At 43.0% G+C, this 130,521-nt stretch overlaps 1 protein-coding gene across 13 annotated transcripts; it reads left to right on the top strand.

Moving 5' to 3' along the window:
- The first annotated feature begins 11,907 nt into the window (after window positions 1–11,907).
- Window positions 11,908–129,806, top strand: MTSS1 (MTSS I-BAR domain containing 1). Of its 13 annotated transcripts, none has more exons than XM_085221658.1 (16): window positions 11,908–12,515; window positions 27,456–27,517; window positions 29,957–30,030; window positions 96,513–96,597; window positions 97,833–97,924; window positions 99,603–99,677; window positions 105,136–105,147; window positions 110,263–110,420; window positions 111,854–111,961; window positions 112,922–113,019; window positions 115,082–115,208; window positions 121,941–122,060; window positions 123,073–123,267; window positions 124,896–125,060; window positions 125,412–125,574; window positions 126,844–129,806. In XM_085221658.1, exons 1-16 carry the CDS (start codon window positions 12,444–12,446, stop codon window positions 127,539–127,541), a joined length of 2,304 nt encoding a protein of 767 aa, XP_085077784.1. In that variant the 5' UTR covers window positions 11,908–12,443; the 3' UTR covers window positions 127,542–129,806. The 13 variants fall into 13 exon arrangements, with proteins under 13 accessions (XP_085077784.1, XP_085077782.1, XP_085077781.1 ...); XM_085221656.1 differs by having other exon boundaries at window positions 115,001–115,208; XM_085221655.1 differs by having other exon boundaries at window positions 114,998–115,208; window positions 125,415–125,574.
- Window positions 129,807–130,521: the final 715 nt, after the last annotated feature.

The following is a 130,521-nucleotide window of genomic DNA, read 5'->3' as shown; positions in this document are numbered from 1 at the left end:
AGAATGAGAACAAGACAGACATGTGCCTGCTTCATTGCTCTGTGCAGTAGGGTAAAAAAGATGACATGTTCTTCATAGAATCATAGAATGGCTTGGGTTGGAAGGGACCTCAGAGATCATTTAATTGCCACGGGCAGGGCTGCCACTGACTAAATCCTGCACTAGATCTGGTTGCCCAAGGTCCCATCCAACCTGGCCTTGAACACCTCTAGGGATCCACAGCTTCTTTGGGTAGCCTGTGCCAGTGCCTCACATCCCTCTGAATAAAGAATTTCTAAGCTAATCTAAATTTCCCCTCTTTTAGTTTAAAACCATTCCTCCTTGTCCTATCACTATCTACACACTATCTACCTCCTGTTATAATCTCCCTTTAAGTTTCAGAAAGCTACAATGAGGTCTCCACCGAGTCTTCACTTCTCCAGGATGAACAAGCCCAATTCCCTTAGCCTGTCTTCACAGGAGAGGTGCTCCAGCCTCTGGACCCACTCCAACATCTCTAGATCTTTCTTGTGCTGTAGGCCTTGGGAACTGTACCCAAGATGGGGCCTCACAAGGCAGAGCAGAAGGGAGCATTTACCTCCCTTGCCCTGCTGGCCACTCTTGTTGATTCAGCCCAGAACACAGTTGCTTCCGCATGAGTTTTGCTAATAAATGTGTTGAAGTGGGGCTTTAACTTAGGCAGCCCACCAAGTTCCATGCCTCAGTCCTTTACTGCATCACAGGCACTTAAGACCATAGAGGGAGATGGAGGAAACATAGCTGGTGTCTGTATGGCAGCCCGTTCCTCATGAATGTCTTGCCTTTAACCAGAAATAAGCAGAGTCTGGCTTAGAACTCAAAAAAGAGTTTTTTCACAGAATCCCAGAATAGCTTAGAATGGACGGGGCCTCTGTGACTATCTAGCCCATTTCCTGTTCAAGCAGGGACACCCAGAGCAGGGGCCCAGGCCCATGTCCAGGCAGCTTTCGGAGATCTCCAAGGAGGGCAACCTGCACCCACACAGTGCAAGCTCCATTTTTCCCTTTCCCAAAATATCTTTGATTACAAGCTATCATTGGACAGTTGTGTTATCAACAGATTTGGCCAAGCGCTTCTCATTGACTTCAGTGACAATCTACAGCCAGGCTGTCCACAGCCAAAAAGTATATGAAACAAAAATAATTTTCTTACATCAGGGAAAGTTATTTGCTATTTCAGCTAAGTGTCAGTTGTAGCGCACAATCCGGAGAGCTGCATTCATGAGACATGCAAGGAGAGTCTGTGCTCCCAATGCATTGCTGCAAACACATTGCAGCATGCTGAGCAGCGCTGTCCATTGTGGAGACAAGGTCCCCCCGGATAGCTGGTGGTGGCATCCTGCTCTTGGGACAGGCTGCAGCATGGGGCTGTAATCCGATTTAATTTTGGCTGGAACATAGCCTCGGAGATGCACTACTGGGCCATTTTGCTCTGACAGCTGGCAGTAACACGTGGATGGGGAGCGCCTGCGGAGCTTTGGGGCAGGGGTGGATGCAGGCATTGCAGAACTCGCCAATAAGGGAAGCGCCTGCTCTGCCTCCCTGCATCAACCTGCAGATAAAAGCTGCAGCATCTCCCAAGGCAGACATTTTATTATCACTTGAGAAAAAGAAAACAAACCTTTTTCTTCTTTTTCTTCTCTCCTTTGACCACTGCTAAAAATAATTCGATAGAGATCTGCTTTATCTTCAGTGATTAAGTTTAGCTGAGAGGGGCTTGCTCCAAATCAATGCATGCAAGACATTAAATCGATCCAGTCAATGCAGTGCCACATCCACAACATCCTCATTCCCAGGTTTCACGTACAACATGCAATTATCAACAGCAGCCAATTCCTCCTCCCTGCAACGTAAGCAGGAGATTCACCACTACCATCAGCAGAGAGCACACAGAATCCTGGAGAACTAAGAGAGCATCCTGCAGAACAAGGCTCTGCTATTGCATAGATTGCAAAGGTATAGGTAACCACCCATGTCTTCAAACAGTAATGTTTCAAAAGCTCTTCCAAATAGGGATATCAGTGAGACTAGTCGACCTAGTGTTTCAAAGACTTTATGTTGCAGCAGCCATACCTGCTGAGTATGGTCTGCATGAAGCAGAACAAGCATGGCACACATGCACTGCAAACCACCAGTCCTCTGGCACACTCTCCTTGTCTGGGAAGGAGGGATGGGTCCAAGAAGGAAAGCAAGCCCACTGGGTGGTCACAGTGGGAGAGAAACAGCAAAATCTGGAGGCTATCTCCTATTTGTTTTCTGATATCACTATCTCAGATTGCATGGGCAATCGATGTGTATGTAATGCAAGGGAACAATATTACGCTCCTCATAAAATTACTTTATCCAACTGCATTTAAGCAAATTTGAAAATAGAAATTTGTAGCGCTAGGCCTGATAAATATTTCAGAAGCTCTATTTGCCATCTTTGCATTTACTTTATTACTTGGAATGCTCAGTACCTTTAAGAGCAAAGTTGCTGAAATCAACTGAAAGTGAAACTCTTGGCAGGTGACAGACAAACCACATCACTGCCTTCTCTTATTACTTTATTTTTATTTGCATTGCTGCCACTGCAGTGCTCCGGGCAATACCAAATGAAAAAATCTACATTTACAGTCCGATATTCTAATTTAATCCATTGGAATAAATAAGCTTCTAATTATAGACATGGCCTCCAAAAATAGATATCTATGACATGATCTATTATCAATTATAAATATAATCTATTATCTAAATAGATATTGTCATAGATGCTACCTATGCTGTCAAATCATAAGCATCTTCATAATCATACAATCATAAAGGTTGGAAAAGACCTCTAAGATCCTCTGGTCCAATTGCCCACCTACCACCAATATTGCCCACTAAACCATGTCCCTAAGTACTGCATCCACCCTTCCCCTAAACATCCCCAGGGATGGTGATTCCACCACTTCCCTGGGCACACTGTTCCAATATCTCACCACTCTTTCAGAGAAGAAATTCTTCCTAAAAAAGCATCCTCCAGCATGCAGCCCCTCATCCCTCAGCTGCAGAGGTCTTTTCGGGAATGATGGAAACAAAAGGTCCTGCTTGCTTGTCATGGAGCAAATTCTGTCTCAGTTTGCTCCAGCTCACCTGAAATGCAGCCGTGTGGCAGTGGAAGAAGCTCCCAGGGTATGCAGCACCAGACTGTAGGACTTTGTACCCTCTGTCAGCTGCCATTCCTACCAAAAGGTGGGCAGTGGCTTTCAGGGCTGTCAGTCTACTTCTGATGGAACCCAGCCCCCGTCCCCCACAGAAATACTTTGAAACCTTCAGAGGGCTGAAATCCCACTAGAACATCTGGGAGCCCAGCTCTGTCTTCATGCATATCTTCCTGATGTCTCACTCCCACCAAGCTTCACTGTTCAGCATTTGCAGACCATGGATATACAGGTGATTCCTTTTATCCAGAGCTGTGTGAGGGAGGAAGAAGAAACCATGGTGGCATGAGATGGAAATGGTGCTGACATCTCCCCAGCCCAGCCCATGTCACAATCACTCTGTCCACAGGACACAGCACAGAACACTTATTTTTATTATCTCGAGAAGAGAAGCATCAGCCAAAGAGGACAGGGCAGGGCTGTCAGATCTCATTTCCCTCTGCTTCACCTTCCTTTTAGAAAAGACATCTTCTCAGTTCAAGGAGCCCCTTACTTCTCTCAAGGCACTGGTCTTTACTGGAGTTTTCTTTAATTCTAGGAAATCATTAGGCTTCAAAATTCTGTTTTTATATATCTTGAATAAAGTCACATTGCTTCTGTGTTCACGTTGCTCTGCAACCCATGTCAAGTGAATGATGCTTTTTATTGCTCTGCCTCACAGCATGTTCTTCTCACTTACCTGAACAATCTGCAAGAATATCTGCAGGTAATGATCTCTCTTTAATACCAGTGATTCACTCTGTGCAATTGCACCATGGAGGAGCAAAGGACAGAATGTGTCAGAGGGGATGAATCCCTGCCAGCTCTCCTGGAGCAGTTGGGTGAGGCTGTGCCTGCTTAGGCCCAACTCTGCTGAACCAAGAGAAGAGTAGGAAAAAGTTTGCTTTTGGAGTTGGCATTGCCCTATGTTGGGGACATAAGGAGCAGAGTGAGGTGGCATGCTTCTTCTGTGGACAGCAGTGTTGGAAAGAGGTGGGATTTCTGATACAGAGAAACACAGTTGAGACAGCAGGAAAGGAGAGCAGGAAAGATCACTGGAAGAAAGTACTATTCAGCTTAATGTTTCGTCCCTCTTTTTTTTCTTTCTTTTTATTTTCCAAGGCAGGATATAGGGCAGAGCAGAGACCAGGGGGACAGAACTCCGTCACTGAGCCAGAACCGCTGCAGTGCTGACAGTATCTAGGTCAGAATGCAGTGATTCTCCATGGATGATGGATGTCTGCAGAGCTGAAGGTCAGCACTGGCAGTGGAGCCAAGCACTCCTTTTCCATTGAAAGGGCACAAAATCCCCCCTCATCCATCCAGTATCATTGAGAGGGGGCCCCATGCCATAGCCACCAGAGCTGAACTAATGCCCATCACTGATCACTGCTCCACAGAGCCGAGAAATCAGCGTTGCCATGGGATTCGGATAAAATAAGCCAAAGGATCTGGATATCAACCAAGTGCCCAGCTACCGGGGTCCTAAGAACAAAACTGATGCTGAATCTCTTCTCTAAAAATGTCACAGCTCACTTGCTCGCACTGGAGAACAATGTCAAATGTTATCCCCTATCATTCTCACATTTTGAATATCTGCACTTTGAAGTTTGTTTGGCTCCAGGCAAGCTTTTGCACTCAAACATTTATGTGCTTTGTCCAAACACTTTCATTGGCCTAATGAAAGATAATTCCTCAGCCAACAACCATACTGTCCTCAGTGAGATACAACTTTGGAAGCCAGCCGACCAACCATTCACAGACCATATATCACAGTGATGACCATGAACCTTCTCCCTCCTGCCACTGTGCCTCAGCCCGCTGGGACCAGATTGTGAAAGGATCAGCGCTTTCCCTGTATGTCATCCCCTAGCATTGTAAGACTGAAACCTGTCTCTCAAGATTTGTGCTAAATCGTGGGTCTTCCTCAGAGATTGATTCATGCAGCCATGGCTTTCAACGTCAGAAGAGACCACAAGATCACCCTGCCCGGTAGCAGAGGTCATCACTTTCACAGGCTTCACACCAACTCATGCTTTGTTAAAGCACGTCCTTCAAACAGATGACGGTCCCCTCTTGATTTGACAGCTGCAGAAGATGGAAGATCTGTATCTTCCCAGTACTGACAGAAGTTTAGAAGGTCATTCATGAGGTTTATTCCCAGTTATTGAAAGCACTAGGTGAATTTTCCTGTTTGTCTTGATTCCCAGCAGAAGACAACATCTAATTTTGTGCTCCTAACCTAAACTGTTAAACTGTTAGCCAGCCAGCTAACCAGCCTTCCTTCCCAGCAAGAGCTTACTATATATGAAGAGCCCTATAGTCTGGGATTTTGAGTATCAATACTAAGAAAAGGAGAGTGCCAAAAGAAATGTTCACACTTCTGGGTCGCTTCTGCAATGCTGGGGAAAGAGAACTGCTATTAACAAGTATCTGGGGGCAGTATCTGTCTCTTATTTGTATTTCAGGCGATAGCTAACACATTATAAGTGTTAATCTAATAAAATTCACACTGTCTGATACAGGATGCTTTGTCTGAACTAGCCAGCCTAACACAGATCAGTGCTTTGTTTCTGCCATAGTAGAACTTACCAGAACAGCATTTTTTACTATGAACATTTCTGCCTAAATCCTGCATGTTCTGATGCTGGGTAATTTCCTCTTCCAACTGGCACTGCACAAAAAGACCTGGAGTGTAAACCACGAGGTTTAGTGAGCACATAGTGCTTGCTTGTTGTAGGTGGGCACACACAGAGGTGCAGTAGCTGACCGGCCACCAGGACCTGATGCAGATCTCAGCTCTTTCTCTCACCCACAGCAATGGCCCCAGGATGCAGTGCTGTTCTTTGGTTCAGTACATAAATGGTTGCGCAAAGTTTCACTGATGAGAACAGAGGCAGTTCTTGAAGATAATATAGTGCACATTTAATTAATAAATCCTTATTAGTGGCCCTGGTTAGAAAAAGACACGGCTTCTGCACCTTTTCAGCTTGCAGATGTGATGCACCAAAAAATTCCCTGTTCTCAGCTCTGCAATGTGGATATCCTCATTTGGAGCTGACAGAAAGCAGTGTAAAGGAAGGACCTCCTCCATCTGTATGTTTTGTGCCCACCAAAGCTGCTCTTATCTACCTCCTGAAAAGACATAGAAAAGCTATTTTGTGGCCCAGACAGATCCTGGTGGAGCGGGGAGCACTGCACCACACAGGGTAAAACTGGTACAAAATGTTGCTAATCAAACACTTGGAAAGAAAGGAAGGAGAGAGAGAACAAAACTGTTACCCACTATTTTGACTGTTGAATCTGGACTATTCATAGTAACACACCAAGTGTATCCATCCTATTGCAGTAACGAGTGACAGCCGACTACTCAAACAATTAAGTTTTCCTTCTCCACCTCCAAAATTAAGGTCATAACCTCTTCTATTTACTTTTGGGATGTAGTAAATTAGAGCTCTGGCTTCATTGCAAAAATTAATTAAAGGAGTCACACAATGGTACCATTCATAGCTGTTCTCGTCCCTCCCCGCATTATGTCCTCATGTCAGCTCTCCTTGGTTTTAGTCCCAAATTCCAGTACGTGCTAGCCTGGATGTATTATTTGGGTAAGTAGGCTAGATTTTTCTTTTTGTCTATCGCCTTTGCTCCACTGGAAGAGCTCTTCTTGTTTCTGATTCTTCTGTTTCTTTTTTTTTTTTTTTTTTTTGAAGAATGCACACGCTGGCAGCTCTCAGCCCGATCTTACCTACCCAGATGCTTTTGCCTGTGGAGTCTGCGGCAGAACTGGACTCACAGGGAAACATTCACCTCAAGATTTCTCTTCGCTGACATCCCAGGTGTCTGGTTCTGTAAAACAGGATTAGTGTTCAAGTTGTTTTCATCAGAATTTCAAAAAATAAACACAGCTAAATAGGAAGAAAAAAAATACTCAATACTTCTGTGGAGCTGGAAGTCTGCCCATTGAAATACATTGTGGGTTTGGTTTTTTTTTTTTTTTTTCAGAAGCATTTCTTTGTGAATGTAATGCTTGTTTTCAAAGCTGGATTTATGGACTGGCAAAATAATGTTCTCCTTTATAGGAGAAAGTGTTGCATAACGTTTCATATGACCACATCCCGAGGTGGTTCAGCCCGCTGTGCGTACCGATAAACACGGACAGCAGAGAGTTCAGGAATACTGACATACTAAAACATGTGGCTTCCTGAGAATTCTGATTTTATATCCTATCTAAAGACTAAAGCAAAAGGAGGAGTGGCTGACAAAGGCTTGGGCTAATGCAGATGCAGGAGGTACAATACAGAAGGCAACTTTGGCATTTCTATGCAATTCTACTGAAGTCAAAGTTGATGTTGCTAAGAAGAAGGGCACACAAACTGTTTGCAAAAATGACACCTATTATAGGCTTGATTTATTTAGAGTGCTTAATACAAACATAAACTTTAAAAAAAAAAAAACAAAAACCTCACTGCTTGTCTTCATGAGTGCACTGAAGAAATTTAATCCAAACAGCCAGAGCAGGGGCCCAGGGCCTTGTCCACATGGCTTTTAATCCCTAAGGAAGAGACCTACAGCCTCTCTGGGCAACCTGTGCCAGTGCCCAGCCACCTGCAAGTGCTTCGTGATGTTCAAGGGGAATCTCCTGCGTTCGGGCTCGTGCTAATGCCTCTTGTCCTGCAAGGGGTTTAGGAGAAGGACATGGTAGGCCTATGCACCTTTACCGAACCTATCAGCCTGAGACAGCAAATGTTAATTTTTTTAAACACATTCAGGGATGGTGACTCAACCACCTCCCTGGGGAGCCTATTCCAGTGCTTAACAACCCTTTCTATAAAGGGTTTCCTGATATCCAACCTAAATCTACTCCAGCACAACTTGAGGCCATTTCCCCTCGTCCTGTCACCTGTCACCAGTGAGAAGAACCAACCCCTCTCTCGCTGTAAGCACCTTTCAGATATTGAAAGAGAGAAGTAAGGTCTCTCCTCAGCCTTCTTTTCCCCAGACTGAACAGTCCCAGTTCCTTCAGCCTCTCCTCATAGGGCATATTCTCCAAGCCCTCCACAAACCTTGTTGCCCTTCTTTGGACCTGCTTCAGCACCTCAGTGTCCCTTCCGTATTGAGACGTTAGCAAGAACAGCTTTTCACTATCAAAGAATAAAAACCCCACTGGTCTGTAATGTCCAAGCATGCATGCCCTGGTTCTCATCTTTTGTTCCTTGTGAATAGAGACAGTTGTGGCATGGACTATTTTTTCCTATTTTTTGGGAAGGAGGGAAGAGGAAGATTGATATTAGTCCTTCAAAAATAAATGTTTCATCCCCAGTGTGCTCTGAATGAACTACATCCCCGCCTAGATTTTGAAAATGTACTGCTTTTTCTGTGTGTGTGTGTGTTTTTTTTTTTTTTTTTTTTTTTTCTCCAGTGAAAAGCTTACAGCTGAAAATGAGCCTGCATTGATATTTTGCTGCAGAGTTGTTGCCTGTAGGTAGGCTTTAGATGGAGCTGTTCTGTGCAAATCAATCCAGGCAAAGCAATAGCAGCTGCTATTTTGCCAGCAAGCAGAAATATTTGCAGAGGTACCCACACTACAGTAATGCTGCTTGAAAATTTAAAAACAGTTTGGAATGTAAAAATAATTTGAATAGAGTTAGAGAAACAAAACATTATATCACATGTTTTGAAACCAGAGATTGCGAACACTTGCTCCACAGCTCCCCAGCTACACGTATGAGTAGTAATTAACAAATCCTTTTTGGAATAATACAGATTTCTGACTAGTGATAGGGAGGGCTTATTACTGCCTATTAGTAATGCCACTGGGATGGCATGCTCACATGAACTCCACTCGGTTTCCTCCATTTTCCCTCAATTCTTTTTCCCATCCTTCTGGCTGTGTTGCCTGCCATCTTCCTTTTTCACTGCAGTAGGCACTAAGAAGTGGCCTCACCTGCTCATACAAATAGAGCAGGATGGGATCCAGTGAGCACCTTGAGGGCTGAAGGAAATCATGCCAGTGATTCAGCCGCATGGAAGTAGTTGGGCTCATTTTCCTGAATCGCTGAAGAGGAAAAATACCATTGTCCTTCAAAATATAAATCACTACCAGAAAGTCTCCAACAGGGACAGAATACCTGTTCCATGCAAAAAGTATACACTTGTTCTTCAAGCTTATGAACATATTTTAGGAAGGCTTCCGAACGAAAGATGTTGTGGAAAAATAGTGGAGTATTATACTATTAATTTGCATCAGTTTCTTAGAGAGATAATTCAATTAAATATTTCAGCCTTTAGCAATCAATTTTTTTTTAATCGTATCTCTTTTAGAACTGTCAACCACTTGAAGGAACAGCCCTTGATTCTTTCTTGATTGTATATAAGATGAGGCAATTTTTCCTTGGGGAATAACATTAGCTAAATTAGGAACACTGTAATTTAAAGGTGATTAAGTACCTTTTGTGATTGTTGTTCTATGACTTCAATCTGATAACACTTAAGTGCATGTGTAATCTAGTTTTCTACAGGGCTGCTCACACTAAAGAACAAGTGGGCTTAAACCTTTGTTAGAACAGGACTTAAATGAGCACCATGGTTACACGTTCTTGTGCTTTTAACAAATTTTAAGGTTGACATCGGCTGGGGGTTGCCAGAAAGGAGGAACTTAGCCTTCCCACTGTCAAGAAACAGTGTCGGCATTTGCCCATGCAACAGGATATTGTACAGAATGTCATCACTTGGAAATGAAACTGTCCCCTGTAACAAGGGCTCCTGAGTATAGAAACAGCCTTTGACCATAATGAAGTTTTGCAAATAATGCTTGCAGGAAGTGATTTGCTATAAATCAGTCAAGCAGATCCCAGAAATAAGAAGACAGATGGTGACCTGACCGTACTGCAACATCACCAGACTTCTTCTTACTCGCACTTTAAACAAGTACTTGGGCTCATGTCTCTAAAGAAAAATGCTCCCTCTTACAGCTGGCTGAAGCTGAATTGCCATTTTGTGGAAAATTCTATCGTTAAAAGGGGCTAAAGGAAGAATAAAGTTTGAAGTCTGAATCTTCCTTCGCTGATAAAGAAAAGTTTCAGTCATCAAGACTTTATTTTGATGGTTTTAAATCATATTCTCTTGCTGTTATGCTGCGAACAAAAATTTGAAAATATAAAATAAACACAATCAATAACTGATAAGTACAGTGAAAATAATATTTGAAATGAAAATATAATGAAAGGAAGAAATAAAATTCTTCTACTTGTGATGCTCCAGCTTGATTTCTTGTCCTATGAAGGTACAGGTTGTTGAAGTCCTGATGGTTTATTTTTTCTGGAACCAGCACATTCCAACAGACCCCTTCCCACTGGGGAGCTCTCCACACTACAGAGATGTTCTGGTCAGTAATTCAAGTTACAGTGGTTTTTGCAAATTTGCAAGGGAAAAATAATTCCCTTACATCATGTGCCAAATTCTCCTGTTACAATTTATTGAAGCTTGAAATGCTTGCTTCATTTTTCTATTGCATACCTGCTTGCTGTTTCATCACTCTATGAAGATTTGTTGCCGAGCGCAGAACAGCCAACACTGATTTATTAACTGAAGCACTAACGCACAGCTTGAGAAACAACCTTTTCTTTACAGAAGGGGATTTCTCTCCATCCTGTCCCATACACATTGTGTGTTCTGCAGCCTGTCAGCCCTTTGCACTGGAAATCCTGTCTGCTATTTTTCATCACTGCTAATTAACACACAGATTGTAACCCATCCTGTGCATGTGCTGAAGTGAAGCAAAACCCAGTGGTGTTCTGCACTGGTTACTCTCAGGAAAAGATTAAATAGGTGATATGTAATAATGATAGTAATTGATAAATAGTTTTAATATCTTTTTAATTGCAATACTCAAATTTGTAAATTGCCAGTTGCTGGTTGTGCATATACCTGCATGTGTAAGTATAGGCAGAGATAAAAATATCACCTAAAACACCTAAAGATTACAGAGTCATAGGATCACAGAATGGCTAGGGCTGGAAAGAACATCAAAGCCCACTCAGCCCCAACCCTTGTCATGGGCAGGGCTGCCTCACACCAGACCAGGCAGCCCAGGGCCCATCCAACCTGACCCTGAGTGTCTCCAGGGATGGGGCACCCACAGCTTCTTTTGGGTCCCCTCCATCTTGGGATAATCCATGATTCTGTGATTAATTTCAGAGTTCAGAAGCGGCACGGCTCTGGGTATGTAGTTGTATGCCTCCAGTTCCATTAAACAAAGTAAACTCACCCATGTTTGCAGGCCCTGAGCCGCTGTGTTTCTATAGAGAATTTTAACCTCAGTGTTTTATAGAGGTGGGGAAGCAGCATTGAGCGTTTCCTTGTGTCTTCACTAAAGATTCAGCCACCATTTGGGGTGGGCCAGCACAGAGCCAGGAGTTGGACTCTATCCTTAGGGTCCCTTCCAACCCGCGGCACGCTATTGTTCTATCATTTCCTGCCCAGGTAGGCCTAGGTGGGCAGCCCACTTGGCATTTTTCACCTGAAACAACGTAACCTAGTGCAAATGCACCGAATAACAAGCAGGAAAGCATTCCTCCCCGCCAGCCGGAGATACCCGGCGACGTGCACACGGGGCGCATCCTGCCGGCAGCGGGACGCGAACCCGCGGTACCAGAGGCGCTCGCGGCAGGCAGGTCGAGCCGAGCCGCTGACGCAGAGGGGCGGGGTCGGGCTGCGGAGCGGCAGCGGCGGGAGGAGGAGGAGGAGGAGGAGGAGGGCTCGGGCGGATCCGCCGCCGGAGAGCGGCTGGCGTTGTGGAGCGGGCGGTCAGCGGATCGGGACTGCAGCCTTCTCCCTGTTTGGCGCTGCGAGCTCTCGGGCGCAGCACGCGGTCCCGTCTCTTCCTGTAGATAACCGAATCGGTCGTTTTTATCGTTCCGCGCGCACCCTCCAGCGCCCGCCGGTCCCACAGCGATGGGCTGCGGTGCTGCCCGGGGGCGGGAGGGCAGCGCGGCGCGGAGCCGCACGGAGCTCCGCAGCGGAGCCGCGCGCTGCGCGTAGCGCCTTCCGCGCTCCGTCCTTTTTTTTTATTTTTTTCCTCCCCTTATTTTTACATTTTTAGAGGTAATCGTTTTGAGGCGGAGACGAGCCGAGGTAGTTTTTGCCCGTCTGTCCCCGTGTCTGGGTGTTCCGGTGAGGTGGGAGCGGGGGTCTCGTTTCTCGTAGCCGAGCAGCGGAGCCGCAGCAGCGTGCGCGTCCTCCTCCCGTCTGCCGGGCGAGGAAAATGGAGGCGGTGATCGAGAAGGAATGTAGCGCGCTCGGAGGGCTCTTCCAGACCATCATCAGCGACATGAAGGTAAGGGCCGGGGCGGCCAGGTGAGCCCGCGGCACTGCCCGGGGAAGCGCACGGCAGCGGGGAGCTGCGCGGGGCTCGGGCGGCCCCGGGACGCGGCTCCCCCCTGCCTGCCTCCCTCCATCCCGCCCGCTGTTATCTTGCAGCAGGGGCAGCGTTTTCCGAACCTGTCAGTTTTTTTTTTCCCCTTATATCTGTTTTTCTCTTTTCCTCCTCCACCTTCTGTTCTTTTTCGTTATTATTTATTTTATTTTTGGTGCTGCTGGCCCCCAGAATGAAGACAGCGAGGCGGGTGCCAGCCCTGGGTGGGGCTGGGAGGGCACGGAGGGATTCCCGATGAGCGCGGTGTAAGGGAACCTCAGCTTGGAGATGCTCCGAAGTTGGCTGTGGCTCCGTTGCCTCTCGGTGTGCACTGTGGTGTTATTTTCTAGAATCGGAGCACAGCTTGTGCTGGAGGAGGCCATAGAGATCACCTATTTCCAACTCCCCGTGTATGCACATGGAGGGGCTGATCGCTGCTTTCTGTGTGTGCGTGCAGTGCACTGAGTTCCTCGGTTTCTCCCAGCCGTATGCAGAGACCTTGCTCCCAAATGGTCCCTTGGAGAACAGCTCCGAATCCACCCCTGGCATTTGTGCAGGCTTCCCTTCTGCCTCCCGCCCTTTGCTGGTGGAAACGAATAGTGTGGAAGGAGACCCACGCTGTGCCAGCCGTGCCTCCCGCCAGCCCCGTACTGCAGAATATTGCAGCGTTCCCCCAGACAAGGGCAGGCTGTTTGCCTGCAGGCTCGTCTGCAAAGGACACAAGATCTGCAGAACCAGAGGGACGGCTGCACCTATGGGTGCTTGAATGGGTGCAGGGCATCCTTACCCCAAAGCTAGACGAGGGCTGCTCCTGGACGGAGCCTTGGCATGGGTGAATGGCTTCCAGTATATTTGAGGGGAGGAGAAGCTGCTTGCGTTTTTTTTGGCAAGGGTTCAGGTGCACCTTCCTCAGAACAGATCCTGTGAGACGTTTAATTAAAGCTTGGCTCGCAGAGAGCTGGCGGATTGCGGGGAGGAGGAGGAGATGTGCGTGCGTCTGACAAGACAATGCAGCAGTCCTGCCGCCGTGCTGCCCGTGGCCCCGGTGCTTCATAGCAGCTCCACTTAACGTGAATCTGCAAACCCCACCCTGGACAGGGAACAGTCACAAATCCTGGGATCCGGTGGAGTGGGCTTTGCAGGGAACGTGCCGGAGCTTCTGTTCTGACCTCCAGCCTGAGGCGCGGTGACAGTGTTTGTTCCCTGTTTTCCACGAGCAATGCACTTTGATTTTTCATGCTCTTAAGCAAATACACATTGGCTGTGTCGATTTATTTTTTGTGTGCACTGTTACTTGCATGGGAATGAAAGCTGTTTCTCAGAAACATGTTGACATGAGCATATGGGGATGTGCACAGGTGTGAATTTTTATTTTAATCCACTATAGCAGTGGAACCTGTTTGGTGAACTGGGAATTACTGGGGAGGGAGGTTTGGGAAAAATCACAGCGTGGTAGCTGGTGCGATTAAAGAATCTGTTCGTTATTTAGTGTGAGTCGAACAAACAGTTTGTACCTGTGCTTCAATTCAGTGAGGTGCTGTAGGGCTCATTGTGAATTGTGTGCAAAGAATCGTGACACTTTCCTGGAGGGGAAAAAAAAAAAAAAAAGCAGCTATTTTTGACAGCAAACCAGAATCTTGCAGCTAATCATACCTTCGGTAGTAAAGTGGAAATTAGCATTTTAAGTGCTGCTTCATGCAGTCGGGTCTGTGTGGGCAGGCTTCTGGCAGAATCTTGGAGATGTTGCGTGGGGGTCTGCCCACGCACTGCCAATGCACTATCTATGCCTATTTCTCATTATAGGCAGAGATCAAGGCCCCAAATGCCCTGCAGTGCTGAGGGATTTGCTGCAGCATCCGCCTTTCTTAACTAAATAATTTGCAGGTTCTTTTTATCGTGTGTATTGCTCTGCCTTCATCTTTGCTGTGAAGACAGCAGGGTTAATCAGCACCATAGTGAGAGTGCTCTGAAGTTGTGCCAGTGGCTGCAGATAGGTGGTGCAGCCAAGGTGATGAGCACATGGTGTGTATGGACTGACTTTTAATTTTTGTCTTTGTTCACTCTGATAGTGAGCTACCTCAGGTGTACTCGGGGTTAATTCCGAGCTCTCCTTGATGTCAACGAGGTTACAGAAACGGGAAGTGTAATCCTGAGTAATGTGATTGCTCGTGTCCATTTGTCTCAGCGCTGTGTTAACTTTCAAAGTTAATGAGGCCTCTGCAGGCCAATGTGGCTTGATGTGTCACATTTTTTGATAGCGAGTTTATCTCGTGTTGGCTGAGTTGTCTGCCTTTAATGTTTTCTCCAGAAACTCCTTTTTTTTCTCAGTCCTCTACCAAAAACAGTTTTGTGATTAACACTCAACCAAACGAGCTCCAGATTAATAATGAGCAAAGCTATGTCACTTTGAGAACATTAAGTTAAACATAACGAATAAAACAAGTATAACAAATAATGTAAACATCTAATGCAGCATTTTAATGCCCATAGGATGGGTTGGAAGGGGTCTCAGAGCCTACCCAGCCTCAACCCCTGCCATGGGCTGGTTGCCCCCACCAGCTCAGGCTGCCCAGGGGCCCATCCAGCCTGGTCCTCAGCTCTCTGGGCAGCTGTGCCGGTGCCTCACCACTGTGAGTGAAGAATTTCCTCCTAATATCTAACTTAATGTGTGGAACTTCAGTATTGTAATACAGGGAATCCATGTTTTCCATACAAAATGAGGGTCAAGTTTGTTGAGTAGTACGTAAGCATACGTGGTAATGGAACTGGTTGTAGAAGGTCTACAATGGGAATTGTACTCAGCCATTGTGTTCGAGAACTCGATTCTTGCATTTCAAGGTCAGATTAAAGAATTCTAAAATAGGAAAATCCTGCCCATCCCATCCCTAAGTTTTTTGTCCATTGTCACAGCCTTGGCGTGTGCTATGATGCATCACTGAGTATGTGGCACTTGGAATTTGTCGTGCTCTTATGTATGATCTCTTTCAAAGTGATGGAAGTTTATAAAAGAAAAAATTAAGCATGCATGTCCCCTCGGAGGAGCAGTTCTGTGCGCAGCATTCAAGTGCTGTGCCGTTTCTCTTTGAACGCAACATACTTTCTGGGGCTCCCCGTGGGAAGAGAGCATTTGATCTGGATGGTTTGTAACTCATTTCTGGCAATTGAGAAATGAGATGCTGTAATGTGCAGTTAATTTCAATATTTCTTGTAGTGCAAAGCAAATCTCTGCAGATAATTTTTGGGAGGGCCTGTTGCGTATGGGTTTCAAAAGATGTTGTCTTTTCATGCAGAGAGCATTCTCTTTAATGCTACTTTTTGCTATGAGTCCTAATTTTATGTTTCTTTTAATCACAATGTTCTCTCTTAATGGAAAAAGGAGAAAAGAAAACACTGAAATCAGCAGTGTTTATAGCTTATTGCTTGACGTTGTTTCTTTTCCTTTCACATGTTCTTCATTTGTCTTCTCTCTATTGCCAGCAGGTGTTTTGGTAGGCAGGACTTGCAGCACCCAAAACCATGGGATAGGCATGGGGGGGAAGGCAGATGGGGATGTTGGACCCATGCTGATTGTCCATGACTTCAGTTATACTGAGAGAGTGTACTGAATTCTGTGATTCTGGTGAGGCTCAGTCACCAGAGGTGGGAGTGAAGCTGTGAGGAGCACTGTAAATTGTGAACAAAATAAGAAGGTTCCAGAGGAGGAATAAAATTTTAGAGAATTTCAGATTTTTTTTTTTTTCATGTGTATGTGTCTTATTTGTGATCTTTTAGCTGAAATCTGAATGAAAACAGCGTTTTGCTTTTGGCAGCAACTTCTACTTTTGTGCTGTAAAAGAAGTGACCCTTCCCCTTCCCCCCAGTGGAACTCTGGGGTGGGAAGGCAGCATCTCTTTGCCTTCAGCCATGCAAAGCTCCTGCCCTTGTTTTCCACCAGAGGAGAAAGAAGTGAGCATATGGGCATGAGAAATATTTATGTTTTTTTTTTTTCGCAGCCTCTTATCTGCGATTAGGATGTGACTGGTGAGAAGCAGCATTTTAATCTTGCTTTTTGTGGAAGATGGAGCCGGGGGTGGTCATGTTGAGGATTAAGAACCATTTGTTAAGTAGGCATGATTTGCTTGCGAGGGATGGATGGCCTTGTGCTGCTCACATCAATAATATAAACTGAGTCAAAAAAATATTTGCTGGAACAAATAGGAAGGCTGAGGCGGTGCCTGTGACAAGTGCAGCTGTGGGCCCTCTGCATCCATGTCAGTCCAAGGGGCAGCCTGTGTGTATGGGCAGTCTGTAAAGCTGCTGCCATTGATGTGGAGTGATTTGACAGAGCTGCAGCTGTGCTGTATTTGAAGCCTGGTCTCTCTGCAGAGCTGAGGAATGTTCAGTTCAATGACTTTAAGGTCTAGTTTCAGTCCAGCTGTTGGGGATGGTAATTGTTCTAAGGAGAACAGAAAAAGTGGAATGTGTCATGTGCAGGTGAGGCTGGGAGGGAGCCCCTCTGTTGTGCCTTTGCCACATGAGCTTTGTGGCACTGGCACATCCCTGGCATGACAATCTTTAGGGCGGCCTAATTCTATTCCAAACTCAGAAAATGGTCGTTTCTCCCTTTTCCCAAAAAGCGTGACATGAGTTAATTTCCCCTCTATGCAGCTGCAGCTTTTTCTCCCCATTTTCTTGTTCCTAGAGGTTCCACCAGTATGGCACATTGTCCTGAGCCTGTCGCTCTGATTTCTTACCATTCGCACTGATTTCCTACTCCACTGTCTTGCTCGCCTTTCTGAAGCAGCTGCAACATCATTCTGTAAACATCTCTGTGGGGGAGGCAGCGGCGTGGAGGGCTGGCTGAAAGAATGCTGGTGCAGGAGGGCTCTGCTGCACACCCGCTTCAATGCTAGGGCTCAGACAGCATGGCATAACTGGGAACATACTTGCAAAACATTTATTATTACTAGGGACACATTCTTGGTCTGCATATGCCTGTGTGAGTGCTGGCAATTCATACAGCTGCCAAACGTTCGCTGCATAAATGTGTCCGATGCGGGCTTGTTCTGGGGCATACCAAGGGCAAAGATTTTTAATGCCTTTTAGAAGTAGTACTTTCGGACCTGCTGGCATGCCAAGAGCTGTGTGATAGAGGTTGCTGTGCTGGAAGCGTGGAAGGACTTGTGCAGTGCTGCATGAATCACAATTGACTGAACAAATGTTGGAGGACAAGAAGTCTGTAATTACAGACTCAGTGCTGGTTAATACCTAACCAAAGGTGATAGTTGGGAGAGTTTGCTGCTTCCTTCCTCAGTTTTGCACGTGTTGTATTGTAAAAAAAAGTACACCACTACCTTCCTTTCATTTTTTTTTTTGTGATGTGTTTTTCAAGCTGTAGAAGTTGGTGCAGTTAGCAGTGTTTCTGTGTACTTGTAATTAGCGTATTGTGCTTAATAGCTTCTGAGATACATCTTTGAGTTTTATGGTCTGCGCATGTGTAACCTTGAAGATGGGCAGAAAGTGCTCAATGACAGCAGGGTAGGATCTGTAGCTAAAGAAGTGTGCTGGTCTGCTTCAGAGCACATGAAGGTGGGTGGGTGCTAAGGCATTTGTCTCTTCAAGTGTTGGCTTTCCAACTCCAAATGATGTCTGCCTTGGTGCTGTAAGGTGTTGAGTGCTGCCCCATTCACTGCTATCTCTGCTGACCTTTAAGGAAGGTAATTGAGTTCTTCCTGCTGAGCTGTGAAATAGTCTGACTGAGATGTTTGCAAGGACAGGAGACAAAATGTCTAGTAGCCTTGTGGTTAGACCATGGTGGTTTTCATCTTCAAAGTGCTCTGGAAGCGTGTGACTTAGCTCCCAAAGAATGGCTTCCATTTTAGAGAGAGGCTGCAGGTTCTGTGACTACTACTCCTTTCCCCTAGGACAACAAGAAATTGAGTGCATGTGGAGCACTGAGTTAATGAAGAGATGTTTTTATAAGCTCCTTGTGTGCAACACGTATTGCTATGCACATCCACACCACACACACCATTTATCTTCGTTGCTGCTGTTTCCCCTGTGATAACCCAGTGTTTGCAGGCAGAACAGATGACTTCTACAAATGAATGATCAGCTCTCGATGCAAGTTGAGTTCTTCTGTAACTGAAATTAAGGGCTGACTGTTTCTTAGTGGAGAGGGATGACTGGAGCATCTTACCCACAGGGTGATAGAAATAGAGAGTGAAGAATCTGGCGGTCTAGTGAACATGAACTCTGTGGTTTTTTGCAGTTCTAGTCAGTGAACATAGGTGTACAAACAGCATTTAAGAGATCACCTTGGATGTTTTTAAGTACTCTTATAAACCTGTGAATGCTGGTTCTGTTGGTGTACACAACGCTAGCGACAAGCATGTACCTAGAGAAATCCAGTTCGTGGTATAAAAAGGTTCACTTGATTTGGATGCATGTCAGTATCTGTTGCCAGAGTACGGATGTTTGTTGGGTCCTGGAGATTGCTTTGATTGCTGGTGTGATAGCAGTTGTGCTGAGATTGAGCAACGAGTGCTCAGAAATGAGGGTTTCTCCTGCTTCATGGGGGAGTTGGGAAGAGGTGCTGAAAGCCCATCCATGATGGTGTTACCAGCACAGGGCTGTTGGCTCTCTGTAATACTGTCCTGTGTAGGCATTAGCTTCAATGAATTAATGCCTCTTGATGTTTTAATTACCTTAGTTTTGATCCAGCTGAAATATTGTGGGTTTAGAAAATAGCTGCCCAGTATGCACAGAGGCCGCTTAATGATTCAGTGGATGAAAGGCAGTATTGATGAGTCTCTGAGGAGAGATCTGCTATTCAGGCTCGCAAACTTGTTTAGACCTGCAGGGAAGAGTGTGGAACTAAATGCTTCCTCTGGAAGACTACTTAATGTCTAGCTCTTTTAATGCAGCATGGGATAAAAGGTTCTCCTCTAGAAGCTGTGTCTGGTTGGTTGTTTTTTCCCGACTCTTGTGGATACTCCTGTGTTTAGAGAGGGAGGGACCATATGTTTATATACGATGTATTTTCTCACAGTGTGAGTATAACTTTTTTATTTGCTAATTACCCAATCTAACTTGGATTTAAACTCTGATGTGTTTGCTTTGGAGATGGGTTTCTTCATCTTACAAATTGTGCAAGTATGCTGCAGATGGCCTGGATTTGTTGTGGTCCTTATAGATGTGGTGAAGAGGCACACAAGAGGCTATCCAGGATGTGATGTTGGAGTTGTTGGGGATGAGTTTGGAGGACTCCTCATGGTGCTCCAAACCAAAGTCAAGCCATGGGCAATGGTGTCCTTTTAAATATGGGCTAGTGGGGTGCAGGTTTTGTTATAATACAAATTAAAGTCTCTAGAGCTTTAGAAAAAGTCATGCCTGACTTGAGTTCCCCCTGTCTTTAAATGATGAGATCTACTCACTGTCTCTGTTCTTGCTAAGTGGTTCCGTGCTTCAGTGCTGAGAGAACTCGTAATTCTTCAGAAATTGCGGGTTGTTTGGGGAATGTAGAAATCACTGATGGCACTGAACCAGTGAATGTCCTCTTCTGGAGTTTCTAGAGTTTCTTGACTGGGTCTTTTGTCTTGACTTTATTGAGGTACAGCATCATTACCCTTACCCTAGAGCAGCTTTTACTCAGTGTTCTGATGCTGTGTTTGACCAAAAACCAAACAGTTGTGAAAACACTGAATAAATGCCTCCATGATACATAGAAGAAATTTGTAGTAGGCAGTTTTTTTAATACCATATGAGATTTCTTCAATACTGTATTGTTGTATAATCTGCAGTGTCGTGGCAATGTAGAGCTTGGCATGTCCATTTTACTGAGAACCCTGATGAAAGCTCATTTCCAGCCCCTGCCCATTCCCTGAACAAGTGGTAAAGATAATGGAAATGGAGGCATGGAGACAATATTTTATTTTAATTGCCTCTGCTTCAGTTCCTGGAGGGTAGTTACAGGTTAAATGACATTGTAATCTGATTTTCGACATACTTTTACTTTCACTTGCATATTCCAGAACCTCTCAGACATCACGTTTGTACCTGTATCCTCCCTTCCTCCAGTCAGTAAGGCACGTGTTTGGTTTGCGTTATGAAATCTGTGAAATTCATGCCATCTGCTGTTGCCGATATTCCATTCCTGACCCAGCAAGCGCTCTGCACACATCGAGTTTCCCTTGCTGCTAGAAGTTCCCCTATGCGTGGCAGTGTCTTTAGCTTAGAAAGACAAAAGGGACTTCCCAGACTTGCAGCCCCTTTTCTAGCAGTATTGGAGCACTCTGTTTTCCTCTGCATGAGTTTGTTGCTCTTTCATAAAGAGTTCCTGTGAATAAGCTCCATGCCCCTCCTTGCCTGTTTCATTGGTCTTAAGGCTGGAGGAACTGTCCAACCTAGAGCATCTCTGCTGCAAGTATACGACTGGTAGTTTTTGTCCTTCCCCACTGGAAAACAGCCAGTGGACATCATCAGGCTGTGGGCTGCTCTTGAAATCAGTACTGGGGCTTTGCTGGCTCGGTTCTGGTTTTGAATTTGAGATGTATCTGAAATGAGATAAATGAAAGAAAAGTACTCTTGGTATAAGTGCGTGCAACAATGCATCTTCATCTGATTATTCAGGTTTCACTGTGTTGGAAGATTGAGACTGTTTTGGTGAATGGTTGGAAAATAAAGGTAGTTTAAAAAGCTTCATAAGACAGGTTCTTGAATTGCTTATTTTTTGACCTAAAAAGAGGAAAAGCTTGCGAGAAGAAATTTGAAGTCATTAGGAACTTCATGTAAGGTGATGTTAAGTCTCATCTCACCTGTGTCTTCCAAGAGCTTTTGTAGCTTATTAAAGGACTATGCAGTCTTATCTGTCTGGCTTGACTGAATGTGTGAGCTGTGCAAAGAAATATGGTAGCACTGGGTAGTGCTCTGTAACCTTTGCACTTGTGCCTAGCCAAGCTGCCTCTTCCATGGATGGCTATTAATTCTTTAAGAAGAGAGGAAAAACTTCCAATGCCAGGTGTTAGCTGAATAGGGAAACTGATTGTTAGCCACTGCATCTTTCTACATGCCAAGACATCTGTGGCTGGAACCCTTTTTTCAGATTGTCATTGTTTTCCTGCACCTTTCCTCTCTGATTTTTCCTGTTTTTCATGTTGAAGGATCCCTGGAAAAATGATAGCTTCTGTGTGCAAACCATACTTAATTATGCAGGCCATTTTTTGAATGTAACATCTGTGACTGCATGCTATCTAGCACAGTAAAGTTTCTCTGCTACTTGAAGGTAGCGTAGTGAATTACACAGACGTGAAACATTTGTAGTAATCCTTGTAATTCTGCTATCTGATAAAACTATATAGTAAATCCCTCGCTCTAGGCATCGTTTACTTTGGAGGTTGGGAGGTCTGGTGCAATAGCAAAGTTACAGTTTTTTGTTCCAGAGGCAGACATGTGGCATTTGGATGTGTTACTGGGGTGTGAAGCTGGGTAATAGCACTGTGTGTTTGGGACTCAGCCTCTTGGCAGGTCGTGGCTGAATGATTATATTGAGGTGGAGAAGGCCTAACTCCTGTAGCTTGAGCAGTGCTTTTTTGTCCTCCTTATTGAAGTCTGCAGAGAGTCGTTCCGTACTCTTCTGGAAGGAACACAGCTCTTGCTTTGATAACCTGTGAGATAAAACCAGGGCATTGCCCGGCAGTTCCCTTTCTCTCCTACCTTTTTAGCTGGAACATCCAAAATTAGATTCTCAATTTGCCATACTGTAGAACAGCTCTGTCTCTCTCCCCGCACCGTGAAAGTTGAGATGAGCTGTTGCTGTGAACAAGATACTGAACTGTTTCTGTTGCCTTTGTAGTCAGCATCCCAGCAAGAGCTGATAATACGGTTGAAAAGCCTTTCTGATAAATGAAAGCTGTTAAAAGAACACAGTCAAGGGTTTTTTGAAAGATGAGGTGCATCTTGTCTTTGAGATCTGGAGTGCCTGGAAATAAATTATTAAAGGAAATGTCTTTTCACCTCATGGAGAAAAGGAGAGGCATTGTAACTTGCTGGCAAAAGGTGTGACAGAATGGATTTTTCCTGTCAAGACTGCTGATAACCAAGTTGTAATCTTAAATTAAAAAAAAGAAACATTCTGGGTTCTTGTACTTGTCATTAGATGCAATCGATAACAGTTTCAGAAAAACTGGATCCCGTGCTGCAAGCTGTATCAAAAAATCCTTGATCTCCTCTTCTGGCATTCTCCTATTGGAGAATCGCTGGCTTGAAAGGAAGAGAAAAACTTTAGTAAAGGTCTTTAGAAATGTGTTTGTCTAAGGTGGCCGTGCTGGGGGTTCCACGCTCCCCTCAAAAAACAAAAGATTCTTTGTCTGTCTGGGATTTAAGTGCTCCTGTGGCTACCTGCTAGCAGGAGGTGATTAAATCCTGGAATGGTCTGAGTTGGAAGGGGCCTTTAGAGATCCTCTATGCCCTTCCCTGGTGTGGTGTATGGACCTTGGCCAGCTATTGGATGCTCACCCACTCCTGCTCCTCCTCAACAGAAAGGGGGAAATGCTCATGAGTTGAGATAAAGATGAGGAGAGCACTTCCAAATTCTGTCAGGCAATGTATGTTCAACTGGGGAGATTAAATCTGTCACCAACTGAAATAGATTTGAATGGTGAGAAAGAATGGGGAAAAATTCAAACACCTTTTGCCCACTTACCCTCCACAACCCCTTCAGGAACACATGTGGCCACAGCTCCTTCAGGAAATGACCTGCTGCTGTAGGATGGAGATGGGCTCTGCAGCACCTGGGCTCCCTCTGCTGCTTTTCTATTGCTTGGGGCCTCCTCCTTGCCCTGTGCCTGCTGTGCCCTTGCTGAAATCTGTTTTCCCCAAGGTGCTAGAAGCCTAACTGCCGGGCTCAGTGCAGTGAGGCCGTTGGAGCCTGGTGTGTCGGGGTGTTGCAGGTGCTTCCCACCTTAGCCTGGTATGTCTCAATACTAGTTGTGCACATCCCTAAGGGAAAGCTATTCCACATCCTTAATTGGGAACTGGCAAAGTAGGTGACAGGCGTGAGGCACCATCTTGTTTGTCAGCCTGGAGGCAGAAGGGCAGTGCCCTGTCTGGTGGAGATCAGCTGGAGCGTGACTGGACCCTGGCATCAGGTGACTAATCACTTGTAAACCGACTCATTAAGCAATAAGATGCAATAATGGGATGTTATGGCTTACCAGTGACAGCCTCAAGCTGAAGTTAAGGTATATGCAGGGGCTTGGGGGGCTTTCATGCCTCGGACAAAAGCATTATGGTGCAGGAGTGTTGGATCTGAGACAGCTGAAGAAGAAAAAAGCAATTAGGCACAAGTGTATTTTGGGGGAGATAAGCCCTGAATCAAGCCATTAATGGTTTTCAAGACCATTTAAACGAACCTGGATTGTAACAGATTTCTATTTTAACCTGGGAGGAGCTAAAACGAGGATTTCTGACCCAGATGCTTACAGCTCTTCTCACGAGTTTCTCTGAGGAGGGCTATGAGGAAAGGCATCGCGCTGCTGGTACGGGTACTGCCAGCACCTGAGCCTGATGTTAAAGGGGGAAGATTGATTTCCTTTATCGACCATTTGAAATTGGAAATTGCAGAGGGAGCTGAGGGAAATGCAGCATTTAAAAATACTGTTTTAATACTCTTTCAAAATTGGGTTTACAGTAAAAAATAACTTAATAGACAGACAGTGAATTCTTCCTATTGCTTCTTGGTGTTGAGAAAGTAATGCGTGTTGAATTGAGGATTAAGTTTCATGGCTATTCGGTACGTGGTTTCTGCCACTACTGTATTTCTCCTGGTGGGCACTTTGATGAAAGCAAGAGCTGTAATTCCAAATGGGGATGGAACGGAGGAGGCACATAGAGAGATTATGGAGAAGAAGCTGCTCTTAGGGTACCGGAAGCCTGCATGTGTTTCAAAAAATCACTGAACTACTGTGTTGTCGTGGTTTGTCCCAGCAAGCATTGCTCCCCAGGTGCTGGAGGTGGTGTAAAACCCCTCATATTAGAACTGGCAAAGTGGCAGGTGTCATGCACTTCGGCCTTAGCTGAGATCAGAACGGTTTGGGTTCAGCACAAGTATGGTGGTGGAGGTGCTTTCTGGGCAGGACAATAGGATTTGTGTGCAATGTTTGAGTTACATGTTACTGAGAGATGAATGTTCTGATTCAGCTGCAGAAGGGAAAGGCAAATAACAAATTCTATTGGAGTACAAACAAAATACACTGCTGTTTTCTTCTGCCCAAAATGAGGTAAGGTGCTCTTGCACCAGTGTAGGAGTGCCTAGGTGAAGAGATTACATTGCAATAACAGGTACATAATGTATATTTTTAACCAAACCGATTTAGCAACTGATGTAAGTGGGTTGTTAAAGCTTAATTAAGTAGTTGTGATTTTGAGAGAAAATCACTTTTAGAGACAAAGAATAAATAGCTATGGAAATGCTTACTGAATGTTCTGACTTTGCTTTCTTTGTGGCCAGCCTGCAAAAAAATAAAATAAAATAAAAAAGTAAAGGTGTTTTCTTCCTGAGCTATGTTTTGATAGGACTGTCTTAAGCTTCCCCACAGCGTCAGGTTGGTGTCAATCTCCTGCCTGCCATTAGGCACAGTTAGCAGGGTAATACATCACTGAGATGGAAACATAATCAGGCTGCTTTGGTATCCTCTGTTTGTCAGCTTGCGTTTTGCTCAAGAATCCAGTAAAGCCCTGGGCCCTCTGCTAATTGTCAGGGCTTTCAAGGCTCCTGGCGTACCCATGCATAATGCATATATGGCATGCGGGCAAACTCCGAAATGCAGCTACTGCAGAGAGAGATGGAGTTCAGTGCAGAGGATTTCAGCAAAACTAATAGGTTTAAGGAAATGGATTTTTTTTTCCCCCTCAAATAAGTGGGTTTCATTTTTAAATGCCTGGCAATTTTTGCACAGCGCAAAGCTCTTTTATTCTAGGTTTTGCCACCTTGATAATGGGTGTCTTCTTTCTTGCTTTCTCCCTTTCCCACTGGCTCTGTCGTGTGTAGATATAATGAGGTTTTATGACCACCTGGTGTACATTGCTCACAGGAAAAAAAACCGCACACAAAAAAAAACCCACCAAAAAAGCAAACACAATACTTAGTGAAGAATATTGAGAGTAGCTGCTTAGTACTTGAGACATGTACGGTAGGGTCTGTCGTGGTGCTGCCAAGCCCCTCTGCTGACTGAGTTTCGCTGTGCAGTGTCTGTATGGGAGATGCATGCACCACATCTATGAAACGACATCTCATTTTTCAAAATATGATCAGTAGAGAATGTTAAACTGTCACTGATGAACAAAGGCCATTGTCCAGGGGAAGACTTTGGTTTTAACCCTTAGTTTAATTCTAGTCGTTTTGGCCATGGCATGTGAATGTCTGGGAGCTGTCTCACCAGGGTGCACCGAGGAGCTTGAATTGGGTTGGCTGCTTTTGGGGAAGGGATTGTCTTTGCCCCAAAGAAGATGAGATGTGGCCTCTTGTGGTAGAGCAAGAAAAGGTTTGGATTGAGTTTATTACAAGCAATGACGCTTGCTTGCAACCTCTTACAGTCAGAGCTGTGGTAATGTTGGCCTTGAGAAGCTGCCTTACGTGGGCCTTATTGCTTTGGTGCTCTGCTTACACCTTCAGTAAATGGAAGCACCAATCTAGGGGACATTTTGAGGTTTCTTTCTGCCACTGATTTTGCTTTTAACAGAAAATTTGCACTTCTTCTGCAGGGAGCAAGTTAACATTAGTTTGGTCTAAAAAAGATGGTAGTTTACCATAAAAATGAGCACTTCTTTTTTCAACTTGTAAGAACACTTGGTGTTGCAGCTCTTAATGTGGACTCCTACCATACTTTAAGAAAATAGGGGAGAAGTTCACAGGAAACTCCAAGAGGAATTAAACCTTAAAAACTTTGCATATGGTTGCTCAATGGTGTACTGCTTTACCAGCATCTCTGGAGAAGGCAGCTCTGAGTTCATTGGGGCTGTTTTGTAGGAAATCCTTCAGCTGTTGAGAATAATTGCCTTCGGGCTACTCTATGTTTTGTGTTACTTTGAGACAGCTTAAGGTGGTCTCTTGGGCAACTTAGACCTTAATTAAAAAATAAAATACTTTGCAATAAGAGAATGGGAAACTGGGAATTGCGCTGGGAGTCCATACATAGAAAAATGCAACTGGAATTCTGTTCTTAGTTTTGGGAGATTCGCTGTACGTTATGCAGTAACCTAGCACCTCACTTCTCATAAGTTTGTCTTCACTGTTTTCATACAAAGTGAAGAGTTTCTTCAGTTGAAATCAACTTTAGTGTTTTTGCTTGGCATGTCTATCAAGTCTCCGCCCAGGACCTCGTGTTTCATCTGAATTCAGAACCAGATGGAGTGCCATAGAATCATAGAATGGTTTGGGTTGGAAGGGACCTTTAAGATCATCTAGATCCAACCCTCCTGCTATAGACAGGGACACCTCCCTCTAGACCAGATTGCTCACAGCCCCATCCAGCCTGGCCTTGGATGCTTTTAGGGAGGGGGCATCCACAGCCTCACTGGACAACCTGTTGCAGTGTCTCACCACCCTCAGAGTAAGGAATTTATTTCTGATATCTAGTCTACATCTACTCTCCTCCAGTTTAAAACCATTTCCCATTGTCATGTAGCTACATGCTATCTATTTACTGGTATTAAAGAATGTGAGAGACCACTTACTAGGAAAACATTTTTTGATGTTAGAGAATAAAGATTCAATAAAGTCATCGTTGCAGCTTCTAGTTTCAGTTGAACTTGAAATCTGCAGTATCAAAAACATAATGTTCAAACAAAGTACTCATTTTTGTATTTTCTTTTTTCCTCTTGCAGGGAAGTTACCCAGTGTGGGAAGATTTTATAAATAAAGCTGGGAAATTGCAGTCTCAGCTTCGGTAAGTCAAGATCTCCTACAATTACTTGTGTGTATGAATGTAAAGATTAAATATAGCTTCTGCCAGGGTAATTTTCTAAGCAAGTCACAGTAAAATTGTACGTATTTCATAGTCAACATCCATGTTTGTAATTGCCTCACACTACTGCTGCTGTTGTAGTGTATTTAGGCAAATGCATACCTATCACCAACAGTCCATAACAAATGTGAAAATAAATTGCATGGCTTCTGATGGAAAATTTGATAATGTATTGTTCAGTGAATGGGCTGATATGGAATTAGACATATCTTGTCATTTTTATGTCTGTAGAATATGGAAGGTTTATATCAGAAGAAGGCTCAAAAAGTTGTTGAAGAGTCTTAACAGCACTTTCTTCTGCTTTAAAAGCCAAGGGAATTTCTGTGCTGGACCTTTTTGCAGTGGTTATTAAAACTTACTTTATTGGCATATACTTTGCAAGAAGCATTCAAGATTACTTTCTGCAGATTTGTGTTAATAAGTGCCATGTGCATCACACTCAGACCAATTCTGTTACCTCTAGAATTCATTCTCTCGTAAAGTCTGCTTCTGCTAATACAAATCCAAACTCAGTTTCTTCTAAAGCCACAATTTCTTCTACGCTCCCCAAAGCATCAGTGTGTTTTTGCAGCACCAGCAGAGGTCATAGGCTTGGTTACTGGCAGTATATTTTGTGGTTCTGCATTGCGAACCGTTCCTCAGAAGCTGTTGTTTAGACCCATTTGCCCTAAACGACTGGAATTTGCTGTTCTCCCTTGCTGTACCTAAAACATCACACTTGTATGTGGTTTTTCCTTTTCCAGCAATCGCATCACATTAAGGGACTGTGAAAGAAGTAGGGGAAGTAGTAAAAGAGGAATGGAGAACTTTTTTCTCTCTTTATACTCTTCAAATGCAAACCTTCTGAAAGGCATGAGAACTAGTTGTATTTCCCAGTCCCATAGTGGTGCATTCAGTGTAGACTTCTCTAGCTGAAGAGCATGGAAGTAGGCAGCTTGAAAGCCTATGTTTGAGGATTTGATGTACGTTTCCAGCAAATGTGAGCCTTTGGTTCATTTCTCTGTGCTCTCCTAGGGGAGAGCAGATGTCACCTGAGCTGGAGCCAGCTCTGCCTTGATTCTTCTTGGCGAAGAAATGGAACTTTGTTATTAGCAATATAATTAATAATTAACAAGATAGTACATGGGTAACAACATTATCTGTGAGTTTGGAGGACTAAGATCACAAACACTGCTGAGAAAAATCCCAGGAAAGGTTATCTTCTTCCAGGGCTAAATATTACTAGCTAAGTGGAGTGCTGTCAGGTTGTGATTTTTTTTTGTGTTCCCTTTTATCTCTCAGGCACATGAAGGGTCCTTATGCATGTGGTTGGACCTCTCAAGCCTGTTATTTGAGATCAGATCCTTTGTGCTCTCAGTAGGCCATTCGCTATGCTGCCAGTTATGTCCTCCGTATTTTGAGCATACTTGGAGTAAGGCTCGCATAAAATCTGCCCTAATTATGGAGTTCTCTGGTTTTTTTGGCTGAAGATCAGCTTTCCTGCTGTTCTCCTGTGGGTTTTTTTTTTGTTTGTTTGTTTGTTTTGTTTTTTTTTTGGGGTGGGTTATTTTATTTTTTATTTTTATTTTTTTATTTATTATTTGAAGGGTTTTTTTGTTTAAAAACCAACATATGTTCAGGTGCCATCCACCTGAACATATGTTGGTCTGTGTGTGCTTTTCAAACTGAGAGGGAGCTGGGGTGAGCTGAGAGATCCCATCCCTCTCAGGAAGGGGGCCAGCACCCTGCTCCACTCTTCCCGGAGCACTGCATCAGAAAATCCTCCTTTTTGAGAGGGGAGAATTCCTTCCCCTCCCACCACTGCTTTCCCTTTTACCCAAGAAATCCAAACCTGCATGGTTTCTAGGAGGTTATTATTTTCTGTTTGAAGAAATGCTCATACTCAAATGAAAAATTCAGGAGAGTGTTTGGCCAGGATTCTGGATAAAAACAAGGTCCTGAATACTTATTCTCAAAATACATATGTACCCTGGAAATAGCAATGGCTGTAATTTGTACACTAATGGGTTCATTATAATGCATGTTAGATTTGTTTTTCATGTTTGACTGCTTAATATTAGTTCATCAGAGGAAATCAGCCTGAAGGGGGATGGCTGTGCTCTTTTGAAACAGCACCTGTCCTGCACAATTCACAGCACAAAATTAGCCTGGCTGCCTCCAAGTCCATAGTGCTGACACAAAGCGAGGAAGAGATTAAGAAAAGGAGCAAGGGAAAAGGCTAAAATCACATATAAAAGAGAATATTTTTGTGGCCTCTGCAAGTTCACAGTGGCATTCTTTATAAGCCTGAATGTTTTTGGCAATAATTAAATAGGCAGCAATGAGACAGTGCTAATGTTTTGTTATCTGTATGCATTTCAGGACTACAGTAGTAGCAGCTGCTGCCTTTTTGGACGCCTTTCAGAAAGTGGCTGACATGGCTACTAATACACGTGGTAAGCAGATGTGTCAATATTGAGTTTAACAGAATGCTGCGTGGTTTATACCATTTGTTGTAGTAGAAGAGTCTAGCTTATTACATGGACAAGCAGATCTGTGAGACATCTGTTGTACGGACTTGCACTTTGAAAACGCGACATGTGAAAAAGGAAGTTGCCATTTCTTCACCAAAAAAAAAAAAGCTGGAAACCTGTAATTTAAATGTGTCATCCATAATGTGAACGCTTCTAATTACCATTTGAATTATATGTTGATGAATAATATTTTAGAAAGCAAGATTTACTGAAATCTGTATTCACTGATGCTTCTGTACCTTAAGTAAAAATAAAAGCTGTAAGACTTGGTATTCATCTGCTATAGCTGAATGTAGGGTTGCTGATGATAGGGATGATAACAGCTGATGCTGTGGCCTTTGGGGTCTGTGTATAACAATGATGGTAGCTTGTACTTGTATTTTTAAGGTAAGTCTTCCCTTGTCCTTCTTGACGTCTGACATTACTGACCAAAAGCAATTCTCCTTCGCTGTGGGCTTCTCTGGTGACAGTGTAAGCTTGTTGGTTACAAGGCAGGCCAAAACAGTACAGCTGGCAATCTTTCCAGGCTGCTGAGTTGGAAGAAAACAAAAGGCTGCTTCTCTGTGATGTTGGATGCCCAGTGACCAAGGCAGCATGTGCAGATGTCCATGCAGGGGCAGGGCAGTCCCCATGGTCACTGTGTCCCCGAGCTCTGTCACTGAAGAGCAGTTCTGAATTGGATTATTGCTGCCAACTGAGTGTCTTTTGGTCCTCTCTAGCCTTAGAGGCTTGGTAATGTGTTGTTTTTTGGTTTTTTTTTTTGAAGTCCTAGTATGTCCTTGGCGTTTGACTTGGATAGAAATGAAGCAATATTGCTAATGTGAGGAGTTTGCATTTTTGTCAGCAGTGTGCAAGCTCAGCCAGACTTGCATTTCCCCCCTGCCACTTCTGGCTAAGAGGAGCAGCAGCAGCTGCTGGAGCACATATTAAGCCATAGAATGACAACAGGGAACAATGATTTTTCCTTTTTAAAGCTAATATTTACATTCTGATTTGCAGTTCCTTCACTCTGTGCATGCTTTCTATAAATTATGCATCATTACTCAAGTAAAATAATCAACTTTTCAGAAAGTGAAGTACTCTAAGTGTGGAACCTAGGGCAGCCCTTAAGCTGGATTTCTAAAATGTCTTCCCTTTGAGCTTTTCTTTTCTATTCCTTTTCCCTCTGTCTCCCAAAAGGAAAACAAATTTAGCCCTACCAAAATCCTTGAGACTTGTGTTGTCTTCTGGCTGTGCTGGCAGGCTTACAGAACCTCATTCAGATACAGAACGAATGAAACTCTCCTATTCTCTGACAAAAATGGCTTGTGTGGGTATTGAAGGGTATTTTGCACTTTCTGCTATGTTACTTGGACTGTGTCCAGCAAGCATCGTGTCTTGTCTCTTATCTCTTAGAACACATCCTTCACAAAAGGAGCTCTGTGAATCCAGGCCTGCCAACTTTGTATAGTTCCTCTGTTCTGTCTTTCTCCTCTCCTGACTGAAAGGATAGAAGGGAATTTTGTTTTTATTTTTGGAAAGTGATGTTCTGGGCAAAGAATCAAAATTCCAAGCTAGAGTTGGTTCTGATTTGTCTCCCAACTCAACTTTCACTCACGCCTATTTGAGTATTTACACATAACTAGTCTATTGACTTGGAGCATCTCTGAAATTTCATGGGTTCTGTAGAAAATACACCTTCTCCCCCCCCCCCCGCCCCCTCAGCTTGCTGGGGCAGAGAAAATATCTTGCATTGAACATGATGGTAAAACTCTATGCTTACTAGGGCAAACTGTCATTAAAACATGTATGTTGCAGTCAGTATAAAAGCACCCTCAGAAACAAAAGCAAACAAACTTAGTGTTTTTCTTCTCTGATGCTCCCAGTTCCCTTTGATGAGTTTTCTATCTTGGAACAGTTCTTTGTTAAATTTTGCCTGTTGCTTCTCCAATTTGTAAAATGTTGTATTTTGTTTTCTGATTGAATGCATGGCTATGCATGAAGCCATTTGGAGAGTCAGTTAACAGGTTACCCAATGTAAGCAATGTTAATATTCAACTTTTCTGTTCCTGTGCATAGGTGCATCCTCTTCTTAAATCCATCCACAGATGTTAAAGATAAACCACGAGGGCAGGGGAGGGGTGAGATGTGTGGCACACCTCATGATGAGGGTGCTGAGGGTTGGTGTATTCTGAATCCTCAGGACAGCTTGTCAAGGCATGGACTGATGCTTCTGTGGAGAATTTTGTACAAAAATGTGAAAAAGATGCCTGTTCTGAGGGATGGGTGGTGTTAGTGCTTTGTTGAGTGACTGAAGTGTTGTAAAGCTAGGGCCTGCATTTTGCTTGCATTTGCCTACAGTTTTAAAGAAGTTCAAGTGAAGGAGCTTGTTTCCACCAACTCCCGTCCTTGTTCCGGCTGATATCTTCCTATACCCCATGTAGCATAATTACTTTTCCTAAATGCTGGCTTTTCCATTTTTAGTGCACCTTTAGCTTGGAGAAGAGAAGGCTCTGGGGAGACCTCATTGTGGCCTTCCAGTATTTGAAAGGAGTGTATAAACAGGAGGAGAATGGCTGTTTACAAGGGTGGGTAGTGATAGGACAAGGGGGAATGGTTTTAAAATGAGACAGAGGAGGTTTAGGTTAGATATTAGGAGGAAGTTTTTCACACAGAGGATGGTGACACACTGGAACAGGTTGCCCAAGGAGGTTGTGGATGCCCCATCCCTGGAGGCATTCAAGGCCAGGCTGGATGTGGCTCTGGGCAGCCTGGTCTGGTGGTTGGCAACTCTGCACGTAGCAGGGGGTTGAAACTAGATGATCATTGTGGCCCTTTTCAACCCAGGCCATTCTATGATTCTATGATTTCTGTGTATCTTACTTCCTTCTGATTCACTGATGGTAATAATGAGACCTCAGCTTTACATTCCAGTTTGGAAATCAGACAGAGGACATGACTGGAGCTCTGCCCATGGTAAAACCAATAGTTGGATGAGCCAGCTCTACTTTCTGTATTTTCCTCACACTGTAGCTTTTGAGGAAGGGAAATGATATTACTTTACATGTGTTTCAGTCTTGAGTTTTTGTAAGATCTAGATATTTATCTTGCAGTTCAGGCTGTGTCTGACATAGAGCCAGGCAGAGCTTGTTAGTGTGTAGTGGGATCTGATATTACTTCTCTCTGTAATTACTAGAGAGAATACTGTTAAGAAAGAGAACTGAACTTCGTTAGTAGTCCATGAAAATTGGAAATAGTTTTAAATCCCAGACTTTAAAACTCATGGAAGTTAAATAAATACTTTGGCTACCTTTGAACATCAGTCAAGTTTGCTTTCAGTGTTGTGTTCAGTTCTTGTAATGATCTAAACTTTGTTTTTTGTTTTTTTTTTTTTTGTCACGTGGCGTAAGTCTTTCAATATCCAAAACTCTGAGTGTCCTGTTTGCATCAGTTCTCACCTAAGCATGAAAGATTTAAATCTGATTTCATTTAGGAGCTGTTTACCTGATACTTTGCATATTAAAAATTGTTTTGTGAAGCAAGAACTGCGCATCCCCAATGCCACATATAAACAAATTGTCACTTGGTTTTGAACAGTATTTACAAGGAGGTGTGTAAACTGCTTTGCTTTATGTACGCTAGTATTTTTCTGCTTCTGCTGCATTTGAATGTTCTTTGTAGATAAGTACTAGTATTCAGGAACTTGAAGTAGGTAAGAATAACTATCCTCCTTGTTATGACAGAAGTTGTGTGAAGGCATGCACACTTCTTCTGTATCTACTTAATACACAGTCAGTGGCTTCCATGGAAATAAACAATCTTGCCTATCTGCATCTTCACAGGTGTAAATTAAAATTTATAGAAAGATGATCTAAAAGCTTTGATTTACCCAGAAGCTTAAAATTGATCTTCAAAGGGAGATCGTTAATGAGGCAGCTGATACCTAGCTGATACCCACTCTTCTGGGATTGTTGTTTTTCATTCATTATAAAGGGCTTTACATATACATAGGTGTGTTTGATGTAAGCAGATTAGTTAAAGCATTTTAAGATACATTTCAGTGTATCACATGGCTTTGTGTGGCCAGTTGGATTCCATGAATTACAATGCTATTTGAAGTTGCCTCATTTCAGCTTCACAAGTGCTACTAAAGGTATGCTTTCCTTGCCTTTGGTAACGTTGACAATAGTACCTACAAATAGGTAGGGACTATTTATGTTTTTCATCTCTTTCACTTTATCGTTGGCTGAGAGGACTTTAATATTATACAGAGCTTCTGGAAACAGGGGTAAGAAATTCTGATTGAGGGTACTTGGTGGGTAGGGTGTGTTTGGGGTTGAGGAGGGAAGAGCTGTGGATGGCCAACCAGCTGTAGAGCTGGAAGTGGAAGTGGGCTGGAGCCTTCATGGTGCATGGCAATGACAGGGTAACAAAAATATCATAGCACTTTTAGTGCTTCTCTTTTAGAGGAAAAGGATATTTTGGCCTAGATGAAGTTCTGCATTAGTCTGTCTTGCTTTTTTCAGGCCCCATTAAACTTTATCAGCGCTCAGAAATGTAAATATGCTTTAATGCTTTTACTGATAAAATTAAATATGATTAATATCTGTAAACGTATGCCTCGGGTAACTTGTAATGCAGTGAGCAGGTAGCTCTTGTACTGCAGTGAGCAGTGACTGCCTTTCATCTTTAATAAAACCGCTTAAAATGGTACCTTTGGTGCAGATTTGTATTCATGGGCAGATTCCGCACATGTGTTGTTTCAAGTACTGTGTGAACACCTTTAGGTAGTCCTTATTCTGGATGTTTCATTGTCATCTTGGCCAGGATAAGTATGTATTGAAGTGTTTTTCCATGGTGACAGGCTGCACAAGCTGTTGCAGTGCTGGAATTAGCATCCATATCTTCTAAATAGATGTTCTTAGGCTTTCTGAACTGACAGCTCACTCACTGCAAACAAGGCACAGTGTGACCCCAGGGACATATGCTTAGTGTCACATATGGTAGGGCACCCTATGGAAAGGGGGCTTGCTTAGTTCTTTATTTTCTTTAAAATTGATAAATTGAGCCTGGGCACAGGGGTAGAAAGCACTTACCATTGTCTACAGCAGTGGACCTAAAGTGCCTACAGCGTTTTGCAAATGTCTTTGTATGCCCTTGGCATACTGGGGAGCTGTGAGGGTGTTCTCTGCATAAATTGAGAGTAAAAAGAAAGCTGGGCATGAGGCAAGGGATTCTTACTGATCAATTGTTTTGTTTTTCTTGACTCCTCTTTAACTTCAGACGCTCATATCCAAATAATGAAAGCTTTGTTTGGGCTTCCTGTCAGTTAAGATAGGACTTGGTAATAAGCACTTATTCCTCCCATGGAGTCTTTGAAGCAAAATAATACAGTCCAGGCATTTTCTTGCAGATTTTCAAATATAAAATGATCAGGAAGAAAGTTTTTGAAATGAACCATACAATCTTCTGTTGTGCTTTCAAGATGATGCAGAACACGGGATCAATTCAAAATCTTCGGTAGATGATTTTGTAACTGGATGCATGTTTACACATCGGTTGCGTTTTGAGAAATGAGACTTGAAAATGCTTTTATTTTTGAGTGCAAAAGCTACAAGACATACATATATGTAACACTGCAATCAAAATGGGATGAAAACAATGACACTGGTTGCAGTGCTTTGCTTATTAATGAATTTATTTTTTTATTTAGAGGATTTAGAGGGCTGCTGTGGAAGTAAAACATTACCATTGCCTTTGCTTTGGGAGAATGCGTAAAAGAGTTTTATTTATCTTTTTTGACTTTTATTTTCTCTCTGTTGTTAGAAGCAAGACAAAATCTAGCTCGGTATTGATGGCAACGTTTGTGTTTCTGTGATGCTCATTCCTGAGAAGAAATTTCCGGGATGATAAATGGAAATAAGTGCTGTAACTGCTATACTACCAATGGTGCTGTGCACAGTACAGTGTATAAGCAGTGTTTTTATTTGTCATACAACGTAATATTTTTTGAGTTTAAAGTGCTTTGCTAAGAATCTAAAATGTTTTTAGGAAAGTGATAAAGCTACCAGGTAACTGTGGATGCTGACAGCAGACACACTTCAATGCAACAGTATAACCTCTGTGAAGGAGAAAAACAAAAGATTGAGGGGAAAAGAAGTATAAGTAAGCTTCTTTAATATTTCATCCAAGGAGAGGGCAGCTGTATGAAGGTAGGAATGGCTGGCCTTTTTCCCACCCCTCTCTCCTACTGAATGCAAATCTACTTGCTGTCATTTGAGTGAGAAATCTTTGAGAGTGTGGGGGCAGGAGGGAAAGTGCAGAGTTAATTTACCGGATTCTCAATGCCAGCTGTAGTTCTCCCTCTTCTTTCTTAAATGACTGCATTACTTTCTGTAGGAGAGAATATCACGTCCTGTTTTTCTGCAGACTTGGGATGGATGAATGGATTATTATTTCCAAGAGCTGTCTCTTATTCTGTGACAACATAATATCTTCACGTAGAGTTCCTACACTTTAGTAACTAAATACTGGCCTTGTAATTCCAAGGAGATTTGTCATTCTTAGTAATTAGAACTGAGCTTTCAATATCTTAAACATCCAGTCTGGACAACAGTGAGGATAGATCACTAATAAATTATCTGAAGGACATTCTTTCTGATAGTGTGTAAGAAGCGAGGATACAAAAACATCCATTTGATAATGGGACATGGATTTGAAAATGAAAGCCGACGTTTGAGTTGGCAGTTATTTTTCCCAGTGTAGCACATGTTCCTGTGGTGGGAGATCTTCTTTCAGCTAATTCAGTCAGCTTTTGATGTGATAAATTGCTGGTTGGCACATAGCAACAGTTTTGGAGTAACCACAACAAGAGAGTTGTTGCAGCTTTTCTTTTTTTAATCTGTCATCGGTTGGATAGCAACTGATGAAGATAAATTTTCATTGCATTTTATTTAATATTTTATTTATGTTTATCTGCCATAAGACAGGAAGAGAGGCAGGGTGTGTTGTGGGAAGAGAATTAAAGATCAGTTCAGACTAAGCTAGAATTCCTGTAAAGTAGGGCAGTGCTTTTTGTCTTATGGACCTTGCCCATAAGATACAGCAGAGGCAGCAGAGCAGCTGCTGCCCTTTGCTGCCTCATCCATGTGCCTTACAGATGCCTTGAAATGCAGTTTTCTTCTTGTCGGTCAACTTGGAGGCAGCTTCCAAGAAGGGATAATGCGCTGCTGAAAGATCAGGTTGGTGTTGTCAGCTGGCTTTGTGCAAGTTCACCGGACCTCTGGAGAAGCAAGTGTTGACCTGACCTTCAGGCATGCTACCTCAGCTTCATTGCTTGCTGGTCTGCACGTCCCTTATCCTCTTACAGCATTTCTTTATATCTACAAGGGAATTTGTGTGCAGGTTGTAACTGTAGAAACGCATGCTTTGACTCGGGATGTTTCTCCAACTCTCTAAGTCTATTCCTACCCTTGGGCAGAAATAGTTTTCAAAGGCATAAGAGTTAATGCAGAAAAACTGAAATTGCAAGCTCTAGCAGACTGATGTTGAGCAGAGTGTTCGGAACAATGGAGCTCTATCACATTGTTAACAAAAGCACCAGTGGTATTTGCATTGTCTAACAGGTTTTTTTGTTCTCCATTATGCAGTCTGCCTCCCAGAAGGATGCTCTTCCACACACTTTCAGAAGTGTCAGGACAGCAGGTTGTGCGTGTCCATTGTGTGTGACCATGCAAACTAGCATTCCTACTGCCAAGTGATTGACTTGGTGATATGATTCATCTCATATTTGCATACCTGCTGCTTCCAGGGAAGCATTGCATGTTCATGGTAATAATGAGGTCTTGTTTAAAAATAGACCAGCTTCGTTTTCTTGTCCTTCTGTTTACTCGATGATTTGTCAGGTGTTGCCAGCACAAGTGTTTGCCCCTGTTGCTCTGCAAGCTGTTCACCCCTTCTCTCCTCCCCTGTGTGTTAGTTTTATTTGGTGAAGCAATTGCCTGATCTTCTCTTCCCTGGCTGAGGTAGCAAAACTTGCACTGTTTAGCCTTACATGCTGATTTAGAAAGATGGGGAAGAGTCCCAATTGTTCTTGAATTTCAGGAGAAAATTAGCATCTGCCTGGGACAAGAAGTGCATTGTTCCGTGTCTTCCTCTTCTACTCACACGCTTGATGAAGTCCAACCTGTAGAACTACTTCTGAAAAGCTAAAATAATTACCGTGCTGTTTCAGTTCAGGTTTCAGAGCCCTCCTGTGGTCTTTGTGCTCTTGACAGTGTTTTTTTCCTACAAGTTAATGTGATCTTCCCACCATTTAGGGTGGTGAAAGAAAGTAAGATGGGCTATTTCCAGTGGATCTTTGGGTTGTGACCTGAAAGTGTTTCCTATGAAATGCCTGGACTTTGTGTGTAAAACATGCATTTATATATGCTTAAATGGTCTCCTTTGCAGTTTATGTTTTTACTGTTTTTAACAGGGTTTCTTGCATGTAGAAATGAGTGCTTTCTGACCTGATGAAGCTGAAAAATGCTGCAACCTTTGCAGCAGCCATCCCAACACAGGCTTTGTGGAAACCACTTCAAAACTAACAGCAGTGGCAATGGTGTGTGTGGGAGGGGAGCAGAGCACGTCGGGCTGCGGCGTGGTGGAGTCATGGGGCAGAATAGGTCTGGCTTTGTACAACCAACCCCTGTAACTGTTGTGAAATTCTCCTCTCTGCAGCATTTATTACTATGTAAAATTGAAATCTGCATGATTTCCTGCTGTGAGTGCTTGTGCCAAGGGATGGGTTACTATAGTAACTAATATCAAGGAGCTGGCTGAGACTTCGCTCCGTAGCTGTATTTGAGTGTATGTCACAGTTTGATGCAATCCTGTGCAAGTATCTGACTGATGACAAACAAGGAGGCAGAGGTTATGGCTGCCATTGCTACAGTAGTAATGTGTGCACCCTGAAGTATTACTATTATGTAGGTCCAAAATTTTGCATTTTTCAATGGAAGTGGTGTTTGCTTTTTTTTTCTCCCCCCCACCCCCTCACCCCCCCAGAGGAGAGCTGATGAGTGGAGACATAGAACACACTGATCGGAGTGCTGTGTTCCTGGCGTTGCTTCAGCCCACCTCAAAGTGAAATATAAGCCTAGGGGTTGGGTACGCTTTCTCCCAAGAGTAATAGCTATTGCAGTGGCTGCTGGTCTGTTTTGAGTCGGAGCTGGTGTCTGTTCTGCTGAGCATGATAAATAGCATTGTTAATGAGGCTTCGTCTGGACAACCAGCTTCTGCCCTCACTTAGGCCCTGGCAAGCTTAATAAATGTATTTGTTTTGCAAGGTTAAGCAAGGAAAGGGAAATAGAGAGGACTGAAGCTTGGCTTGTAGATTGAGGGCTTTTGGTATGTCATGCAATTTGTGAAGGTTTGCATGGCTTGCAGCTAGTCCAGAAAGGCAGAGTCGGGTCAGGTGCATGAACATGAAACTTGATCTTCCATTTAGCATCGCGTATGAAGCAAAACTTGTTTGATGTAATGGAAGTGGAGAAGAATAGCCGTCTCTATCAAGAGAACTTTTGTCAGCATAGAAGTTGGACCTAGACAGGTGGCAATATTTTTCCTCTTTTTTCTATAGTAGTTCCTAACAGGATTGTGTTGAGACCAACTTGAGCTGTCAAGTGAGTTTATAGCATTGATGAAATAGTCTGAAGGGTGAGTATGTCTCTGTGTATGACTGAAAGGTCTGTATGTCTGTAACAGAAGAGAAGGTGTGTATGGGCATCAGCTCCTCTACCTCTTCTCTTTGAATCCCACTCTGCCAAAAAGCCAAGTATTCAGAAGGAGAGGGTGAAGATGTATGTCTTGTGCACCTGCAAGCATGCACGCACCTGGTTGAGAGAGGATTGCCATTTGCTTGGAGTGGCCAAGCGGAAGAAGAGCCTTGACTTGTCCACCCCAAGAGCTACTGCTTACTTGTTTGGTATTTGGGGTGCACTGTACTTCTGTTGTTTAAAAACAACAAGAACAAATCACCACTAACAAAAAAAAAATCCTTCCCTTGCCAGCAGGTACTAAAAATAAAATCCTGCAATGAAGTCTTAGAATAAGATTGTGTTGTACTTGCACAATGTAGTGATGCAAGTCTGGAACACTGAGTTGTTATAAATAAATTAAAGCCAAAGTAGATTTACTAGGTACCTAAAGAACATTTTGTGATGGATTATCCATGTTCTTAATGCTTGCTCATTTTCTTGCAAAATCACTGGAGTCCAGTAGAGCACATTTTCTTTGATGCTGTTGTGAATGTGTATTCATTTTAAATCTGGGTTATCTTGCACGTTGAATAGCAGCTCAGTGTGAGTGTTAGTCACATTGGTTCAAAGGTAAAGAGTTCACAAGTTGTTTTTCTATAGCTAAAGCAGGAGCCTTAGCTATGAATATAGTCAAGGAAATGTTTGAGCCATGATGCTGAAATTCAGCTTGCTGCTAGGGCAATGAGCACTGTCACTGAATATGTACCAAGATGCAAAGCCCTTTCCAGTCTGTGTGCGTCAAACGCACTGAATACATTCAGGGTGGATAGTTGATTTAGACTAACAGATTTTAATCTTTCATTGTAAGCTGGAGGTTGGCCTCCAGGGAGTTACAAACTCCATGTTTCTCAAGCTGTATTTTGAGATTTTTAACCATTCTCTCTGTAGTGGTTGCCTGTTTATAGAGACAGTTCTTTACAATATATTTTTTTTTTTTTCTTTTCAATTTAATATGCTTCTAGAATTAGAAATAGGAAAGAAAGCTTGATGTGTGTTACCCAGCACGGGAAGAAATGTTGAGCCTCTAATCTTAGTAGAGAGATGCGCACTGAGGAAAGTCATTGACATATTGCTGGAAGGATGATAACAGCATAAGTGAGCATGAAGTTCAGATGTGAATATTTTAAAACAAATGTATTAAGTGGAATAAAGCTTTCTTGTTAGAGCTTTGCATGCGGATTAGGAAGCTAATACTTTCAAAATGCAGGCAACCACTCATCTGCCCATTGTGGATATTGCCAAGGAATTTCTGGACTAGAGTAGCAAGAAGCCTGTCCTTTGTTAATGAAGGTTAAAATGTGGTACAGTTAAGGAGTATATCCAGCCAGAGTCCTTTCCAAAGTTCCCTGTCTGTAAATCACTACTTTGAATGTTGTATAATCAGTAGAAAAATCACCAGCATTTTGACCTCGCTGGATCTTGACTTTGAGGTCATGATCATCATAGATAAAGTGACCTTTATTTTTGAGTTAATGTTTGACTGCTGTCCGTTTCAAATTACTGCCAATTTGTTTTTAAGTTATTTGTAAGTGCGATTTTTTTTGTCAAAAAAGGAAGGTGGATTCAAAATTAGTGCGTTCCAGATCTGCACAGAAACCTAAGGATGGTATGATTAGCTTTCTTCTCTATCTTTTTCTCTTTTCCCTTAAAAGATCTCTTGGATAAAATACATTCAGCATGTAAAAAGCTTCTCATGACCAATGGGAGTAAACATTAAACATTAATGATGCAGCTTTAAGTTGCATGGAAACAAACTGGGGCAAGTCAGTTCAATTTACCTTTGATTCATTGCTTCCAACAGTTACGAAGACAAAGGGTTCAATGGATGCTAGGCAAATATGAGTCTCTTCCTGTAACTGTTTCTTGTAATGACATATTTTGCTCCAAACAAACAGTAAGTAAATGTGCAGACTTTATAATTTCCAAGTATAACTTGGGTTTCTTTCTTTCTTTCTTTTTTATTTAAACACACAGTAGCAGCAGTTTACATAATTGCAATGATTTCTAATTAAGGGGAGAATAAAAGAAAAACTTCCAAGAATAATTGTGCATTTTAGATGTTTCAGCATCCCCTGGGGTGGAGGTGTGAAGTGGCAGTCTGACCACAAGTCTTGGATCTTGGACATTTCTGGCCACATCTGTTCTGTTGATCTGACTGCAGCACTCAGAATCTCTTCTGGTTTTGATAGCTGTGAAATCTGTGCAAGTTACTTAAGCACAGTAAAAAGGTTTGGGTTGGAAGATTAAGGTAAAGATTGTCTAATTCCTGCTATGGGCAAAACATATCCCTAAACCAGCTGCCCAGGGCCCCATCATGCCTGGCCTCGAACACTTCCAGGGATGGGGCATCCACAGCTTCTGTGGGCAGCCAGTGGCAGTGCCTCACCACTCTGATGATAAAGAATTTCTTCCTAGTAGCTAGTCTAAATCTATCCTCATGTCCTATTACTAGGTGGACTTGTAAATAGTTTCCATCCATCTTTCTTTTAACATCCTTTAAGTATTGAAAGGTTGCAGTAATGTCTCTGCTGAACCTTCTCTTCTCCAGACTGAATGTCCCCAGCTCCCTCAGCCTTTCATCACAGGAGAGGTGCTCCAGCCCTCTGATCATCCTTCTGATCTCCTCTGGACCTGTTCCAAAAGCTCCACTTCTTTCCTGAGCTGGACTCCAGGACTGGATGTGTTGCTCCCAATGGGGCTTCATGAGGGCAGGGCAGAGGGGGACAATCACCTCCTTGTCCCTGCTGGCCACCCCTCTTCTCATGCAGCACAGGATACAATTGGCCTTCTGGGCTGCAAATGTATATTGCCCATTCGTGTCCCATTTTTCATCTGCCAGTGCCTCCAAGTCTTCCTCCACATCTTCTGTTGTTTTGGAGATCATCCAACATGTGAAGCCATTTAGTTCCTACAAAGTGGCCACAATAAAAATGTTGGGTCTGGAATTCCTGCCACCAAATTTTCTTCAGTAATGCTATTTAGGATTCCAGATATCTGTGTGCCGAGATCTACTTAAACACTACTGAGAGTAAAGAGGTGAATGCCTGCCCAGAGTATCTTGGAGGCACACATTGTCATCAAATAGATTTTTGCTTCCACCATTTCTTTTATTTCTTCCTTTTTTTCCTTGTTAGTAGGGAGACTCGAGTAACTGTTTTTTGCCAGTGTTCTGTGGGTCTGCCAAGAGTTCCCTGTCTGGTTCAGTTAGTTCTGCACTGGGGGCAGTGCTTGTTTTTATTGGAAAGAGGCTTACCTGTGGTTTTTTGTTTTCAAGTTCTGTGGGTTTCCATGCTTATTCGTTTCTTTCTTTGGTACAACATGTTTCCTGCAGCATTTTCAGCATACTTGCATTAAATTGGATGAGTCATAAACAGGTAAACTTGAAGAGTAGCCTTGTTTTGCAGCCAGAAGAGAGCCAGTGATGAACAGCATTCTTGATTGTTTGAGCGGAGTTAGGCCGAGCTGCAGTATTATTACTTTCTTTCTTGATCTCTGAAAACCCCAGGTGCTCTTCTTCTAATGCATACGGGTCTTTCTCAGTGGTTATATAGGAGGAATTAAAGCAGACAAACTTGTTTCTGCCGTTTAAAGAAGATGTCAAACTGGACAATCCTGAAAACCTTGTTTTTAAAGTACCACTTCTGTGTCCCTGTTAATTCAGGTTTTAATTATGTGATATTAAGATTTCTTAAATGCAGTGTATTTAGACAAAGACCTTTCCATGCAGCAATGAATGTTTCACTTGTAGTAATTTAACTTTTGTTTTGTTTTCTGGTTAACTTCTTTTAGATTTCAATCTGTAGCTGTAACAGCTGCTCTTTTTAAGGTACTTAAAAAGGTCTACAGGGAATTTGCTGTGTGGGGTGAGTTGTCGAAGCCATTTCACTATTTTAAGATATGATGTAAACCATTTTAATATTCTTATAAGGCTTTTTTTAGACCACATTACGCTGGAGGAAGAGTAGGTGTAGAATTGCTTCAACGGGGACATGAGGAACTGCATCTCTAGGTTGGATGGATATATTATCTCTGCCTTTTTGCTGCTTTGCAAACCGAATGTAGCTTCACCACTCTTCCCTGGTCGTCTGCTTCACCTTTTCTGTCTCAAACACACATGGCTGCAGCCTTGCGCTGCCGACTTCAAGAGTACTTTACAAGAGTACTTTACAAGAGTAAAACTTCTGAGTTTCATTTTTCAGTGGCTGGTGGGAGAAACTGTATGAGGGTTTTAAGTACCCAGGTGACTCATAGCTCATTTTCTTTGTAAGGGCCAGCAGGACCATTAGATCATCTAACCTGATTATCTTTAGAGGATAGGTCAGTGCTTAATGTGCTGAAGCCTTGTGCTGGATGTAGCAGTGTCTGTAGCCCTCTGGCACGGAGAGGTCTAGGAAAGGGCAGGGCCTGTGGAGTTGCAAATGGGGCTGGAAAAAGCTCTGGCTGTAACTTATTTGTACAAAAACATACATAAAATATTTTAAATCAGACTGGCATTCACAGTAAGTTTTGCATGGATTGTCTTCCTGGACTTGAGTCTTGCAGGAAATACAGATATCGGGTTTGGTGATGTCCATCATTTGTGGATTTAGCATCAATTTTATAGTAATGAATGGAGTGGGATCCTCTTTTTGCATCCCAGGGTGGGCAGGAATAAGTATCTCTTTCTGTGGGTTTCAAGGTGTTTGTGTAAAGAGCTGTGCCAAGCCATACGTGGCCTGGGATGAAATGCTGTGGCCAGAAATAGGTAATGTTGTTCAGGGAGCTGGTGACACTTATTCTCAGTGAAGAGATCTGTTGTCCTTGCAAGGCTCATAATGCCCTGTTCAGCACAGAGCTTGTTGGTTCACACTGGTATTAGTAACTGCCAGGTCCTCTTCAGAATCTGTCGGTATCGCATGCTGTTTGTTCTTCTCACCCTCAGGTGGACTGAGAATTAAATATAAACGTGCCACTGCCACAGCACACGGCCTGGATGGAGTTCCTTGAAGATGACCTCTTGCTGTGGTGCAAGCAGAGATGCAGTTGTGGTGGTAGCAGAGCTGCCAGCTTGCACCTTGATTTGCTAGGAACGTTATTGCAGTAGCTGGTGGTTGGTTGTTTAATACTGGCATGTTTTACAGCTTTTGCCTGCGTTGTGATGAGACAAAAAGCGCAGCTGCAGCAGGAGTCGTGGAAATTGCAGGTGTGAAGTTGGCTGACAGATACCAAATTGCCATCTGTGTTGATGCTTTGTGATTTATTTTGTTTCTTGCAGTCCACTTGCCTAGAAATGAGAGCAAGAATATAAAGTGAGCCGTTGAAGAGAGCTTTCATCCAGTTTCTGCAGCCTTGCTGTTTTAGCCATAAGCTTGAGTGTGTGAGTTGAGATTACATCAGGTGTAATCTGTAGTGTAAAATGCAGTGCTGTTCTGGCCAATGTGTTCATTTTTTCCCTTAGATTTAAACATGTTCACCCTCTGCTGTCTGTGAGGTGTGTAGAAACAGAAGAAAGAAGTTGCAGGTGTTACTTGCATTAAACTGTGTGAAGAGAAGAAAAGCAGCCATTTGCTTTGCTTATCTATGTGCTTAGTGATAATTTTTTTGTGCTTGAATTCTGACATTTTAAGGCTAAATAAATAGGGCGAGTAACCTTAAGCATTTAAATAAAAAAAAGTGTCATGCTTGCCATAATTAAGTTGTAATTATGTCAGAATGTATTTTAAATTCATACTTTTAGAATGCTGTTAAATTTTTCTGTCTGGTATGCAGCAGGTCTGTCTGCTTGCTTACAGAGCGCCTTGGAGCTGCGCGGATTCCCCACTGCTGCGTGCAGAGTGGTTTGTAACTCTGTTAGGCATGTGTTGTTCCACATGGAGATGCACTTGGAGCTGTGCTTTGGATTGCACGAATAATAGATTCCAGGAACAGTCACGAGGATCAGCAGGAGGTGCTTTGAGGAGTGTGTGGACGCAGCACTGGGTAACGGGAAGCCCTTTTCTGGCGGTGTGGTAGTCCCGGCTCTGAAATGCAGGGCTTGAAGCAGCTGTTTGCCACGATGGCTTCCTGAAATAACAGAGAGGGGATCAAGCCCGCTGTCTTTGCTCTCTTTTCCTCCTTATTTGCACTACAAGGAGAAGCTGGGCACTAAGGGAACTGCTTTTCTGTCAGAGATGGAGGCATTTGCATAGGGCAAGTTACATTCACCGCTGTCTGCTTTGAAACATCTTTTGGAAGTAGAGGCTTGAAGCTGCTGTGAGACCAGAAATACAGCATAATGTGTTATGGACTGTGCTTATCGTTCTTATCTGCAGAGAAAATGCACTGATTACATCCAGCAGTTTCTTTTTTAATTGGGGAGAAATGAGATGCTGGTCTCTATTCAGATTGAAAAAGAAGAAAGGGAAAAAAGCCCTCAAACAGTACTTTGTGTCTCTGCAAATTGAAATTTCAACTGTCTGGACAAAAGCAATGAATGCTTAGCAGTAAAAACTTGGTAATATCTCGGTATCTGTTCACAGGGTTGATGGGCTAATCTTTTCAAAACAGTAAATTCTACATATTTATGGGATAGTCTTACCGTTTAGACAATTTTTATTGAATCAAATATAATTACATGAACTGCTGCTAGCTAAGAAAAAGATTTTTCTTTTTATAAAGGGTGAGAGGGTTTCTGCATAATAAGAATCAGAAGAATTAACAGATTGCTTGGCAACAGATGTCCAGCACTTTGAAACAAGCAATTGTGATTTGGAATCCAGACCTCTTCAATTAGATATGTACATTATATCTGGAAAAAACAGCCCCTAGACCTTTCAGGTTCTCTAGTCTATGCAGCTGCCAGACTGGCAGGGAGTGTTTCCTTTATGACTCTTGAAACAAAATCTTAAGCTACTTTCTTCTGCTGCATAATTAATAGCCTGAGATGGTTATTCACTTGAGAGCCTGTCTTTCCACGGTAAGCACTGTGTTTTTGGTGTTAAAGCAGCAACGACTTAAGGTGCTCTCTGCATTATCTCTAATTCCTGCAACCTGTACAGTTAGTCTGTACAACAGGCTGTGCCCTTCCTGTGTGTTACAGTGCACATACACAAAGGGCCACAAAACTTTTGGCTGATCTTCCTTCATCTGTTGTATAGGGACTAGGAATTACCTATTCCAAGGCTCCAAGGGAAGGATGTATGGCTTCTGCAGATTGGTTGATGGAAAAAACTTTGTGGTGCTTTGATGGCTGTACCAGATTGCTTACTGTGTTAAGCAGGATAAAAACGGTGAACCCAGGACCGTATGGAAAATGTAGAAGACCACAGTATACCCACTATCCAGATGGACCATCATCTTTCTCCAAGAAAGGTTCGAGGAGTCAAGTAGAAAGTATGGTCACCTTCAGAATATCCTGCAGGTTTCATTTCTTTTGGCATGCAGAACCTCTTTGCCAGTAATCAGTAGGCATCCTAATGGTTAGACGTGCTTTTCTTGCCTGCAGCTGTCTTGAAGATGGAGCTGCACAGATCCACAGAGGTTTATGTTTTAGATCAAGGTTTATTGTTTTCTTGTAAATGGGATTTGTTGAAGAAGGAGTTAGTGCTAGATCCATCCACTACTCATGCTTTGAGCTTTGACAAAGCACTGATTTTACCAGTTGTTGGCCAGTCTGGTGGATGGAGCATAGCAGGAGAGCTGGATGTGGTGTGTGCCGTGATCAGTCCCTAGTCTGTCCCTGGTGTAGCAGTTCTCAGTGCAGTGAGCTTGTGAGAGAAATGGCTGTTGGTGTACAGTTGTGAGGCCAAACACAAAGCTGAAGACAGAAGATCTGGAAAGACTTCCTAAATAGTGCTTAGAAGCAAATTCAGAGTTTCCTGCTGCACTAGACAGCCTGTGAGAGGATAATGTCATTTGGGAGTATGCTAGGTCTTACATGAATGTATATGTGAGTTTGTCTCTTGCTTCACAAATGCCCTTCTTCATCTGTAAAATATACATGTGAGACATAACCCTGTACTTCTTCACGTTTTCATTATTCTCTAATCCTTCGTCAGTATTCACATAGAGATGACTGTAGAGCGTTTCCTTGGATGAGCTCAAATACTGCGTGTTGTGAAAACAAGATTAGGCTAAACTGTTTTCATAGTTGGATGAGCAGCATGGAAGCTGGGTGATAATGCAATCACAGGTTGGTACACTGGAGGTTAATAATTAAAAGTATTTGTAATGAACTTTCTGAGGCAGTGCCTGCAGTGTAGCAATGTGTATGCAGCTGGGCTTGCCACAAGAATATCATCATGAAAGATTTTTTTTCTTGTGATATTACCGTATAAATAACAGCTTATAAACACATAGATCTTGTAATTCTTGAGTCAGTTATTTCTGTGATGTGAATGAAACTATAGGGTTGTAGTCCAGGAGAATGATTTCATTCTATCTGTGGATCTTAGTTTCTGTTTAAATAAAAAGCATCAGGCTTTTATTTCAGATAGTTCCTGCAGCTTTCTGGTAGTTCTTACTGGTACAGGCGTCTCTAATAGACACATTTCATTCAAATTCAAAAATAAAATACAGAGGCCTGTTGATAAAATCCCAGAGCAGGTTTATGGGATGGACGTCTCTTGACTGAGGCTGTTTGTTCATTGCAAGAGCTTGGATTGGGTGTTGAGCTCTTAAATCCTGTGAATGGTTTTTTTCTTAGCTAACCTCATTTGAGTGGAAGTGGGAGAGTAGAGGGGGGAAAAGAAATGGGGGGGGGAGCGTTCACATTTGTGGAGTCAAATACTTTCCAAACTAAATGTTATGTACTGTAAATAATGTACCATAGTACACACAATATTTAAGTATAAGGCACGTTTTTCTAAGTGCTGGAATTAAAACAGAGGTGACCTTCTGAGATGAATAATAAGCTGTGATCCTAAATGTAGCACTCTGTAATTAAGGAACCTCCCTTGCAAATTTGCTCTCCTGACTGGAACATGGGCAGTGCACTGAGAATATTTCCCTCAAATTTGGCAACTGTGTTTGTGACTTTGTGATGCTGCCTATTCTGTAGAAGACTCAATGAATGAGGACAGCTTCTGGGGCAGCATCCTGATATTCAGGGACATTCCAATGCAAATTCTGAAATTCCTCTTGCATTTTCATGGTCATGCTTGCATAACTTCCATATGTGTTAGCAGGGTAGATATGGGGTAGGTTAAGGGAAAAAAAAATCATAGCAAAGGGAAATATATTGGTTGCTTTTTACAGTATTTTCCCGTAAACATTATTGGCAGAAGGAGTTGCAAACTTCAAGCAACTTAAAGAGGAATTCTCCTACACCCTTTTTCTTGGCATGCCTGGAAGCTGTGTAATGGCACAGCTAGTCAATTTTATGGACCTACAAGTATTTTTTTGATTTTTTTTTTTTGTTTGTTTAAATTTTTATCTTTTCTGACTTCTGAAGGTGGGATATATTAAGAACAACAGTACTTGATTTACTAATGAGACCAAAAAAATGGGGAGAAAACCTATCTATCTTGCAGCTAACATACATGTCAAAACAAAGGCTCGCTGCTCATTTAGCCAGCACTTGTTTCTGCAGTTCAGACTAGCTTAGAATGTTTTCCAACTATAGATTTTTGCTGTAATTGTTGTCAGAATCTCCTCGCAGTTGAGGGTCAGACAAAACGTAAGTATTTATGTAAGTAAATGTTTTGCCCTGATGCTAATACAGCAAAGCTTGTCAGTTTAGTATTTGTTCTGCTGAAACTTTGGGTGCAAAGGTGATTTTTTTTTCCTTTAATTCCACTCATAGTCTTCCAACTCTATGAATTGATAGAGCACATCTGTGCTACTTGAGAACAAACAAGTATGAAGTCATACTCCCCTAAATAGCTCGTAGGATGGAATTGCTGAAGACAGCCTTCTTTTCATCTCCTGTGGGCCCTCTTGTACGGGACTCTGGAATCTTGGCTTTGATTCTTCAGTGCAGACTGCTCACAATATCCACATCTGGGCTATGAATGTAGCAGAGAACAGATCTGCTTTAGATCTTCATGTCTAATAATAACCTTAAAAAACAAATGCTTCTAGCAGAAGAATGTGTGGTCTCTAACACAGACCAAGTTAAGGCAAAAAGGAGAATCCTGTAGTATCCAAATAGCCTTAACTAACATCAGGTGCCAGAGCTTCTAAGGCAATTTTCTTTCACTTTGCAAAGAATAACATTAATTTTTTTTTAATCTCTTGTTGTAAATCTTCTCTTGCACTGTTAAAATTCTTATCTCCTCTTTTCTGACATCTGTATATTTTCCAAAATAATCTGCATTATATTCAACACAGTCTCTGTTTAAAAAGGGCATTTTGCAGAGCATATTGTTTCCATTGCTTCCTTTTTGTAATAACCTATCAGATCCTTTTCACTAGCATACGTTCTTTATCATATTTTCTAGGTAGCACAGTGTTACCTATTTAAATAGCATTGTTCAGTATTTCTCAATAATTGGTAAGAGACGAATCTGTTTAAGTAGTAATTAGAGTGTACCTGCACCTTATAAAAATAGCAGTACTCCCCTAAATATCAGTACTTCAACGCACAGGAAAACCTCTTGAGGTAAACATTTGTACAATCCTATCAAATACAAGGTGGGAGGAAGAGAAAATTGATGGTCAGACATTTTTATTTTTAAATGTCATGAGGTTATGCTTCATTGTGAAACAGTGACTGAAAATGAGAGGAGGAAAAGAGATTGAGGAAATGTTGCATTCTTCTAAGAGGAAGTGGCATTGCACACTGACTTGGGAACGCGTGCCAAGGGAAGATGGCATGAGCATCTCGGGTTCAGAATGAATGTTGCTGCGGGCATTACGTTGGCTGAAGGGTAGGGGAAGGCGGAGAGGACTTTAGGGTTTCCATCATTTGAAAAATATAGGAAACAAGTTTCAAAGAATCACAGAGCTTCCCAAATTGGAAGGGACCCATAAGGATCGTTGAGTCCAACTCCTCAAGCTTCAGATAAACCTTCTGGTGAAATGTGGAAGAATTCAGTGTGGCAGCTGATTCACTGCATGTGTTACCATCGAGCATGAACTGTTTTGGGGAAGGGAAGCAAGGAGACATGGGAATAGGCAGTGAATTACTGTCTGGGGTTTTCTGCTTTGTGCAGCCCAGTCTGCACTGAAAATGAGCAATTTTGGGCAACGATGTCCTGTCCCTGGAGGTGTTCAAGGCCAGGTTGGATGGGGCCCTGGGCAGCCTGGTCTAGTATTAAATGGGGAGGTTGGTGGCCTGCCTGTAGCAGGAGGGCTGGAGATTCATGATCCTTGAGGTCCCTTCCAACCCTGGCCATTCTGTAATTCTGTGGGCAAGCTTAACACTAGATTCATAACTTTAAATTCATCGAAGTTTATGTGGCTTCCAGTGCATGTCTGTCTCAGCTGGTTGGCACGTGTCACTTTTCTTTTCTTCTTTTTTCTTTTCCTTTTTTTAAATAAGGTAAGCTGGAGTACAGGGTTTAAAATTCAAGAATGAGCCTGTTTTTTTTCTAGATTAGCACCATCTACACTTGAATGATGACTCTAAGAAGTCACCTTTTGAGAGCCATGACTTGGCATTGCACTCCTGTTTCCTGGTGCTGTTTTTAGAGATAAATGACAGTCCATAAAGAAGCACAGATGCCAAATCTGACATCCTGTTTCTTTAGTGCTGGTGGAAATGCTGTAATTTAGTCTTTGTGGAAACAAAATGTAAATCTGTAACTGTATGGTTAAGAGAGCACCAATTGTTTTGACTTCCCATCCCCTACATTCACCCAATGGTAAATGTTCCAAACAGTCAATGTCTTGAGCAGGGAGACAAAAAGGGAAATTAAGAATTTCTGTGTAACCTCGTGTGGGTGTGGGAGAAGTAAGGGTTAAAGAGGGGGGTGACTTTAATAGTAGCACATTTTTAAAGAACGAAACGGTTTGTTTATTTTGCCTTGCTCACTTAATTACAGTAGTGGATTGCACTTCATGTTTGCAGTGAAATAACCACTAACAGACATGTTTAGGTTACATTTTTTCCAGATACAAGCCTCTGCAAAAATGAGTATTTGCTATATTTGTACACCCATGTAGATATAATAGGTGTCTGCTTTTAGCTTCAGACACTGATTGAACAACCAAAAATGGGTTTCTGAAGTCTCCAACAGATTTCAAAACCACAATATTAAGTGGAAAACAAAGGTTCCCATGATTCATGTAGGACGAAGTGCATTTGTTATCAGACCGTATGCCCAAGGAACAGTATTTGGGGGATTGTTTTTGGAAGCTTCCCAGGAGCATAAAGGGATTATTCAGTCCTTTTAGTTTGTTGTAAATTCAGGTTAATTTTCTGATTTCTGTAGAACTTGGGCTTCTTTCTTTCTTTCTCTGCCTATTTTTTCATTCTCTCAGTATTCTCAGGACAGCCTGATCTGGCGGTGGGTGGCAGCCCTGCCCATGGCCAAGGGATTGCAACTGGATGGGCTTTAGGGTCCCTTCCAACCCAAACCATTCTGTGATTCTATTTGATATTTCAGTAGAATGAAAGGAAGCTTTGGGTTTTGGGTGACTGATTTCCAACTGCTACTCTTTACATAAACTTCCTCGGAACTGAGATAATGCTGAGGTAGCGCAATGGCACGGTTAGGAGTAGAGGGGTTATGGCGTAAATCAGCTTTTGCTGTCATTATCCATTTTCACATGTTGCTAACAAAATCGTTTTGACTTCCTCTGCCACTCTGCCAAGAAGCAGATTAGTTTATGTTGCTCCAATTGTGAGATCTGATTTTTCCCTTTAAAATACCACCTCATGAAGTTTCTGAGTTGTGATCAGGAAAACTTTCCTCAAAAGTCTTCTGAACCTCTCTCCCACAGGAAAAAAATAAATCAGAATTGAGTAGATACTGAATCCAGCATCGTAATACTAATTAGTCACCCATGCCTCAAATAGAAAACCACTTGGAAGCGTACATTTCTTCTTTAAATCCCGAGCCAAACAAGTGTCTAGTAACAGCATTAATTCTGGAATTTGGAACTGTTTTTTCAGTACTATAAAAAAAGTACACTTGATAACCGTTAATATAATTTGTAATTATTCCAGCAGAAATGTACAAAGAAGGGGGAAAAAAGTACATTTTTCACTGCCCAGTTAATTAACTTGTGAAAGGAAAAAGGACTGTTTTCAGAAACTGATGGTTTGGAAAAGTGTGTGGGGGTATTCAAATAGGTCTCCTGTTTTGGGGTTTAATTATTGAAAACCCCTGTAGAAGTCGTTAGTTCTGAAGGGCATTTTATTTTCTTGTGGCTATTTTCAAGAGGAAACTGAACTTCCAGAAGGGAAGCTATAGAGAAATGGTTTAACAATGGGGCATACAGAGTGCTGAATGTTAGTGCTTAAACGACATGAAATGTGCTCTGGAAGATACCCCTTGGACAGAGGTAGCCCACACTTAGGTGCAAAAGCTGCATCCTGTTGACGTCAACCAACTGTAAGGAAATACCACCAACTTCTTAAAATAGGATTAAAATAGGCTGTGTGGCCTCCGTGGAGGCATTGTCCTTGACTTACTAAGACTGATCACTTCATGAAGAGTCCAGAGAAAATCCTTCCCTACTTGCAGGAAGCTCAGTCTCGATTCCCCCAAACGCGCGTTTGTGCATTTGCCACATGGCCGATAGCAGCTGTAACATCCTGGGAGGCTGCTGGAGGGCTGAGCACTTCCCAGCTCCTTTGAATACAGCACCACAGTAGGTGGGGAATCTCTTAAAGAATACAAACTTATATTTTGGCTTAAATAAATTTCGGTTTATCCTACTTAAAGCTCTCATACCTGACTATCGTGTTGGTTTCATACTGACTAGCACAATTTGATTTGTATGGTTGAATCTATCCGGATATTCTTCTTCATATTTCCTGGCTTTTTGAAGACAGCTGTCTGCTCTTGAAAAGGCAATAACCATGCCTGATCTAAGTGTTCTAAGTATACTTAGAGTGCTGAATTCCACTACCTTGAATTAGCTTAGAAAAAAAACACGGACCCACATAAAAAAGAGTTGTGCTTGACTAAGAGCACAGCTTTGGAAAAAATAAATAGCTGTGGTGTGCACGTAGAGATGAACGGATTTAGTACCCATGGCTTTACTTAAAATGCAGGTTTGGTAGTCATTTGCATTAGACACCTGCAGCTTTAGTGAGACAGCAAAAAGGCGTGTAAGCCTGACTGGTTCTCATATGGTGTGTCTTGTGGACCTGTTTACACACAAAATAGGGAAGGCACCCGAATAAATCACATGGATGTTTTTTCCAGAACTGTGTGTTCTGTTTGGCTTGCTAGCGCAGCACGTAGTGTAAATTACTTGTGCTGAGGAGTGAGTTTATGTAAATGATTTCTACAATGCTCTCCATCTTCTTCCCAGCTACTATGCGTGCTGCATGAGAGCCCAACCTTGTGCTATGGGGTGTGATTTTGTTCATTCATTTATTGCACTCAGACATTAATCTTAGGACTTCCAGTTTTATATAGGTGTTCTTATGAATGGTTGTCTGGATCAGATTTAGCAAGTGAAAATGTCTCCCTGTGCTGATTTGAAAATGTCTCTTACAATACCTTGGAAACGTGTGCTTGCTTACCTGCCTCCCAGGGAATCACCAGTGTGGCTTCTGCAGTCTTTTGCAGAATCATTACAGCTTGTCACTGGGGATGGAGCTCTGAATATATGCCCAGAGTGCTAAATGGCATTTCTTCACTACAGTGACATCATTGGAGTAACTGGAGGAATTGTAGCCAAATCCTATCCATTGTGTTTATCATATTCTTGTGGCTTATTTTACATGACCATCAGAATACTGCTGACCCTCAGGTTTTTAGGTACTGCTTTTGCATAGAGTAGTGATTCCATAAGGATTTCACTGCAGCTGAACTTAGTGTGCTAGGAAGTAGTAGGATGGAGCTGCTTTACTGGGGTCAGAATTCAGTGATTTCACCTGCATGTCCAAAGCTCTGCCTCACCGGGGCTCTTCATGGATCTGTGTTTCTCAAGACAGGGGGAATGTTCCTCTTGGTGAAGGGTATAGTGAAACCAGTATCTGCAGAGGCTGCAAAATGTACTCCAAATTCTCTGTATAAACATTTCGGTCTTGTTTTTGTTCAAGCCCTGATTCTGTTGCCAAGTACTATTATCATCATCAGTCAAAGGAAACGAGGAGCCCAGGCTTCTACCAGAAATAGCATCTCTTTTCAATGCACGATGGTTTGTTTTGTTGGTGCTTTGCGCTCTTTACTGCTCTGAGAGAAGCTGCTCGTGTCTCTTGCCTTGTGATGGCAAAGAGGCTGCAATTTTTAATGTTTGAATCGGATCTGGATTTGGGGAAAAGTAGAGTTAATTCCTGGTCTCTGCTGCAGAAAGCTGATACTTGGTTATTTAATAAGGGTTTGTATTAGAGGAAGGTGTTCGTGGGTTTGCTCTCAATGAGAAAAGAGATATATCGATAGTTTAAATTATTTATCAATTTCTTTCAGCCACTTTTTTTCAGGTGTGTTGTGCATCTTCGTTAAATTTTGCATGACTGCTTTGTGATGAGAGGAATGCATTCCTGGCATTAAATGCAGAATGCAAACTATTTGGGACAGAAAGTGACTATCACTGGATGCAGTGTGCTGCTGCAGCAGCTCTGCCTGCCCTGTCCTGGCCCCATGGCACAGGGCGAGATGGAGAATTGGTGTGTCCATTGATCACTTCAGTAAACAGCCACTAACAAGCCTGTCTTTCAGCAGGGTTGGACAGATTTGGGAAGGATTAAAGCTTACAATTGAAAAACCAATTCCATCCCTTTAACGTTCGGTGTACTGCGGTATTTGTGTACTCGGTGGGTCAGTCTGTCTCACCACAGTCTGAGAGGATTCCCCTGAAGTGCCTCCTTTGTTTCTCTTCATGGTTGACAGCAAGGCTGCTAAGGTTTGTGGCTCTCTTGACTCCTCTCAAGCTGTTTGTTTCCAAAAAAAGAGTCACTTCCTTTGTGTGCCTAAATCACAAGATTGCTGTCTGCACAGAAACAGCGGTGTTGTGGATGGTGGTGGCAGCCAGTTTCCTGAAAGAGGGAGGTTCCCTGTCAAATCCCCAGATCTTACCTGCAGTGGGAGCAGGCGGGAAGGTCTGGGTTGTGCTGTGCTGTGCAAGCTTGGAGCCTTTCACAACTGCACAGAGAGCAGGAGAAAGTGTCTCTTGTGTTCAGAGACAACTGTCCCTGAGCACAGGAATGTACTTTAATTTGTCAGTCTGAAGTGGTACTGACACGTGCAGTGTTGCATTAGTGCATTCACGAGACAAATGTGATGGAGTGACAGCTTTCAGCACAACATGAATGCTTCAGTATACTTTCTGATGGGCTCTCACTGCCTTTCACTGAGCTTTTCCTTGCCAAAACAAAGTCCTGGGGGGGAAAAAGATCCTCAGAATGATCCTGCCTTCTCCCAGCTCCCCAGTTCTGCTGGCAGAGGTGCATGCTGCCCTGGGGCCAGGTGGCTCCATGTGCACTAGCTTTGGGTGGTGACACTTTAACCCCATGGAGCCCATTGAGCTTATGGCCAAACAGCTGTTGGCTATTTGTGTCCTACAGCAGCCACCCTTCCTCAGCACCAGCTGCAGGGAGAGTAGGGAAATTACAGGGTTTTCACTGTTGGGTCCCCACACACAGCCCTCTTCCTCCGCACCTCCTGTCCACAGGCAGACTGGGAGACTTGCCATGGTTTATTAAAAGGGTGCTGGAGTTTTGGGTGCTTGGGAAATGCATTTCTGAATAGCTGTATAAAAAAGAAGAGACAAATACAGCTATTTTTTCCTATTGTAACCAGCTTTTCTGCAAGCTGTGAAAGGATTTAATTTGCTGGAGAGCATTCACGTTAGCAGAAAAGTTTAGTTTTCATGCTATGTTTTGTATCTGTTTGTCAGCTTCTTCACTATCCTAGATATTTTCCTCCCCCTTTAATCCCTGAAACCCCGTCTGGGCTAGAAACTTCTCCTTTATTTTCTTGTACTTCCTTTGAGTCTCCATCCATCTTAACTGTTGTGTTTTATTTTAACCAGATGGGAATTACATAGCTGAACCCATTGCACTGCTGTTTCCAGTAGCTTCTGGTACTGCCTAACTATCAAGGCTGCAGGGCTTGGTTCCCACATCTGCAGCAAGCATCTTCTCAAAGTAGGGATGGACCAAGTATTTACCTCAGCTGAGTCTTCTGCCAAAGTGGTGAGAGGAAGCCAGGTTTCAGTAAATCACAAAAAGGGTGACCATCTGGCAGAGCTCTGATCATAGAATCCTTAGAATTGGAAGGGACCTTTAAAGGTCTTCCAGTCCAACTCCCCTGCAGTGAACATGGTGCTGATGCGTGGTGTTTTGACACCAGGAGGTTACTGAACACTGGATTGTGCCATTGCTGATGGGGATCAGTGAGCCTCCTTATAATATTCCAATTTGGTCATGGGACAAAAGCCAGCAGCAGTAGAGCTCTGTAATTCTTCTCTGCTATTTTGAAATAACTCAAATGGAAGAGTTTGATTTTACTTGATACATGGATTCTTTTGAGCCGGAAGAGCAGAGCTCAGACTCACCATGAGCCTTAACTTGTGCTCTCAGCAGGGCCTCTGACGAATGCAAGTTTGGGCTATTTTTAGTGTTCTTCCTTGGGTTGCTTGCCTGGTCCTCTCTGCACTCAGCAGTGTGAAGGTCACACAACGATACGAGGTGGTGGTAAAGGGTGCTGTGAGGGCCAGCTGGCTGGGATGGCATTTGCCCAGCAATGCTCCTGCTTTGGAGATAGAGGGGTCAGGGAAGGGCTGCAAAGCGCTGGCATGCTGCTTTCAAGATATCAAACCCAGTTTTCTTCACACCTCTCAGCTAGCAATAGGTACGTGCCAGGAAACTAATCCAGGCAGCAGAAAGGCTAGAAAAGCAACAACACAGTCAGTTTGACTGAAGGGATTAAGAAGAAATGTTAAGTCTGCAACCCAATAGTTGGGATCTCTTATCTTGCATACTTCCCATTCAGCAGCACCCTGTCTGTGGATAGGGAAGAGATACACTGTCACTGAATATGTCAGCGAAGAGAAATGGCAGCAGGAACGCTCGCTGCATTTGGAGCTGGACTCCCTTGTAATCAGTTTCCCCCAAGCATTTGTTTTTCTGCTTCTTGCCTTTCATCTGGCATTGTGGGTGATGGAATAGCTGTGGGTAGAGGGTGGAATAATTCATCCCAAGGACTGCTGCCATCTTACACAACGGTGTTGTTCAGATGACTCGAAGAGCTGAAGAATATGACAGCATCTTATGGAAAGACCCTAAAACTCACTGCGGGGATTGGGATTGAAGGGAAGATATGCAAGTGAAGCCACCTGAGTGTGTCTTCCAGTGGCAGCCTTGGAAAAAAGTTGGAAAGAAAATGAATAAAATAACAACCAAAATGGCAGTTTATTTTTGTTATTTTTGTGTAACTGGGATGAAGAGAGACTCTTGGGAACAAAGAACACAAACAATAAATTTATTTTTCTCTGTATTTGATGTTGAATGAAATATGCAGGACTGCCTTCAAAGTAAATATTTGTGAGAACCACGGATGAATTGCTCTCATTTACCTTGCAAAGCAAAGTTGTCCTTGCTACGTCCTACTGCCTTGAACTGCCCGGTGCTGGGAGGCATTCCTCAGAAGCAGGCCTCCACACCAGCTATTCTCTCTATTTCCCCTCGTTTGTTCTTTTCTCTGTTTACTCACATTCTTTTGAGGGATGAGGGATGCTTTTCATTTTTGGAAACTTCTGGCCATGCCGTTGAGCCTGTGGTTTCCTGAGCAATGTCTCCAGCAGCCGCAGCCTTTGGTGGTTGTGCATTTTCTGAACAGCTGCTCAGGGCAGACCCGGGCTGACAGCACATGAGCCTTAAATCTCTTTCCATTACATTAACGGCATTTCCCCCAGAGGCAGGACAGCCGTGTGTCTAATGGAATGACACATTTTTCAGCACTGTCAGTCCTTAAATAACAAATAAGTGAATTAATAGAGAGCAGGTGAACATTTCTTAGGAAGAAGGTTTAATGTAACTTAGCTGTTTGATGCGTTGCCTCTGGCATAACTGCCTCTTCATAAAAATCTGACATCATTCGTTCAGTTGCCTCTCATAATTGGAATTATTTGTTGCTTTTCAGGTTGTTAATTATAAATGACGTTACACGAGTCTGATACAGGCTAGAATTAGGATATTCAGATTGACTGCACGGAAAGAAAGCACATTTCACTAGTAAACAGTGTAGCCTCCATCAATGTACAGTCTGTTGGCTGATGAATAGCTGAAGGAAAGACTTATTAAGATTGCTCTAGCTTCAGCTTCCAGTACAAATAGGTCTTTTTGAGCAGTGTAGATGGCTTCTGATGAAAGGCTGCTGTGGATGGAGCCCTTCATCGGAAGGTTTCAATGAGCTTTCTACTGTGCAGTCTCTGCCTTAATCCAGTAGTGCAGGTGTGAAACCACGTAGGCTGGAAAGCTGTAGGGTTGAGTGGAGGTTGATTTAGCTAAGCTGCTTTTGCTTGGCCTCTTGTGGACTGTGAGCCCATAACCTTTGTGTGAATCACCATTCCTCCCAATGAAGCTTTCCATTCTAAAACCAAAAAGTCAGCAACGAGAACCCAACAGCCATCCCCATGTAATAAGCAACAACAGTGCAAATCAGCTTTTATTACAGTATGTTGCTGAAATGCTGTCAGTTGGATAGAAAAGGCACATTAGAAAATTCACGTCCAATAAACTGATCCCTGGGCAGAAGTAAGGGCTCTTGGCAGTGCATTCCATGGGATAACTGCTGGCTGCAGTTCTGAGCGAATGCAGATGAACTTTTTCTGCTGCAGATTACTGCAGGATAGATGGCTTATAAGGGTGTAGAGGTAATAGCGTGAAATGTAGGTTTACAGGTGCTCATGCAGTTGTCTTTTTTGGGAGAGGTTTAAATGTGCAACAGGGGAATTGCAATGTTTGCATCGTTTCCCCTTTGCTTGTTAAACTACAAGCTGTGAAGAGCACTGAGAAAACCTGGAGAGACAGGATGATCATTTGAGTTGCTGCTGCAAAACTCAAGTGCTTTGAGTGGATAGCTGGCCATATTTCATGGAGAATCTTCATTCTGCTGCTGTTCTCCCTGAGGCTGCAAAGTGTACGCAAGTGTTTCAGTGTAAAATTGAGTCCTCTGCATCCTATGAAGCCTGGTGTTCTCCCAGCACAGTGCTTGCCCTTAACCTTCAGCTTTTAGCAAAGCTGCCTGACTGTTCGCGTGATGATGCACTTTTGCATGCTGTTTTTTTGGAAAGTATCAGATACTTTGCCCTATCTTGAAGTAGGTCAACCATAAATCTAATTGATTAACTGTGTAGCTAGTCAATTAAATTGATTTACTCATGTCAGGGTGACACACTTACCAACTGTATTGGTGTACTTCTATGTGGAGAAGTTGCAAAGAACTTTGCTGGGCAGAACCTCCATGGGAAAATCCAAAGTGGCCAGAACCTAAATGTGGAAGGCAACAGGAAAGGCACATGAAAGCTGTTGAAACCTTTTTGCCAGAAGAATCAAATTTCTAGCTAAATATCTGCCTTCATTGCATGGTGACAGTTCCATGGTGTTACTGGTCAGTATTTTGGTAAAAGAGAAACCTTGAAATGCCACACAGTTTGTCAAAGGAATTGCTGTAATATAGCATTTGAGAGATCAGTTCTTTGGAGAGTCAAGCAGCAACTGTGCATTTTTACTGGAAGCCTGAATTAGCTGTAACAGCCTGTTCATGGTGTTGAAGAACACACAGTGTATTATAGACCATCGTTCAAAAGCTGCCATGAATTATCCATGGAAAAGTGCCCTCAGATAGGAGCCCCTTGATGGCTAGTTAGTATAATTAATACAAACATCTTACTGCAGCTTTACATTTTGGTTTAGCAACTCCTCAATTTGAAAAGAGTCTTGGGACTGCCTGGGTTTCAATTATCTCCCTGATGCTTGAGGTAGGGTTTTAACTCAACATTAATCATGTTCCTCGAGGGAAATCCAAACTGCAAGCAGTGGTTAGGGTTGCTCAGACAGCATAAGTCGCCCCAAACGTCAGAACCCAAAGTAAATCCATCCCTAAGGAGTTAAAGATGCTTTGCTACTTGCTTGCCATTTCAGAGAGGGCTTTTCTTAAAGTCCACGTGGGATGTTGCAACTACAGAGTTTTACTGGGCTTGTGCTCAAATAATCTGTTTAGAAAATTACAAAATAATTTGATTTCTTAAATTGTAGTACCTTTCTGCTTCTGAAGTTGGCTGTGCTGCAGTCATGGTAGGCAAATAAGCCTTTGCAGTAAAAACAATGACATTAAGCAATTTTTTTGCTTCATCTTGATACTCTCTCTTCAGGACTGTTCAGATATGGCATTCAGAAGCTGCCGTGAAATTGAGCCCTTGTGCAACACCTAGGACATTCTTTTCAAGAACCATATTAGTTTTGGAGAAAGACCAGGTGGAAGATGGAAAGGAATTTGAGGACAGAGCAGACAGAGCCCTCTCATGTAATGAGCAGAAGCAGCAGCTTCAGCCAAACCCATAGTCATAGATCAAATCATGGGGTGCATCTTGTACCCTGTAGCATTCCCAGCTAACACTACTCATTTGTGCAGTATATCCCAGTATGCTATTAGTGATGCTTAGAATTACTGCTGTTTTCTGTTCAGGATGATGATGCAATACTGGAATGGTGGCCTGGAGAAAAGAGATGCCCTTGAAGTTGGGCAGGGATTATGTGGAGCACACTGGGCAAAGAGGGGAGTTTGTGAGAGTGGAAAAAGGGATGGAAGCAGTGCCTGGCAGCTTGGAGTTAATTTGAAGGATGTGTTGGCTTTTGTTGTGTCAATGGTTATAATTTCCAAGCCTCCTTCCAGTTTTCTTGCACTAATTTCACAACTAGGAATATTTCAGCTCTGGCTTCTACAACTATTTACATTGTTTCTGGAGACAAATGTGCTGGATATTTTTGTGGTTGATTTTGCTTCAGAAGGTAGCATTCGTATTGTCCTTCATGCTGAGAAGCTCCTCAGGGTTCAAACATGGGAATATGGGTAAGATCCGTATAGTCTGTATGTGAACAGCAGAGTGCACACCCATCTGGGAAGCATCCTTACTGCAGATGCCTTTGCTCCCAGACCCTGCGGCAATACAGGCAGGTATTGATATCTTTTAATAGACAGAGTAGGACAGCTTAATGCAGGCTTTATGGCCCTTCTTTCAAGAGGGGAAATTGAGTTGGTCTTACCATGACCAGGTTTTCATGTGGAGCTTCCATTTGCAAAGCTGTTTCTCACTGTACTTTATCAGCTGGAGCCAGATCTTATTAAAACCCAAACAGAGTAGCCAGCTCTGACTATTAGCTTAATGGTTTAATACCAGCTTCTGTGTAAAGCAGAAGCAGCAGGTTATTTAAAACATGTAGGTCAGATTGGATTGGTGTTTTCCAGTGAGATCACGTAACGACATTATTATAACTCTCAAATACAGCAAGTACACCTGTTGCAGGACCTTTGTTTTTTTTGTTCCCCTTTGTTTTTAGAAGTCCTATTGCAAAGTATGCTGTAAACAGATTTTTATTATTTCCAAATGTGGTATTATCACCACACTGCTTCAGCTTGGTCTGAATTTGCAATTGATGTAAATATTCTGCTACAGTTCATTCATCCCCAGGTTTAAAATGACAGCATAAACAAATTGGAAAATGAATGTTCAGTAGGCAGCCCACCCCAATTTTTGTTTATCTAGGCTAGTAGCTGCAGAAAATTGATGGTCTAAATAGCCTGGGGTTTTAATTCCTTATTTCTTCAAGAATATTACTTACAATTTGAGATGTTGGGATATTCTGTTGTTCTAAGAGCAGTTTCCTATGGAATGCATCTCCTGCATTATGGAGAAACTAGACTTTCTTATGAGGTGTTTCTGTGCAGTTAGGGCTGTTTGCTGTAAAACTCAAAAAGGATCCTTAAATATTTAGGACAGCCTGTTTCCTGACATGATGAAATCCTTAGCTGCGTTCTGTAGGAAGTGAGGAAAAGGGCAACATTTACATACAGAAAGGAGATGGATATCCATATGCAGGAACCTCAGCACTGCAAAATAGGTGCCATTAACAATCCGCTTTAGACTAAACTAAAAGGTGACAGTAAAACTACCACTGAAACTCAGGCAGGTCTTACTACAAATCTCCCTGCTACTTGCTTAGTTGCTGTTAATTGGTTTGGTAATTGGCATGACAGCTTTTTGTGGGAGCAAGCAGGCCACTATTCTGGAAGCTGCTTGGTGTGTTCTTGCCATTTAGCTGGCTGCGTTTAATATTGCGGTTGACAAAAGCAAGGGGCAGGGAAAATGCAGATTTGGGGAATTCTGTAAGGAGGGGACAGGTAGCAGGGCGAATTTTATCAATCTAAGCAAGTGACAGTTGTTACAGTCTGCTTAAGCAGGTTCAAAATACATAACATTTAAAAAATAATTCTTCCAATTCAGGATAATAAAGACTTTTCTGTGAGAGAGTGGTGATGGAAAACTGCAGCACCCTTGGAGGAAGGAAACAGATGGCAGGAAAAGCTTCCAGATACTTGACAGGCTGCAACAGACTTAAATGCAGGCAGTGACAAATGGGCACAAGAGATTGGTTTTTGCTGCAGCACTTGTGGTTGTCTCAGTAAATTGTGTGATGTGCTGTATGTTCACAGTGCCCAGGTTTTGTGCCCTCCGCACCTTGGTGGTCACTGTGTAGCTGCTTATGGGCAGTGTTCTGCAGGGAAGGGATGACTTGCCTGCTATGAAGAACGGAGTTCCTGCATGTGACTAATAGTGGGATTTAATGTTGGGTAACTGCGGGTGAGAACTGAAAGTGAGTTTAATTCTTACATCCAGGTTACCCCAGAGCTTGTGGCAGAAATGGCTGTATGAGGCTGGTTTAAACAGAAATAGTAATAATTAAAAAAAAAAAGTGTATCTCCATGCATGTACATGAATCATCCCTACATTTCCATCAAGTAGCAGTCTGAATACTCAGGAGCCTTGCTGGGGACAGAGCAGGTAGCAGTTGGAATTGTACACTCTGCTGGGCAGTCTGCGCACAGACAGCTCCCTTCTGCAAGCTGGCATGTTTCATGTTATCAACTATAGCGGATGAATTAATGATTAATACACACTGAGGAGATGTTACAGCGACTGATAGGAGTTAGGTGGCTAACTACCGTGAAGCTGTTTGAACCCAGACGATCACAGGTGCAGGACACTGCTGTGTTCCACCCCAGGCTCAGCTGCTGTGCAGGCGTGGGATGAGGGCTGTGCTGAGGCAAGGCCAAACCTTCAGGCCCTGGCACAAGGGAACAGCTCCACAAAGTTACTGAGGCACAAGATTTTACATTTCTAACACTCACAAAGGTTTCTTTCTAGGAGTTCATAAAGTGCTTGTATGGAGTGGTTTAGCCTTTATATACCAGGGAGTTTTTTTTCCCTTGCTAAACCGTCCTGTGGCCTGTCAGGCATCCTGAATGAGTTTGCTCTGAGCCATGGGGCAGGGTGTGATGTTGCTGGAAATCAGCTTTAGGAGGAGCTGCTTTATTTCCAGGCTGCACAGGGAGCTTTGCTAGCTGCCTACGTGACCAGGGGCAGCTAAGTAAGCAGGTACTTACCATGAGCAAGCAGTGGAAGGAATGCAGACTGGGATAAATGACTCTGGGGTAATCTGTAGAACAGGAAAAGCAATTAAAATGAAAAGTATCTGCCTAGGCTTAGGGGTCTGTGCATTCTTGAGGTTCTGGTTTTTGCTGCTATCTTCTGACTAATGGTGCTGTGCTACCTGAAGTGGGTGGTTTCACATCTAGTCCTCATTGTTTGCAAGCAAAACTTCATGGCTTATAGTGCTCGGGCTGAAGTAAAGCCAGGGAACACATGGATGAGATGTCCTGCCTCAAGTTCTGGAAGTTAACTCTAGAAAATATGGCTAGAAGGGACTTAAGGAAGCCAGAGCCCATCTGAATTAGGTGCTCTTAGCCCCATGCAGGGCACCCAGATCCTGGTCAGTGGTGTAGAACAGCCCCATAGGGAACATCTTTGAGACAGCCTGGTCCTGAGTCACTTAAGGCTCTCAGTGCTACAGCTATTGATATATGAATATGGTAGCTGTCTTGTAGCAGTATAAAAAGCCCTAGGAAACTGCTCCAGTTCTGCAAAGTCTCAATTTAAGGAGAAGGTTAGATGGTTGTGTCCTCACTTGACTGGCTGATGTAATATTAGACTGGACTGTCGGAAGAATTTGATGGAGCAACCTTGGTTACACCAATGATCTGCCATTGAGATAAACTGCTCTTCAGCCTCTGATTGAAAAGGTCACAAGATAAAATCTGGTTATTTGCAATGTGCCTTGCTTTCTTCTTCTGTGGTGGCCAAATTTTATGTTAGCCTGTAGCAATTGGATCCCATAACAGAATTAAGCATCCTGATAACTCTTCTGTATTCAGCATGCTCCTGGAGGGTAGGTTATTGCAGCCAGAGCTTGCAGTGCAAGTGCAGAGATTTTGCGTTTCGGCTGGGAAATGTAATGACAATGCTTTAAGACTTAGTTGCTTTTGTTCTGCATGTTTTAATTTGAGTTGCTCAGATGAGGTAACTCAAAGGGCTGTACTCAGGAGAGGGCTCCATTCTGTCTGCTGTGTCTGCATAGACAAATGGAGTTGCTTTTTAAGTGCATGGCAGCAGTTCACATGGAGCTGAGAGTGAGAGAATGTGTTTCACTTGTAGGAATTACTGATCAAGGTGCTTGGATTGCTCTCCAATTTAATTTCTTGGCAGATTAAATTTTGCTTCAGTATCCATTCAAACAAGGGAAGAAGTAACCCATCAGTGTGAAATAATGTTAGCGTATTGGAAGCAGCTATTTTGTGTGCCATCTTTTTCTAGCCTGGAAGAAGAAAAAGTGGGGGAAACATTATGTTTTCCTTCAAGTGCAATAGAGATTGCAAATAACATATTTAGTCACACCAGGACTACAGTTAATCCTGTAGGTCACATCAAAGGAAGTCTACAACATTGAAGTTGCACTCTCCAGCTTTTGCCTTGAAGGCTTGTCCACTCACGGAGCCTGTAATCTGTCTTTGCGGTGCTTGCTATGAAGAGCTGCCTGCAAGAATTGCCAGTCTGCTCAGTGCAAAGCCATGAAACCACTAGGAAAGGTCTAGGAGCATCCACCTGCTTAGTCACGGAGCAGGAATATACAGCTATCCATCATCCTCCCTGTCTGTCTGCATCCCCACATACCTGGAGGGACACAGATTTTGTTTTTCAGAAATGAAACTGGCATGTGGTCCAGGCAGAAACCTGTTGCCATTTATGCCAAAATGGAATTCCTGCCTGGTTTTGTTTTGTCTCCTTCTGTGTTTGTATTGGCTTGGCATTTTCATATTTTGCATCTAATGTCAGTATTTGTTTCTGGGAAGAAATTTTTACTTATAGTTCAGTTTGTACAATTTGTTCGTTTAAACTTGTTGGCAACTTTAAACCGCTGCAGTCTGTGCCGTATGCTAGTATCAGTCCTGCTATTAGTGAGACATACTTCAAAAGTAAAACATGGCTATCAGGCAGGGAATGTTTTTATGAAATAGTTGGGAGTATTTTCAGTTATAATAATATTTGGGAATGCTTTTGAGCTATTTGGTTTTTAGTTTTTAATAAATATAGGGTTACTTTGGCTTGTATTGAGTCAAGATTGTACAGTGCTGAAGCCAGAGAAAGCTTTTTTCCAGTATATCCTTACTGTGTACCACCATGATAACAGTACTGATATAATAGGCAACAACTAAAATTTACCTATCAGCAAAAGCTGTGAGGAAAGACAGACTTGTGTTGTAGATGACAGAATGAGTGGGGAATTCATTAGAGGAAAAATCATGATGGTACGAGTTGTGAATTTAGCAGATGAGGGGTGACATGGAGACTGGTGGGCTGATGTGAGTCTGGAGACTTAGTGGCTAAGGGTAGTCAGTGAGGGTCAAAATAGTGCAAAAATGGGAGGAGTGCAATAATTTTAAGTGCATTGGTGGAGGTAAAGCAGGGCAAGCGAGTGTGAACAAAGCAACAGTTTGTTTACCAAAGAGGAAGTAGTTAAAAAGATGGCATTTGGGAAAATGATTGTGTTTGCTGTTTTTCGAAAGGAATCTATGAAACCTGAGCACAGAAACGATGTGGAGAAAGGGTTAAGTGAAAAGCAGGACCCATAGCTGGGGCTGTGGGGCAGGTGGCTGCATCTGCTCCCACCAGGACATGGGGCTGGAGCTGGGCTTCAGCCTGCCTTTTTTTGGCAGTGTTTCACTTCAAGTAATGCCTGAACATCATCAAATAAATGGAACTGGTCCAAGTTGGTTCAGACAAGGAGCGGGACTGAAAAGAATAACTAATGAGTCATACATGTCAAGATGTTTAGTTTGTGTTTACATTTGAGAATGCTGAAAACAGATTTTCCAGGATTGAGGATACTGCACTTCTGCTGATCATAATAAAGTTATTTCAGTGGGAGTTTGTTCCCTCAGGTGGAAAACGAGCAGAATGCAAAGAGCAGAAAGAGTGGGGACTGAGGCCTGTAAAAAGCCAGAGGTGGAGAAATGAGGGGAAAGGCGGGAAGAGACTGAAGCACGAGAAACAAAGGAGAAACGTGGTTGATGGCACTGAGAGCACCCAGCAGGCCAGGGAAGGAGGAAATGGATTGCTGCATGTTATCTGGAAAAGGCGGCTATTTCTGGCTTTAAGTTAAGGCTTAGATTCATATAATATTTAGGGAATATTTCTGCATTTTTCATGATGAGCAGCCTGAAAGAGAATGCTGGAAATCTGCCATCTGTACAGAAACTTCTTAGCTGTAGATGCATACCATGAAAGTGAGTGCGGCTGAAGTAAAGTCCATTAGCAAATTCCTTTATTGATGGGAGTGAGAGGTGAATGCTCTGGACCAGATGAGATACCCAGTTAAAAAATAAAAAGTGCTTAACTGTTGAATTCCTTTTCAAAAATTCAGTGAGTAGCACATGCTGATTTCTCAGTGCCAGATCAGCTTTCCAATTTAAAAGGGTGTTGGAGAAAGGCAGTACAGGGTGTATTTCAAAACTAGGGTTAGGATACAAGGAAAAGCTCATATTTGGTGCTGAGTTGGCCAACCATTGTTCTGAACTGGGGTTCTCTGGGCAGTTGCTTAGTTGGCCTTTCTGTGGGTATTTCGTTGTGCAGTTTCCCATTTCTCTGAGCTTGTTCTGTGGTTCCAAAAACAAAACCTGGTGCAACTCATCTATCCAGCTGCAATGCTGGTAAATACATTAACTTTTACATCTGTTCAGAGAGCATGTGTATTTTCATAGCTTTTTGAAAACAGTCCCTGCCCTTGTTATCTCATCTCTTACACAATTCAGACCAAGAATTTCACATAGGAATTCCTGTAACGAGATCTCCCTTGTGTGGATGGAAAGCTTTCATGCCCCAAACTTTTGGCTAGGTGGTTCATATCTCAGTTCATATCTGAAACCTGAATGGTGATGAATTTGTTGCTTTCCTTGCTATGTTGCTCTTTTTAATGTAGCCCAACTTTCTTCTGCAAAATAGAAACAAGAATGAGAATTTGTACAACATATGGAATGTTCACTTACACTGTAGTTTGGGAAGCACGCCCCTTCTGTTAGCTATTCAGACAAATCCAGGTGGGAAAGGGGCAGTTGTGGCTGCATTCAGACTGCATTACACAGCAGTGGGGATGCATACAGGCACATACTGTGGCATCTTTGCTCTTGAGAACAAGAAGCAAAATGGGCTTCCTGCTAAATGAGGCAGCCGGCTTCCTTGGCAGGCAGCGGGCAGACTCAGGCCCAGCAGCTGAGTTGGGCCGTTGTGTGGAGGGGCTGAAAACAGGCTATGTGTCCTGCTGTGATGCAGGGAACCAAGTCCAGCAGTGCAGGCAAGCTGAATAACTATGCTGCAGTGGTGTGATCGCTGCTCCAGTTGTGATCCTCTATGACTAGAGATCTTTCTGGATCAGCCACTGTAAATGAGGAACCACATTAGGCTTTAGATTTCACCTGGTATGTAGGCAATTATTTCATTCCGCTTTTCTGTATTTAAATATACAGGTGGCAGTTTTCAGCCCTACTTCACTACCTAAAAACAAGAACCTACATGGTTTGAATTGCATGGTGGGTACCACTTGGTTGTGTTGCTTCCTACATGTTGCAGTGACAGCTGCATATTATGGATATTGTCACAGAAAAAGGTCCCTGGGAACTGTTCAGGATGGTTGAACATGCAATAAGTTTGCAGTTGTTGAGAATGTCTTGTATTTAAGTGTATATTTGTTTGTTTGCTTATTTCTGAGGCTGCCTGTTTAGGATATGGTTTTGTTCTGCTAATCTGGAATGAGGTCTCTGAAACATAAAAACTCCCAAACAGTCTTTTCTGTAGAGATTGTGTACGATCGTCACTTGTTTGGATTTCGCATATTAAATGTTTTTTCCTTCCCTTTTTAAGTTTTGTGTAGCTGTGGTCTCACTGGGTCTAGGAAAAGGTCCATAGCTGTATTTATCCATTTTTCACAACAACAGGAATAGAGTGCTAAATATTTAAAGCTCGGTGATGCTCAGGATAGATTCTGACTGATTTAAGTGCTACAGATCTCCCTAAATCACTTATCTTTGGAGATGCTATATGTGACATTTTAAGGTATTCGAGCTGTCCGGGAGAGCATAGCACAGAAGATACAGGGCCTTTTGTTGGAGACTTCTGGCTTTCAGCTTCCTTGGACATCCGCAGGATCTGGCTCGTTTGAAGGCTGCACTCGTCAGGTGAGTGTCAGTGGGCAAGGGAGAGACCCAGGGGCCCTGAAGATGAGCTCCCATCCGTGTCAGAGGTGGTCACTCCATGTTATGGAAGGAGAAGGACTTCACTGTTGCTGCAGATTGCTTGGATAGATGGCTTTCCTTTGCAAAGCTTCTCTGGATCCCATCTCAGGTGTTTTAAATTCTGCCCTTAAAATTGTCTTCACGTGTAGAAATCCCTCTTGCTACTTAATAGTTTCAGCCTTTGAATGCTGACTTTCACTTGATTTAAGTGAATTGCATCAGATTTAAGCAGCAGTTAGTATGGTTAGTGCGTTCTTGCTAGGCTGGCTCCTTTGCACATCCGGTGGCAGTGGCAGGTGTTGTAGCTGGCAGTGATGGTAACAAGGTCTGGTGGCACGAGTGGGGCTGTCTGGCAGCTGGAGAGGATTGGGTGCAAGCTGTGGGGCTTGGATCTGTCTTCAGCAGGGAATAAAAAGTGAAGCACACGGAATGGGTGTATTGCCATATTGACTTGATCACACTAATAAGAAAGCTCCATTTTCTATTAACTGTATATATTTTTAAGTATCTTCCTGTACTTTCTCTCCCAGGAAAATAATTTTCAGATGTCTTTGTTGCAGCATCCCATTTTGTGTGCTCTTAAGTCTGTTTGATAACACAGGAGCAGTTTGCAGGCTGTGCTGCTCATATGAGGATGAGGCAGAATGCAGTCAGCCGTGAGGATTTTCCTCTGGCTTCCCATTCTGCAGCAGCAGAGCTGGGGGGTCCTGCCCAAAACTGGGGACTGGGTTTTGTACATGCTTGTTAACTTCATTACCCAGCCAGACAGCTGAAAGGAGGAGCTAATTAAAGAAAATAAATAGGTTAGGTAGGGAGTGGGGGAAATCCTCTGTTTTTTTGTGGCATGAGAATTGACACTTTTCAGGTTGTTTAGGCCTTGTCAGAAAATGTTTTGTTCAGCTTTTGTTTTCTGTTGAATCCTGTGTGCTTGGTTAGCTTCTTTTCAAATTAAAAACAAAAACAAAAAAGCCCTCCATACATGGATTGAAAGCTTTATCTGTTTATCTCCTCATTAAAAAGACTGTCTATGAAATGTGCTGACAGGGCTTTTGCTCTCTTGCTTTCTATTCTCACCACATTTTCCATTGAAAGCCTCCCTTCTACTCTTTCTGTTCTGCCGTAAATGGGACTTTCTGGTGGTGGAGGCTCTGGGCTCTGTTTCTGGCTCCTCATCGACCATGTCCATGACTTTCAGTAGGAAGCCTCAATTCAGAGCACCTGGAAGCCAATTTGGGTGTATGTGCTAAAATCCTTGAAAGGCAGTTTTCAGAACCTCAAAGTCATAGTATAAAACACTGGAAAACACGTACTGTACATTCATATTTTAGTAGAGGGGCCGCATTTTGAGTCATGTATGCTGAGTGTGCAGCCTGGGCTGGGAAGCAGAAGGTGGTGTCTGATGGGAGATGAGATACTTAGGGAACATGGCCGTGGGATTTCTGGAGCAGTTCAGCCTACTGCTGTGCCATTTGCTTGTGCAAAAACCAGAGGTACATGGGACATTTTGCTACCAGAACCATTTGAGATTTCTTGTGGCCAAGACCCCTCTCAACCATATCATTCATATTGATGTTAATGTGAAATGACGGCAAAGAGATTTTGCCTATAGAAGAAGCTGGGAAAAGTAAACCTGGGGATAAACTCTGTTTATAGTAATGTTACTAAAATTGTGTCAGTACTAGCAATAAAAATGGGCACTGTTACCCCAGAAGCAATAACGTGAGATCTGGGCTTGAGATGCTGGACAAGTGATCTCCAGCCTTTGCTTGTCCCCGTAGTCATCATAGATAGCAGTTTGCTGAGCTGTAGCTTTAGATTCAGTCTTGCTCAAGCAGTTTGGGTGAACTTCATACAAAAAACCTATGCAGCAACATACATTTTGTGATGTCTGATATGTAGAGTAGACAGCTGCAGGCTCAATTAATCACCCCTCCATTTTATTTTTCCATTTTATTTCTTTTCCAGAAGGCTTCTGTGACTTCCAAATCCTCGTGGATGAGTGGCCTTTAGGGCTTGTTGACTTTGATGGAAGTGGAGTGCAGGGTCCTGTTCACACCGTCAGTGGTGTTGTACATGGCAGCTTTTGCACAGTGCCTTTTTGGGAGGCCAAGCTGAGCTGCTAAGCTTCCTGCAGTGTCACCCAGCTCAGGGGAAATTTTGGGTGCTTGGTGCAGCAGGCTGAGTTTGCCTGAGCTCTGGGAGGCAAGAGCGAGCAGCAGGCATGAATTTTTGAAATGTGATTAAAGAGCAGGCTGTGCTATGCTGATTGACTAATCACTTTATTTGTTAGCTAATAGAATTGTTTCATGATCGCTGTTTCCCCTTCCCTCGTAAGTAGAGCAGCATGATGCCAAGTTCATCCCTGCTTTGTGGTACCTGGTTTGAAGCTTCTGCCATCTCACATAGGTGACCCTGGAGTATTCTAATGAAGCTGGAGTTATTTAAAAAAAATCTATTACATTTCAGGGATGTTTGGGCTTCACGCTTCAATAGTGCTAATTAGATATGTGACCCATTTTCATTCTGCTTTAGCTCCTGGGGATGGTGGAGACTCATTATAAATACAAGGATAGAGAATGCTCCTGTTCCTTACCCTAAATAGCTTCTTCAAAACATGCCCAAAGGGCTTTAGGGTGTTTTTGTGTGGACATCGATTACGTTTTCTTTTCTTTAAATGGGGAAGTGGGACGGGGGTGGTACTTCTCTCCCCAGAAATGAATAATTGAACACTTTTTTTCTTTAATTTGGAAAAACAAATCAAGGCCCTGCTGAATTTTAAGTTGCCTTGTTTTTATTGACAAGGGAATAAACTCAATTCTTTTTAAGCATAAAAATGCTTTTAATATCACAGTAGCATCTCATTGCCTGATATTTTTAGCTAGCAGTCTGTGCAACCCATCTCTTCATGAAATGCACTGCCTGTTTGGCTGGATGCTGACAAAAGGCAGAAACCGTGAGAGGTACTTGTAGAGAAATAGAGTGGCAAAATGCACGCAGTGACACAGAGCTGAGGCTGGAGGGGCAGAGAGCCCATCCCAGCAATGGCTCTCAGAAAGCTCTCGAGTTTTGTGCTCTTTTCAGCAGAACTCGTTTGTTTCCAGCAGATTTAGGGAAAGCAAACAGCCCCCAGTGGCTGCAAATGCCAGCTTCACTTCAGGGGGAGCCCTGGCTGAGACCTGTGGATAAGTGTATCAAATAATATAAATATAAATGAATATAAGGTAACAGAGTGTTGCCAGGCAACTGTCAGAGGCACTCTGGTTCCCTGGTCTCACATTTGCTGGAATGACCTCTTCCATTTCAGGCACTGTGCCTGCCCATGTAGAGATGGCTGCTCTGGGCTTTGCAGGTGCGCCTCTCAGGCAGCAGCATAACTGGCAAGTGCTGCTAGTTGTGTCTGGTGTGACACTGCCAGGCCCTCCTGGGCATTTGTGCTATATTAAAGAAAATAAATGAAGAAATCAAGGAGTAAAGTGAAGATTACTTGGGTCCAGTTGTCAGCAGTATAGCAGGCTGAATATGTACATAGTGTGGTTCGGCTGTGTTGGTAGAATTAATATGAAAGCAGGCAGAGGGTAGAACTCGTCGCTTTTGTTTTAATGACTACAGTGCATGGCAAGGTAAGCTGGGTTTTACCTCTGAATTTTCTGCTTTAAAATCAATTTTGGCAGGCTGTGGCAGGGTTTTGGGGCAGGTCAGCGCAGCCTGGGGACTGTCCTCAGGTTGCTGTGCTGCCCTGGCAGCTCACTGGGCACTGAGGGGCTGTGCTTGCCGATAGCCTGATCTGTGTGCAGCAAAGGATGAGGTTAACCTTTTCTGTTTGCTGAAATAACCTTTTCAAAAGCTGTGTTTATCAGGGTGAACGTAACTTCTACATTGTAAACGTGGGTGACATGACTAGATTTTGGGCGTTGCTTGTATTGTATTCTTATTTGGAGCGTGTTAGGTGCTGCAATCCATCCCCACCATGAGAAAGCTGCTATCTGAAAATCAACAGCGTACAGCAGGGTGAAAAACTTCATGTAGGAATTAGTTAAGCTGCAAACCTCCCATTATTTAAGCCCTCATTTCTCTTAATTCACTGTGAACATGCAGGACTGCACGCAGTGAGCAGTGGTTAACACATTTATAAGCCTTTGAAGATCAGAAACAAACTCAGTTTCATTTTGAAACAGGCGTTTAGTTGTGTGATGCCTCATTGCTAAGTATTCCTCAGAAGATTTTAGTGGTATGTCTCATGGATGTGGCCTTTAGTTATTTGTTATACTGTAGTTCTTTATCAAAAATCCATTTGCATGGTTTTCCTCATCCTTACAATTTGTTTTTCTTAATTGCGCTGTTCTCATTCTTCTCTTCCACATCTTTATCTCAGATATTTAAGCTATTTTGGCTTACTGTGGAGTTCAAAAAGGAAAAAAAAGTAACAGAAAGTAACTTTGAAGATTTTCCCTGCATAGAAATGTTGAATAGAAGTCAGCTGCTGCCAGAGAAGATTCAGCAGCATCCTGTCGGTGGCTTGTTGCAGCAAATGTGCTGCTCTGCACCTGCTGATATACCAACTTGTCCTTGCAAGGAGTGAGAAACTGCCTTTGCGGTGATGGGTTCACGGAGATGTTCCGGTGATGTACACGGAGCCCGTTTACTCCCTGAGAACAGCCTCGGTTTATCGCGATGCAGCAGAAGGCGTCTTTCCCACTTGCTCTGAAAGGAATGCAGCAACCGTCAGGCCCTAAATGCTGCTCTGTTTTGTTGCATTCCACTGAAGATAGCGACTGGGACTTTCTCTTGAGAAGAAAAACAGAGAACACCTGTTGCTGCTGCCGTAGGCTGAAAGACAGCTGGTGCCTGAGCTGTGCGGCTGTATGGGAATCCCGCATTCCTGCCTGCAGAATGCATAGGCTTGTAAGGTCCTGCTCAGGAATGGCTTCAAAAGAAAGCTTGTCATGAATAAAAATGACGGATGTTTTGTGACATAACTGAATGGAATAGACACGTGGAGGCTGTGTTATCTAGGAATTTTCATGGAAGTTGATGGTCACGTCCTGGAATTTTTAGTCTTCAAATTTAAACTCACCAACTAAATATTTTCAAATCGTGTACGTGTAACTGGCTGAACCTTCCTTCTTTTGTGGGACTGAAGCATAAGGGCTTTCTGAGGAAAGGATTAGAATGAAATTGCAGGTATGTGTGCAGGATTTTGCCCTAAGTAAGATCACGAATGTCCAGGTATGTTACTGAGGTCAGGCTCAGACAAGTACTCAAGAAGGTTAAAACATGCGTTTAATATTAAAATAATATTTCAAGCTAGATGAAACCAACTATTTTCAAATCTCTTGGATTAAGCCAAATAGAGTAAACATGTTAAAGTAGCACACACTTTCCTACAATAACTTCATTCTGCAACCAGGCACACAAGGAGAGTGCATGGCTTGAAGCATCTCAGTAAGATTTTGCTGCTCCACTGATTGAAAGAGCGCAGAGAGTCCACTGTAGACACCTGAAGAGGCTGTTGGCATCCATTAACAAATGGTTGTTTTTGAAGACGATGTTGTTACAGAAGAACCATTTCAGCATGTTGATCTGCAGAAGATGCTTTGTTTCGCTGTCTGGCCAGATGACTGGGTGCATTCTCTGGAGTGGGGATCATGATGTGCCAGTAATTGCAGTTAAATGAACATGGCTAGCTCTCAGGCAAATGAAACCTAATTTGTCACAGCTGTCAGAATGATCATGTCATGTTTGTTGCCTTCAGGAGCAGTTCTAGGCTGCAAATCCTGTTACGATCCCAGCTTTTTCCTGTTAAATACTGTGCAGCATGTTTGCTGACCCTGTTATTTATCTTTTTTTATTTTTAAAGGCAAACACACCCATTCTGTCTCTTATATAAGCTGGGGTTGAACTTCTGTGAACCTTAGTCATGTGGGCTCGAGCTTGTTAATTTGGTGTACTTCAAGGACTTGAGCAGGGCAATAATTGGAGGGCTTGCATACAACAGTAGAGATTTGCTCACGGATTCATATGGTCAGGGTTTTGGAAATCATGCTTCAAATCAGCTTGCAAGGAGCAGTCCTCCCAGGCTGAACTAAACGTGTGGTTACACTTTACATCATCAGCTGCGGACAAAAGAAGCATGGCAGCTTTGAATTTTGTATTTGTGCCAGCAGGAAATACAGTGAAATAATGTAAGCTTCCATTATTAATACCAAAAAACAAACACAGTAAGGTGTAGGCCTCCTGAAATCCCCCTTAGTCATAATTTCAGTATTTATTTGCCTTTCTTTGTAGATTAACAGATTGAGTCTAAATTGGATGGAGCTAATTCTGTTCTGCAAAAGAAACAAATGCTAATTTTTGGATGTCAAGCCTGAGGGAGCAGAGAAATTTCCTGCTCTATTCTTCTTCTAAAAAAGGAAACAAGATTCAGAAAACACACTTGGATCTCTGAAAAGCCCGTAAGGCTGTCTGACTTCTCCAGCCTTTGTGCTGGTGGCTGCAGCAGGGCTGGTCACAAAACCCACTTCTGCTCTTGACGTGGGTCTGCCTCGCTACAGGCTTGCTGCCTGGCCTCTCCTGCAACAAACAGAAAGCAGCTTCTTCAAGGGTTTGTTTCCATATATTTTACCTCCAGTTCCTGTTACATGACACAGACTGGCAGGCAGGTATCCCTTTCATTAAAAGAAACTGCAGCCCCCCATGCTTGGTGCTTGTGAAAAGAAATTTTAATCTTCCTTAATAGCTACATGACAGTTTAATTGTTGATAAAAGAAAAACAAAAAGTTACACATCTGCTTTTGTAGATTGTGGGGACACAGCATTACAGATAAACGATATGAGCTTTAGCTTAATGATTTATTGCAGCTCATTTCTTCGTTTTATTGCAGCTTTCAGTCTCTTATTATGCAGCTGTCTGGTTTCCCCAGAGAATGGAAGACTAGCTCAGAGATATAAATCTCTGTTAATGATTTTAAATAGCTATCTATCTGTATATAATAGGAATCATCTTCTTTTTTTTTTTTTTTTCTTTGCCCTGGGCATTCAATCATGGGATTAGGAGAGGATAATCAATAATCCCTCTCTGGTTAGTGCTGGGGCTAACCAGCTTTCCTCCAGCCCCTCACACTCTGCCATGTCTCGCTGTTCAGCATCTGGAGGTTTCCAGCTGAAGAGGTCTCTCCAAGACCCTTGGAGGAACTGGACATTAGCCAGGATACTCCTCACGTGCCATAGATTGTGTCTGAACCAGCTGTGGAGGGGCCCTTTACATTATGGAAACAATATGTAGACCTCAGAACTAATGTTTCCTTCTGCTTTTTTTTTCCTAATGAGCCTCGATGAACTCCCATGATTGGAGTACAGGTCCAGCAAATACATGTATTTGGATGGAGAAGACAATTATGGCTTTGGTATCTTTTGTTTTGCTCTGTGCGCATTAAACCCTAGTCTGCCTAGCCATTGATTTATCACAAAATTAATGGTTTAGGAGATGAATTATGGCTTCAGTGCTCCGTAGTTGTGCTTTTCTGTTTAGATGGAAACATGCTGGTAGTGACTGAACGTTGCTCCATCTGTAGCTTACTGAAGAATTGTGGAAATAAATTTGGTTGTTATCTTCTTCCTTCTGGAGAGATGTTCCCAGCAGGGAGGCCAGCACCTAAGTTTGCATTAAATGGAAGCGTCTGCTTGTGAACTGAAGCTAAGGACACTCCTACAGGTCAAATGATGTGGTGCTGTTGCTTCCATACGGGAACAAGACAAAGACTCATGAAGCACAGCAAGTTTGTACTGTACAAAAAGACATGGTGCAGTGGTGTGGGGTTTGCCAGAAGGTCACTCACCAGTAGTTTCTAAAAGGCAACTTCAAAATGCAAGCTTGCAGGGAGCTCATATGTGTTCCACGCTGTAAGTTATGAAAATTTACTGCAGTATCTCTTAGAGCCTCATGAGAGACAGGAGAGACATTGAGCCTACCATGCAGAGGAGACAGGTTGTATCAGAAGCACGGTCATTTTGTGTGGAAACAGCATAGTGAGGCTAAGCTTGATGTATTGCTTGTTGCCTCAAGTGCTTACCTTGGGACTCCTCCCTTGTTTCCACCCAGTGTAGCCAGTTTTAGGATGAACATGAACTGGGAATATCTAGAAGTAGAACTCTGCAGGTGGAACTCTGCTTGAGAAGTCATAGCACTGAATGAACTATTGCCATCTGCTTAAAGGCATCTGTGGACAGCAAATAGGGTATTGTTATGATTCATGATGTTACCCTGTGAGACCTAATAAGTCTTCTTACATCCGCCTCATACTTAGTTCACACACTTACTGTAGCCACTGGAATTTATTCTTAACTCTTTTTTATTTTTGTTTTTTGAGTTGCTATGCCTCTGTTAAATAGAATCAGTAAGGGACTCTCTCCTGAGTTGGAGTTTTGCTTGGATTGTTATCTTACATGACTCTTCTTGAACCACTTTTTACTTCCTGAGCTAACATACATTTGCCATTTTCAGAAAGTCGGTGAGTACTCATGACAAGAAGACCTGCCCATATCTTACATATCTGTCCATACCTTATTTAGCCCCTGTTAGGGATCTGCATGTGTTTTGTTCTGTGTAGTCGAGCCTAAGGAAAAGAACTTGAACTGTATGTTTATATACGGCAAATGAACCTTTTTGTTAGTTTTTATGCTCTTGAGTATGCAGTTGTTGTGTATACACTGGGTTGCATTCACAAATCTTAATTCCTGAAATAGGAATGTGTTACAGGTAGTTAGAGGAGTATGTGTTGGCTTGACAGTATTGATACCACTTTCTGTCTATAGCCTAAATGATAATAAGTGGTCCTTACTAACCTGAAAAATGAAGATACTTTGTTCCTGAGGATGGAGAGAAGCAGAAATAAACCAGCCCTACAGAAATTCATTGGATGAATTCCCTGTCCTCTTTGCACCTGGTGGGGAATATCTGAGGTTGGTGCTTTGGATCTGGTTGAGATCTGGAGAACCTGAAAAGGAGCTGCACTGCCTGGTGGCTCCTGGCCTTCCCTTGGCATCAGCTTCATTTTTAAGCAAGTCTGCTTAAAATCACAATGTCGCTGTGTCGATAATGATTTCTCTGTTTTGGAGGATGGAGCAAGATTGTTTCAGTGCAGCTGCAGTCTATTTGAGCTGGAAATGGTGATGTGCTGGCTGGAGGTACTCACATCGGGATCTTCTGGAAGGGCTTTTGGAAATGTTGCACCCAGCTGCTAGGAGGACAGCTCTTCCATCTGCTTTGCTATGGGGTGATATGTTGCATGGTGACGAGCCCCATCAAGCTGGTGGTTTGTCACTTAATGTGCTGCTGACTCATTAGCAAGAAGGCAGACTGGGGAAACACTCTGCCAATAGATCACGGCTGGTACTGTAACTGTGGTGGCAACCTGCGGTGTCATCTGGCCAGGGTGCACCTTACCTGACTTTAAAAACAAAAACGCCCTGAAATGGATAGGAAGATAGCTTGCAAAACTGATTAAGGCTGCTCAGGCTGGTGGGTAGGGAGCAGTTGGGTTTTCAGAGTACAGTTTCTTTGTTTCATCCTTCCTGCCTTTCGCCCCACCAGCTGCCCAGAAATTTGAACAACCCCCTGGCCCCTGACCTTACGTTGACACAGACTAAATTATTCTCGTCCATTGCTCCTCTGCTGTCTCCTGTGCTAATTGCTGCTCTGCAAATCTACCCTCTGGTCTGATTTCTAAATTCATCCAGGAGGCTGAGCAGCTTGGAGGATCTGCTGTAAACATGCCTTATCCGGCAGGCAGCAAAGCTGCTCTTGAGTGCTCCAAGGAGAATTAAGCCTTCGTGAAATATACTGTCTGTTGGGCAGCTGGTTTTATCAGTCTGAGTTGTAGATTAAAACATGTTTCAATGTCTTTTCTATCGAATCAGGAGGAAAAAAAAATGTTCTCATTACCAACTCCCTGGGTGCATGTTAATAGAGAAGTAATTGACCAAGCATCAGTCACTCATGCTCCTTGAAGGACAAAACCGTCTCCCATGTATTGAGCTTACAAGAGCACAGCCTGTGTCTTTTTCTTATGCTGGCAGTGGTTTTTAACCACCTGAAACCAGAGGTAGGAGGTTTCTGCCATGAACTGCTGTGTCCTGAGCCCCATCAAGTGAGATGTGCTGTTTAAAAATGGGAAGTTCCCCAGCCTCTTCTGTTATAGCTGCTCAACACATGCTTTATTCTGATTTCTCCCTAAAGCACTGCTTGTGACAGCTCTGGTGTACCTCGTTTGGGTAGAAGACAGCAAAAATCACCCGTTCAGGTTTTAAAAAGCCCATGGTGTCAGTTGGGAGGAAGGCTTATAGGTGGGCAAAGCACTGCCCAGCTCTGTACAGGTCACAAGCAATTGGGCATTGAGATTGCTTGTTGTGAGTCACCAGGCGTTTCTTGTGGGAGCGCTGAGAGATTTGAGCACTGAAAGGCATTTTGGAAGAATTGAAAACAGAAGGAAACCACTGTGCCCATAGGCTGGGCCATCACTGCTATTGTGTGTACAAGATTGTAATGGCAGATAAGAGGCTCTGTGTAAGGCCTTCTTACAAAGAAATACAAGGTTTTGGACTTAAGTGGAAGCCACAAAGATTGTATCTACCTTGCTTTCTAGTCACAAGGCTGATCCATGGCTTTACTCTTTACCAGCTGTTCTTTTTTGCCAGCTTATCTTCGTGCTGGTAAGATGAATTTTTGTTGTCTTTATTCACTTTCTTTTTACTGGGGTGAAAGTGCTTATATTAATGATATAAGCTGTGTCCCAGTGATGTCAGCACCATGAGCAGTAGTCCTGCTTTAACACTTACATGAATAGCAATGCAACACCTCGTGAAAATGCAATTTTTACTGAGATGAAAGTGCTTATATTAATGAAGTGATGTGCATACGTGCTGGAGTTCATGATACAAACATTTTCCTGGAAAATCCCTGACTGATGTGTTGATAAGACTCTTGTTTAGTCTAATCTTGGATTAAAAAAACCATACCGTGCTGAAGGTGGTCTTATAAATACAGCCACAGTGCAGAAGAGTTGATTTAAGAAGATTTTGATTCAACTACCGGCCACAGAAGCAATATTGCTCACTGTTTCCTATGAAAGCCAATCATTTGTTATTTTCTTAATTGTTAGGAGCCTGTATGGACAGCTCCATGGCAGTGAAGGTGGAACCCAGGATCTCTACATCTAAAGCCATGAGCAGATAGTTTCTGAGCTAAAACCTTTGTCTGTTAGCTTGTAGGCAGTAACAGATTCCTGAAGCTTATGAAGTGAGCAATAGACAGTGACCAAAGTTTTAAGCTAAAACTTGCAAAAGTAAATTTTAAAGCTTAATCTGTGTGCCCAGCAACATGAGTTTTGAACAGGAGATTTGAATCTTGGTGAGTGTGTCTGTCTGTTGGGTTAAAGGAGAGAAGAGCGTTTACTTTTCCTGCTGATTTATTTCTGCATTTTCATAACTCTTTATGATGTGAGCAGAAATCAGGGGTTGTTTCCATGAGCTCAGGTGCGATTTGAATACACGGTGCCTACACTTGAGCTTGGAGAACTCTTACAGAAGAAAAGCGAAAGAATTTCCGAGGTCCAGAGATCATCAAGGCTACGTGAATGCTCTGGGAGTTTGCTGTTGTCATTGCTGACTCAGCTATGGGGAGGAAGGAGATCTGTTCTTCCTCTTCAGAACTGCTTATCAAGCTGTTGAGGGGGCAGAAGGAATTACTCTGGAGATAGTGGAAGAGGCTTGGCTGTCAAAAAATTAGGTTACATTTGAAGGTACTTTACTGAACAACTTCTGAAATTCACGTGATGTTGTACATTGCTTGTTACACGAGAAACTTTAAACAAGTGTTCCAACTGCATCCTGATACTGGAAGATCCTCTGGGGGTGGTTGGGCAGAGGCTGAAGCTGGATAGGTGTTCCCAGACCACCACATTGAAGCCGATTTAGCAGGAGGATAGCTTGAGCAGGTGAAAGACAGAAAGAACCTTAAGACCATCTAGTTTCAGCCCCTGCTAAGGACAGGAACACCTTCCACTAGATAAGTTTGCCCAAAGCTCCACCCAAGCATGCCTTGAACACGGGCATCCCTTCCAGGGATGGGGCATTCACAGCTTCTGTGGGCGTGTGTGTGTTTTGAGATCAGTGAGCAGCAGGGGTTGGGGACTCAGCTGTAGCTCACTCAATGTTCGCAAGCTGCACCTACATACTAACACCAGGCCTTCTCCCAGAGCTCTTGTTCACGCTGCTGACACTGGCCCTATTTCTGGGATTTGCTGTGAGCCCTCTCCTTCAATCCAGTGCTGACCTGAACTGACCCTGCTTAGCTTGTGAGGCAAAACAAAATCGCAGCTAGGGGACTATGGTACTAGTAAGCAGATCTTGAACAAAATTGAAGGCTGTTAAAGTGTCTAATTGAATTATTGCACTACAGGGGCATAGTGACTCATAGTGTAGCTAATCACCTGCTGCTTTATCTTGACTGCAAAGAATAGATTGCTAGTTAAACATTTAAAGGTCACAGTCATAGAAATTGTAATAGTGTTATGTCTGAAGGTACTGGGGGAAATTGGGAAAGATGTTCTTTGAAGATCATGAGGAGTCTGAAGATGAAGTTCAGCACACTTTTCCTTCTTTCTCACCCTGTGGAGCACGAAGCAGTCCTTTATGGGAGAGGCCATGCTGAAAAGCGTTGCCTCGGCTTTGCACAGTTTTCCTCATAAACACCACTAGTTTGATACCCCTCTTCTGTGGAAAATCAAATCTGAATCACAAATACTTGTGTTTATCGTGGAGAATTCCAGGAGTAAAACTTAGGGCTGTCCTGGTGCTGCTGGCTGACAAAAGCAGACTGACTTTTTCTAGAGGTAACATCTGTGAGGGTAAGTGGGGGAACTGTGTCACTTGGATGAGACTGTCCTTCTGTCCCAGTGCTCATTGAAGGTTTCATGGAGAGACAGCTTGGCTCTTTGCCTGGCGTGTCCTCCTGTGCTCCCTGCTGTACAAGAGCCATTCAGGGTGACAAAGAGGATGCACTTCTCTTACCAAAATGCAGGACTCCATTTAAATAGCGCTTCTTGGTGGTTCCTGCTGCTTATACTGCATCGGATTCATCGTAGTACAGGTGCTGGCCATCTGTGCAGCTTTCCTGGAGGAGACTTCTGATGGTGCTAGAAGAAAAATTTGGATACAGTAACAAAAAATAATGCTAAAGCATCAAAACACCTAGCTCACTTAAGAAATCAATAGTCATATAACTTGATATCAGCAGTGAATTATCGCTCCAATTTAAATATAGATCTGGAAGGAAGTTTGTAATATTTTCTACACGTGAATGCTTTATAGCAGGAAACACATCCTGCTGTAAATGAGTTTGCCTATTTTAGAGACTGAGTTGAAGCCTGCGTGCAGCATAGGCCTGGAAGTTTCTTCCTTTTGGAAGTGTTGGCTGTACTACACTGATGACCGGGTGATGTGTTTTGAGTTGGACCATTTCCTTGCTTTTGGAAAGGGTCAGCAATGATGGCTGAGGGGAGCACAGCACAGAAACAGCATATTTCCTTACAGCTGCTGACATCTAACCAGTTGGCCAACAAGCAGGTCAAACAGCAAAGCTTTATTTGGAGGAGAGGTCTGGGCTGCAGTGGCCATTTTGTGATCTACAGAGGTTGGACCATGATCTGACAGGCCATGTTGTGGGATTTTCCTCTTTATAACCCACTTGTTGGTTCAGTATTGTCTTATGTAGTAGTTCATAGTCTTATTAGGATGGATGGAAAGAATAGGGTGGATAGCAACCTCCTGAGCCCCACTCTTGTACCTGGCTTTGCACTGTGTGTAGAGCTGTCCCCAGCTGTGCTTATAGTAAATACAGGTATGTGCTTAGTGAGTCCTGAGCATTCCAATAGCTTGTGCACTGCTGGCTACAGAAAGCAGGGCACCTCACCCAGGATTCCTTGCGTGGATTTTGGGTTGATCTTTGACCTCAGTAACACATGGTGGTATACATACAGGCGATATACATTAAAATGAGCAAATTGCACAGCACTTTGATTTTTGGTGTGGAGCTGCACGTGGCAGCAAGATGGGAAGGTACATGTCCACCCATAGCAGGGCTCCCTGGCAGGCTGATGGAAGATAGGATCTCCTTGAAAGACGCGTTTTGCGAAAGTGATCCTTTTGCTTTCAGCAACTCATGTCTTTTGGCATTACCTTTTCTTCCTTTTGCAAAAAAAAAAAAAAAAAGCAGTCAAACTTCAGAGGAAGTTGTATCACACTGCCTCATGCACCACACATAAAGTTTAAAGCAGTCTTTTCATGTTTGGCCCTTAGTTGAGAAAATATCCGTGGGGATCCTTGCTGTCCTCCTACCCACTGCAGCTGACATTACTTGCAGGAGCTGCCTGTAGTAAGGAAGAGGCCTTTGATGGGGATTTGCTGGTGCTGATTTGTACTTGTTTCAGTCACCTTCTTGAATGCTTTAAAACAGCGTTAGGTTTAATTTTGTTTTCATAGCAGGTAGTTTGCCATGTCTCTGGAGAGCAGTACATTTCTTCATTATTTCATGCCTAGGTTTTCCTCTAACTCCACTACATTTTATCAAATCCAGTTAGCAGGTGAATGGCACTCCTTCGGCAATCTGTTTTTATTAACATCTTACAATTCATCTCTCTGTGAAGTGTTACGAGCGCTTCCCATTTCCTCTGTGTAGGATTTTACTACATGTGGATTGTAGAATGGTGCATGGCACAAAATCTATTCCATACGTATCACTGATTTGTCCAGTGCTGTCCACTGAGGAACCTGGCTGTGGCTCTGTTAGTGCCTGTCTTGCAGCCCTGCCTTTCACAGCCTTTGAATTCTTTTGGAGGTGATGAGATTAATGAGACTAATGCTTTCTTTGGACAGATATTTTTTCTTAACTATAGATACATTGCTTACATCAAGACCCAATTACACTGTCCTTACTTCTGTACCAAAAACCAGTTCTTTGGGGGCTATCTTTTTAATTGAATCATTTATTTTACCTACTTTAAACAATCTGTTACGAAACCTAGGCTAATGCCTCTTGCCGGCAGCTGTATCTATAACAGATTGCAGCTGGGCACACGAAACGTGGCAGTTAGTTTTGCTAAAGGCATGCCCTTGAGTTCGCTGGGAATGAGTGACAGCGCTGCTGCCTCAGAAGACAAATTGGGCGATGATGGCGCGAGTGCTGCATTGCAGTCATTGTGAGCGACGTCACGGGCGGCTGCTCCGGCAGCAGAGTGCTGGGGGGAGCCTGGGGACGGCGGCTCCAGTGCCTGGAGCAGCAGCTCTGCGGGCTGTGCGCTGCCCGTCGTGTTTCTTCCGCTGGCTGCACGGCGTTGGCTTTGTCGGCTGCTCGCTGTTCTTACGGCGGTGTAAAAAGCTGCAGGTGTTGATGTCATCGCAAGGTTTTGATGTGGAGCTTTTTTAATTCTCCTTTTTGTGCATACATATGTTTAGACTTATATTTTGATTAGAGCTTTTATACCATTAGAACCTGTCTGCTTTAATTAGCAGCCAGTGCTGCCTTATGCATAGGTAGATGGAAAATCTAGCTATGCATTGACTATCCATACTACTCAACACAAGTGTTCTGAACCATTTTTCCACACATCAACTGTCTTGGCAACCTGCAGATGCTGGAAGCATTGGGTATTGATGCTTGAAATAGGAGTGGACTCTGATGAGAGTGTGGGATGCGAGGAAATAAATCAGAAGCTGCTGTTGCATGGGAGGTGTGTTAAGGAGGATAACATGTTGTGCTTGCCGGAGCATAGCTTTGGAAGCTGACCACATTAAAAATGAGCACATTAAAGTAAGAGAAAGATTGAAAGTCTTGCACATATCATGTAATTAAGGCTCATATTCACATTTGACCTGCTGCAATACTGAAGTTTGTTCCCATTTCAAGCGTTGGCTGTTTAGCATGGTTAAGTTGGTTGGTGGGTGTTTGTGCTTGTATCAATCTGTGCATGGTCTGGTCATAGTATGAAAAGTGTGTGTGCAGTTTAGAACTGTAGCTTTGAATCTACAAATCTTTGGCTCTGCCATGACCAGGAGGAGGACAGGTTCCAAGGACAGGAATGGCATTTCCTTTCAAGCTACTCTTGAGAGCACATGGCAAGTTGGCTCTTGGTTGGATATTGCAAGGATTTTTTTTTCTTTTCTCCCAGTAACTGTGTGCAGATTTGTGTGCATGTTTACTGTTGTGAGCAACTTGTGCCTCTTGCTGGGAGAAGGAGAAGAGCTGGGTGAACTGGTGTCTTCTGCTTGGCATGGCAGAGCAGAATGGAAGGAAGACAAACCTGTGTAACAGTATCACTGCAAATTGTGGGAATATAGGTTACGTGGTGCTAAATCAGGCTGGTCTCCGGAGGCAGCATTTAATAAATTCTGCATAGAAGGTGATCTTTTCTGAGCATTTTTCTCTAAACTTGTAATTTATATGCTAGTCCTGTGCATCGGGTGCTTAAAACCTGGGTCAGAGATCCTTCATCCAGCCTTGACACTTCCTTTTGTCTTTAATAGATTCATTAATACCAATAGATCACGGCTGACTGTGTGTTGCAGGTGAGAGTTGATGAGGTCTGCTCAGAGGAACAAGGGAGCAGCAGAGCTTGTGAGAAGCAGGGGGCTAAGATGGATTTCTTGTATTACCAGAGGTGGCAAATGACCAGATGCATGCTTCTGTACTCTCAGGGTAAAATTGGCCTCACCTTAAAGCACTGTGAATTCATTTTTTGAGACACTCAAGGAAATGCAAAGAACCATAACTGTGCATAGGTGCATTAGAACAAGTTAGCAGATGGGCTGGCTGCGTTTTGCAGGTGAGCTGTAAGTGGTTTTGTGTTATTTTAATAATTCCACCAACGTCTTTTTTTCCAAATTGGGCTGTGATCGTGCTGTTTTATGTACTTTATATGTACTGCTTTATGTGGATGTTTGAATTCCTTTGGCTTTAAAGCTTTTACTTGGATAAAACACTTTCCACTTGAATTTACGGTGTTACATGAATGGAGCAGCGTCTGGGGAGCATTGCTTCCGAACAGGTGCTTAGAAAGCATGGTTTTGGAATAGAATTACTGAGGTTGGAAAAGGCCACCGAGATCCTCTAGTCCATCAACCCATCCCCACCATGCCCACTAAACTACATCCATCCCTCAGTGCCACATCTCCACATTTCCTGAACACCTCCTGTGACGGTGATTCCTCTGCTTCCCCAGGCAGCTCATTCCAATGCACAACCACTCTTTCTGAGAAGCTGAAGCAATGAACTCCGAACTTCGGTAATGAAAACACTGGGCAATAGTCTATTCAGCAGCTGAAAAAGGAGCCCAGGTATCACCACCCAGCAATGCTCAGAGCCCCCAGGGGCTGAGTAAGTCCCCAGGAGCCCCATCAAAACTGCTCCACGCTGAGTGAACCTCCTGAGCTCTTTCCCAGATCTTTTATGTTTCAGTGTTTTGTGTTGGTTCTTTTCTGCATGAGATACTGCAAGGATCTGGTATTTGGTGGAGGACAGCAGAGGGCCGTGGACTTTCCTACAGTGTCTCGTTGTATGTTGCCTATTCCATTCCCTCAAACCTTGATTTCCCAAAGCTTCTTGCAGTTGCTTTTAAAGAGGGTGATATTTCCAAATTTGTCCTTCTTGTGCATATTCCAGACCTGGCAGACATTGCATATGTGTGCACTGCAGCAGGAAAGCACAGCAGAATAACATACATCTGCTGTCCTGGGGTCGGGGACATCTTTGCTACAGCCCAGCGGAGCCTCTTTAGGAGAAAAAATGCAGTTGCTCTGTCCTCACAGACAGAGATCAGCACAAGCTCGAGATCTGCATGCCAGTCAGCACTGCCAAGTGTCTTGCTGCACACCGGAGTGCCATGCTTGTAACGCTGTGCAATTCTGCAGTTTCATTTGATCTTTTCTCCAAGATGTGCTTGTTTCTTTTTGTGCATCAAAGAATACAGGAAGCTTTTCTCCTGCTGTACTCTTCATGGTTTAAGCAGGTACTCTTGATGTTCAGCGTGACAGCTTGGATTGTTTGGAGGGATTTGGGGGATAAGCAGCAGTTTGCCTGCAGAGCGCACAGATCTGTGTGCTCACTGCAGCCAGAGATGCAAGGAAGATGCAAGGAGTGTGGCACTGTGTGTGTGAGTGGTCTCACCCAACCTGCCTCAGCATGGCAGCATTGTAGGGCTGGCACCACTGTTGCCATGTAAAGGAGAAAGTGCCAATACATTCTTTGAATTCCATACTGTGAACTCAGACTTCACTATCTTTCTGAGCGTGCGTTTGATGAGTTTAGGGCTAGAAGTGCAGAGTTCTACTCTTCTCTGTCTTGAGATGACTCTGTTTCACTGTCTGTGACAGGTGGGATGTTACACTTGTTTTTTTAAGCAAGTTAAGTGTTATGTATGACATTTCCTTGTATTGCAGGCTCAAGCAGCCAGCTGGCATCAGAGCCATGCAGTGTTGCTCTCCCTGGCTTTTGTGAAAATGGAATCACTAAGGCTGGAAAAGACCACTAAGATCATGTCCAACTGTCAGCACATCACCATGCCCACCAGACCACATCCTTCAGTACCACATCTCCATGGTTCTTGAACATCTCCAGGGATAGTGACTCCACCTCCCTGGGCAGCCTGTGCCAATGCATCACCTCTCTTTCTGAGAATTTTTTCTTACTATTCAACCTGAACTTCTCATAATGAATAAGGCTGAGGTAGCTAACGTTGAAAATAGGAGTGATGCTGCAAAAAAATAGAAGGATATGACAGTGAGGATAAAACTGTGCGTGAGGATTGCCATGATGGACAGTGCAACAACTGACTTTAAATGTGGTACTGGGCAAAATGAGGCTTGGGGCAATCTGGGTAATGGCAAGCACCCATGTCCTGGGCTCTTGTCATCCCTTTATCTGCAATTTGGTTACAGTGGTAGGCAGCTCCTCCTGGTCTTGCTGTTTTGTCTCCTGTGCTTTAGAGGAAAAGTCTGGAAAGATGGTAGGTTTGTAATCTCCTCTTCTACTAAGCCGTGCTGAAACGAATGTGGAGATGCACTAAATAAATGATGAGCAATGGAGTTGAGTCAGGAGTATTTCTGCCTGTATTTGATATTGTTGTAAAATTGCCTTTGGAGCACACAGGGCAGACTCCATGAGAAAGCACCAGAAGGAGGTTTAGTGCCTTCAGAAGGCCAGCCCCTTACCTGCCAGCTAACACTGGATGCTGCTCAGAACTGGCCCTGGTGGGTGAGAAAGCAGCTCGGAGTCGGGGCACGGTCTCCTGTGTTGGTTGGGGTGTGCAGCAAGTCCTCTGTCGGCTTTGTATCGCTGAGGCATTACAGACTTACTCTAGACTTCCAGAGCTGATAATGTCTTAAGATAGCTTGAAATGATTTTTGCCTCCCTGTATCCCTCCACAATCTTCCCCTCCATTCACCAAGGCTTGCTCTGCTGGAAGAAGTGGCAGCATGTAAAAATAGCACCGCCTTATTCTGCAGATCTGCTTGCTTTGGGGTTTCAGTTAGATCTGCTGACTTGGATTTAAAAATAATTCTTCTGCTTTTTGCACCTGCTTGTCCTAATTGTGCTTGATTTTGTGTTTTGGAGGCAGCAGCTGCTTGGGTGCAGCTGAAATCCTTGCTGGACTTTGATCAGCAGCGCAGGTGGGGAGAGACCTGAGAGAAGGATTTTGGAGTCAGAGGTGTTTGTTGGGCTGGCAAATGCTGCACTGCTGTTCTACAAAGAGTAGAAGTATTTGCAGGCTTCCCACAGTCCCTCTGGAAGCTGCAGGTTGAGAGCCGAGCGCAGTGCTAGGCGTGCAGTGGGATTGCACTTGGTGTTCCAACACATTTGCTGTAAGTGTATTATCCCTTTCCCTCATTGAATGTTGCTGGAGTCTAATCAGATTACATTGCAGTTCATAGCGTTAGACAAAATAAAGAGCTGTATTTCAGAACATAGGGATCTTGAATTACTGCCTTCTTCACACATCGGGCTGACATTAAATGCTCATTTAGAGTCAGATTCATGAAGGTACTGAGGTCAGTGTCTCTGGTTATCTAAATAGATTTCAGCCATCATCTTTTGACCATCTGGAACATGCAGTGAACACGTTCTTGGGTGCAGTGAGCAGTCCTGAATGGAGCCTTCCTTCAGACACAGCCCAGCCTGTGCTTGTGTGGCTGCTGGGATGGGCAGGGAGCGCACCAAAGCAGCAAACAGCTGTGGCCCTGAATTCTTCAGCCATTTCAGGAATTCCCTTTTCATTATAAAGAGGCCTTTTTATTAGCTCATGCTGTATTTTCTTGTGTTTTTTTAGGGGGGAGAGTGTTTGAGGTGGATGACTCACATTGCCTGCCTTCCTTAAGCCATTAGTGGATGTAGTCTGGGAAGAAAGCAGTTGATTCTGCTCAAGTTAAAATTGTTAGACTTACTAAGCTATTCATAGGGCTGTTCATAGAATGACTTCAGAAACACACTGAACTATCCATTTGAAAAGAAATGTGGAAAACGTATGGACAGTAACAGTGGGCACAACTTCAGTGTGAGCGTGGGTGTTGATCAGACCATGCCAGTTTACCTTAAGGAAATTATTTGTACTCCAAGGAATAAATGTAAATAATAGTCCTTGGAAAACACAAGTGTGGAATTTGCTGTCCTCAGCAAATCTCTTTCTAATGATGCTTTATTTTCATGGCATTAAATCCTTGATGTGGAAGTTTGTGTTTTAATAAAAACTAGCAACAGGCGTCTAGCAAGAGAGATGGATTTCTTGATAGATATCTCCAGAATTAAGTGGCTGCTGCCTGTGTTGGCAGCAGTGATTATGGAGGCGGCACGGGGGACCAAGCCACAGCAATACTCCTTGCACAAATGTGCTTTTTTCTCTTGTTCTTGTTGCTGAGAAACTCTTTTGGATGGACGTGTACTGCTCTCCAATGTGATGCCACAGTTTGGTGAGGGATTTTGCTTCTGAGAAGTTTGCGAATCAGTGACAGACTTTGCAAGTTTCTCCAAATTGATATCGATACCTTCTGCAGTAATTTGATGCAAACCTTCCCAGTGTCTTTCCAGTCACCTGTGTGTGTGCTGTGCCCTTTTTAAAAGAGGACAACATATGAGCTTCTCTGCTCGCCCTGAGGGCTGACTAATTCCAAACTGTCCAAGGATAAGAGCAGGGCTAGTTCATGACCGTATTTAATGTGTCTGATGGACTGAGAGTAACCCATGTGTTGAACTCTGCATGCATGGGTGGAATTCTGACCCTGAGTGTCTGATGGCAGCCCTCGTGTTGGTTCCTGTGGGGCTGAGGCTTTGCCCTGTGCTCTGCTCAGAGAACAGCCAGGGTAAGCAGAAATGCTGCTGAACAGAGGAATAAGCTAGATCACAAGAAGTCATAAGAGATTTTGTGCACGTTCTGTAACATACTGACTGAACACGGTCACGGGCTGTTTGCTGTAAGGACTTCCTGAAGCTGGTGGTTGCTGGAGCAGACTGTGCTGGGGAGATTCCTTCTGCCTGTGCTGTACTGCCTGAAGCCTCTTCCTCCTTTAAAATTCACACAAAAGCAGTTTTAAGGCCCTGTTAGTCTCATCCGTGAATGAATGCTACTGTTTTCTACACAAGAGAAAATAGACCACCTAATGCATTTTCTTCTTGGGATTGTCTGTGCTCTGTGGAGTTGTAGCTACCATGGCAAGTTCATGGCAGGCTTCTATCAACGTTTTCCAGACAGCTTACCCAAAAGGGCTCTCAGATGAAGACTGTAAAACATTCCAAGCAATCTATTCCTTGTAATGTCATCAAGAGGTATGCACAGTGGTCTGGCAGAGTTGTTCACTTTTATTAAATTTCATTAATCTAAAATACTTTGACCTTGAATCTACATTTATGGATCCAGCATTCTCTGAAAGATGTCAGAATTTAAGCTTATTTAAAATACATCAAGAAATGTTTTTTAGCTGGTTCTGAACTGGAACTTTGAGAGGCTTTCCCAATCGCTTCTCAGAGGGGCTTTTCATAGCTGTAGGAATAAGGATGTCCAGTTTTGTTTTCCTGGGTGGTCAACGCAGAACAGCGTCACTGTTGTCTGCAGTTCTTGATGTGTTTTTCCAACTCATGAGACTTGCTTGGAAGCCACTGACTCAAACATGAGGTGCTACCATAGCTCCAGTTTTAGGTTTCCGTCCCCTGTGCCAGTCACTTTCAGGCAAAAGCCTTCCTTCTCCCCTGCCTGCTGTGACACCCAGTTGCCAGTCCCAACATCCATATGTGTGATTGAGGCATACACATAAGCAGTTGTGCAAGAACAAGGTCCATGCCCTGTGCAATCAGTGATGGAAACTCCTTGCTTTTCTAAAAGCTTGGGCTTAGATAAGGGTTGAGTAATGACCATTAGCTTCGGTTTCCCGCTGTTATCATCCTGTCATAGCCTCCGTGTTCAGAGCTGTATTTAATAATCCAGCCTGTGTTCAGCTCCTGCTTTAATCTTAATGGAAGCCTCTTCTGATAACTTTGAAGTTACAAAAGTATTACACTCGTTTTTCATCGTTCTCTCCATTTTGGGAAAGAGGGAAGTTGTGGCACATTTGGACTCTGCCCTTGGAGATAAAGATGAGCTGGTCAATAGGTCGGGGCCTCGGAGGCGTTCCCTGACAGGCCGCCATCCCACGAGCTCTGGGCCTGCTCAGAGTGAGGCAAGAGGAGCGAGATAAGAGCTCGATTGTAGGGAGCTGTGTGGAGCGCTCAGAGTCTGTGCAGCCGTACAGCTGCACATTTCATCAAATAATCATTTCCTTGATCTATGATCATTATTAAGTAGAAACATAATGGCTCCAATAAAACAATTGAGTCTCTTCCCTACAGTCTCTTCCTGTTGGCTCTCTGTGATGTTGAACGACAAGCAAGCGTCAAAGAAAATCATTTATGCCATCATAGTGCCCTCATTGTAGTGTTGTGGTCCGCAGGCTTTCATTTAATTATCTACCATGGAAGTTTTTGTCTTTCACGGGATTAGACAGGGGAGGGGAGAGCCAAAGTACATTTGCCTTGTGGAACCCCATTTACTTACGAGAAACAAATCTGACATTATCACCCACTTTCTTATCAAATTTGGCAGGAACATTTCATTAAGCCTCTTTCTCTGAGTGGGAAATCTGATGAATATAGCTCTGATCTCCAGTTTCAAAGTATTACTTTACACATTCTCAAGCATTGTTTGCCTTAATGGATGCATTATTGTAGTATGGCAGAGAAGTGGGTAATTTATAGTCCCATTTTATAAGGAGAGAGCCCAAGGCACAGTAGTTTAACTTTCATAACTGCAGGGCAATGTGCAGAGCCTGGTTCACCCACCCAGCATTGTCCTGAGTTGATGGCAAATTTGTTAATCTGGGTTCTGCCGTTATCTTCAGGAAATCAGACCTGCTGGGGAATGTCCCAACTTTCTGCCAGGGACATGCTTGTAAGTGGGGGGCACATGGGCAGTACTTCCAGCCCTGGAGCTCTGCTGCTTCATTCACATGCTCTTTTTGCCACTGAGTTGTGATAGCACTGAAATGCGAGTTATCTCCAGATGGTTTGCTGCCCTATCCTGCCTATTTCCTGGCACTGTCCTAGTCTAAGCAGGCAAGTGGTCAGTTCTGGAGCCAGTCTTTCTGAAAAGATGAACCTTAAAAAACATTTAGAGGCCAAGGTAAATTTCCTATGGTTCTGGTGTAGCCCGGTGCAATACACTTCTTCCTGGATTTTGAAAGGTCTTCTGTGTTGTACTTGAATACTAAACTGTGTACCTGCCGTAAAGACTTATGCACATCAGTGGTGCTTTAGACACTACAGCATGTATGTTGGCAATTCTTTTGTCCTGTGTGTAAACCTCTGCTGTAACACAGAGTGATTATTTATATAAAGGATTTTCGTTCTTTGTAGATGATAGAACAGTGAGGTAAAGCTCAGATGATATTGAAGTGATTTACTGCACGGAGACAAAGCAGTATGGTTCAGGCATGGGAGGCAGTGGGCGAGTGCTGTCCTTCCTCAGTCAGTCTCTGGTTTTTAACCAGGGGTTGTTCAAAGCACTCCAAAGCACATCTTGTGTTGGTGCATCTGAGGAAGTGAGACCTTCAAATGCTGCTACTGGGCATTCAGAACTCTGCCAGAGCTGTACCTGCAAGTTACAGGCTGCTGCACCTTGGGGAGGTCTGCAGGGATGTGGTTCCAGCCTCTGCTGACCCAAAGAGTGTGCCTGTATGGAAAAGTCCCTTCCTTGTTGCCAAGGTTCTATCTCCTATGCTTATTTAAACTTCCATAACATTATTTCTTTCAGGCTGGGCCAGGCTCTGAGCATCCTTATCTGGTTATACATGTCCCTGTTCATTGCAATTGGACTGGATGATCTTTAAAGGTCCCTTTCAACTCAAACGATTCTGTGATTCTAAACAGGATTTGGCCATGAGAAGCAGCCCAGTTGTGGCATCCCATGCTGAGCAGAGCCCCATTCCCGTCGCTGCAGCACAGAGCAGCCTGACCTTGCTGCTCATCAGCTGCCTGCCAGAGGAATAACAACAAAGCTGGCCACTGTCTGCACTTAACAGTGCTGCAATTGTTGGGGTGAGAGCCTGGATGCAGCCCTTAACATGGTCCCATGACAGGAGGAGCAGGGAAGAGCATGGGCGAGTCTGGAAAGCCTCTGTATAGGGGATGTGCATTCCCTGCAAGCATCGCTTTGGTGATTTGTGGGTGGGGGCGTTTTTTAGCAAGCACGTCTACCAGCAGATAGACTGAGTCCTGCATTGCTGGTTTGCTCACTCTGCTAACCCTGTCCATCTTGCACCACTTGAATGGATGTATTTATACATTGGTTACTTGGATTTCAGTTAAAAATGTGTTACCTTGCAGTTTAATATTAGTAGTAACTGACCCCCATTTCCTAGTCTCTAAAATATATGGTGCCTTATTTCCTGTTTATTATTCTAAAATGATGCTTCCTTTTTCATATAATGGGCTGAGGAAAGGAGTGTCAGTTAACCTTAGTCAGTCTTTCATATTAAAGGGCTTAAGCGAGTTCTTCAGCATGAGTCTTCCTGCCTCCTGCTTGACCTTGATTGAGCATTGCTCTACCTATGGCCCTGCGAGTTCTGGGGTTATTTCGCAGCTCATTTTGCTCCATCTCTGTTGTTCTGCCCCATTAGCTTCTAAGTTCCATTGACGCGCCTGTGTCTCCAGAAGAATGCACGTCTTTCAGGACAGAGATGCTCTTCTCATTGCAGACATTGTCCTGTTCCTCCAGTTGCTTTCTCTCCGTTTGTTCTTTCTATGCTGCTTTTTGGGCACCATTGTCTATGGCAGCTTGTGCTTTCCCATGCAGCATCACTTGAAGGGCCAGGCTGGGTTAGTGAGCCTGCAGCTCTCACTGTTACCAAACCATATTTCAAAACACAATGAAAACATGAGTAACTGGGCGAGTAGCAAAAAGGGTTTTCTGTTTATCTTTTAGGACAATGTAAAATACCAAATAGCCACAATTTGTTCCAGTTACTGTCTTTGTTCCAGAGCCATTTTGTGGGCATGAGATTTAATTCAGTAAGAATGCAAGAAGATGGTGACTTCTGTTTTCATGCTTTAAAAAAATAAATAAAATGGTTAAAGTTACCAAGTTTCTCTCCTAGAAGAATATTTGTCACTTGTGCCATTTTTAGCAACAGAAGGGCAAAACCTAAGAAAGATATTTATATAATATAATACAAGCCTGAGTTTATTTTAAAAATCAAATTAGACTTCCAAATAGATGCTGCTACCTTGACTGTTCCAGAGGTTATTACAGTTTGAAAAACACTTTTTACAGATGTTGATCTCTGTATCCTGAAAGCAGTAGATTTTGTTTGCAAATAGCGACTAAGCAATTACCAAAACTAATGCTAACCAAGACAAAAAAATGCTGGATTTAATATGCTGTTCAGAGTTGGCATTGCTGCTTCAAGTGGGAAATGGAGGGATGTGTGCTTTTCAAAGGGAGAACTACTGAGGAAGACTTGATAAAAATAATTAATTCTTGCTGTGCAGTTGTCAGAAGCTGAGATGGCTGAGGGCATAGAACAAATAGTGCCATCTTCTGGCAATGTGGTAGTAAAATGTGTGATCTCAGAACACAGGTGTGTGAAATGCTAATGGTTGGGTCTGTGATAGATGAGGGGATTTGTAGGACTGGATATATATTCTTTTGGGTCTTAGGGGTTTAAATATGAGAAAACTGTATTGAGTTCCCTGAGTTTATCTCCACGATGTGGAATAGCGCTAAAATATTCCATCTTGCTGTGGGTGCCCAGTTTGTTGCCAGTGTGGCATCTCAATCCCTTCTCTTTTAATTATTCTGCCAATTGTAAGGTCTGATGGCACGAAAAGCTGTTGGGAAGAACTGCTTTAATCGTGCTTAAATGTTCAGATCTAGTCTCTGGATGAACAAAAATTAAACTCTTTCCAAGGTGATAAATACCACTGGGAACTGCCTGGCTAATGCAGCCCAGTCAATTTTACAGCTGTTACAAATCTGTTTTTTTCAGTTGCTCTGGAAGAGTCAGCACATGCTGTCATGACTGCATCACAGGGAGGATTTGTATCAGTGTCTCATCTTCTTTGTGTTTTGTTTTTCAGGTGGCACCAGAGAAATTGGCTCTGCTCTAACCAGGATGTGCATGAGGCACAGGAGTATAGAGTCCAAACTCCGACAGTTCTCCAGGTGAGTGGCTCTGCACCTGGCCTAGAGCTTGACGCTCCACTTCCTTTGCTCTCAGACTGCATATGCACTGCAGGCATCCCTTTCAGCAGGGAACACAAAAAGCTGTGCACCACCATTGGTACTCCAGCTCGTCTCTGCCCCCGTCACTGAGAACAGCATGTATTTTCTCTCCCTCAGTGCACTAGGTGTTGAAAAAGCTGGGAAAGGCAGGATGTCACTGCATGTTCTGTGGGCTGGGCTCTAAATGCTGCCAGTTCCCACTGTTGCTCGCTGCTGAGCAGGTGGCTGCTGGTGTGACAAACCTATCTTTATTTCAGATGTTTAAACTTTGTCACTAGATTTTGAAGAAACCACAAATGTGGTGCTGCTTCCCTGAGAGCCCAAAAGGTTTGCTGCCAAGAAAGAAACTTTCAGCAAAAAAATACAGAAAAGGCAAATTTCCTAATTCCCTTTTTGCAGTTAGACTGTAGAGGTAACAGAAGAGGATGAACTCACCTGTGAGCTGGGCTACACTTAAAGAACCTATTTCTGTAGTAGAGAGCAGTTTGCACACGTGCTCTTTTAACCAGAGACTTAAAAAGATGTATTTGACCTGAGATGAACTAATATGCTGCTTTACCATTTGCCTGATGACTTCCTTATAAAGTAAAGATATTTATGAAATTGGCTGAGAACTTCTGTCTCCAGTTACCCTAGAGTTAGCTACTTAAATAATTTGATCCCAGTGTGATTAGCTAGGGGAGCATCGCTAGTGCTGTACCAGTGGTTCTGCTGCAAGAGGTGAGGCACACGGGTGGACAGGATTTTGTTTCCTTCTATAGCTGCTCTGTCTTCATGTGAATATACACGTGCTATTTGATTTTACAATCACCATGGCTGCATGAAACTTCTCAGTGTTGGTGGTATCCGTTCAGACTGCATTGTTTGTGACAGATGAGCAGCATCTAACTGTTTCCATTGCCCCATTTCAGATTGCTTCTCTGTTTTACGCTCTGTTCCTCATTGTCCTGAACTTCTGCAAAGTAATTCTGGTTATCTTGTAGTGTGGATTCTTTTTAATCCAGTCCTTTTGCTTTCTTCAGCTTAAACATTTTTGTGTTCTGGTGTTTACAGTGTGACACTGGTAGCTGTCACAGCAAAAGTAAAAATACTCCAGTATTGACCTTGGCTGTCTCTGTAAGAATAAGGGCATCTGCAGGATTTGATTGCTCTTTGTGTTTTTTCAACAAAATTAGTGCTTTAATTGACTGTCTGATAAACCCACTTCAAGAACAGATGGAAGAGTGGAAGAAAGTGGCCAATCAACTGGATAAAGACCATGCAAAAGGTAGTTACAGAGGAAGAATTTTTTAATAGGAGTAAGATTGTAATACCAGTTTTTCTCCCTCTTTTTATGTTTGTAGTGGGAACCTGAATGATGTGCTTAGATATGTATAGCAGCTTTTCTCTTCTAAAACATTCTTTCCAAAATGCCTAACCAGTTTTAACCCTTACTTGTACATTTTGGTGTTTAATTTTTCAGGACTGCAAAGGATGGGTTGTTTTTTTCACACTGGCAAGCAGTAGCTAGGTTTAACTGTTAGCCCACTCCTGCTGCATGTTGTGTGGTAGTGCTGAGGACTGGGGATACCACATCTATCTCTCTGAGGCCCAGGGGTGTCATTAAAAGCTAACTGTAAGATCATGTTATGTCTCAGCCATAGCCCTGTAAGACATTCAGCGTCGTTACTTTTTATCTGCTGCAATCCAGAAATGTGCACCCGGGGAATTAGAAAGCTGTGCCATTGGCCACGAGATGCTCAGAACTGCAGTGCTGGGTACCACCCCAGAGGCTTTCCTGGGAGAATGAACAGGAGGCTGTGGTATATTACACAGCAGGAGTGTGCTGGTAGACACCTTTGGCTTTTCAAAACTTGTACAAGGGAATGATGGCCTTCTAACACAAGTGCTGAAAGCAGATTGCAATCTTGGAAATGAAAGGATTTTACTATGCCTTAAAGAAGCATCATTACTGTGATTTGTCATGGGGACAGGAGAACTGATGGGAGGGAGCTTGCTCAGCCCTTAGAAGAGGATTTGCTTCTTGCCCCACTCTTACAGTGGTCAAATAGAAGCAGTTATATCAGTGGCACTTCAAGAAATCCCTAGCTTGTGCTCCAAAGCGTTAAGGAGGGAGTGAATAGGAGGGAAGAATCAGTTGAGATCCTACAAGTGGGGGTGACTCACCAAAGCAGCAATGAGACTGGGGGTTAGTGTGTAGACTTGGGTGCTGGGGGTGCAGTTGGCACTTGTAAAGTTCCTGTACCTGCTTCTGTTTTTCCACCTACAGAAGAGTAGTAGCATTGACCTGCCTTTGTTAGAATGCATACGTATATATATGCATACATGCCATTTATCTTTTTAAGTATCAGTTTTCATATTTGGTATCTGTAGTGGGTCTGGACTAGCGATGGAATATTTTCTTCTGGGATTTTAATTCTTCTAGGGTTTGTAGCTCATCTGAAAATGAGGACAGCAACAGTTGTGCTCTACTTCACGAGGAAGAGCTGGCAGTGACCCTCTCTCAGGCCATGTTTTAGCACCTTCTCCCTCTGCCTGACTTTCATGCTATGTAGAGATTGTAGGATGTTTTCTGCCTTGCCCTTTCTGGATACTTGTTTTTGAACACAGATGTTTTGAGAAACTTGTCATCTCTCTTTTCCACTCTTGAGAGAGAATGGGTGTCTGAACTGAAAAGCACTCTAATTTTGTACTGTGTTCTCAGTTGTTATTTCTGTAAAGGTTTTGTTTGTTTCAGAAGGATTTGCTATGTGAATGTACACACACCCTGAAATGCTATATTAAGCCAAACATATAGGCACTGCAAAATGCAAGTTTTGAGCTGCTTTGATTAATACTAGCTATCCTCTTGAAATTTGTGATCTGATACCACAAATATAGCCTTTTCTGTGAAAAGCATCCATTTTAACATCAAATGTGTTGATACAGAGACTGTGTTTTTTTAGAGTACAAAAAAGCCCGCCAAGAGATAAAAAAGAAATCGTCTGATACACTGAAGCTACAGAAGAAAGCAAAGAAAGGTAACTTGCTCTATACATGTACTGTTATCTTCTGTGCTGAGCTCACTGACAAAGACTGAGGAGCAGTAGGACTCTGTTGTAATAATGCAGCCCTCTGGAATGTATTCCTGGTATGTACTTGAACACCAGGGTACAATTACTATATGTCATTTAAATCATATTCTGAAACTGCTCTCTACTGTTCTTACACAAAAGCCTTAAACCTGTTTGTACAAAGTCAATCATGTTTTAAAATAGAGCTCTTGCTGCAAACTTACTCCTGTTGAGAACATTGACGTTGGAACGTGACTTGTGCAGATACCTGTAAAATTTTCTGGAATCTTTTGTAATAATATAAAAATGCCATTATGTAAATGTTCTGTAGCTATTAACATTTCTTACTGTTCTTCCTTTCTACCACCTTTTTTTTTTTTTTTTTTTTTTAGCAGCCTATAATCTCCTAAATCTTGCATTATTCCTCAGAGCGTGAGAAGGTGGTACGGGCTGTTGTCAGGGGGGGTACTTGGCAACCATAGAAAACTAAAGATGAGTAAGAAAAGAAAGGGAGTTTTCTACAAAGGCAGTCTGTCTTAGCTGAGTCTTCTGCTCCTACTGCTCTCTCACCACCATCTTGCCATAGGAGTTACATCATCACATTAGCTGAGACATGCATCACCTTGATACCTTGATACCTACAGTGCTGCCATTCCTGAGGGCTTCACTCAGTAAAATGCAAACCCCACCAGGCTCTGTAAAAATGACATGGAGCTTGTGTAGAAGCAGACTTTCTCGTTCCCTTTCCTGGCACGGGGAAGGAAATGTGCTTTGAACAGCTCTCAGCCTGCAGGTTGCGACTTGCGCAAGCCCTCCTGCCTGAAAACTGCCGGCAGAGATGAGCAAAGCAAATGCTGGGGTGGGAGTTGTACCAACTTATTTAATGTGTGAGTTTAGGTCTTTTCATGCATTAACCAGAGTAGGTGAGCTGTCTATAACTGTCCTTCCTAATAGGTCAGTCAATAATAATGCTAGCAGGGAGCCACAAGACTGGAAAACCTTTGAATTTTAGCTGTCTGTGTGGAGGAAAGAGGAGGAAAAAGTTGGAAGCCAGAATGTACCTCAGTAGGCTCTGTGTGTCCGTCTGTCTATAGAAAAGTTCAATGGTCTAAATCAGATTGGTCATCTTTAGGGGGACGTGATTTTTGTGGTTTTATTTTTGGGTGATGTGTAACCTTGTTTGTCGTTTTGTGTGCTGAATTGTCTGACTACAGACCCACAGCTTTAGAGGGTCTGTGATATTCCTTCCCTTTCTTTTCCTTTCTTTACCCTTTTGTGGTTTCATCACTTGTTGCCCCTGTGTGGTAGGAGCAACCCCTCAACATGTGGCAGCTGGGAACTGAGAAAAGTATGCTTCTGATGTGGAGAGAAGGAACTGTTTTTTGAACGAGTTCCATGAGCTGGCAGTTCCTAGCTCCATTCCCTGTTTAACCTAGTTGGTAGAGTAGAGCTGTCTGCATTCTTGGAGAAGGTAACAGCACTTTCTAGGTTCTTCTGTCCCTCCAGAAATGCGCGCTGTGCCTGATGAAGAGGAGGTCAGTCCACAAGTGTCTTGTCCTCCTTCAGAGTTAAATATTTTTGAGCAGGGAGGGGAACAGTTCTCATTTTGCTGTCACTTTTATAGCAGCTGTGCTATGATTGAAATGCCTATTTTTTTAAATGTCAGTCTTTGGCTTAATTTTCTTATGCTGTGAGATGCTGTTTATGCTGATATTGAACCCTCTATATTTCTGTGCTGTATCCCTCAGAACTTCTATCCCGCACGAGGCGTTTGGGTCTAGATCCCCAGCCCAGATGGGCTGAGGCTGGGTTAGAGCTGATCATAGGGGACATCATATGGGGAAGATAGAAGCAATGGAGGCTTCCAGGTAGCCAAGAGCAAGGGCAAGGAGGATCTGCCATAATCCTGGGAAGCTGCAAGTTGTAAATGGCTGTTCTCATAGCCCCGAGGAGGAGAGAAGCAGAGAGGTGTAAAGGTTCAGAGAGGTGTAACGATGCCCCAACCTGCCACCCCACAGGCTCCCCACACAGCTGAATATAGAAGACCAAAAAGTCAAGTTTATTTTCCTCCCGTTGCCTTTTCTATCCCTACCTTGAAGGAATATGGTACTGGTCTGAGTGCACTGTGAAATGTTGTTGTGAAGTTTCTGTGTGTCCCACCTCCCTGGCAGGTTTGTTCAATGTGCTGAGCTGTGGAACATGTTGCTCCTACTGCCACTGAGGCACAAACATAGTCAAGAAGGAGTTTGTTTATGAAATGATAAAGCTGTAGGAGTTTATTTTAGGTCACAAATGGAGTTTAAACTATGGGCAGGGGAACTCTCAGGTGAAACCATCTTGGCCGGCGCATGGCTCAGTGCGTGGATGTCCTCTGTGCTGGCAGCTCTGTCTCCTTGCTGCTTGGACTTTGTTGTTCTCTTCTTCCTCAAGTAGAACCTGTCCCTTTTGATTTTTTTTTTTTTTGTAAAGTCATTGGCTCACCTATGGGAACTCTAAAACAACAAATCTGTTCCCTTCCTAATGCTTGGAAGAGTATTTTTGAGCACCCTTTGTGACTGTGGGCAAGTGAGATGTTTGCTGAATTGTGGATTTGCTTAAAATACTGTGCACGCTAAAAATGTCTTTGAGGCTTTTTCCGCTGTGACTGGATGCAGAAAGGGTTCTCTTCCGCTGTGGGCAGCTACAGATGTAGGAGGTCAGATTAACCCTGTGCTTTCCTCATTCCTGTTGTGGCAGCAGTGTCCTCTCCCTGCAGTCTCCCTCCCTGCATGCATAGAGCTCCTTGTCCTTGCCTGCATCTTACAGATATTTGGGAGAGGACTTGGGCTGCATGGCCTGTCCTGGCAGGATCTCTGTGGGTTGGGTACCTTGGCAATAAGGGGCTGAGTGCAGGTAAACTTGCTCTCTGGCTTCTTCATGGTCTCTCTGTTCTGGTTCCATGCAGCCACGTTGAAAGTTCAGGCCTGGTGTTTGAGAGCATTTATCAGAAATTCTGTTTGCACAGCAGTTGCGTTAATTGCAGTAGAGGTATTACCAAAGCTTGACGTAATGAGGAAAACATCAAGCTTTCCAAACAAAACAAAGTGATGTTGGGTTCCTTGCTGGAATATATCTGATGAAATGACAAATCCGTATGTAAATGAAGGTGGTGGCATCTTGAAAGACCTTGCAGAGCTAATTTGTTGTTGTTGTCTTTGACTATAAAGAAAAATAAAACCTTATGTGGCCTGAGTGGGCTCCTGGTGCACCTGCCAGGTCCCTGCAGTCTCTGCACGTGTTGTCATGCTCCCCACAGTGCATCCTTTCTTTCCCAAGGCAGTGTGGCCAGTTGGGCCTGTTATCCACCCCAGCACTGAAATTAGCTCTCGTCTAAACAGACAAATCTATACAGCGGGTAGAACTGCATACATTTCTTAAATTGCTCTTTATTTTCAGGCAAATGTTGGAATCAGAAGTCAGCCCAGCTAACCTGAGTCAGCAGAATAATTATGCATATATTTGCAATAAATTCCATGTTTAGGTTTTTGCTGAGTCGAGTCCTCAGAAGTGGATACATAGCAGCTAGAAGCTGTTGAATTCAGAGGAGAGAGAGCAGCTGTGGCTCTGCATGTAACCATTTTGAAAGGTTAACAAAATGCATGATTTCTAGTTTCTTTTTTTAAAAGAAGTGTCTAGCTCAAACGACTAACTTAAAATATAACAAATGCATGGGTAAAATGTAGAGTGCATGTTGGCTTTATTCTCTGTATTTCTTTTACTTTGGACAAGAAAGATAACTGGACAGGTTTCACTTCTACCGTTAGGGCAGAAGGTTTGTCTGGTAGGTTTCATTTTCAGGTTTTTCATGTCATCCTTGCAGGCTTTGAGGAAAATGTTTAAATCCAAGGGGATTTATGAAAAAGAATTAAATAAAATAAATAACAATAAAATGACAAGGTTAATATTACACATATGAATGTAAAGACTGAGTTTTGTCTCTAAACTACAGTACAGCACTACCTTGTGTCCTCTGTGTTCAGTATCCAAACCAGCACGTACTTCTGAGTTATTCAGCAGCTTGTGAAAGTAGTCTTACCAGAGCTCTAAAGAATTTGAGAGAGTAGAAGATGATTACTAATGTAATACTGTCAAAAGTGCTTTTTCTTCTCCCTCCTCCCTATTAGCAAAGGTGACGCGTTTGTGCTGTTAGTCTTTGCAGCTGTTTTTGTGTTATATTCTAGTCTTTGTAATGTTGTTACAGTGTTCTCAAGGATGACTGTGCAAACCCTGTGACTTTTAACTAAAAACCACGAAGCACTTCAACGTAACTGAGGAACATCTCAATTCCTAAAGCAAACAGGGACTTTTCCATTCGAGCACCTTGTACTCTGTCTGCATTACACTTGCCCTGTTTGGTGCAGCACCCTGGGGAGGGAGGGCTCCAGAGCGGACCGTGTCTCCATTGGGAGATGGCCTTATTTTCCTCGGCTGGTGGAGTGGGGTATGGTGCCTGCAGTGAGAGCAGGAGGACAGTCAGCACGCACTGTGGGGTCAGTAGGATAGTGCTCAGGAGGAGAAAAAACAGTGAGCAAACTATCCTTGCTGTTGCAGGGAAAAAAATCCTGTGTGAATGAGGCTGGTGTGCCTGAAGGGGTTTTCTTCTTGTTTGCTTTTACTCGCCTTGCCCTCCCCAGTCTTACAATGTAAGCTCTACTTCATAAAAATGCAATGAAGACGTGTTGGACATGTAGAAAATTCAGTGACCAGAGGTGTTACTTTGACTCTTTATTTTCATTCCTTGAGTTTCAAATGCCGCTTGAAAGTTCCCATCTTACTGACAGTGGGCCAGGTTTATTGCAAAACTTTGTATATATCTTTTGCTAATTAAAATTGTACTATGCTTAATTTTCTTGATGTTTATCCACATTGCATCAGCAATTAGTTTTTCATTTCATTAGCAGTCTATCAACGTAATTGCTGTAGAGATCATCAAGAAGAACTGTGTTGAGTAATGCAGCACCACCTCAAGTTGTGCGAGTTGCCAGGTTCTGTGTGAGGATTTGTGCTTTGCTCCCTTTCATGGCCTGATTGGTGTTTGACAGCTGCCCTCCTGCTGAAGCATGGGTTGCCACGTTCTCAGCCAAGAAATCTGCAAGCTAAACGAAGTTCCTAAACTGATTTAAATCTCTTGAAATAAAACCGTATGATAAATAACCGGGAATTTAATTTACAACAGCTCATCAGGAAGCAAAGCTAATGCATTTCTCTTTATCAGCAGCGGAAGAAGTCAAAATAGTGTAGCCCAAACCACTGGCTCTCTTGTCTTGGAGCTGATGATAATGTCTGAACTCTAGGATTGCTCGTATACTAGTTTGACTTTTTTTATTTTCCTTTCTGTGTCAATTTTGTGTCCTGCAATTTCTCACCATGCGCACCTGCCTGACAGCTGAGGCTCTGGGTAAGTCTGCCATGCTGTAACCCTGGTGGCTGGTTTATTGTAGCCCTTGCTGTGGCCTCTTTATGGTGTCTGGTCTCCACTAACTGCCTAGACTTTAATTTCTAATGAAATTAAAATACTGCCTAATCTTAACAACCAAACCTTCTTTTGATTTGTTTCTTCTTTTGGCATTTAATTGGAACGCTGTAAAAGAAGGCAATCAGAAAGGGGTTATCATGGACTGATAAGTCATATCATAGTCGTGAGAGAAGTTAAATGGAATAGACATGTCGTAAAGGTGATGTTCAAATCATTGAATATCTTATTGCTAATATGACTTTTAAAGTCTAGAGCTTTAAGTCCTTACTGTTGTTTTTTTTTTTTTTTTTTGTAAACCTGTGATCCAAGTCCCTATTTTTCCCAAAAATCGCATGCACCTTTCTTAACTGATAGATAAGAAATGGCATAAAACTTCATGCTAGGGAAGGGGTGGAAATCAACCTCACAATTGTTTCCTCCTCTGCTGCTTGATCACATCTCAAATCTGTTTACGTTGGAGCTGTTTCAGTTTTTGTATTGCAAATTTAATGTGGTTGCCTTGAGATTCTCTTGCAAATGAAACTTGGTGCTTCTGAATCTGGGAGATGAAAGTCATACCTCCACTTGAAGGCATAATGATGTAGATATTTAACACTGCCCTTGGAGAAGCCTGGCTTTATTTGATCAGGAGACTCAACTGGGATGACTCCATGGGCTTCTGGAGCTGGGCACTGCTGCCTGCTGCTTGCACTCTCCCTTGAAACCGCACGTTGTGTTTTCCCTGGTTTGTGATTCAGCCTGCAAGTTTCTTTTGGTAACTTGGAACTTCTCTTTAAAGGTGCAGCTTAACACTTTTGAACACTAGCGGCTCGTTGGGAACTCCAGTAGCTACCAGAGATTTGGATCTAACTGCAGCAGTGAGGTTTCCCACCTTTCTGTATAAGGATACAGAATTCTTATGCTTGCAGTCTAGATCCAAGTTAGTGTACATGTAGGGCTTACTGTGCAGGTCTTCGAGGGTTGTTCTGCCTGGCAGATGAAGCATGTTCCTGTGATGTGAGGGTGAATGATTTGAGCCCTTTCTGCTTTGCATTGGTACAGGTGCACCCAGCATTTTGTGGTGTAGTGTAAATTCTGCAAAAGGTCCATTCTGAATATTCAAGTTCTCTGCAGACACCTGGAAAATGTGAGAGGGAGCGGTCTTTTAAGCGAGAATATAGAAAAAAGTATTTACTGTATTATCTACTCCAGTATTTACTGTATTATCTACTCCATCAGTAGCAGCATTGACATTCAGATTTGCTCTGAGAGCATTAAAAAAAAAAAAAAAAGTGTTTTCCTTTGTTGTTGCTGACAGTTTTGCTAATTTAAGTTCTCTTAGAAGTGTAAGCATGAAATAGAGTTGAAAATCAGCTTCAGCTTTTTTTCTTCTGCCTAATACGTTTTACTGAAGTTCTTTTCAAACAAGGGTTGAGAAGGTTCATGAGGTCTTTAGCAGTGATTTGCACAGGTCACTAAAACTGATCTTTCAAAGTATGTCACTCCTTTACAGCTGTTGCACATTATGCTAGTGACGTGAAGCAGCTGCTCTGACGGTAACATATTAGGACTGTCCTTGGAGCAGCGGTAGATCCCTGTTAATAATGACAAGAAGCAGTTCACTCTTTGCAGCTCAGAGGCTGTTACCCATGTCAAGCCATGAATCACAGTGCTTTCCTTCCTGGCATGATGGAAGTCAGTTCACAACTTCTGATCCCGCATTTCCATTCCTCTCTACAACTCCCGTTTGAGAGAGGGGGGATGTGAATTTCTCCTCCTTTTTCAGACTGTTGACTCATTACCCCGAATGCATGTGGGTACATTCTGCAGAGCCCTCCGCCATCACACTCATTTCTAGCTGACTGCAGATCAGACTTGTCACTACACTTGGTGTTTTGACCATTTCTAATGCTGATTGGTTTTGGTGAGTCATTCCAACCTGTCTCCTGAAGGTCCTCCACCTCATTTCAGGTGCACCTTTTCTGCTGCTGAGTGAGGTACTGCTCTGGAACTTTTTTCTGTCATTATGGTAATTGTATTGGTTTGGGAACATTTCCAGATGGGTAATCTAAAGCCCATTGAATGTGGGCTAGAGAGAAAATTGATTGCTGATGTAGCTTATGAAAGTGTGTCTCATGTCCACAGGCAGAAATAGTGCCATTGGTTGTCATAGACACCATAGTCAAATGACCTTCTGCTCATAATTCAAAGGGGAAAAAGCACATTGTCTTCCAGTGCTCAGTGTTTCCTTCTGAGATAAGTGGTGGAGTCAGACTTACGGAGAGCTAAGGTGGCAGAGGGGCAGAGAGCTGCTGACCCTTACATCCTTGGTGGATGTCCTCTAGGTGTAGTTGTGCTGTTGAGGGGCTCTGATCTAGGCTGCTTAGCAAGAAAACTGGTTACATTGGGCAGAGATGTCATCCGTCAAATTCCTGAGCCACCTGAGTGCTGTGGGAGGCAGCTGGAGATGCAGACAGTGGGAAGAGTTACGCCTGATTTCTAAAGGCTTGCTAGATTGATGACTGCATTATGGAGCTTTCAAAGGATGTTAATAAAGCTTTTCTGTACCTAAAAAATGAATTGCTTGGATACATCAAGAAAGAGATGTATTGATGCCATGTAAACATCTGACTTCAGGGCCTCATCCCAGTGATTAACCAAGCTTGTTTCCTGCTCTGAATTATACCCCACAGCCTCAGTGTTCACACTGACTATGCAGGTGCCAAGAGCCCTCCCTAAAAGTAGCTGGGAGGAGATGCTATGTCCATCAGCTTCCCGACTCGTGTGCAGAAATAAACAAGAAACTTCACAGGGCTATGGAGGATGCTGGAAAGCTATTTTATATACATATAAACATACATACATAGGTACATATACACACACTGTAGTAGTGCACAGCTTGATCATTATTCTAATAGCAGTGTTCAATTCAGTGGGTTGCAAAGGTGTAAATGAGTTTTATTTTTGCCCTGTGTTCTGAGTGCTCTGTTGCACTGTGCCAAGACATGGTGCTCTGTGAGGTTCAAGTAAATTACCCAAATTCACTCTAATTGGACCCATTTTGTCGACGGAGTCTAGTTGCTTTCTGAATGTGTGTATTCTCACCAGTGCAGTCAAATGCATTTAACAGAGTTTCCTGTGTTGAGTGCATGATGGTCTGGTGAAACAGCTGAACCTGTACACCAGTTCTGCAGAGCTGAGCTAATGAGTGCATTGGTTTAGTTAGCAACCAATGTGTTTTTCATTGAATGCATCCACACAAGTGAACCAGCAGTAGGTTTAGAAAAAATGAAGTTATTTCACCTGTTGTTACTTGTAGGCAGCTCTCAAAGTAAGGTTCTGAGCATGAATGTAAATCTGAGTTTCATAAGGAGTTTGAAAGAACAGCTGCAGAGAAGTACAGTCATTGCATCTGGTTGCACGGAAGAGTATGAGAAAGGGCCTGAAATGTGCAAAATAGTCTTCAGTCAGAAGGGCCCCATTTGTTTCCTAAGGATGACAGGTGAGGAAGGCCCAGGATTTTAAGACCTACTCAGTTCTTCTCCAAATTGTTTCTGACATATGTCAATTTTGAGATGAGAAGCAGGTAACCATAATGTCAGAGTATGATTTTATGACCCCACTGTGCCAGTCAGGGAGATCTAGAGGACCGGACACTGGGTGTTCACTCTGGCACTTTGGTACCAGGTGGCTGTGGTGGTGGCTGTGCTGTCATTGCTCTGTGCACAGTTCTTTGAAGACATGTTTCAGGAGCTCTGTGAGTGGCTATCTAAGCTATGTCTAGCTTGGAACAGAAGAAACTTGGATGTGTCCAGTCTGTAATGCCTCTAATGCAGCACGACTATCTTTGCTTCTGTTCCTGCTGTCTTTCTTGCTGCTCTGTCTGCATGGCAGTGCTGAGGAGCTGACAACTTCTCTCTCTGGAATAGCGGATCAGTACATACGATGATAAGGCAAAGGTTTTCCTTTGTAACCCTGACTGTGAGTCACCTACACTGTCTACTGCACACATTAAGAGACTTCTCTTCTCATGCTTATAGTTCTAAATCATCTGTGCACAACAGTTATTGTCCACTAGAGTTGATTCTGGGTTGCTGTTACTCACCATTTTTAAATGTTGTTTTCCTGGTATTTAGTAACAATGAAATGGAAATGTGCCTGGCATAGTTAATTTGCACATGTTGTTAGTTGTAGGAGGTTTGAGAGAGGTTTGCACGACTGGGGTTCTTTAAAATATTTAGAGATGTAAGCTGAATGAAAAGATCTTGTGACTACAGCTGTGTTAGCACGCTGATACAATGGCTGAGCAGCAGCTCTTCCTTACTAGTGGAATGAATTCTTGGCATGCTGCAGAGCAAGGGGTTGTTCCAGAAATAGGGGCTCACCTGTCTCGGAAGTTTTTAGTTGACTGTAGTAAAAAAGTGAAGCTTTTTGATTGTGAAACATCAGATGATTATTTTTTTCATAGGCAAATACAGATGTTACTGAACATCAGTGCATTTGAGATGTTGATAGTTTTTCGGGTCTGTTTTAGCATAAGGAAAGCAGTTCTATCAGTTGCGTGTGTAAAATACTTGAATCCAGTGATCAGTGGCATGTTTCTAACATCTCATCTAGAAGATACATTCACTCATTTAGTGGCTCCACAAACTGTCACTAAGACCTGGAGAAGCAGAAAAGTCGGAAGGAAGGGAAATATACCTGAGGTTGGTAATTAATACCATTCCAATTGGTAAGATGATGTTGATTTTCAGCAAGGATGATATGAAGGGTTTCTTCAGCTAACACTTTGAGAAAGTCCTTACATGAAATGGTATCTTTGGCTTATTGAAACCTCTTGAATTAAGATGGGTTTCTAGTCTATGCAAAAGGGAAAAAGATGGAATGAAATACTTAATTGAGGAAGAAACCTTACTAATTTGATTTAAGGGAAAATGCTGGTTGAGACTAGAATTGCAAAAGCACAATCTGGCAGCAGTGCTGACTGAAAATAAGTTATTCTTCTATGTAGATCCACAGTTATGACAAAACATGTTCTTGATTGTTTCCTGCATACAGGACGGGGTGACATTCAGCCCCAGTTGGACAGTGCTCTGCAGGATGTCAATGATAAGTACCTGCTGCTTGAAGAAACTGAGAAGCAAGCTGTCAGAAAAGCTCTCATCGAGGAGCGTGGTCGATTCTGTACTTTCATCTCGATGCTGCGGCCTGTGATAGTAAGAGCTCTCCATTTAAAGTTGGTACAATGCACAAATGGGATGTGTCCAATAACCTCTAGAAAGATAAAGTACAGTCTGCATCTCTAGCTGGCAGATGGTGGGAGTTGGGCACTTACTTGTAAGCACATAGAGTAATTCAGCAACTGAAGGTACTGGATGCCTTTAAGAAGACTAATGGGAATATAGTGGGTGCTAATGCTTAGCAGAGCTTTAGTTCCTTCTGCATATGAATTTGAGACATTGACAATGAACAGTTTTTTCCGCTGCTTTTTTTTCTCATCATCACATTTTAACATAAACCTTCCTTATTCCTACTCCAGTACTAGCTCTGATAAATGTTTTAAGACTTCCCCTGTGCTTATAGTGATGTTATCTGACAGATCGCAGCCTGCTTTCATGCAGTTTTCTGGCAGCTGTTTTCCTCCTATGTGACAGTTTTTTCAGTTCATTGAAAGGGCTTCAATGTATTTTCCTAATCTCAGGTTGTCTAAAGCCCAGCAATGAATCATTTGTGGCTTTCTGCAGGCTTGATGTATTTCTGAAGGGCCTTCAGCGTATTAGGAAAATTTTGTTCCTAGCGTTTGTTTACAGAGTGTATCCATCTCAACAAAAAATCGTGGTGAGAGAGGTGGAAGCATACCTGAACAGGTGGAGGTCAGTTGCAGACTGAGGTCCCAGGTCTAACTACCAGAGTAGCGACAGCAATACTGTGGCAATTTATGGTGCTGGAATATTCTGAACTAGCTGTTGATACATCTTGAGCTAGGCTGAATCATAGATGTGCTAATGATCCACGTGTGTATATTGCCTTAATCTCAAAGTTTCCAGAAGCTAGCAGAAGTATGAGTTTAGCTCCTGTTTATAAGTGTGAAGTTGAAGGTCCATTAGTGAGCATACAGAGAAGAGTTAAAATTAATCAATATGTCACAAAAATGGCACTCTTTTTCTGGAATTGTCACAAAAAGAAGGCTGAGATATCATCTCACTGATGAGAGGATTTCTGGGCCTCACAACATAGAGCAATCTTGAAGAGTCATAGAATCATTAGAGTTGGGAGAGATCATTAAGGGCCACGTGGTCTGACTCCCCTGCAGTGAATGGGAACACCTACAGCTAGAGCAGGTTGCTCAAAGCCCCAGCCAGCCTGGTCTTGAATGTCTCCAAGGACAGGGCCATCCTCCACATCTCTGGGCAGCCTGTGCCAGTGCCTCACTACCGTTATTGTAGGAAACTTTATGTCCAGTCTAAATCATAGAACTCTTTAGAGAGAATGTTTCCAGCTCTCTTTCATAAGCAGTGATTGCTTAATCAATAAGGAAGAAGCAGCTCCAGTGGGCATTCCTGCAGTCGTCGGGAAAAAAGAAATGCATTGTGTTGTGGGTCAGATTTTTAAAACCAAGGCTGTGATTAGACTTCTTTTGTCTTTTCAGGAAGAAGAAATATCAATGCTGGGAGAAATAACCCATTTACAGACCATATCCGATGACTTGAAAAGTCTCACCATGGATCCACACAAGTTACCATCTTCAAGTGAACAGGTTAGTGTGGAAGATGTTTTTATTATTAGCTTGTAAGTTCTTTGTGTGTTGTGAGAAATACTGACTGCCAGCACTTAGTGGCTTAACATTACATTGCATAGATTCTTCTCTGCAGCAATGCAGTTTTTAACATTAAGTAAGTTTTAAAAAATTGGATTTGAAGTACCAGCCAAGTGCTCCTGAATTATTTGGGGAGACCAGTCTGAAATGGTAGTTAGCAAAAATATATGAAAATATATGAAAATGAACGGAAATGCCCATTTTCTGCTCAGGGTATTGAATGGGTGATACCTCCTCACCCTGTCACATCCCTGCCTATGTGTGATTACAAGATTGCTGAGATTAGATATCTTGATGGAGCCTAACATTTGAACATTATTACGTACTGTCATTAAAATGCATAGAAAAATGTGTGTTGTTAAATGACTCCAAAAAGGATCTTTTAATTCAGCCCTGCTGAACTCAGTTTTCTTGTCATGCCTTATCATTGACCTAAAAGTATAAAGGATGGAAGCTCTGTTGCTGCTGGATATTGGATCTTCAATTTTTTTTTAATGTGAGTTTTTAAATGTTAAAGCTGTTGCAGTTGTTTTTTTTGTTGTTGTTGTTTTGTTTTTTTGTTTTTTTTTTTTTTAAGAGAAAAAGAAAACCAGTAGTCTGCGACATGGATAAAATGTAACTCCAGTTTACTTTTTGAAGATTTTTTCTGTTCACATCTGAACTCTCTTTTTGTGATAGCAGTTCTAGTGTTAAAGAACTGTAGTTTCTGGAAACCCAGAGAGTTGGCTGTCCTCTGTGGGAACTGTAACATGCATAGTGTAATTCTAGCAGAAAAAAATGTGTCAGTTGGTACTGAAATCTTGCAGTGGGGAACAAATGTTGTGTGAACAGCAAGTGGTTTCTGCTAACAGAGGAAGAAAGATTTCCGTATCTTTGATGCTGTTGATTATCTTTCATCAGGTAATTTTAGATTTGAAAGGTTCTGATTACAGCTGGTCTTACCAGACTCCTCCATCCTCTCCCAGTACCACCATGTCCAGAAAATCTAGTGTTTGCAGGTAAGTAGACTGGTAATATTAAATTTTAACCTGTTTGGGGGCAAAGAGATGCAAGTTCAGACTGTGGTATGGATTTGTATTCATACTTAAGTAACAACTCTTAATGAAATAAATCCCTCATGGTCTTTATCCATGTAAGTATGTGACTGGGAATATTAAAAAGGATGAGCATCACTGAACAACTTTCAAGCTCGAGACAACTTGACGATGCTTTTGATTCAGTTCTCGTGAAGCCATTTCAGATCAAAGAGCAGACTGTACTAATTTAAGCTCTGAGATTGTTCATTTATAATTTCCTTTTCTGTTTTTCATATAATGACTTTTTAGATTATTCTAAGTAGCTCTTACTAATCAGTAAGTTAACTGTTTAAAAAAAGGAAAAACATTCTTGGCAATTACGCTGTCAGTCTGGTAGAGGGGAATGCTTTTTTGATACAAGTTTTTTTGTTTTTTTTTTTTACTGTTTAATGCTGTCTAATACTGTCTTGAAATATGTTGAAACACTGGGTTCTGTCTATGCTTTCTCTGTAAAACTGTTTTCTCTCATGGAACAGTTTATTAGCATGCTGCCCCTGTACCTGGTGTCTACATTTACTCTTTCCTTTTATTGAAAAGGAAGACATCCTATTGTGTATTCTGCTCCAACACCTTTGTAGCTGCTCTCAAATGATTACCTTTTAGTTTGCTTTATGAATAATGTACTACAGGTTCCCTGTGTATGAACAAAGTTACCTATAGCATGTCAGAGCAAGTGAACACGACTTCTTTTATGCATCAACTTGTCTCTGCATGCAGATATATATAAAAAAATCCTTCAGTACTTTTATATATATATGAAAACATGCATATTTAAAGCAATGAGCACAGGCTTATAGATGCAATATCCTGAAGCTATAAAAGAAAATGGCTGAAAATCCATCATCTGTTCCTAATCAACCTAATTTCGTGTGGTAAAATCTATATAGGCACTACTGTGTATGGATAAAATATAGCAGAGCTCCTCTTCCTGTGCTACTGGCTGACTTGTCCATCTTATGACCTGTTCATAAATCTTATGGACAGGTGCAGTACAGTGCTGGCCCATGTGTAGTTCAGAGCCATCTCCTTAGCTAGGCAGTGGATGCCTGTCAGTGAAGATAGGAATATGCCTTCAGAGTGATGCATCCTGCTAGTCCTGCTTAGCCACCCCAGCAGGAAACTTTAACTGCTCCCGTGTTTTGACTGGCATATCATTGCTGTTCTTCATGAGTACTGAAGACTAAAAATCAATCTTCTTGGCTGAAATGGTTTTTTTGGTGTCTTTCTTTTTAATGGATATTAATTTGGATTATTAATTTTTCGATGGTCTTTCTTAAAAGCTGCATATCTGGAGACAGGACTTCACTGAATAAACCATCACATGCTTTTATTCCCAATAGAAAGCATTCATGTGAGACTCAGACACTCTGAATATGGGGTTTTGGTAATGCTGTCAAAAATCTCATATGCTGGCCGCTGGCTGACCCAAAAACTGCATGTCAAGATGCAGACTTGTTGATGAACCATGATGCCTTTGGATCTCTGCTAGAGATTTCTCTGAAAATTTGGTCCCTGGTGCAGTAGAAGAGAGCTGTCAGCAAGCTTATTTGCTCATAAGTGTAAAGGCCAGAAGGTGTGTAACACCCTCTTCATCCATAACCTAACATGAACTTGTAGTGGTTACAGAATGTTATTTAAGTAAAATTCCAGGTAAAATGCCATTTTCTCTCTGGTCACAAGGGATACTGCAGCTGCTTATGGTTCTTTACTGATATATATGTGCATATATATATATATATATTTAAATTTATTTTGTCAACATTTTTTCTTTTCCGGTTTATGCTGCCTGTTGCTAGAGACACGTGGAATGTTAATTGTACTGTATACGGGTCTCTCCCCACCCCACCCTTGTGTCTTTTCCTCTCCCCTTTCCTTTCTCTGTTCCTTTTGTCTCTCACAGCAGTCTGAACAGCGTTAACAGTAGTGATTCCCGGTCCAGTGGCTCGCACTCGCACTCACCTAGTTCACACTATCGCTATCGCAGCTCCAATCTGCCTCAGCAGGCACCCATGAGGCTGTCCAGTGTGTCCTCCCATGATTCTGGATTCATGTCCCAGGATGCTTTCCAGTCCAAATCGCCATCCCCTATGCCACCAGAAGCACCTAACCAGGTACGTGCAAGCATGAGAACAAAAAAAAAAAAAAAAAAAAGAGTGTGAGCTGGACTCCGTTGCTTGGCTCACCTTTACAAAAGGATATGATGTAATTTTGGGGTACCCTGAAGTCAGATTAATCCCTGAGGATTTGTCTGACTGCACTTCATCCATCTAAAAGTTGGGCCTCTGTTTGGAGTGATATGTACTGCTGTTGCAGCTGGCAGTGAAGAAAGGGATGAGTTGCTCTCAGGGGATGCGGTTTTTGCTCTGGCCCTGAAGGGAGCCTGGATGCCTAACTTTCAGATGGGTACAGAGGAGAGAGTAAGAAATCCCTCTGCAGGAAGGAGTAAATACTCACTTTACCCACTGAGGTTACCAATTAACATCCTATGCTGATTGCAACTTGTTAATATCTGATGGCTGTTAATTTTCTAATGGACAAATATTAGTGCCAGAACAGCCTTCTGACAGCCATTGTACCAATACAGTGGTGGCTTTGCAACAAGGATACTGCTTTTATTCCCACCAAATGGGCCCCTACAAAGGGCCTGGAATACTCGACATCAAAATACTATTATCAACATCATAGGAGGCTTTAATTTTGTCATTTTTGATGACATTCCTTTCTGTGGATAGGCTTACATTTAGCAGGTAGCTCTTCCAGTGAAATTTTTAGGGTATCATCAACAACAGCACTGGTTCATGTAGGCCTGGGGCATATTCTTGAGGGAAGCTCAGCATTTTTCTTTCAATATACTTAACTCTTTCATTTAATAAAAATGCTTTGTTTTCAAATGAATACATCTACAGCTGTCCCCAGTCTGGACACGTCAGCATTGTTTTTATAAATGACAACCTGAAGAACTTTGTGCACACTAATAAAATGAATGTTTTGTTTAGATTGGCTATGGCTAACCTAAGTGAAATGCAAAAAAGTAAATGAGCAATAATAAAGTAAACTGGAATAGTAACAAGGTAAGGAAGTTGACTTTTAAGATACATACATTGGTTATACATGCTAGCATCATCTTTGATTTTCATAGTATCCACTCCACCTGCATAAAAGGGTGGTAATCTACATGATGGTGCTGTGTTTGCTGATGAGGATGTAACTTTGCAATTGCCCTTAGCATGGAAAAAACCCAACACCTCTCTTTGCAAGTTCCCCTGTTAAACAAGGGAGAGAACTTAAGCTGGTATCAGCTGGCAGAACATCCTAAAAGTCGATGGAGTCACGCTGATCTACACCAGCTAAGTTCCTACGCTTTCACTTCATTTTAGAAACTATCCATAAAGTTGCAAACTGATCCAAGCATCACTTGAGCTATTCATGAGCTGTAGAAGGCTGCAGCAGTGTGGCGTTGACTTGACAAGTGTAGTGTGTTGGTATAACAAATAGGTATGTGCTCTGTGTGTCTCTAGTTCTGTATACCTTTACGCAGAGGAAAAGGTAACAGATCATTGCCTGGCCGCTTCATCTCTGCTTAAGTGTCTCGCTTTGTATGTTCAGCACTAAGTAAAATGTGTGTGTTGTGCTGACAGATAATTGTGATCGTGAGCTTACTGAGAAGCTGTTCAGTTTACAGCGTTATTTCGTGTTGTGTGTCTCTAACCAACTGACAGAACTTCCTTTTGGGATTGTGCTTTGAGGCTGGGTGGTGGGTGGGAGGAGCAGTGGTGGCGGCTGCCGACTGTCTCTCAAACACTGATGTCATTGTTTCTGGTAGTGACACTGAGGAAGCAGAAAAGCAAGCTCTGGGATCAACGAAGGAAATTAGGAGCCATTTATCTTGTGCAGGTGGACACTTCACTGATGTTTGCTAGCTACTGTGGCATCTGCTAGCAGCAGTAGTTTTTAGGACAACAAGGCCCATTTTCTATTAATGATGGATTTTAAAAGACAGTAGAAAGGAGCCACATAAAATCCCTGAATTACGGGAATGGGACTGTGTGATCTACATGAAGCTTTTATGCTCTCACCTACACTGAAAATTAATCTGAGTTCATTCAAAATAACAGATAAAGGATAAAATCTGAAAGAGGAAATAAACAGGGATTTGAACAAGACAGAGGCTGTGCCAGAGGAGAGATGATTGTGAACAGGCCTACAGTTGCTGACTACAGTTATCATACTCTGCATAGAAAGAAAGAAAAGGAGTAATTATTCTCTTTAATTGAGTATGCAGTATTCCCCAATATTCTCTGCAGCATTATTCTTGAAAGTGTTAGCCTCTAACAGATAGCTGTGCATTTAGAAGGGGCTCTTCCAAAATGCTTTATTAAGCAAGTGCAGCTGGGTGAAAAGCATTGCAGACCTCTTTCTGCAGGTGTAAGGTTTTTCTAAATGCCAGATGTGAGGTCAGCCTTGGTCAGCGTTGCCCCTTGCATGTACTAAAACCACATAAAGCCCTTGGAAGATCTTCTGTGGGAGCAGAGAGTATAAATGAAAGTCCAGCGTGGTTGGTGCTGTTTGACCACTTGTGCCCTGTGTAGTACTCAAGCTGAGGGTCTGGGATGAGGTGGCACGGTGATGGTGCCGTAAAGTCTGTGTTAAGGAGATGACAGTAGAAGGCTGGGCTTGGAGTGAGCACCCATGGTTATTTTCATCAGGTGGAAAGTGATTATAGGGCTGGATTTTAGAGGCTGCTAATGACTTGACAGAAGTGAAAGCGAGAGGAGAGAAAGAAGCAGATTAAAGAGGAGGGGAGAAAAGCAATAAACTGTTCATGTAGTCAGACAGCAGAGAATTAAGTCTTTCTTGCTGGAATATTCTGGAAATCATTTTCCCTTTAACAGCCAGGTAGAGGGAAACCAGAGGTGAACTTGCTTCTGCGTGAAAGCTAAGAAGATTCTACTTTTGAGGAAATGTCATTGCTTGAAATAAATTGAAGGTGGAATAGGGAAAATACACCATTGCAATTATTCAGTTGTCCATGTAAATTACCATATGTTCCTAGATTGAACCATTAAAAATGTTATAGAAATAAATGCATCTATCAGTTTTACCAGGCATTTGTTTTTCCTACACATCATTTTTCAAAATTAAGTTTCTCAAGGGTTTGTCCCTAGCTAGAAAGGAGAAGTGAGTAGTGCCTCGCTTCTGGAAATGAGGCAGGTCGAGGACGTAACCTTGAGTCCCTGTGCTTAGCTTTCAGAAATGTGGCTGATGTGTCTTTTACTGATTGGAGAGGGGCATCGGGCCAGGCTCTTCATTAGAGTTGGTCTCCTGGGAAACTCTTGTCCAGGAGCAGTCTAGTGCAGGAGGAAAGGAAGAGTTAATAAGCAGTGCTGTGTTTGGATGGAGAGCATAGCAAACAAGGGACGCAAATAATCCAAGAACTTGGAAGAGTGTGTGAGACACCAGATACCATGCTGCACATACATAACCTGCATCTGAGGGACTGCTTGTTGCTGTGCAGAGCAGTTTTAACTTTCTGCTGGTACAGTTAACATCAGGGTTTTTCTCAGAAGAGGTGATCTGGGAGCTGAGCAGAACCACCATTATCACAGCTGTGGGGAAAAAAATAACCTCCTGGGATTCGAGTAGCTAAAATGAAAGAACTAATTTTAAAAACCGTTCTAATTAAGCAATCATTTTTAAAAGGGATAAACTAAAATCAACTGAAAAAAGCCAGAGTCACATTGCTCACTCTGGGGGATGTGAAGCACAACTGCCTAGCCCCTTGTTGCCTGTGTGTGTGCATCTGCAGCAAGCACTCAAGTTTGGAGACCTTTTGCCCAAGAAGTAACCATGCAGTTTCTGTTCTCAGCCACTCATGTACTTTCTGCTAAGGAATTAAGGGTGGTCTGTGCTTCCCACAGTCAGATCCCCTCAGCCAATCAGGACTATTTCTGCAGACTGATCCAGGCAGCATTTTGCCTGTACCCACTCTTTTTCTCTACGCTTTTCCCTCGGGAGCTCAGTATTCTTCCATCCCCATCAATTTCTTACTGACTGAATCCTTTTTTAGAAAGACATGAGGCTTCCCATTCTATGTTTGGAATTTCTCAAGATGAAGAGATCCAGTTTCCCTACCACCACATCTTGCATTTCCTTCAACTATCAGGGTGTTTACCCCATGATATTTTGGCTCATCCAGTGTCTCACTTTGCCTATTAAATGACCACACTGGGTTTGGTGTGAGAGTCTTCCTTCTGCCTTTCTTTCACTTTGGAATCACTTCAATTCAAAAGTTCACCATTTCCAGTCATCTCTGCCACACATCATATAAGTTGAACAAATCTTTGCATCTTCAGGACTTGTATTTGTAATGTTTTTCCATCTGCTGACTACAAGGAGCTCTATTGCTAGCAAACCGCATTTATGACCCATTTTTATCACTGTTTGACATAATCTCCTTAAACTTCTGGCTTGTGAATAAGAATACTGTATTGTGTGTAAACTTCACATTCTCCCTTCAGTGCATCAAATGGAGAAACCAACAACAAAGCATGTGAACTCACATCCTTTCCTGTCCATCCTGTCATGTGCAGCATACTCAGACCCATAACAAGTCTTCCAACAGTTCTTTTGGGTCATAAGCATGAAGTTTCGGAAGATGCTCTCTGAAATACTGTTCTCAGGTTTATTTTTTCCTGACCCCTGTATGACACTGGTAGTATAGGTGTTCTCATGGTGAGTGATCTCAATCAGCTTCTTTTGCTGAGCAGCCCAAGACTTGGGCAGGCAGAACTTGGAGGTTTACTTCAAAAACTGATTTTAAGAACATTAAAAATAGGCTATCTCTGTCTAATGCACCATAGTTATGTTTGAAGGTGGAGTCATCTGCAACTCATGCTTGTTAATGTTCTTATTTTCAGAAATATTTCTCCTATAAAAGATGTTGCTTTCAATCAAGAATGTAGCAGGTTACGCAGAGAGTCGAACCACTGTGTCATCAAGTACCCCATGGCATACTTTTCACTTTCTTCCTTATGAGCCATAAACAATCTTGGTTCTTTTGATCTTATATTCATCTCAACTCTCTAAGGTAAAGTTTTGAGCTGAAAGGGCATCATACCGCCCTTTGAATACCAGCCTATTTGCTGAGCCCACAGGTACCTACATACACTTGCCACGATGCATGCAGATCTGATCTGATGCCAGCACAAGGTAGGGTATGTATTATTTGTAAAACATAATCCTCTGCATTACATGCTTTCTTTTTGTCTTTTTTTTTTTTTTTTTAGCAGCCTTTGCAAAGTTTTACAGCCCTTACTTAAATCTGCAGTTCACTAAGAATTCCAGGATGCTTTTCAGCAGCCCTGGTAGTCTTCACTGAAATCCTTACAACAGCAGTGTTCCATCTCGCGAGATTGGCATCTCCTTTTATGTAGGCAGTTAGCAATACATAGATTCTTTATATGTAGGTTCTAGTGAGCATAGAGCCAACTTCTGGGTGTCAGCACTGGTGATTGTTCTGCAGTGCCTCTCATTCAGGTACCATTTTATTGCAGGCTCACCTCAAGCTTTCTTCCTAGGTTCTATTTCAGTTGAGATTTCCCTCCCTGTTCAGAATGTTGTTTGTTGAAAACTGAGGTGCTTGTATACAAAAACACCTTTCTGGATTCCTTGTCATTCTCTCTGGTGTGACAAAATGTTGGTGATATCCTTAGATAGGTTTTCTTCACAGATCTTGGTCTACAAAAGGATGAATTACTATTGCCAGTGTTGGATTTCCTGGCAGCGAACAGAGCTCAGGGCTATCCTGATCTCTTTTCTGATGTCTTTGACCATTTCAGAGCCCTTGGTTCTGTGTGCACCCTTGGACCTGTATGCACATCCCTACTGATGGTGATGCCGATTCCAGTCAGTAAAACGTTCCACATGTTTGTTCACCTTGGAGTAAGGCCTGTCTGTAGGTGCATCACCTGCTTTTGTGGAGGTGTTCCAGCAGTGAAAGCACACAGGGGCATGCACTGAAAAGTAACAGAGAAGTTCCTTGTAGGAAGCTGAGTGTTTGAGGTGTTTTTTGGACGTTCGGTGTCCCGCGTTTTCCTTCCCTCACTGTCCAAGCCCCTGATATTTTTCATCTCTACTGATAAAAAGAAGCAGCTGGCAAGCACGTGCCACCATTTATGCCCTCAGCAGAGTACATGCACCTTTCTTTTGACTGTTGGGCAGAAAAGCTTGAGTCAGTGCTCTGGGTGTATGCATACTCCCCACAGAGGCACATGCATACAGGCTTTGGAAACGTCCAGTTTGGTGAGTATTGCTTCTTTCTCTATTCTATAATATTTGAACTCAGATGAACTTTTCACAAGCACTATTGCAGGTCAGAAAATCTGAGAACTTGTGAATGTGACATTTGCTGCTCCATGTTTTCAATCTAAACTTTGTCTTTCAAGTACTGACAATCTGCTTTTCTGTATGAATCAGTTGTCTTGGTAAATTGCATGGTTGGACTATTGGTCCATTCAGCTTCTTGTTCTGAGACAGCTAACAGAATTGAGATGCTGAGATGTAATGAGGGGTTGAGACCGATCCCTCATTCTCAAGCAGTGTGGCAAGTTCTCTCACTAAGCAGTTGCCTTGTTTTGGTGTAGATTTCCTGAACACTAGCAATGGTTTTGAGCAGTTTCTAATTGTTTATTTAAACCCTAACCCTCTGCTTCTCTCATCCTTCCCTTTCTCCTCTGTGTGTCTTTGTTTATGTGCTTTTTGTCTTTCTTTTTTGTTTGTATTTTTTTTCTTTTTGACGGCTTGTGTATCCTTTCCCTGCGTTGTGGTGCTGTTTTACGCTGCAGAATTCGTCCAGCTCTGCCTCTTCTGAAGCCTCTGAAACCTGCCAGTCAGTGAGCGAGTGCAGTTCCCCCACCTCAGTCAGCTCAGGCTCCACCATGGGGGCTTGGGCCTCCACAGATAAGGTGAAAAACTTCATCTCAAAGACATACAAACCTGCTAGCTTGTTATCCAAACCCAGCAACTTTTGGACAAAAAAATGTGCATGGGACACAGCCAGGATTCTTCTATGGGAAGATGAGAATAGGAACTACTGCACACTCCCTTAAAATTGAATCTCTTTGAATGAACCACAGTGACACCTTAAAAGGAGTGCTTGGGGGACACTACAAATTGGCCATTTTGCAGAGTAACATTCTAAGAAAATCTCGGTGTCCACATTTTCTGTTTAAAGAGACTGTGGAATGCTGCCCAAACCAGCTGGTTGCCTGACAAAGGGCATCTTGGCCATGTTTTACCATTGGTGGCTTCTCCACTCTCTCCCATTAGATAGCACGTGTTACGCCAAGCAATTGGGGTGTGTTTCTTAACAAAACAAAAAGAAATATAAAACGCTGTGCCAGAAAGTGGTTGGAGTAAATTATGGGGTTTACCCTCAGAACCAGAGGAGGAAGTGAGCATGGTGTCCATTCTCATCTGGTAAATCCTTGCTGTTGGGTTTTTTCTTTTTTTCCCCTTCCATGTCATCACACGGCCAGATCATGTCATTTTCAAAGGCAGTATGCTTTTCCTCTCTGTCCACTTACGTAGATTAAATGCCACCAATGCAAACGCATTCAGTATTGGAAATGTTTTGTTTTTATGTCTGCAGACTAACTAAATTGCCAAAGCTTGTCCCAGTGTGCCACTTTCATGGACAGAAGGCAATGCTGCTTAGCCTGGAGACAATGACTGCTAGATTGGTGTCTGAAATTTGTTATGCCAAGTAACAATTTTCAAACAATCTCAGTTCTGAACCAAGCATTGTATCAATTTTCTGTTGTTTATTTGCGGCAAAGCTAAGATCTATTTTTTTTCTTTTTAATTATTTTAAGGTACAGTTTTCTCCCTAGAGTGTCAGAGTCACAGTGTATTTTCATATTCATTCTGTTTATATTAATTTCTCTGTTTTTGTTTGTTTATTTGTTTCGTTTCCAGTTGTCTAATGGGTTTTATCACTGTAGTTTATCAAGTGACCCATCCGTAGCTTCAGTTGGTGCAGGTCCTTTCCCTCATTTCCCGCCTGTCTCCCGCGCGTGGACTCGGGCTCCCTCAGCCCTCCTTCCAGACTACGTTCATTATTACACCATTGGGCCAGGCATGTTACCATCATCTAAGATCCCTAGCTGGAAGGTTTGTGTTCCTTTTGTTGTGGCAGTCCTCACCTCCTCATACTGAGTGTGTGCACAGCGGGTGTTGCTACCTTTCAATCCCTGTAATTACTGTTGATTTGCTCTGTTGAAAATGGCTCTGAATGGGCACTGCATGGTGATAATCAACTAAAATCCAGTACTGAATATTTCTGAATGACCTTTTCAGTTCTGACACTTTCTAAAACACATTAAGTAAAACATATTAAGGCTGATAACAACGAGGTAAGAAGGAATAGTTTAGCACTGGAACAAATGTGGTATTGTTGAAAGCACTCTGGGCTCCATTCAGCAAGCGGAGAGTGTGTTGAGTATCCTCAAAGCTCTCAGTTGGGCAGAGAAGTGCAGGCTTGGCACCCAGCTTGTGTAGTGAAATCACTTGTGGAACAACGCAGTGTTCTCCTTGCAGTTGCTGGCCTTGACCCCCCCTAGGCCATAGGCAGCATGCTCTTGTAAGTCTAGGTGGAGTGGGTTAAGAAGTTGCTTGGCACCACGTGAAGCCCAGCAGTGACTGCAGCTGCCTTAAGTTTGCTGCCGCAGGCTGAAAGAGCTCCCACAGCTTGTTCTGTTGTCTCGGGTGAGACCGTAGAATCTGTCAGAGCACAGCAACTTCTATCAGTTGCCATAGCTGGATCTGTGAGGATCTCCCTCCACATCCGGATGTCTCTGCTCTGCCAGAGCATGGACTTATCACTTCCAGGCACTTCCCTATGGAGCAGTGCCCTGGAGCAGGGGAACCAGCTCTCCTGTCTGTTGCCCTGAAGTTTCATGCTGCTGGAATGCAGCTGGTAGTGGCTGCACAGGTCCTCGATGCCTGTGGATTCTTACGTAATTCTACATACGCACTGTGGGACCTTCTTATATGTGTAAATTGACATGCTTTGTTGCAGACTCCTCACTTATCTCTCCAGCAGTTGGAGACTGAGACATAAACACAAGTTGGCCACAGTGATCCCAGGGCTTCTATGTCATTGGTTGTGTCTGTGCTAGAAGCTCTTTGCCAGTGCATTTTACAGCAAAATGCTTACAGCAGAGACACAGCTGTCTAGGCAAAGCACAGTTCTGCATGCGTTAATAAAATTGTCAATCTTCCTTCAGTACAGCTCATTACTGTGAACCAGAATTCAGCCATTAAGTAAACAGAGATTGCTCAGAGTAATCTTTGATGTATCAAAAATCTGCTTAGGCCTAATTTTTTAAAGTGTAGACATGTAAGAATGTATCAGAACTTGTGTACATCTGGCATTGCTGATTGGACCTCTATGTATATTTTGTGTTGTGTGCCTCTGACTTTTGCACTTGAATTTCTGAAAATACAGGCTTTCATACAGGAGTATTTCATTTAGAGAAAACAGTAATGTTAAAATACTAAATAACTTCACTGAAAAAAGCTTAGGTAGAATAGGAAATTTAGGTTTCCTTTAATAAAGGAAATAGGTTTTGTAAGTGAAAAATTTTAAATATCATCAAGATCAATTAATGTATGGCCTTGTTCAGAAAGGCATATCCAGTTTGATACATCATCCACAGCCTTGAAATTGCCTTTTTGCACTGGTATATTTGTGCTTATAGCCCAATTACTCAGGAAAGCTAACAAGCACGTTTCCCTAGGACTGGGCCAAACCAGGCCCATACGATCAGCCAATGGTGAACACGTTGCAGCGCCGGAAGGAGAAGCGCGAGCCAGATCTCAATGGCGGAGCTCAGAGCGGCCCACCTGTCCCAGCCGAGGAGGCCCAGAGACCTCGGAGCATGACGGTGTCGGCTGCCACAAGGGTGAGGCTCTAATTTTGAATGTGCTTTTTGGTGCAAAGGAAATAGATGTGCTAGTTCCTGCCCGTATTTTGTTGACGTGCCTTATCTTGACACATACTTGTCCAACAAGTTGGACTGATGTGGTGGTGATGTGGGCAGTGGAAGTTGTGTGGACGTGAAAGAATATGCTGTTGGGCTGTTGGCATCTGTAGGGCAATGGCAGCCAAAGAGTGCCTGTTCTTAAGCCCAAGTGAAGGGTTGGGCACAATCCTCTTGGATTATAGTGGTGACAGGCTTTGCTTGGGAGAAAGAACGGCTAAAAGCTGGTGACCAAACCTGTATGTAATGAATCTCCTTTCTGTGTGCAACCAGCAGGGTGAGGAAATGGAGCCCTGCGAGGAGCTGGCACTCGCTCTGACAAGAGGTCTGCAGCTCGACACCCAGAGGAGCAGCCGGGATTCCCTGCAGTGCTCCAGCGGTTACAGCACCCAGACCACAACTCCGTGCTGTTCAGAGGACACGATCCCATCTCAAGGTACCCAACCCTGAACTGATGTGCCATCCAAGAGCTATTCTCTTTCAAAGCCTTCCAGCCTGGCCCTCATGCACTCAACCCCCAGCAGTGAGGAGCTGTATTCCAGCAGCCGTCACTGGCTGAAGTCAGCTTCAGGGAAGGGGTGAACATCGCTATTGCAAAGTTTCTTCCAGCCTGAAATGCAGCCTGGATTTTTTAATTAAATAGAATTCTGGATTTCTGCGTAGTGTGCTGAACACACTTATTTTCTTGTACATTTCTAGAATGAGTTTTAGTTTAAGGATGCTACCAAGATAGAGTTTTAAAGGAAGTTCTGGATTTAGGTTTGATGGGGTAAATGGAATGAGGCTGGTATTGCACCATGACTTTTTCTGATAGCAGTATCCTTTTCAAACTACTTTCTTACCAAAATTGTACTCGTGAGCTTTGCTTTCTTGTTCTGTCAGTGCTCTGATTCTGTTCTCATTTCTATTTTATGACCTTTTATTTCCTACACAAACAGAAATGCCTGTAGCTGGAAAAAAGAATTTGTTGGAGACCTTCACTTGGGCAAACAGGAAGGTGCAGTAACGTGTTGGGCTTTGTGCCATCTCAGACCCAGCAGCAGTCTGAGAGGGACTGAGTTTTGTGTTTACAGTTCAGCAAACCATGTTGTTTGCTCAGCTGAGATCTGTGCAATTGCAGGGTGCCATGGGACTTGTAGAGGGCCTAGCTTGGCTCAGCGTTTACATGGAAAGAAGGAAACCCAGTGCAATTATTAAAGCTTAGGTTGAGTTTTCAGAGCTGGGATTTACTTTGTTTGCAAAATAATCAAATTTGCTGCTGAAATAGTTGGTACACCATCCCCTGAGCTACCCATTGCCTATTCTAAAGCATACTTTTTAGTTGCTGACTCTTATAAGCATTTGTATCTACAAGTGGTAGCATATGGTTTGTAGGATGCCGGTTTTGGAACCTTAACACTGGCAACAAACACTGAGTCTTTGTTGCTTTATTAGTTCCTTTTAGAAACGGTACTGAATGTGTACAGCTCTTGTTTTCTGTCTTGAGGGATGTGGGCAGGCTGCAGATTTAGGGTGCCTGGCCTCAGCCACGCTGTGTGAGAATCTTGGTCACCATGTTTCAGACTTCTTCCTCGTAGAGGAGAGACCTGCCTTCATTGGTGTTGGCCTCCAGGTTTGGTTATGTGCAAACATACATACTTTGGAGTTAGTGACGTGACTCAATAGTCTTCTCCAGTTTGTTTCTAACTGTGTCATTTGGCATCAGTTTCAGATTATGATTATTTCTCTGTGAGTGGTGACCAGGAGGCAGAACAACAAGAGTTTGACAAATCTTCCACCATCCCAAGAAACAGCGACATTAGTCAGTCCTATCGCAGAATGTTTCAGACCAAGCGTCCCGCTTCCACTGCAGGTCTGCCAACCACGCTCGGACCGGTCATCGTCACCCCCGGCGTCGCCACCATCAGGCGGACCCCCTCCACCAAACCTTCCGTCAGACGTGGCACCATAGGGGCAGGTCCAATCCCCATCAAGACGCCGGTGATCCCCGTCAAAACACCGACCGTCCCCGATATCCCAGGGGGGCTGCCGGGCGTCCTCGCTGGGACTGAAGAGTGTCCCGAGCAAAGTCCCGAGTCCCCAGCAGCAGGAGACGGCGGGCAGAGCGTCCCCAGCATGCCCTCCTCCTCATGGAGCGGACAAGCGTCTGTCAACCCCCCGCCGTCAAGCCAGAAACTGGGCGCTGCCGACGAGCAGAGGCCGGTGGTTCCCGAGAGCGAGGGGGAGGAAAGCGAGCGGGACGGCGCGAGCAGCCTGGCGCCCGCGGGGCAGCAGGAGCTCGACCCCGGAGACCTCAGCCCTGGGGACGTCCCACAAGGAGAAGACATGCTGAACGCCATCCGGCGCGGCGTCAAGCTGAAGAAGACGACCACCAATGATCGCTCGGCACCTCGTATTTCCTAGGAGGGAAGCAGCTGCCAGAGTACCAAGCCGCCGAGAAGGAACTGGGAGGAAAAGTAGTTTGTCTTATCCATTCCGATCCGTAATCAATGAATTTCTTAAGATCCTCAGTAACAGACGGTCTGACAGTACTCTGAAAGAGAAACCATGGTGAAAGAGCGTAGTAAGACATAATCTTCACTGGTGTTTTAATTTGTAAATAACAATGATTTGTTTCCACATTTTTTTGATCTAAGTTACACTTTTAATTTTTTCTGAAGGTGCCAAATCCCATTTACCTTTTTTATAACTCTTTGTAAAGTTTTAAATCATAGGAGAAAAAAAAAAAGTTGAGTAGTTTAACTTCAGCAAAGGGATTTAATGAGAATTTGGCTTTTTTGCAAGCTTTTGTAGAGCCTTGTAATAGTGAGGTTAAAAAAGCAAACAGTGGGACTTATTGTAAAGTTTAAGTCGAGCAGTGAGGAACAGATCCTCATTCGAGTGTTAAAAAAGGAAGTTTGAAGAGCGGGACTAAAAATTGACAATGAAAGCAATATATAATGCAAGGAAGAAACCTGCAGTTGGTAGAGTATTTGGGTGTAGGGGGGGAGGGAGATGCCATCAAAATAGCAGATGCTGTTGCACAAAAGTAGCCTAGTAGGAGTAATTACTGGTAGCTTCATGGTAAATGCATCAGAATAAGCCATATTGGATTGCAGTGTTTTGTTTCCGTAGGGTGTTTTAAAGACTGTTGTTTTTCTTTTTGCCACATTTCTTTCTGACTGCACAGCACCAACTCTCAGTCACATGCATGCAGCCGTCACTGTGTAGGCTCAGTTCCTCCGCCCTCACCTTCTGTTCCACCCATCCTCTCACCGAATACAAACAAGGACAACAGGCTGAAGGCAGTTACAAAGGTGAAAAGGATTCTAAACAGCAAGCAGGGAGTTCTTAGATATTATCAAAATGCCTTTTTCTGACCGTGCCCAGCAGGCTGGGCACCTTGGGAAGCCCAAATATTTTGAGAAAACACGTAAGGATTTGACAGGCGTAAGCAGCTTGTGGTCTACTAAACTGCAGATGTTCCTTTCCAATACAGGGGCTTGTTTTTCTTACCTTCTTTTAAATGGCAGTCGATTGGCCTTTCTTAAATACTGAAAAAAAGGGGCTGAAGGGTTGGGGGTGGGGAGATACGCCGTTTTTTATTTGATAATACCGGGAGTCTGACCACTGTATTCTCTTTTTTTGTACTTCAAGTCTCGTTTTTGGATCGCTGTTGATAGAATTATTCAGGCTTGGGTTTTTTCCTTAAAGTAAAAGTAAGTTCTTGCTGCAATACCTGTTCTCTATAGCTGACAGAAATATGCAGACCGCAGGGCGCTGCAGCTGCTCGGAGCACACAGCCCACGGGGCTGCAGTTGCCCACCCCCAGCAGAGCCACCCATGGACAGCAGGCTGCTGCAACCATGCTCCAACAGGCAGCTTCCACCCAACGCCCTGCAGATTTCTCTTGGCTCTAGACTTGCTTCCACAACCTCTTATGCTTTAATACATAACTGCATTGGATGTGAACTTCTAGTAACTGTGTAGTCACTGTGTTCTATATAACATTTGACGCTGCTGTGGTTGCTGACCTTTTTTTCTTTTTTTTTTCTTTTTTTTTCTTCTTTTTTTTGTTATGGCTTAAAAGCAAAAAAGAAAAAAGAAAAAAAGGCATGATTCTTAGAGAGTATGAAACCTTCCTTTCTTTGAAAAACAAGCTCCTTATTACAGAATATAATAAACGGTAGTGCCTGTGGTGTGGCCCACCAGCCCTGATCCAGTAGCTGATGCATTGTGCAAATGAGGCTTTGAGATGGTTTTTGCATAAACAAAAACTGCTAGGAGATAATCTCAGTAGTTAAACGTGTTATTTAAACCTTTGAAATAAATGGATGTAACTGTACCCGAGTACAGCTTTTCACTTGTTTAGTTCTTAAACATTAGCATCATCGGTAAAATTTAATATAAAATGTTGCCAAATTCAATGTAGAAAGAATGTGACAAAACACTTTGGATAGTTCTATTGTTTGTGTTTTTGCATATTGTAAAAGCAGTGTCACAGCTGAAAAATAAAATGTTTCTAATGGTAAATTATTGTGGTTTAGTTGCTAGTTTGTACTGAGAGTTGACCTCTCCCTGTGCAGTTTTTTGTTCTAAACTGGTATAAATAATTGCTGTAAGTGTGCCTCCCTTCTACATTGTAATGATTGCTTAAGCCTACGTTATAAATAAAGAACTGCTGGAAAACTTCTGTATTTATTTCACTTCTTAAAGTCTTCCTGCTTGTAGGGTGCTGCTGTCACCTCTTCCAGTGCCTCCCCAACGCCTCTGGGCGATGGAGGACTTGGATTTGTTCAGCCTTTAAATCATAGAATGGTTCATTAAAGTTGGAAGATAAGATAATCCAGTCCAACCGCCAGTACTGCCATATGGAGTAGCCATTGGGGTAAGGGGGGCAGCCAGACCATCTCAGGGGTCTGCAGAAGTCAGGAGGGACTCCTGCTCTGTCCTACAGCAACAACAAAGTGGTTGGTTGACTGACTGGGAGAGGGTGCAAAATCACACATGAAGTATTTGCTGTTTGCATCACTTCTTACGTAGTTAGTTGATGAGCAAGCAAAATACAGGATGTGGGGGGATAGCAAGGCAGAGGGAGCAGGGTGTTTGTGAGCTGACATTTGCCCAAAGAGAAGTGAAAGGGGGTGGGTGTCTGCTGACTGCTCGGGTCAGACACTGAGCAGGGTTTCACCCCATGAGTTTGTATTCCTCATGACTTTTGCCTGCATCTGTTTGTGGCCTTCTATACTCAGGCGAGTACAAGCGGCCTCTAAAGCAAACTGGCACTTGTAGCCAAGTGACACCTGCTATAGCAGTATTAAAAACCCTTAACCTTGGAATGCTCGCTGTGTACAAACACCTGCATCAGTGACCAAGGGTGGAACAAAGCAGCTCTGTGCCCAGT

Source organism: Meleagris gallopavo, chromosome 3, assembly GCF_905368555.1.
Source record: "Meleagris gallopavo chromosome 3, MGAL_WU_HG_1.1, whole genome shotgun sequence".
NCBI lineage: Eukaryota > Metazoa > Chordata > Aves > Galliformes > Phasianidae > Meleagris > Meleagris gallopavo.
Note: the sequence above shows the minus strand (reverse complement) of the source record. Positions and strands in the feature narration are given on the sequence as shown.

Excerpts from the sequence above, each read along its gene's own strand:
- MTSS1 (XM_085221654.1), top strand. The coding sequence starts at position 12,444 with ATGGAGGCGGTGATCGAGAAGGAATGTAGCGCGCTCGGAGGGCTCTTC. Across the intron at positions 110,421-111,853 it reads CGATGCTGCGGCCTGTGATA|GAAGAAGAAATATCAATGCT; the intron begins GTAAGAGCTCTC and ends TTGTCTTTTCAG. Across the intron at positions 115,209-121,940 it reads CACCAGAAGCACCTAACCAG|AATTCGTCCAGCTCTGCCTC; the intron begins GTACGTGCAAGC and ends TTTACGCTGCAG.